Source organism: Miniopterus schreibersii (genome assembly GCF_964146895.1).
Source record: "Miniopterus schreibersii genome assembly, chromosome: 1".
In the NCBI taxonomy this organism is placed as follows: domain Eukaryota; kingdom Metazoa; phylum Chordata; class Mammalia; order Chiroptera; family Miniopteridae; genus Miniopterus; species Miniopterus schreibersii.
Genome location: NC_138101.1, coordinates 56682049 through 56826227, shown reverse-complemented (window position 1 = coordinate 56826227; position 144179 = coordinate 56682049). Strand labels below are relative to the sequence as shown.

Sequence of the window (144179 nt, the reverse complement as noted above, 5' to 3'; positions counted from 1 at the left end):
GGCTGGCACTCATGCCAGATTGTATTTTTCTAGGGTCATGATTTCCATTCCTGCAGTGATCCTATTCAAGTGGAGATAATTATATCTATTCTAACCAGTTCTGTCATTCTGCAAAATAGTTGGATTGGTCTCACAGGATACTTTTTCACAAAGCCATGCTGCTTATTATTCAGTTGTTCCTAAAGTATTTGCCAAATGATTTTGTAGTGATTAAATTTAACTATTTGGAGGGAATAGTCATAGAACTTCTAAGCCTGCAATTTCTAAGGGGTACTTGGAAGGAAGAGGCATTAACTCTGAAGTTTAAAATTTCTAAAGTGCCCTGTCTTAAAAAAAAAAAAAAGAAGAAGAAGACAAGCAGTGCATTGGCTCTTACTAACCATTTACATTACCAAAGAAATACTAAAATTGGCATTTAAAAAACTAAGAAACTAAGGTAATGAATCCATTCTTGATTTTTGTCTTTTAAAATATATAGCCACATAGTATGAAAACTTCCCAGGGTAGTTCTCCATTCTTTTTCAAAAGCAGACTTACAGAGAATGTCCTATTTTAAGTTGGTCATGAGTTAGGTAATACCTACTCATTGCTCTGAGTTGAAAAATAGTCTGTATCTTTTAGTGTTCGTTCATTCAGAACTACATTTCACAAAATGACTTTAAAGTTTCAAATTTAACACAGCTGAATTAAATAAGTGGAATCATAATTTAAAGTTAAAAGGTTTTCATTTAGATATGTCTCATTTGAACTTATAGTTCCTTTATGGAACTGGAAATTATAATGGTTTTCAAAATTGTTTGCTTGCGTAGTCCCTAAAGGACTTTTCATTCATTTATTCAAGAAATATTTTTGAGCACCTTCTATGCACAGGTGCTATTATATGTTCTTGGGATACATCAGCAAATAAAATAAACCAAGATTCTCAAGCAGTTTACAGTCTAGAAACAGATAATAAGCTTAATAACTAAATTAAATAAATAACTCTAACATACTAACTAAATATGTTAGAACATGACATGTACCATGGGGGGGAAAAATAGGAGAGAAAAAGGGAGGTCAGGAACACAAAAGTAGAAGGGAAGAATTGGGTACTTTGTAGTAGTATTAGATTTGAACAACGCCTTAAAAGAGGGGAGAAGATGGCCAAGTCGGGGAAGGGCATTCCAGACAAAGGGAACAGTCTGCAAAGACCCTAATGTGGGAGCTTGGCAGGCATGCTCACGGGCGCCAATGTTTCTGAAGTGCGGTGAGGGATCGGGGCTGGGGTCAGTGGAGTGGGAATTCAGAGAGGCAATGGGGCCAGATGCTGAGGGAACCTCGCAGCCATCGAAAGGACTTCGGTTTTAACTATGAGTAAGATGAGAGGAGACTGTATGGCAGTAAAAATAGAAGTATGGAGACCTCTAAGGAGGCTATTGAGTAATTCAAGTGAAAAAATGATGGTGTCTCAGGACGGGCTAAGTGGTCTGATTGGGGATTATTTGAAGGTGAGACGCAAGATTTCTAGATGCATTGGATGCGCAACATGAGAAAGAAGAGTAAAGGGCACCTCAGGACTTTTGATGTAAATGAATATATGTATGGAAAACACACATCTGTAGCTAAGCCTGAAGTTCAGAAAAGTGGGCTGGGATGGAAATATGCATTCGAGAGCTGTGGGCTGTGTTACTTAAGGCCATCAGGCTGAGTGAGATCACAAAGGGAATGAGTGCTGAGAATGGTGGAGGGTCAAGGATGAGCCATGTGGTCGACCAACATTTTGAAGTCAGGGTGAGGAGGAATTAAAAACAAAGGAGACTGAAAAGAGAAGCTAGTCAGGAAAGAGAAACAAAAGTGAAAAATTTTATATGCATAGTTATATCAAGGAGGAAAGACTAATCAACTATTTTAAATCCTGCTGATAGGTCAAGTAAGATTTAGTAACTGTGAAAGCCATTAATAAACTCTCATAAACATTTGATGTAATGAGGGGTGAAAGCATAGTTTTGTAGCACTTAATGGAGTAAGAAAATGGGAGGAGTCAGAGAAAGCAAGTTGGACAATTCTTTTGAGTTTTATTAGAAATGATAGCAGAAAAAAGGATGTTAGTTTTAGAGAAAATGAGGTTAAAAGGGGGATTTAAAATAAAAAAAAAGAATCCTCACCCAAGGATATATATTTTTTCCACTGAGAGAGGGAGGGGGAGTGAGAGAAATATCAATGTGAGAGGGACACATTGATTGGTTGCTTCCCATATGCACCTGACCAGGGACCGACCGGGGCCAGGGATGGAACCAGCAACCCAGGTACGTGCCCTTGACCCGGCCGATGCTCTAACCACTGAGGAACACTGGCCAGGGCAAAAGAGGGTATTTTTAAGATAGGAAAAATAACAGCATGTTTGGATACTGATAGAATATTTATGGTAGAGAGTAAAAAGTTGGTGATGTAGGAAGGGGCAGAGTTGCTGCTCTTGGTGCTTGAGTCGGGAGAGAGGATGGGGTCCTCATTCGGGCAGGGGGCTGGCTCAGTGCCACAGCGTGCCAGTTGTCTCTTGTAACAGGCGGGAAAGCAGAGAATAGAGCTACAGTGATTGGTAAGTAGGTATCTGCGGTGTTGGGAGACTGTGGAGACCTGTAGTTATTGGAAATGACAAGGTCTAGAAGTTAATGGCTGAGGAAAGGTGAAGCACAGGGTCATTGGAGAGAGCTGTAGAAACTGAATTTGCTGACTGTATGAAACAAGATGCTGTCACCTTTAGTATCATGACTGATGTTCTCTCTGCTTTGCTCTCGTGGCACACTCCCACAGATGAACTATATTTTGTTGTCTATAATTAGGGGAGAGAAAAAGAAATGATCATTAAACAAAAATAGTCATCACTCTTGCTGCTCTTACTCTATAATATATCTAAATTTAGAACATTCCAAACTAAGCTTAAACACTCATTTCTAACACCATGCACAGAAATCTGTGTAAGACATAAAGTCCTATTGCGGCTTTGTGGTGCCTTGCTTAAATGAGGCTTCGCTGACAGCAAATTTTGAGCTTTCTTATATTTGGCACTTTTAGAGATTTCTACACCCTGCAATGTACATAGAAAATTTCAGAATGGCTGAACTGTTCACCCCACTTTTATACTGTGAAAGGGGAATGTGGGAGAGGAAAACTGGCACGACTCCTTGAGAAGTTATATTTTCAGGCAGATCAGTTTTAGGAAAAAGTACATATGAAAACTGAGAATAAGGAAATTGATTCCCTTAACACTTTCTGTGTTCACATCCCCCATGAAAAGCTTTCATGTGCCCTGGTTTGCAGACTACTGATATTGATAGTTGAAATTTTAAAACAACCTGGTTTGTTAAACATTCTGTCTGGAAAAGAACCTATCACAGCTCAACATATTCAAGATGAATGTTTAGGTCAATTAAAGCAGAGGGCAAATAAAACAAAAAACAATTTGGAGCTCTCCAGAAAGGAAGGGGTATTCTTTTTCAAAACGAAGAACTGTGTTGTCCTTTAGAGAACCTTTCCATTTGGTGTTCATTCTTGAACTTTTATGATACTATATGGCCCTGGACTGGCTGGGATGGCAGATCCAGGAATGGCAATAAACCCCTCCACCAGCGCAGGACAGGCCCTGGAAAACCAGCCTCAATTGTAGCAGTTGATAACACAGGTTTAGTCTTGCAGGAAAGCCTATATCCAAGGGTTTCAACTGTTTTCAAGTACAATTCAAGCAAAAGCCATAAAGGCATTTGTATACACTGAAGCACCTGGATATCCCAACAGACTACAACAGAGATCGAAGCAAGACTATTTAGAATCAGGGTCATAAGGTGAGACCTGTATTGAACTTCTGACCTACAGAACTGCAAGGTAATAAATTTGTATTGTTTTAAGATGCTAAATTTGTAGTGATTTGTGACAGCAGCAATAGAAATCTAAATAGCACTCAAAATACAGCTGATTCTTAAAAGAAACATGATGAGATGAGCTATCTTTCTTTACACAACAAAATAATGATAGTAATGGCATATGTCTCATTGAATAAAATAGAATAAGTCCTTTCTGATATGAGTAAACAAGGGAAGCACTTCTTTGCAGTAGAAAGCCAACTAATAAATGTAGAAGGAAAGAGGAAGGTAGAAAATCATCAGTGGATGTTAAAACTAGTGATTGAAAGTCTGATGAAGATATTTACAGTCGAAAGAAAGAAAGAAAGAAAGAGAGAGAGAGAGAGAGAGAGAGAGAGAGAGAGAGAGAGAGAGAGAGAGAGAGAGAGAAAGGAAGGAAGGAAGGAAGGAAGGAAGGAAGGAAGGAAGGAAGGAAGGAAGGAAGGAAGGAAGAAAGAAAGAAAGAAAGAAAGAAAGAAAGAAAGAAAGAAAGAAAGAAAGAAAGAGAAAAAGAAAGAAAGAAAGAAAGAAAGAAAGAAAGAAAGAAAGAAAGAAAGAAAGAAAGAAAGAAAGAAAGAAAGAAAGAAAGAAAGAAAGAAAGAAAGAAAGAAAGAAAGGAAAGAATCTGAGTCATAGGGGTCATTGCCGCCAGGGAGGCTTGTCCACGGGCAGCTGGGCCTCCAGTCAACGACACCAACAATCTGTAACTTGACTGAAAACTTATCTTGGCAGCTTTTACCAACATATGTTGGTCTTTAGAAGGAAAGGATGGTAACCCTCACTGGTAAAAGGAGAACATCTGGTGGAGACTATTTGCTTCAGTTAAAATAGAAATTTCTGTACATCACAGGACATTTCTGCTCTAAGCTAGGCCAGCTCCTCCTCTGGTTGTGCTCTGGTGATGGGACTAATGCACAGTCCTCTTGAAAGTAACTGCTGAGAGCCCTGGCCATGCTGCTTAGTGGGCTGGAGTGTCATGCCGTACACCAGAAGCTTTCAGGTGTGATTCCCTGTCAGGGCACATACATAGGTTTCGGGTTTGATCCCTGGCTGGGGCACATATGGGATGTTTCTCTCTCACATAGATGTCCTTTCTCCCTTCCCCTCTAAAATCACTAAGAAAAAAAAATTTGATAAAAAGAAGAAAGTAACTGATGGGAAACAGAGAATGACAACAGCCCCCATGAGTTCAGCAACACATTGACGTTTTATTATTTTTAAGAGCATCTACATAAATCTGAGAATTGTTAATACGTATATTTGCAAGACATTTTATTTATTCTGAATAAAGTTAGTGTTTAATGGGCATATAAACTCCTTACTTAGTTTCAAAACCTGCAATGGTCTTATGGACTAGAGTCTGAAAGCTACTGTTCTAATTCAAGTCCTTCCCACTTCTTGTATTATCTTGCTTCAAGTTAAGCCCATTCTCCAATGGTTAGTCTTGAAGTATGTCATCTATATTCATGATTCTAAAGCTGGGGTTCCTAGGGGAATTAAAAGGAAGCCATGGCTACGTATCCTGAAATGTGGTAGTGAGCAAATGGGCTCTTTATAAACTCAGTCTGAAGCTTTTATTTCAGAAACAGACAATATGAAATTTATGAAAACACAATTCTGTGACATGCTTCAGGATCTGTGTGTTAAAAAGTGTTTTGTTGGGAGTGTTAAAGAAAATTATAAAGATTACTCTGAAAATAAGAGCACTTTAAAAAATCAGAACATAAATTGGTTTGTATGTCATGATATATAAAAATAGGTATTCGGTTAAAGCTATATCTCATAAAAATGTTTTCCTTCATAGACAAGAGCAAAGGTTATAAATAAAGTACTGAAAGGCAAAATGATTACCAGCATTTTCTCATCTTAAATCAAAGCACCACCAGAGAGCTATAAAAGTTTCTTTTGTGCTTATCCCAGCATTGGTAAGAGTGTTCGTGATTGGAAAAATTCATTTCCAAATACTTTTATGCATTTGTTTTGCCATATGTTTAAACTAGGCTTCTAACTATCTCCCTGGATACACCAGTTCACTTACAACAGTGCTTATTTCCAAAGGAATCTTGGAGAAATATAAGAAAAATAACAGTAAATAAAACATGCACATATATTTTCAAATGTAGACAGACTTAATATCAACTGAAGGGTTTGATTTTTTTCTTCCTTTCTTAAAACCTCCAGAATAATTTTAATTGTAAAAATTAAAAAGAACACCTAATTATGTGTTTTAGCATTAAGACATATATAATAGTGCATAAAGTATCTAAGCTTTATTTACAAATAGTGCTTACCCAGGAAAACCTGCCAGAGTGCTGGGCAGAGATTCTCATTGCCTTCCAGCTGCTGATCTTGAGACATCTCTTCCTCCCCTCCCTTGTGCCCCCTCCTGCCCCCTCTAGCTCTTCATACCTGTCCCCCCAGTACTACTTTAACACAGGGTCTACGGCAGGAGATGGGTGAGAGCAAACTGGAAGACAAGTGAGATTGCCAGAGGCTAGCTGGTGTCTGCCACGTGTGCCCTCAAGGAATTTGCAGTAATATAATCATAAGACAATGCAAAGATTAGATCTTGGCACCTACTATTGCTTTCTGTAACTATTTGTTGGGTGAAAAAGTGAATTCAGAGAGTGACTAGAGGATAGGGTGTGATGAGGTGAGATGGAGAAAAATAGTGGGACAGTGTAAAAAGAAGTTGGGTCGGTTTTTAGTGGTTTTCAGTGGGGGACTTGGAAATTTGAGTTAGACAGTTCTTCACTGTCTTAACTCCTTTTTGCGTTACCAGAGGTAGCTCCAGGGCACTATAATAATTACAGCTACACTGCCCTTCTGACTGTGCCATGCACTGCTATGAATGCTCTCTATGTATTTAGCATAGCCTGTGGTCTTCACAACACTCTCATGAGATAAATACTATTCCCATAAAGGAAACAGACACAGAGAAGTTAAGCAACTTAATCAAGTCACACTTTCAGTCATTATGACAATGAAAACTCACATTTCCAAATGCCACATAAGGATAGAAACTAACTTGGTTGACAACAACTAAATGTCATTCCACTGTCATCTGGCTTTCATTATTGCAGTTGAGAACGCAGTTGATCTGTATATTAAGATGAGCTGGCTACTTCTAAAATCTTCCCTTTGGTATTTTGAAGTTTCACTACAGTGTGATAAAGAGTGTATTTCTTTTGACTTTAAGTGATATTTTTATTTAAGTGATTTTTTATTTTGCAGTTGACATACAATATTATATTAGTTTCAGGTGTATAACATAGTGACGAGACATTTATATACCTCATGCGATGATCACCCTGATAAGTCTAGTACCCAACTGGCACCAAACAGTTATTACAATGTTATTGACTATATTCCCTCTGCTGCACTTTACATCCTTGTGACTGTTTTTATAATTGGCCATTTGCACATCTTAATCCCTTCCCCTTTTCCATCCATCTCCCAACCCCCTCCCATCTGGAAACCATCAGTTTGTTCTCTGTATCTATGAGTTTATTTCTGTTTTGTTTGTTCATTTATTTTGTTTTTTCGAGTCCACATATAAGTGAAATCATATGGTATTTGTCTTTCTCTGTCTGACTTATCTCACTTAGAACAATACCCTCCAGATCCATCCATGTTGTCATAAACAGCAGAGTATTATTCTTTTTTATTAGCCATTCCCTCTCCCAGTCTCTGTATTTTCTCTCAGCAAAAGTTCCATTATATGTATGTACACTATATAGAAGTTTATATATATAATATATCGAGGTAATAATACAGAGGTTTTCTCCCTCTATCCTGTATTTCCTGACCTTTTTCTTTCATATCCTTGAGTCTCTAGTTTACATTTTGGTAATTTCTTTAGCTCTGATACCTTTTAGTTTATTAATTATCTTTCCAACCATTTCCAATCTGCTATTTAGCCAAAACATTGAGTTTCTAATGTCAATATTATATTTTTAACTTTTGAAATTCATTTTGGTAGTTTTTACAAATGTTATTAATCGATTTTTATAATTTGTTCTTCCATTATAGTTTTATTAAATTATTTTGTATCTTTAAACATTGCACAGTCTCCTTTGTTGTCAGTTCTAACGCCTGTCATTTTAAAGATGTATGTACAGTTATTTGTTGTTTCCGTTGACTCCCACAGTGTCTTGTTTTCATGTGCATTTGGTAACTTTTTGTTTTGAGCCGACTTTCCTTGGAGCATCATCTGCGAGAACTCTTTGACACCTAAGTTTAATGTGCTTTCTCCCAGAAAGCATGACCATCTAGAATTGCTTTAAAATAATTTTTTGTGTGTGTGAGGGTGGGGTTTGTGGGGGTACAAAGATAGTGTGAATTTTAGTCAGCAAACCCATGTGAGTTGCAGGCTTGAGATTAGAGAGTTAGAACTTTTCTTTCTCTCTTTTTCTTTTTGTTTTGTTTTGTTAATCTTCACCTGAGGATATTTTTTCCAGTGATTTTTAGAGAGTGGAAGGGAGGGAGGGAGAGAGAGAAAAACACCGATGTGAGAGAGACACTTCGATTGGTTGCCTTCCCCATTTGCCTGACCTGGCTGAGGACTGAACCTGCAACCCAGGTACATGCCCTTGACCGGGAATTGAACCTGAGGCCCTTTAGTGCGAGGACCAATGCTCTATCCACTGAAGTACACTGGCCAGGGCTATTTTGTTTTTCAATCTTCCTAGAATGTGGCAGCCATTTCTTTCTGTAAGGATGGTTAATTTTTTTTTTTTCTAATGCACATAATAAGAATATTGTCCTTTAACTGTCCAAACTTTAGGTCAAGGTCTCAGGTCTAAACTTCCATCCTGGTAAGGGCTCCAGCTTTGTCTCTTTATCACATGGGTGGTCCATTAAAACTCAGTGCTCACTTTCTACTTTCTTGTTGTTTTTGGCCTCTGAAATTTCCTTAATTCCTCTGCCAGCATTAATCAGTAATTCCTTCGAAAAATATTTTATGCAATATTGTTAGGTGTGTCCTACTAGGAAGGATTTCTCTAAACATGAAACTGCCATATTTCCAGAAACAAAAATCAAGACTGGATATCTTTTCAGAGACCAGAACTTAAAGTCTCTGCATGCTGTATGTTGTACAACATGCTGATGTGAACCGATGGATTTTATAATATATTTTAGACAATTATAAATGGACAATCCATGAAAAGATCCCTGCAAAAGAACCATAGATGGAAAATGTTAAAATGCAAGCGCAGACAAAAGAAAATTATAAAGCTGACTTTTCATCTGCCCTTCTTTGACAACCATGTTAAGCAAATGATAATCTAATGGGATATGAAAGGAGGAAGTAGTCTAATAAAATTAGTCAAACAATCAAGAAGGCCATTTGAGACACGAATTTAAACTAGGATTATTAACAATAAGGTCCATGCTAAGAGGAAATTATACTTTAAGATATTAGATAATTATAATAATATACATATAATTTTATATAGAGGAAATACACATTTGCATACTTAATTTTTTTTGAAGACAGCCACTGTAATCAACTGCCTTACCTTTCTGTAGATAATAGTTACTGGAAGGATCTTTTATTCTTTGGGACAGCATGGAGAGAACTAGAAAGTATTATGCTAAGTGAAATAAGTCAGTCAGAGAAAGACAAGTACCACAGGATCACACTTATATGTGGAATATAATAAACAAAATAAACTGATGAACAAAATAGATCCAGAGACATAGAAGCATGGAACAGACTGAGGGATCTCAGAGGGAAGGTGGGGAGGGGGGAGTGGGTGGGGAGAGATTAATCAAAGAACTTATATGTTTATAAGCATAACCCATGGACACAGACACTGGTCTGGGGAAGGCCTGGGGGTGGGGTGGATGTGGGGTAGAGGGGATCAATGGGGGTAAAAAGGGGACATCTGTAATATTTTCAACAATAAAGATAAAGAAACTTAAAAAAAAAAGAGTTACTGAAGTTTCTGAGGCAAAGAGTAACATGATTATATTTCTACTTAGCAAGATTAATCGTAAAATTCAGGGTGGATCTGAAGGAGCAAGACTGGAGGCAGGGGACTGATTTCTAATGACCTCACTTAACGTTCAGGACAGCTTCCCCTTCCCATACCTTCAAATACAGCTTGATAGCAATTTCCATCAAACCCAAAAAGTCAGATTGGTAGTGAAATTGGAATTATCATCAGTTATGGTATGGCAATGAGCGGGCTTCCCTAACTATGCTGTTTAAATCATGATCCAAAGTAATTTATATTAAATTCATAAACATGAATAAAAGCTATTGATCAAATATTTTAAAGTTCAAACATAACTTGAAGACAAGTATTATCAGCAGACCTGAACCACAGTACATTCTAACTGATTGAATATTAATTTCACTTTAAGATTATAATTGCTGCAGTCATTGTACTGTGGTCCAGACTAAGGGCATGAAACCTCAAGCAGAAAATTTAGTAATTTTTGTTGTTGTTTCTGCATGGTATGTTTCACCTTCATTCCCAAAATTTCCTATTCCTATTCTTATTCCTTTCTTTTGAGGAAATTAAAGTCAAGAGATTAAGGACAAGTTTAGCATATTTGTCCTCACAGCATTGCAGTAAGGTAAAGAGATACATGTTCAACATCCACATTATGATGCTTTTCCTCAGAGCAGCCCAAGAGAGACGTGAGGTTACCCTGCTTTTATCACCACTGTGTTGAGAGACCGAATAGGTTGCTAAGCAGTTCTGTCATTTCTCTGGAACAATAGCTACAACTGATAAAAGACTTAGAGTTGGAGAGATAAGATAAAATAATGATACTAAAAGGAAATGTGTCTAGAATTGATTTTATTTTATTATTTTTTTAAAGCATAAAAGATAAAGGAGCCAGTAAAAGAGGAGTTGGCTTGACTGAGCCTGTTTAATGTGATAACAGTGAGGGTGGTCACATTCTTGGTTAGTCATTAATTATTTCGAAAAGCTAAAATGAACAAAGGCAAACATAACCAAGGAAATCAAGAGGATAATTTACTCCCTGTGCGCACATACTATACACACACACACACACACACACACACACACACACACAAATGTCAATGATTCTCAGTCAATTAAAATACATCCAAACATGTAGACCCAGGAGGGCATAAAGGTTGTGTTAGTTCTGCAAAAGAGTTTACTTTATGAAGTAAAACAGTGGACTACCCAGAAAATTAATAACAGTAAAAAGAAACTTCCAATGGTCTAATAATGGCCTGTACTTTGGAAACCAAACTAAGTGATTACTGTATCTTAATGTATTGGTTTAGTATATTATTGCAAGTTTATGATTCCCCCCGCCCATACCATCCACTAAGATTTATGCCCTTTGTATGTTCTGGGGGTGGGTTTTCTTTATGGAGAAACAGAAATAAAGGCTTTAAACATTATTTCCTTCTAACATGTGACAGAAACCATATTTCACTTGTAATTTTTCTGTTTTCTTAAATATGTCTTTATTGATTTCAGAGACAAGAAGGGAGAGGGAGAGAGAGAGAAACATCAATGATGAGAGAGTCATTGATCGGCTGCCTCCTGCACGCCCCCTGCTGGGGATCGAGCCCGCAGCCAGGGCATGTGCCCTGACCTGAATTGAATCTCGATCTCCTGGATCCTAGGTTGATGCTCAACCTCTGAGCCATGCCCGGCTGGGCTCATTTGTTTTTATCTCTAAAGATTGGCACAGTGCCTGACATACAGAAGTAAGTGTTGATAATTTTCCTTTAATAAATTATAACTTTCTCCATTGTAACATCTCTCAACCAAAATAATTTTTCAATAGATATAATATACTAACCAATTTTTCATAAAAATTAAGTATCTTTGTAAAGAAAAGGTTCTTTAAGGCCTCCACGCAGAGCCTAGGGGAACAAGCACCTTACCGGGTCCTGGCAGTTCATGTGTGTGCAGGGAGGGGGCCTGGTAAGCTCCTGAGAAATATTAACCCCATAATAATTTTTAAAAAGAGGTAAATGACAAGAGTCAACATTCATACACAACAGATGATGGAAACAGCATTTTATTATCTTTCCTATTCCACTCATTCTTATTTTTTCTATAAGGAGATACGAGATTTGGAACTACTTCGAATGCCTGAATCCTAGATCGGCCATTGTCCAACCGGTGACCTTGGATAAATAACTTACTCTTTCTGCACTTTGATTCTCTCATGTGTAAATTAGAGATCATATGTGAAAAACAGCATGAAAAGTTTTGCTTCTATGAAAGTAAGGCAACTGAATATCAAAGTATTAGATCCCAGGGTCTTTGAATTCTAGTTATTGTGATGAAAAATTCAAAGTGCTGTTTTGTGTCTAATAACCTGATTTACATAATTTATACAAAGTGATTATGTATCATAATTGTTTTTACCGAGAAATAAATTAACTGCAAAAAAGTAGATGAAGTAGAGATGATAATAGTACTAATTTCCTGGCACGACTGGGGGGACCAAATGAGAAAATACATTTGAAATGTTGAGAATATTATCTGACAATTAATAAATCGCTACTACTCCTATCCCTGAGACAACGGTTTAGATAAGCTCGCCGATGAGCGCATTAGTCACTAGAATCAAATGCCAAAGAAAACTTCTGAGCAGGTTAGCACTTTACCGCTTCTGCAAATTATTTTTCCAAGGACACCGAGACTATAACTTCAGAGCACTGCATCCAATTAACTTTTCCCAGAGAGAACTGACTGCCCCACCGTGCTCTAGACACACACAGCTGCGTGATGGAACCTCTGGTCTTTCCTTTCCTTACCTCTTTACACTCCTCTCATCTCCCCTGTAAACTCTAAACACCTGGGAGGCAAAGGTAGGCTCTGCTTTTATTCGCCTCTGAATCCCAGAGCCTGTCACAATACCTGGCACTTTATAAATGCTCGCTCGATGTTGGTTGAACGGATGATTGACAATCACCACCTTTCCACCTCTCATTTGAACAGTCTCCTGGGCATCAGCCCCACAGACCCTGAACCAAATAGGTGCCTCCACTTGGATGCCTCATAGTCACCTCAGGGCGAGCCTCCTAGCGTCTCCTCCTTCTGCGTTTTTCACTTGGTGTCATGCAACAGACATCTGTGGCATTTGTTTTCACAGCATCGCTGTTTCTAGACCACCTCCGGAGTTTGCTTTGCTCTCTCCACTGCAGTGTGAGCTTCCTCTTGTCTCTACACCCTTCCTTTGGTCTTTACAGTCCTCCCTCCCCACTCCAGAGTCCGATACATTCTGCCAGGGCACTCTTCCTAAAACGCAGATCTAGTCCCGGCCTGGTGGCTCAGATGGTTGGAGCATCCTCCTGTGCACCCAAAGGCTGCAGTTCCATGCCCACTCAGGGTGCATACAGGAGGCACCGACTGATGTTTCTCTCTCTCCCCCCCTTCCTCTCTAAAGTCAATAAAAACATATCCTCGAGTGATGACTAAAAATAACAACAATTTAAACAAAATAAAATAAAATGCAAATCTAATCGCAATGCTTCTTTATATAAAATCTTCCAATGCCATTCTAAAGATGTTTACTTAAATTTTAATCCTTTAGTATGGCATAGTAGGCACCAGTTTTTTAAATTCTGTCTATATCTAGCTCCCTCTTTCCTGTGCTCCGGCTTACTCAGGCACCCTGAGCGAGTTGCCATCTGTGACCAGGTCCTCTGCTCTCACAGATCTGGGACTTTTTAGTGTGCTGTTCTCACTGCCTGGGACATTCTTCCCTTCTCTATCCAGTCAGCTCTAAAGCTTTGTATCATCTCCTTTCGGAAACATTTTCCAGTCTCTCCGTTTGGATTCCATGTCCCGTTCTGTGCTCTCCCTAACACATTCCCAGTTTTATCACTGTCTTTTTTATTTCCCTACACCCATGTGAGACTATGAGTTCTTGAGGGCAGAGAGGAAAGAGCCCTAACGGGGGGATCAGGAGACGCAGTCTCTGTTCTCATCCTTGCTGCCTACTCTCAGTCCCACCAGAATCAAATTAGGAATGATGCTGGACCTCAGGTTTACTTTCTTTATTACAGTGCCCACCTGGGTTAACTTTATGGGGCCTCTCAATAATTCTAAAGGAAATATATCTGCAATATCTTTTATTCTATTGCACTTCTGCAAAAGCTGATTTCTATATGACAAAGCCACTCCAGCAATCCTTACTGACTGCTAGTCACAACTGACAAGGAGACCAATACCCAGCAACTCAGAGCAGAGCAACTGAATCAGGAACATTCTTCTACCCATTGCTGTACAATTTTCATTAACTAAAATAAGTACTATAAAGGCCAAAAAACAAACAACCAAGAGACTTGTAATATATGAGTATTTGGTACAAGGAGGCAAATCCAAAAGAGGAGTAGATACAGGTAGGAAATTGATCAGCGTGTGCCTGTGTTATAGTTTGGGGATTAAAAGCCTGGGTTCAAATCATAACTCTTTCCATTATTAGCTATATGAATGCGGGCAAGTCTGAGTGTCATTTTCCTTACTATCAAATAGGGATAGTAAATTAATTCATATGAAGTCCTTATAAAATGCCTGGTGCCAGTAAGTTACGTAAGCTATGAGTGTTATTAAGAGGAAAGAAAGGACAATAATGTAACAACTGTAAATTGTGGCTACTGTATTTCAAAACAAAAAGTTAAACATGATGTTCTGAAGAGATAATTTATTTGATCAGAAGTCATTACATAGTAACTGATTAAACTATTAACCAGAATCCTCCTCAATGGTGTTTTTTTTATGGTATGCCATTAATTATGTATATGTATATCATAAACTACACCACAGAAGAATGTAGGGTTTTTTTGGGGGGGGCGGGGACTCTTAAGCACCACTGAAGAAGAATTTGCAACAAGCTATTTGAATTTAGTTGGATAGTAATCACTTTATGAGCAGAATTGAACACACATTTAAATTAATAAAAAATACCTATAATCATGCTCTGGCTAGTTTGCTCAGTGGTTAGAGCATCAGACTGCGGACTGAAGGGTCCTGGTTTGCGTCTGAGCAGGGGCACGTACCTCGGTTGCAGGCTCAATCCCTGGCTGTGGTCAGGGTGCTGTGGGAGGCAACTAAGCGATGTGTCTCTTTCACACCGATGTCTCTCTGTCTCTCTCTCTGTCTCTCCCTTCCACTCTCTCTGAAAAGCAATGAAAAAAGTATCCTCGAGTGAGGATAAAAAAAACCCCACAAAACCTAGAATCAGCTGAAATTACATAAAATTGTTCAAATAAAAACAAAGGAAACCAAAAATGTTAGTAATGTGTACCCAGACTTACTGCAGAACAGCTCATCTACTATCATGAAAAGTCTTGGGAAACAACACCCTGAGTTTATGACAGATATAAACCTGAGTCAGTTTGACATTAAAAACAATAACCACTTGGCTTAGGAATCTTACTTGAGATATTTGATAATAATCTCCTGAATCACAGGATCAACAACTCTGTGTTGAACACTGATCCCAGTGGGCTGGAATTGGAGATATTTTGAGCTCTGTACATACCTTGGCCTAAAGATGGACAGTGAACCATTAGCCAGTTTTCCATACAAATATTTTTTGTATGATTTGGACATCAGATAAAGCAATCCAAAATGTTTCAATTAAAAGCAGTCATAGGGTATCTCTGGAGGAATGATTGTTTGGCAAATACAAATACAAGTATTGAACACATATGCTAGAAAGGCAATAGACATTTTCTTGGAGCTGGGGATATGACTTTTAATTAAGAACTGAGCTCAATTTGGACTGAGTATTTATTTACTTATTTTAATGAATCAGTAAGGACATGAGTTATATCTTACGTATCCAATAAATGTTATCCTTCAAAACCAAGCCAAATGCACTGAGAGCAATTTTGGCAGGTACTTAAGAACCACTGATATGGTAGTCACTCAAGGCTCAAACCAAATAACGTATAATGGAAGTTCAAGCTCAATTTGGGCAATATTTTCTTTCTTTTTTTTTTTAAAATATATTTTTATTGATCTCAGAGAGAGGAAGGGAGAGGAAAGAGAGATAGAAGCATCAATGATGAGTCATTTATCGTCTGCCTCCTGCATGCCCCCTAATGGGGATCGAGCCCACAACTCGGGCATGTGCCCTGACTGAGAATTGAACCAAGATCTCCTGGATCGTGGGTCCATGCTCCATTGCTGAGCCACGCTGGCCAGGCTGGGGAATATTTTCTTTTCTTTTTTTTAAGGCATTTATTTGTTTATTTTATTTATTTATTTTTATTTTTTATTGAGTTTATTGAGGTGACGTTGATTAAAAAAATGATATAGGTTTCAGGTGTACAATTCTGTAGCACATCATCTGTATATTGTATTGTGTGTTCACCACCCAAGCTGGAGAATATTTTGAAGTTTAGTTTTATTTAGGGTAAACTGTTTTTAAAAAAATTTATTGTGATAAAATATGTATAACATAAAATTTACCATTTTAGCCATTTTAAAAAATGTATCTTTATTGTTGAAAGTATTAGAGATGTCCGCTTTTCCCCCCACTGACCTCCTCCACCCTGCTCCCACACCCTCCCCAGGCCTTCACCACACTATTGCCCACCCATGGGTTATGCATATATGCATATAAGTTCATTTTAGCTATTTTTAATGGTACAGTTTAGTGTCATACATAGTTCATTTACATTGTTGTGCAACTTTACAACCGTCCATCTCCAGAAATTTGTCATCAGCCCAATGCATGAGTAGTTTTAGAATATATAGAGTATCCCTCCAAAATGTATACACATTTGACAGCTGATAGCTCAATTGATGTTTCTTTCTTTTCAGATTTAACCCATTGGAATTAATAATTATTCAAATTGTGTATACACTTTTTGGGATACTCCGTATATAGGTTTGGCTTTTTTCAGACTGAGTCCTTAAAATGTCTTTTTGAAGGGACTTTTGATCAATTCACAGTTCCTTAGAACAATGTGTATCTGAGTTCACCATATGAGTTTGGTTAGTTCAAATGCATGCTTTGCTATTTCTGTTTTTTAATTCTCTGCTTGGGAGCACTAGAAAATAGCCCTACTAAGAACAAGACATAAAAAAAGTACTGATGAGAAAAAAGTTATCTTAGGTTATATTTTCATCCAATGTAAAACAGTGTAAGAATCAAAATTAGTGATAGCATTTACGCAGATGAATGATCAGCATTCTACATTATCAAATAATTTTTGGATCTACTGTCATAGTGGTCTTATTTTATAAGGAAGTTTATAGAAGTTAATTTTTATCTGATTTTAAAAGAAATGAAAACATTTTCTTGGGTTCCCAAAGGTGTTGTGGGCCCTAGGCACTAGGCCTGACTGTGCCTAATAGAATTATTGGCCCTGCAGTGAGCCAGTTGGAGTCCAGGCGGTGTTTGCCAGGCTTCTGGGAAACCTAGGAAAAGGTTTGGTGGGACAGAGAAACCAGACGGCGGCCCAGGCGGTAGCTGCACCCGCCGCCTCCCGCAACCACATCAAAATCACAACTAAAATCCAGAACCACCGTCACTCAGAGCCTCCTGAGATCTGGCTGCACAGAAGCCCCACAGCCAGGGAGCTGAAGGAGCATCGAGACCGGGAGGAGGGGCGGGGACGTGGGCGGATCGGGCTGGACCCTGGAGACGCGGCCGCGGGCCCATACTCGGTGCCACAGTTGAAACCCGGGAGGGAATCTCCGTGGGGGGGGTTTCCCGGAGCAGTGAGGGGTCCCAGCCCCACAGCAGGCCCCCAGCCCAGGGCCCCAGGGCCAGGAAGAGACGTCCCCACAACTCCGGGCTGTGAACCCAGCGGGGACTGTCGCTGAGGGTCGCGGAGGCTGCGGGAGCCCCAGCAGCTCCTCTAAAGGGCCCGGCACGGACTCACTCGGACGCTCCCTCTGAGCCCAGCGCCGGGCAGCAGCCTGAAAGGACCCGGGACACTCGGGGGGAACTAACCTGCCTGAGATCCGGGCGAGAGCTGGAGGGCGGCTTCCTCCCAGGCAGAAGGGCTGGCAGACGCCATTGCTCCTTTGGCGAGTCCTCCCCACGCACAGAGGGCAGGCAGGCGCCATGTTTGAATCGCCAGCACCTGACTCCCACCTTTGGCCCCGCCCCGTGATTCCCGGAGGCCCCGCCCCCCCCACCTGCAGCTCATCCAGGCCATTTCCAGGGGTTTTTCTGTGCAAGTGGCCTCTCCAGCCTCATGCTCAGGATTTTCCTAAAATCTCTCAAACAAGCAGCAGCGGGCCCCATACAGCTTGATAAGCGGCCCCAGGCCTGGCACTAGCGGCAGCTGCATTGGCTCATAGCTTGGCCTCTCCTGAGCACCGCCAAGCCCAGCACAAGTAGCAGCCAGCTACGGTTTGCTGTGTACCTCATGCTCGGTGGCCCTGGGCAAGGCACTGGCACAGGCTGACTTTGCACCTCCCAGGAGGCCCCAGAGACAATGAACTTGGTGGTCAGACTCAACCACACTGGATTACAACCCTACCACATCCACGAGTGACACTCAAGGGGCGCACTTGGTAAACACCAAAGCCCCACTGAAGTAAATCCTGCTCCATAGGGGTGTCTCCAGCACAGCAGCTCTTTGGCTGTAGTTGCAGCTGGTCCTCACAGTCAATTGGCCTGGGGGTCAGTTCCTCCCAGTGACACCAACAGCAACCAAGGCTCAACTACAATAGGACAGTGCACACAGCCCACACAGGGGAGCACCTAGAAGGCCCAGCTCAGGTCACTGGGGAGGCTGAGCCACTGGACCCTACAGGACACCTACTCCACAAAGCCACTCTACAAATTCCAGGAGACATAGCAGCTCTACCTAATACATAGAAACAAACACCTGGGAGCAGCCAAAACGTGGAGGCAAAGAAACATGTCACAAAGGAAAGAACAGAAGAAATCTCTAGAAGAGGAACTAAATGAAATAGATCCAAGCAAGCTAATAGATACAGAGTTCAGAATTTTGGTTATAAGGATGTTTAAGCAGGCTATTAGGGAAATAACTGAGAAAATCGATAACATAATAAAGTACTAATTTGAAATGAAGGTTACACAAACTGAAATGAAGAATAATTTACATGGAATCAACAGTAGAGTAGAGGGTGCTGAGAATCAAATCAGCAATTTGGAACATGAGGAAACAAAAAACACCCAACCAGAAAAACAAAAAGAAAAAAGAATCCAGAAATATGAAGATAGTATAAGGAGCCTCTGGGACAATTTCAAGAGGCCCAACATTCGTATTATTGGGGTGCCAGGAGGGCAAGAAAGAGACCAAGGAATTGAAAACCTATTTGAAAAAATAATTACAGAAAACTTCCCCTACCTGGGGAAAGAAATAGACTTACAAGTCCAGGAAGCACAGAGAGTCCCAAACAAGAGGAACCCAAAGAGGCCCACAGCAAGACACATCATCATTAAAATGCCAAAGGTTAAAGACAACAGAGAATCTTAAAAGCAGCAAGAGAAAAGCAATTAATTACCTATAAGGGAGCACCCATATGACTGTCAGCCCATTTCTCAACAGAAACCTTGTAGGCCAGAAGGGAGTGGCAAGAAACATTCAAAGTGATAAAAAACATGGAACTACAACCAAGATTACCCAGAAAAGCTATCATTTAGAATTGAAAGTCAGATAAAGAGCTTCACAGATAAGAAAAAGCTAAAGGAGTTCATCACCACCAGACCAGCACTACAGGAAAAGTTGAAGGGTCTTCTTTAAGAAGAAGCTAATGAACAAAAGAATCTGATGAACTAAATAGATCCAGAGACACTGACGCATGCAACAGATGATCATATTTCAGAGGGAAGAGGGAAGGGGGGTGGAGGGTGGGAAGAGATTAACCAAAGAAGTTATATGCATATATGCATAACCCATGGACACGGACAATAACGGGATGAAGGCCTGGGGAGGGGGTGGGAGCAAAGTGGAGGGGGTCAAATGGGGGTAAAAATGGGACACCTGTAACACTCTCAACAATAAAGATAAATTAAAAAAAAAAAATTTGGTGGCAAAAGACCTTTTGGATTACACCTGCTCAGATATTCTGAACCAGGAGGGGAAACCTGGGAGCAGCTGGGAGCCTGAGAATGGAGCTAACCTAGAGGAAGCAGAGCAGGGGGACAGATCCGATCTCAACACTGAATCTAATAGCCTCTCAAGCAGAACTACTCATGGACCCACACAATCCCCTTTCCCACAAGCCTGTAAAATTTAGAGTTTTTGTTAGAAAGGGGATGCTCACTGAAATCAAACTACTTAAATAAAGACTCAAAGAAACAAATACTTTGCTCATGCTGTTACTCTAGGCCAAGGGAGAGTCACACAGGCACATGGTACTACAGAAAAGTCTCCGTGATTCTGTTTAGCCTTTGCAATTGCACTGGTTTTCTCGAATTTGTTTTCTTATTTCTCTAATCCATACTGTGATTGGTCGCAAACAAACAAAAAAAATGTACTCCTGTCACTTCCTTACTTAAAATCCTGCAGTGTTTCCTTGCTGTCTTAGGGCATAAACTCCCTCATATTTTAGTCAGGTGGGTTAGGCCCTCTCACACAGGTGTCTCCACTCCCCAACCCCGGCCCCCCCAGGCTCCTGTGGTTTACATAGCAAATGTCTCCTTTGCTCTTACTTCGGTGTCTTTATTCAAACTTTCCCTGTGCCTGGAATGCTTTTCTCCTTCACTGTACCTTCTCATCTTGAAGTTTGGCTCGTTGTGTTCAATGCAGGGTTATCAACTTGGGTTATGTCCAAACTCAAAAAGAGAGAATCTAAAGGGATCTCTGCTTTGCTCTAAATGACCACTGATGCACAAACGATGTGAATGTGCTTGTCCCCATGATGAGTTTAAATATAAAATCAAGGCTTAATACATACCCAAGCCCAGCCGGGCATGGCTCAGCGGTTGAGCATCGACCTAGGATCCAGGAGAACTGGGAACTGGGCTGGCGTTCTGTGAACCCCTTTTCTCCTTGGCCAGCTAGCAGCCTATAAGGCTCTGCCAAGAGAGGGTGCTAGAGAGAGACTTCACACTGGAGGAGGAAAGAGGGATTTGCTCTTTCGTATTGGTTTCAGGTGTACACAATAGTGGTAAAACAATCATGTACTTTACAAAGTGTCTCCCCCACCCAGATGTTTCCAGTACCCACCTGGCACCATACATCGTTATTACAATGTTATTGACTATATTCCTTATTCTGTACTTTATATCCCTGTGAATATTTCATAACTGCCAATTTGTACTTAATTCCTTCACCTTTCACTTAGTTACCCAACCTCCCTGCCCTCTGGCAACCACCAGTCCGCTATCGGTGTCTATGAGTCTGTTTCAATTTTATTTACTTTTGTTCTTTAGATACCACATACAAGTGAAACCATATGGTATTTGTCTTTCTCTGACTTATTTCACTGAGCATAGTACTCTCTAGGTCCATTCATGCTCTTGCGAATGATAAGATTTCATTCTTTTTATTTATTTTTTATTATTTTTTAAATCCTCACCAGAGGATATTTTTTTCTATTGCTTTTCAGAAAGAGTGGAAGAAGCATGATGGAAAGAGAGAGAGAAGCATCGATGTGAGAGAGACACATTGATTGGTTGCCTCCTGCATGCACCCCTGCCGGAGCCAGGGATTGGGCCTTCAACCGAGGTACATGCCCTTGGCTGGAATCGAACCTGGGACCCTTCAGTCCGCAGGCCAATGCTCTAACCACTGAACAAAACTGGCCAGGGCAGATTTCATTCTTTTTAATGGCCAAGTAATATTCTATTGTATATATGTACCACTCTTTCATCATCCAGTTGTCTATGGATGGGCACTTGGTTTGCTTCCATATCTTGGTTATTGTAAATAAATGCTGTAATGAACATAGGGGTGCATATATTCCATATTCTTTTGAATTAATGTTTAGGTTTCTTTGGATAAATACCCAGAAGTGGAATTGCTGAACCATAAGGCAGTTCCATTTTTAATTTTTTAAGGCCTCCATGCTGTTTTCAACAGTGGCTGCGCCAACCTGCATTCCCACCATCAGCGCATGAGGGGCCCCTTTTCTCCACATCCTTGACAACACATGTCATTTGTGGATTTATAGGTGATAGACATTCTGACAGGTATAAGGTGGTATCTCGTAGTTTTAATTTTTATTTCTCTGATGATTAGTGATGTTAAGCATCTTTTCATATGTCTATTGGCCATCTGTATGTCTTTTTTGGAGAAGTGTCTATTCAGATCCTCTGCCCATTTTTTAATTGGATTGTTTGGTTTTTTGGTGTTGAGTAGTGTGAGTTCCTTATAAATTTTGGAGATTAACCACTTAGAAGATGTATCATTGGTGAATATGTTCTCTCATTTAATAGTTGACTTTTTGTTTTGGTGATGGTTTCCTTTGCTGTGCAAAAACTTTTTACTTGCATGTAGTCCCATTTGTTTATTTTTTCTTCTGTTTCCTTTGCTCAAGGAGATATGTCAGAAAAAAATATTGCTAAGAGAAATGTCTGAAATTTTACTGTCTATGTTTTCTTCTAGAAGTTTTATAATTTGGGGTCTTACACTTAATCTTTAATCCATTTTGAGTTTATTCTTATATATAGTGTAAGAAGGTGGTCTAACTTTAATTTTTTGCATGTATCTGTCCAATTTTCCTAACACCATTGATTGAACAGGCTGTCTTTATCCCATTGTATGTTCTTGCCTCTTTTTTCAAATATTGGCCATATAAGAGTGAATTTATTTCTGGGCTCACTATTCTGTTTTATTGATCTGTATGTCTGTTTTTATGCCACTACTATGCTGTTTTGATTACTATAGCCTTGTAGTATAATCTTGTATCAGGTGGTGTGACTCCTCTAATTTTGCTTTTCTTTCTCAAGTTTGCTGTTAAAATAACTGGTATGTAGTCTCCTATTGGACACTGACTCAGGATCCAGTCTTCTTCATGTCAATTACTTCAATGCCCTTATATCGTGCTTGTCTTGCTACATAACCTGCTTACACCAAGTTTAGGCTTATGATCAATATTAATCTCAAAATGATTGTGATGGCTAATCTTATGTGTCAACTTGACTGGGCAACAGGGTGCCTAGATATTTGGCCAATCATTATTGCAAGTGTTTCTGTGAGGTTGGTTTTGGTGACATTAACGTTTAAATGGGTGGTCTTTGGATAAAACATATTACCCATTTAATATGGGTGGTTCTTCCAATCAGTTAAAGATCTGAATAAAACAAAAAGCCTAGCTTCCTTGCGCAAGAGACAGTTCTCCAGCAGATGGTCTTTGGACTTTATCTGCATCATTGCCTCTTCCTGGTTTCCACCCTGCCAGCCCACCAGACTTTGGAGTTTGTAGCCTCCATAATTGCATGAGCCAATTCTCTTTGTCTCTCTCTCCCTCTGTCTCATATATATGATATTTCTTGAAGATGTGTTGATTGTTCTGATTCTGCCTCTCCTACATTCTGCTATAATGGCTGGTTTGCTGGAAGCTCTTCTCTTGCCAGAAGTATATTTTCTATATGTTATTTTTAATTTAAAAATCTCTCTCCTTCTTGTAATTAGCTGACAGGATCACATTGATATTTGCAGAAATCCCTTGCAACACTATCAGTCAGCTATTGCTGCCATACTGCCGCCTAACAAATTCTCAGTGGCTGACAACAACGAACATTTTAGTATCCTCATTTGTAAGTAGACTACAGGGTAACTGGTCTAGCTCTGCCTCAGGCTTCCTGTGTTTTCATTCTGGGACAACTGGCTACCCAGAGCATGTTCTTCTTACAGCAAAGCACCGGAATACAAAAGGGAAATTCAAACTGCAAGCATACTTAAAGCTTCTGGTTGTATCACATCTGCTAGCATTACATTGGACACAGGAAATCACACAGCCAAGTCCTAAATCAAATGGTAGGAAAGTATACTCCAAAAAACATTGTACAAAGATTTACGTACAAAGTACTTACTGGGGGGTGGGGGTGGGGAATGGCCAAATAAATTAAGAAAAATCTTTGTTCTCTTGCTTTTGCCTGAACATTATCATTATATGCAGGCAGGGCCAAATTGAGTTTTTCCTTCTGTAGCGTATAATCACAAATTTTGCACCGTGACCTAGTAGATTAAATTTACCAATAAAGTAACAAATTTATCACCACCAACATAATGAATCTTTTTTCCCCACTAACAAATGTGCTTTTACTTCAAAATGTTAAAAAATATCTCTACAGGAAGTAGAAAATGAGACAGAAAAAGAAAGATGAAGCAGAAAGAAATGAAAAGAGAAAGGTTATCAGGCAATTCATATTCAAATGCTTTCTGGGTTTCACTGTGAGCCTTTAAAAAGTTGAATTTTACAGCCTTTTACATAGATTGTAAACCTTAGCGCCTAACACACTTTATTAGGAATCTGTTTAGCAGCTATTATGAAACTGGAATAGAAGGAAAAGATGTGTGTAACATAATTGATGTAGAGCATTGTCAAGAAGTTTCCAGTAAAAAGTGACCTGGGGTGATCAACTCAGGCTCATAATTTTGAGGGTCTTCCCAGAAGGGCAAGCAAGTTGAAGGGTGGTGGGGGAACAGCTTCCCATTGTTGCTCACAGGCTATCGAGGCTGGAACACGGTCAAGAATGCCCCCCCCCCACATCATCTGAGTTATACTGGGTGGCACTGTCCCTTCCTCATTTGCATATTATCTTCCCAAAGCATTTTGCTGTGCAGAGTTTTTTCCCCCTGTACTTCTGTTTTTGTTTTGTTTTTTAATTTTATTTTTATTAAATGTATCTTTATTGATTTCAGAGAGACGAAAGGAGAGGGAGAGAGAGATGGAAACATCAATGATGAGAGAGTCATTGATCAAGCCCGCAACCGGGCACTTGCCCTGACCAAGAATCAAACCCCGATCGCCTGGATCCTAGGTCGACGCTCAACCGCTGAGCCACGCCCGGCCGGGCTGTACTTCTGTTTTTGATACACTTTTTAAAATTTAACCTGCCTTTAAAAATGCTGGATGTGGCAAGTGAACAAAAGGATAATGTAAACTTTTCCCTTCTAGATCTCCCCAAAAATCATGCTCCCACCCATCCCACCAGTTCTTCACTCCCCTCCCCCAACCTCTGCCCAATTTTCCTGAGGGATGGCTCTGCCCAAATAGTCATAGAGAGAAAACAGGAACTTTTCCTATGTGAGTGTGCAAATTCCTCTTTAGACTACCTGGCAGAGATTGGTAAAAATGACAAAAAATATTAAGCTCCTATTTAAATGGGTAGAAGTCAGATTATTAGATGGTCCCAACTATTAACCAGGGCAAAACTTTGATAAGGGGACAAGTTTAGAACACTTTAGGCCACAGAGAAAAACGGTCTCGGAGGAAATGACTAATGGAAAAAGAGATAAGCAACTCTTGGTAAGATTGACTAACATTGTTCAGTTTAATTTGTATTTCTAAATTGGATGTTGTTTATTTGCAGCTCTAGGGGGGAAAAAGATATTTGAAAGTATTTATACTAGCGATTAAATTTCAAGTTCATCAATCAAATAAAACAGTGAAATAATGAGAAGTTCTAAACTTGTAAGGAATGTTCCAGAACATGTCTTCTTTATTCTGAAGAAACTTCCCTCTGTTCAGAGTGGTTGTAGACCGAATCTTTGTGACGTAGCAGAACTGAATTTGAGTGCTAGAATCACTGATGGCTGTATGAACTTGGGTAAACTACTTTATCACTCTAAGCCTTAATTTTCTCATCTGGGTCTAATAATATCTGCATTATAGATTTTCTGTGTGCCTTAAGGAACTCCCCTGCCCCCCACTATCACTGTTATAAAATAAGCATACCAAATACTTGAATTGACTGTAATTTTCTCTTTAACTTTTTATGGAAATTATTTTCCAAAACTACATATTCATAAGAAAAATATTCAATAATTAGAGTTCTCAATTTTATATCTCATATCCTGCATGGTCTCTGTTGCCCCAAGATTCTCTCCCCTCCTTTGCTTTTGAAGACAACGAGGTTGGTGAGTCTGCAGTGGGGTTTGAAAAAGGGTAGGACCCGGCCGGGCGTGGCTCAGCAGTTGAGCGTCGACCTGGGATCCAGGCGATCAGGGTTCGATTCCGGGTGAGGGCACATGCCCGCATTGCGGGCTCCATCCCTGGTTGGGGGTGAGCAGGAGGCAGCCGATCAATGACTCTCTCACCATTGATGTTTCTATCTCTCTCTCTCCCTCTCCTTTCTTCTCTCTGAAATCAATAAAGATATATTAAAAAAATAAATAAATAAAAGGGTAGGGCAGCAGGGGTCCAGTGATTTCTCTGCTGATTTTGATCCACTCCCCTTGTTTTTGGTCCTGAATGTCAAGTCCACTTTGTGGGCCTTGGGGCCCTGGTGCCTCATGGGTTCTTTAGGGTTATTGGGGTGCCTTCTCCTCAGCATGTGGCCTCTTCCCCACCTTCAGGACACTCAGGCCATAACTGACTATATGAGCTCCATCAAGTGCCACTCCTCCACGTGCCAAAATGCTTTTGAAATGTTTCTTATACTCTTGACACCTCCCCTTTGTCCTTCTCCTTGCTGACTGTCCCTTCTGCATACTTCTGCTCTTTTTTTAGTGGGGCTTGGAGATACTTCTCTCTGCTGTGACTGTGTCATGCTTAACCAGCTTGGCAATCTGGAAATTTAAAGTTTGGAAATTTAAACAATAGGGTTTAAACAGGATATGAATGATAAGAAAGAGAATTAAAAGTAAAGAATGTTTAAGAAAAAGAGACATCTGTAGTATTTTGAAAAAAATAAAAAATTAAATTAAGTTAAAAAAACAAAACATAAAAAAAAGAATTGTGACCTTTCAGGTTCTGGAGATCAATCCATACATTTATTTTGAGCATTTCTTTCATATAATTTTTAAGACAATGCAGGAAAAATCTTACTTATTTTTTTAAGGCACATTTTCCAGGAATTTTGTTATCCTTATTTTTTGAATTTATAATCAGGGCTTAATAAATAAGATCCAAAGAATGGAAACTAAGACTGAACACTCAACTGGCTTAAGTTCAAACTTCACTTTTTGAAGTTCAAAGGGTGTTAAAAGATGCCTTTGACGTTGCTAAAAGATAAAAGATGACTTTGATTTTTTTTTTTTTTTAAAGAATGTACTACTTTGCATTTGCTAAAACTAAAAGAATGAACCATGAACAGCAGCTGAATCTTGGAAGCCCATGTGCCTCAGAACCCTGTTCGCTTGAGCTGTGTAACTGAAGAGCACTCTTCTCTCCCACCTGCTGTTTTAAAACAGGAAACAAATGGAACTTTAAAACTGAGGTAGGATTATTACCACATCCAAAGGCATAAAAGACAGAGATTTGATTCTGAACACTTACAAAACAGAGTAGCATATTATCTTGAAGTTTAAGTCAGTATAACATACAGTTTTATATGAATTTCTTTTTTCTTTTTTTTTTTTTTTTTTTGCAGAAAGGAAAGCCTGTGTTTTCAAATTGCACCTAACAAAGTGTCTGCAATTAGTATATTTCCATTAAGCTAAGGCCTGCCCTCCTTGGTCTGGCCATTTTGGAAACTGAATGATGCCACTCAATATTATGTGAACCACTAGAAAATATATATATATAAACTTATTAGAATGTACTAAGAGTACATGTGCCAAATAAATCATACAATTCTTGCAGGTTTTTAGCAAATTGTTTTTCCAAGTGTTGCATCAAATTATAGAGAACTGGGTCATGTGAACAAAGGGCATAACCAATAAAAGGATAAATCTTCTTGGAGAAGGATCATTTTCCCCTATTACGGCACCTTCTATCTTAGTGATGGAAACCTGAAAGCTTCTTACAGTTTTTTCTTTTAAGTATTACCTGGCACCAAAAAACACATGTCATAAAAACAAATCGTTATAGAAGACACCTTGTAGAGCTGGTACCAGTGTTCAGTACGTGTTGGTTGAATGAATGTTAATTGAGTGATAATCTCCTGTTAATTAGTCATTTATGTGTGTACTTTTCATTCCTTGATTAAACAAAAAGTATTTGATGGACCAAGGTTGCTCTTTAGAGAAAATAACACTTTGAGAGGAAATCAAATGGATTTTGAGGAAGGAAGTGAGTGACCAAATGCTCAAAACCACCTTAGCAAACAATTAACCAAAATTTGGTGATCACAGCACTGTTGTGTCTGGCTGACATATGCTACATGGGCCACAGAAACCATGTTAATATTTTAGGAAGCATTTAGTTCTTTACAGAATCACATTTACACACCATCTTTCAGTTGGTGTCCACAGATGACAAATTTTTAATCATTTTTATAAATTCCTCCAAACCCCAGGCCTAGTGACAATTTTGGACCTTTTTCCTGGACTGTGGTGGTTCATCCTAATTGGGGCCTGTAGCCTCCCATGAGCTATTGAAACTGTTTCCATCAACAAAATGTACATTCTGCCAGAAGACACCATTTCCAGCCTTCGTGGACTAGGTCCCAGAATTTTGGAAAGAGCTGATATTTTCTCTCCATATGGCTCAGACTCAGGAAGAACCAAAGTACTCATGTAACAAAAATGTATCTTAAGAGGCCAGAAAAATATATTTTAGCATAACTTTGTTCATTAGTTTCTCCATCTTTTTGTTACTTTGGTATAAATGAAAACTATGTCTTGTTTGCTTAAACAAACAATTTTTTTATATTCTCATGTAAGTCTGTGCTATAAAGGATTGAAGCTTCATCCAACTTCTGTAGTCATCTCTCAGAATTCTCCTTTCAGTAGAGCTCTGTTTCCCTCATAGGCACAGGGCCACAGATGTTCCTTGTGTCAGCAGAAACAAGATTTCCTTTGTTCTAAGCAATTTCCTCTCTTTGCATTACAGGCCAGTCTGAAAGAATTTTGCCAGAAATTCTACATGTTTGATATGAAGGCATGCAAATCAATTTCTAGAATAAATGGTGAAAAGATCTGCTTCGAAGAAAGAATTGAGATCAGAAATTCGCTTGACATGTATTGTCAGGCTAAAGAAAGTTACACAAGTATGTAAAGAGTGATCACTCTCAAACCGTGGATCTGCTGCTTGCTGGTTTTGAGACCTTGGCAGATTAAAACCTTGAGTACCAGGTATCCAGTGATGAGCATAAATATCAGTGTTTGCTATTATTAGTCCCCTGTAGTCCCAGAAGTTTTCTGATACATTCTTATTCTCCAAAATCTTCTCTTTCTAGATTTCATGAGGAAAACAAACCTCTTCAGATGAATATATTTTCAAAATATGTAAAAATTACAAGTACACAAATCCTATTAATATGTACATTTTTGGTTGCTTGCCTTCTTGATAACTTTTAGGAAAGTGCTTTAATCTCACCAAAAAATTCTCCTAAATTACACCTTTGTCTGCATTACTTTAGTGTTTGTAAAAAGTAAGCCCATGCTGTGACCCAGGATTATCAAAGAGGGTGGCCTTCCATTGATCTGAGTATCTTGTCTTTGTCGCTAGATGTGAAGACAAAGAACCCTGTGGGCCTTTGGGCTTAGTTTTCACCTAAAACAGAGAAATGTCTTCAGGGTGGTGGTTGGTGAATTATGTCATTGAATAATAGAACAGAAAGTGACTTCAGAAGTAACTAGGCCAACACTTATATTTTCTAAGAACTGGGGTTGAGAGAGGAAATGAGACTCCTGGGTAACAGGACAGGGTAAAGGCAGAGGTGGGATGTAAAGCATGGTCCTTTCTCTTACCATGTATATTATAATGATACAGAGGGAACAGTAATCGATTCTGGAAAACTCTTAACAGGTTAACTTACTCTAATGCTCACTTTTCCCATTCTTGACAGAAGAGTGAAAATGAAATCTCATAAGATTAAAATGTTTGAGAATTTGTACATCCAGAAATGCTTTCATGACATGCCCTAGTCAGTTACATAATTGTATTCAAGGATATGCACACCATGCCTGATGTTATTTTGTGGGAATTAAATGAGAATACTATTTGGCAAGCACTTTGCTCAATGCCTGGCCCACAGGAAGCAGTTAACAAATATTAGCTTTTTGTATTACCATTATTTGCTTCCATCTTTTAGCCAAAGAGCTGGGCAGAAAAAAACACTGACTCACAACGTTGGAGATAATTACTGTATTATTCTTCACAACATCTGAGGAGTCAAATACGAAAAATAGCCCGATCACCACTGAAACCTAGGAAAACAAACACTCTAAAGATTTGCAAATACATTTCAATCACCCAAATAGGTTAGAAGCAGAAAGAGAAACATACTCTTCATTTCCTGTCTTCTCCATCCTGGGTTTAAACACTTTAGCTTTAGATGTTTTAGTTTCTCAGAGAACTGACTGTGAAAAAGACATGGTGAAGCTGAGTAACGGCAGCTCTGTGGAGACTTCCTTCTTGCTCCATCAGCAGAGCAGCTAGACAGGTGGCGGTGGGTTTGTCTGAACACTTCCCCTTTACCAAAATAAATAAATGAAGAGGAACTACGTGTGGGCTATTTTTTTTTAATATTTATTTTTCCATTATTAAAGAAATAGGCAATAACCACTAATGCTTATCAAGCAGTAACTACCTGCCAGGCAATGCACTGACTGCACTAGCTTGTTCATCCAAAATTCCTGGGCAATTTACCTAATTTCCCGTATCTCTGTCTCCTCATTCATAAGATGGGGATTAAAAATGATACAGGTAAGGGCAAAAAAATTTTTTTTAAAAACGTAAGTTAAAACTCAGTGGGAGATAATAAATACAATGTGTTAATTTTGTATAGCTCCCATTCCATTTGTACCAGATTTTGGCTTAACATATATCTATCTGGCAGGTAAGGGGCTGTAATTATATCTTTGTAATTAAACTCTGTATAGACTAATATTTATACTTATTTCCATTTCTTATGTTTACACTAAATGTGTCTAAACACATTTAAGCTTTTTTAAAGTTCAAAGCGCTTGGAAATAGGAAATATTACATGACTGACTGGTTGCTATTGTTGCCTGTGAGTATAATTTTCTGGAAGTTGAAAGCCAGCCTGTGATTAAAATGTTTTATGGATAAGCTATAAGCCCAATAGTACACAGCCAGGTGTTTTACTGGATCTTTTCACTGAGCTGTCCTAATAGTATAACTGAAATTAATTTCTGCATTAAGGAATGAAAAAATATATTTTAAAAACATTTATGCACTTGTTACTTGTTAATTTGTATGAAGATTGTCAACAGGCTCTATGGTAGTCCCCCACTCCAGGTTTACTTTATACAATCTGGCTTTTCTGAGAAGTGAGTGTAAAATACACTAGCAGCAGTGAGAATTTAAAGAGTCCTTATAAAAATGTGAATTGTGGGGAAGTATAAATTGAGAGCATTCATTCGTCAAATATATATTAGCGTGGACCATGAGCCCTGCACTCCTCTCGATTCAGAGGACACAATAGTAAATGAAACCATGACCATTCTACTGGGCAAATAAAATATGCTCTGTCATCAGGCCCCTCGGTGAAGAAACATTCAGCAGGTAAAGGATGAGACTGGGGGGGGGTCCCGGGAGGAGGTGGTGAGCCAAGGACTCTCCAAACAGGCCCAAGGAAGTGAGGGAGCCACCCGTGTGCGCACCTGTAGAGAGGGTTCCCTCCTACCAACGCCTGCTCCTGTTCCAGGAGCCCAGGTGCGAGACTTGAAAACTGAATGGACATGCAGCAATAGGCAAACATCACACCAGTAAATTTGACTTTACCAACTGTATGCAAATATGTCAGGCTGTGTATACACAGAGATCCTATAAAATGCCCCGAATAGCCAGAAGGATTTGCAGGCTTGACCTGTTTGGCAGGCATATTTCATCTAAGAAATGAAGGAAGAGGCTTAGGTGGAAGTCAGTCGCCTGTTCTCTCATTGGCTTGTTACCCTCAGTTACTCATCATATAAACCCAAAAAGCAGCCACATCCGAGGCCACAGAAGAAACTAGAGACTCCACAGAGCCACAGCACAAGTAAGTGATACGGCTGACCTCCACAAAGATAAGAAACGCGACAGTCTTTACTCTTTACTTTAGGGTTTTATTTTTATTACTGCCACATTCTGTATGTGACCGAGTGACTGTCTTGTGACTTCTTTTCACCATTTCACTCGCTCAGACCTCATTTGGAGCCTCTCTATGTTAGTGGCCAGGTGGAAATCAAATGGTAATTTCTAAGAGAAGTATAGACACAGGAGATTTTAAAGGAGTTTAAGGGATTTTTAAAAGATCCTTCAAGTGCATTTTGACATAGAATATACAGTCAATACCAGAGGGAAAGTCCTGTGCTAATCAGGTTTGTGAATTGTTCCAGGATTTTCCCAAGAGATGTCCTGAATGTGTGAAGCAGTGGAGAATGCCAGTTCTTCACTTTCTTTTTCTTTTTTTGAAAGTTTAGGGTTTTTTCTCTTCCCTATCACCATGTAAAATAGGTATTATTATTATTTTTGGAAGGAAGAAGAAAGATGGACGTGAGTGGGCCACTTTGCTGTGTCTTTGTCATAGTGACTAGCATACCGTGGGTGCTCAGTGAAGTGTGGCCGTCGCTATTATTGTAAGTCCTTTCCACCAGCGCCAGGACTAGGACGGGGCAAGTGAGGAGGGCGGGGCACCTAGGGCACAAAATTTAAGGGGGATCTTACTCTCAGGGTTGTACAGATGCTGATCCTGCACCTGGAGGAGACGGAGTATCTCCATGAGAGGAAGGGTTGCCAAAAAAAAAATTCAGGTATTTTATTTGTAATATTTTCTATCACTTTAAGGCTCATTTTGTTTTGGTGTCCCCAGGTTTTGCCAAGAATTGCAACCCATCATCATGTGCTTTCAAAGATCATTTAAGGCATTTCCCCTACGCCAGAAACTTGAACTCACAGCTCCCAAAGAATATCTTAATTATTCCTCTTGCTTTGGATTTAATGCGAGGCAATCATTTAAAATGCTCATTTAGGTCTGACTGGCATGGTTCAGTGGTTGAGCATCGACCTAGGGTCCAGGAGATTGCAGTTCGATTCCCGGTCAGGGCACATGCCCGGGTTCCAGGCTTGATCCTTAGTTGGGGGCGTGCAGGAGGCGGCCGATTAATGTCTCACTCATCATTGATGTTTCTCTCTCTCTCTCCCACTCCCTTCCTCTCTCTGAAATCAATAAAGACATATTTTTTAAAAAAATAATAAAATGATTATTTAGTTGGTCTTTGATAGGTAAATATATATCTTGCCTTGCTAATTCAAAATTAAACATCTAGTGTAGGATTGAAACCCATAACTTACTCAGTTAACAAAAATTCTTATATTTCCTCTATTGTCCTACAATTTAACTTCAACCTGGCAGCTTTTCCAGAACTGAACTGGAAATGCTCAGGCACACTGTAAACGAGGGAAATTAGCATTCTTTACCACCAACTGTTAATGGGTAATACAGTGCTGTTATTTAATGTTAATATGTGCAAGAAATTCTCCTGTAGACAGTAACATCTCCCAGGATTGCTTTCTGAATCCAATTGCTGCATTTCAAAACACATTAGTCTATACAATGAGAGTACGCGCATTGTGCTCTAATCATTACTGGTCAAGTTAAGTTGTAACGAAGAACGGTTGCCAAATTCACAAGCAATCTTTGCTTTTATACTTAAAACTCATAGGCATAAAAAAAAAAAAAAAAAAAAAGCCCCATAGGCATATATGGAACTTTACCTAGAATTCCCAAGTGTGTTTGTGTCTTTTCTTTGAGAGTAAGAGCTTGCTCTGAAGGCCAACACTTTTATGAATAAAATAAATTAGGATAAATAGCATTTAGGCTCCGGATCGGACTGTAAAATGGTTAATAATTCCTTACTTGTAAGTTTTCTATCCATCAAAATTACTCCAAAAATTCCATCCCATTTTTCAGTTACCTGCTGAAATCTTTAAGGTACACAACATAGCAACTGAATATTAGCTTCCTTTGCCAGAGTTACCTTTGGGTTGTTGCCACCTTTCTGGCACAAACACTAGAATTTTTGTGACTGTTTCACTGTTCTCTTATAACAACGTACAGAATAAAATATTAGCTTAGTTAAATAAAATGGTTTTATTATGATAGTTTGCATTTTATCAAACTACTAGTACTACAATATACTATCAAACTACTACACTGAAGGGTATTATTGTTATATGAAGTAAAAAGAGCTACAAACCTAGGAGGAAGAAATACCTAAAACAGAACTTTTAAAAAACACTATTATGTTCCATGTAAAAGATTTAATTTCTAAACTAGTTTAGCATATATTAAAACTAAATCTTTTCCATTTAATGGCTAAATTCATATGAGTTCATATGTGAAAGTTTCTATCCAGGGTATTTATTAGTCGTTATTCATATTTTTTGGAGAAACTATATATCTTATTTTTCAAACAGAATTCTAAGAGGGCTTTTTATTTGTCTGCTGAATCAGGAACTTTACATGACTTTCTCTGGAGTGGAAGGAAGGGAGTGGTTAGTTTTAGGAGTAAAGAAGATCTTTAAGCACGATCGACTGTTTAACTTCCTATTTCTGTACCATTTCAGGAAATGTAAGCAGCTTTCCCAATCTATATGGGATTCTTAAAACAGAATGCCAGTGGAAGGGCTCAGAAAAGAAGCTAATGGGAAATAAGAGCCAGCATGACGCCAGAATTTGCCTAGGCCAGTCAAATCACATGTAGCTCTATAATCCGCCTGAAGTTTCCATGTATCATGTAAAGTTGGAAACTGATTATGAGCAGTTTTCCTCTTTTGTCTCAGAGCCATTTGAGCTTGATTCCTTAGTGTCCCCACTGGAATGCCACGTCCGCTGTGAATATCTGAGGCTCTGTTTGGAGATACCATGTGCCTCCGGATGTCTAGTCCTGAACAAAGGTCACATTGCCTGAATTGCAAGGTTTTCTATGTCTTGCCATCGGGTAGGTCCAGTTCTGTCCTTTTGTTCTCTGTATTTGTCTTGGCTAGATGGGTCCTTAGCATTTCCTCTTGAAATTTAGGATCAGGTTGACCTGTAGACTCTCTTGGATTTTGCATATAGACAATCATTTCGATTGTAAATAAGGGCAGCTTTGTCTCTTCTTTTCCACTCCTTACATAGGTTATTTATTGTTACCTTAGCTTAATGAATTAACTACGCCGTCCAGGACTACGTTGAGTAGGAAGGGTAACAGTGGGGTTCTTGATATTCCTGACATTAAAGAAAATGCCCTGGCTGGTTTGGCTCAGTGGTTAGAGCATCGGCCCAGGGACTGAAGGGTCCAGGGTTGGATTCCAGCCAAAGGCACGTACCTTGGTCACAGGCTCCATCCCTGGCCCCGGGAGAGGAGAGGCGGCGGCAACCGATCGATGTGTCTCACACACCGATGTTTCCCTCTCCCTCCCTCTCTCTCTCTCTCACATACTGATGTTTCTCTGAAACTACTTGTAAAAGACAAGGGCTACCTTCCCCTTGAAGATTAACCTTACAGATTTCACCTGTAAAATTATCTGGGCCCTCTCTTTCATGGGTGTAAATAATTACCAATTTGGTTTCTTTACTGAGTATTATTAAATGCAGGCTCTTAGTTTCTTTTTGATTTGTGTTTATACACCTCTCGAAATTTTCCCATTTAAGGGCTCAGATTTATTGACATAAGGTTATCTGTAGTGGTAGCTTATGATTTTTAATAATCTACTTTATCTGCTGTTGATGACTTCGTTTTATTTGTAATAATAATGACTTGTGACTTTTCCTATCTTTTTCTCTTTATGTTATACTAGACTTTTGCAGTCTGACCTTTTAAAAAATTTTATAGAACTAGCTGCCAGACCCTACTTCCAGCACAGCGGCCCTCCACTCTCCCATCCTGTGTGCACCACTGGTGGGCCCCGCCTCTCTCAGAATTCGGAGGCCTGCTCACTGCATTTGTTTCTGTTCATTTTGGCCCAGGCAAAGTTTATCTTGCCTTTAATCCTAACTATATATTTTCTTTTTATATTTCATTTGTTATTTTTATGTCCTTGCAGCAGGATGGGTTTATCAAAGAACATGATCCTGAGGATTTGAGTCCAGTCAAATCACACAAAGCTGGACACTCACCTCTACGAGGGCGGGAGCCATACCTCCCTCTCCTTCTGCTTCCCTCTCTCCCTTTTTATTCTCTTTTCTTTTTCAATACCTACTGTGTGACCATTTTACAGGTAAGGAGACTAAAGCTAAGAACAGGTGACTGGCCCAGACCATTCAGGTAGTAAGTGTCAGGGGTGACTCCAAAACCACACATTCCCTTCACCCAAGAACTTGTTCTTCCCGCCACCCCTTGGTGGGGGCTGGGGTATGCCTTACCTTCGTCCACCATCCTTATGAAATAAAGTCTTTAATAAAGTGAGATTATTGTGATAGAGATATCGTGCTAAATGCAATAAGGGGAATATATTATTCTAGACACTATCTTCTATTTATCTTCAGCCTCTGTTGTTAATTTTCTTATCTATTTTCCTTGGCCATAGGAACATTTACTTGAAATTTGTAATATTAGTTTTTAAGCAAAAGCTTTGCAAAACATAGAAAGGATTTTTAGAATCAGTAAATGTTTCCAACTACATTTACCTTTACTCAATTTTTTTTTTTTTTTGGTTATAAAAATGAGCACATCTATCCTGGAAGACAAAAGCCTTCAAGTTTGGGGTTTGTAGCTATAGAAATCAAGAAAACAGATTCTTGTTCAGAAAATATATTATACAAGTAACTACAGGAATGTGATGTGCTAGTACAGCTTCATTAATGAGTTCTGACTGTTGAAAGGATGTTCTGGAAGGAAAGATAAGCATTTGTCAGATGTTCACAGACTTGTGCCAAATCTTAGATTTAAAGATATATTTGCAGAGAAATGTAGGTAACTACCACTCTATGCCAACAGTTTTAAAATATCTTCTTTACTTAAGTGAAATGCAATATAAAATATCATGTTGCCAATTAACAACAAACAACTCCTTTGTTTCCATGAAGAACTAAGGAGTTAGACACTGATATTTATGTGGCATTGGACTGAATGAGAAAAGGGTACATGTTTAAATTTTTTAAAAAACATATATCTTTATTGATTTCAGAGAGAGGAAGGGAGAGGGAGAGAGATAGTTGAAACATCAATGATGAGAGAGTCATTGATCGGCTGCAGCCCACAACCCGGGCATGTGCCCCGACCGGGAATCGAACCTCAATCTCCTGGATCCTAGGTCGACGCTCAACCGCTGAGCCACACCCAGCTGGACTACATGTTTAAATTTTAATGTTGACCATAATGGACATATATGAGTCTATATATACATATGATGTTTATAAGAAAAATATATAATTTCTTTATTGCTGTGGAACCATTGACCTATGACAACAAAAATCAATTTTAAAAATTGTGTAAAATGTTTCTCAAATAGAAACTTACAAAGAATGACACTTTTTCCACTCTGAAGATTTTTTTTTTTTTTTTTTAGATTTAAAATAAATAGAGTAAGGAATTATAGCAATTATGCTTTTTATTTCCTAGACAAGAATTTTTTTCTTTATTACGATTACATGAAATGTTTCTCTTTTCAGAAGGAAATCTACTACTTCACATTTTTTACTTATATTTTTGTGCTTACATATCTTTCCCACTATTCCTAAGCTCAGCATCTCTAAGGGACTTCAAAATAGTCTCATTGTTCTGATGGGCAATTCACTTAGTTCCCCAACTTTGAGCTTCCTGTATGCATACTTCTTTCCCAAAGGAAGTTAGGGCTGTTAATCTTGGAATATTTATTAGTTTACTCCAGTGAATTCTCTCTACAGAGAACATTCCCTCACATATTGATATGTGTGACTTGTACCACATTTCACTTGGGTTGGGACTCAACTGTCTAATGAGAGGGGACAGGACACAGAATGAGAGGGTGACTGTTTTTAACAAGGAACACCACCTCCACTCCTCAACCGCTGAACATGGAAAACCCGGCCCAGAGAAAGCGATTCCTTAGGAAGCACCATCACCATCATTTCTTGGATCCTGAGGGGGTCTAGCTAGGCAACCGGACAGTGATTTCCAGGCATCCTCTCCACAGTAGACACCATGAACACATGACCTTGAAATGTGAACTTGGTATTTAGATTTTTATCATTTGTGTTTGACCTTTTATGCTATGTGATTTTAGATGGAACTTTGAGGCCAACATTTCTTTTTATCTAATATTCCATTAATATCTTTGAAAGGCTTTCTTAGTAGAGAATGCAATATTTAAACTTGCCAGTTTAAATAAATCATTTTTACTTATTATTTTTATGTGTGTAATTATGATTATTATTTATTTTTAGTGTGCTCTATTCGCAGTGTTTATTCTTCACTATAGAACCAGTTCAAAGTTGTTATTATTAATAGCTAATAATTATTAAGTACTTAGCATTGTTCTAAATGCTTCTATGTATTACCTCATTAAACCCTCCAATCCACATTAATATCTTTCTCTATAAAAAGTGGGATTTAAAACTCAGTGAGATTTTGTTGACCAGCTCAAAACTACACAGCAACTACGTGGAAGAACTGAATTTCAAGTACAAATGTTTCTTTCTCAGTTGCCTAATTATTATAAAATTACAATACATTCTACTATTAGTGCTTTAAATAATTACATAATTGTTTAAAAACAATGGAAATGAAATTATTCAAATCACCAAAACTCATAAAATTATAATGATGTACATCTAGCCAATATAGCTAGTATTTGAAAACTCTCTGAAATACAAGGAAAATTTGCTCTCTTTCTTCCTTGTTCCTCTACAAAGGGAGTGGAGAAATATGTTCACCATTGTCACATCCCAACAGAGGTCCCCGAGATGGGGTAAGTGTCTATGGTGCAAGCAACCCAATAAAGCCAGCAGCATGGATCAGTAAGAAAGAAAAGAGAGTGATGTTCCTCTAAGCCTTTGATTCCTAGAGGGAAAAGCCACAGGTGAGGAAGCAGAGGGGACAGGTTGGCAGGGCTGGCTCATGTCCCTGTTAAGTGTCCCCTGCCCTTGCAGTCCTTACCCAGCCATCCTCACAAACTCAGCTGTGTCAGCAGGCAAACAACAAACCAAATCTCAAACACCAGCCATTATAAGAGACTAAAGGCAGAAGAAAAACATCTTACAATGAACAGTTCTAACTCCATCCTCGGAAGGTTGGTGTGCAGATATCCTCTTACTCAGAAGTCTGATAAAATTTGAATTTGGTTACTTCACTGGAATGTTCCAGCTAGCTCTTAAAAAGAGAGTCCTGATGTTATTTCAAGTCATTCCCGCATTTTATTAGGATAGTGATTTATAATTCTGGTTTTGAAATATCTTCTCATATCTCCAGTTATCTCAAAAAGATGCCATAAAGTTTTCAAAACGTCCCCAAAGAAAAATGTTGAAAACCTCTAGAGAGCTGTAAAAATAATTCCTCCATTTTTCTCTTTCCAGGATTACACAATGCCAAGCTACAAACTCATTTATTTTAATATGAGGGGGAGAGCAGAAATTATTCGTTACATATTTGCATATTTGGACATAAAGTATGAAGACCACAGAATAGAACAAGCTGATTGGCCTGAAATCAAACCAAGTAAGTAGCACAAATAATAGTTGATGAAAATGTAGGGAAAATATGTTTCCAGAATGCTTCTTCAGGGAAATGAAAAAATTAGAATTTTAATTTCACATAGCTTTATATTGAGAAACAGCAGTTCAGACAAGTTAAGTAAATGCTATGTGACCCAGAAAATTTCCTATTCAAGCTGAAAATACAAAATCACAGAAAGAGAATGTACAGATAAGCCAATATGAAGTTTTGTCGGAAGAGCTGAAATGGGGAGGATGAAATCAATGTTCTTGACAATTGGAGTGGGGCGGGCTTGCTAGGGGATCCCTCTAATGTTTTGACAGTGGATCAGATGTGCTGCTTTAACAGAAAACCAAACTCAGAATGGCTTAAATAATAAGGAAATGAATTGTACCACATAACTGAAAATCCAGAAGTAGAACAGGCTTCCAAGGATGGCTTTATCCATTTTCTCCCTCTGTGTGTTGGCTGCATCCTGAGGCCGGTAGCCAGTGTCTGCTGCAGTTCCAGCCTCACAGCCTAGTACGACAATGTGAAAAAGAGTGAGAGAGAGAACTGCTTCCTTAAGTGGTCCCCGAAGAATGAAGGAAACCGTTCCCAGAAGGCCTCAGCAAACTTCTCGTGTCTCACTGGCTCAAACCGAGTCACATGTCCATTTCTGAATCAGTCACTGCAACGGGGATGGATGGGAAGAGCCTGACAACCAGCGAGGCCCCCTCTGAAGCTGGGGATGGAATCAATTCTTATGAGGCGTGTGACTATATAAGAGAGGGGAGGGTATGCAAACAAAACCGGGGTCTGTTTGATTAGAGAAAAGAGCAAATGAACAAATTGGGCAGGTAACCCAATCAAAACATGCTACTTAGCATTCAGGATAATGGGGAAGAGTTGGAAATATCATTAAACAAACAACAGTGTGTGGTTCTCAGAAAGCTGTAAGTCATCTTCTAGATGCCTGCCATGTTATCTAGGCATACTAAATATTAATTATATGTCTAAAATCCACATATTTATGGCTGGATTATTATTAAATCACATAAAGATGAAGAAAATAACTACTGAGAACTTGAAGACTATCTGGCATTTGGTAGATACTCTGCAGACTATTTCATTTATATTCTCTAGCATGCCTACATGGAATGTCTTATTATTTCTATTTTCTAGTTGGGATAACACAGAGTATATGTAATTTTTTCAAGTTCACAGCCCTAGCAATTTTCAAACACAGGTCAATCTGATACTATGGCCCAAGTTTCTTGCACTAGATAATGCCAACAATAATATCATGATAGATGGTATATTGACAATAAATATTGCTACATGCCTTTTGGAAACATGAGTTCCTTAAAAGTCACTCTCTTATCAGAGAATTCTCTGGTGAAATAGAATCTTTTATTTTCTGTTCTCATGAAACTTTGCCATTAATATCCAAATGTTTCTTCCAATATCAGAATTTCTATATGAGGTTTTTAATTATGTGAACATAAAACAGGTAAAAATTAATTTTTAATTTTTAATCCAATTAAGTCAAGATGGGTTACAAGTTGTAGAGAAAATACATATAACAAATTTCACCTTTTAGATGTTTTTAAAATAAGTTTTTTGAGTGCCTCATACCCTATTTTACCTTAACTTTTCATTATGTTATTGAAAATGGGACTGCTGTATTTTCTTAATATGTTTATAGAGTTGAAAGGGATCTTAAAGTTTGTGATGGCTAGGATATAATTTCAAATAACAGAGCGAGAACACAAAAATGGTTTACAAAGGGTAAAAATTTATAACTTTTGCATAAAAGCCCAATTATATACACTATAAGTTTTTTTTAATATATATGGGAAAGCAATTAAAATACTAAAATGGTTATAATTATGCAGTAGAACTATTTTTATTTATCTTCATTTTTGAATTTTTCTATATATTGCTTTCTGACAAAAATATAATAGGTCTAGATAACAAAAGACTTACAGGTAAAATATTAATATGATATCTGCTATGACTCTGTCCTATATTTGTACAAATAAGCTTGCTGCTTTACTATATACATCAAATAGTTCCTCATCAAAAAAAGAATTTTACTAAATTCCCCACCATAAGTCAACATGTAAGGCAAGCTCTCCATAGTACTCAGATTATGGCTTTAAAGAATAATTAATGTGGCCCTTGATTAAGGCCTCAAAAATTAATGAAGCTTTAAAAGAAAGGTTTGTTGTTGTTTTTTAAAGATTAAGCAGTAAGCATATATAAGTATATGAGATAATATATGGTATAATATATAGAGTTTCACTGTAAACCTGGGTTTTTGACCTGGTTCTGTCATTAACTTTATAGCAGGTCTTCTAACAAACAACTCTTTCTTTTTTTAAACTTAACAAATGTAAAGATTCCACTAGAGGATGCTTAATGTCTCTTTTAGAATAAATACTCAACAATTCCATTACTTTAAAATCATACTTTCTTTCCACAATTGTCAGTAAAAAAATGGAAGTATTGTAAGTCTTGATTTCATTATGGAAGTTGATTTCTTTGCTCGTTTTATTTTAAGCTCTTCCATTTGGCAAAATCCCCATTTTGGAAGTTGATGGATTTAATCTTCACCAGAGCCTAGCAATAGCAAGATACTTGACCAAACACACAGGTAATCTGTTTATTGTATTTTAAGTGTACTTTTTTGGTGTACAGGATGACCTTCCAACCAACTGAGTCACCTGGTTAGGGCTTGTCATGAGAACTTTTAAGATCTATTTTCTTGCCTGGCTGGGTATGCTCAGCAGTTGAACATCGACTTAGGATCCAGGAGATCAGGGTTCGATTCCCGGTCAGGGCACATGCCTGGGTTGTAGGATGCAGCCGATCAATGACTCTCTCATCACTGATGTTTCTCTCTCTCTCTCTCCCCCTCCTTTCCTCTCTCTGAAATCAATAAAGATATATTTAAGAAAAAAAAAAGAATGTAGGTGCTTGTATAACAAGAGAGAAAACAAAACAAAAAATCTATTCTCTTAGCAACTTTCAAATATATAATACAGTATTATTAATTATATTCACCATGCTGTATGTTATATCCCCAGGACTAATTTATCTTATAACTGGAATTTTGTACCTTTTGACTGCTTTTACTCATTTCACTCAGCCCACTCTCCCCTCTCCCCTCTCCCTGGCAATAACCAACCTGTTCTCTGTATTGATGAGTCAGGTGTTTTTTGTTCTGTTGTTTAATATTCTACATTTAAGTGAGATCATACATTATTTATCTTTTTCTGCCTGACCTCATTTGGAAGTTTTTATCCAGAAAGCTACATAACTATAGTTATGAGTTTGGGAAGATTATTCTGGCCATACTTTGTATGACTGAGGGATGCACATTTATATGTCATTAAAATAGTTCAGACAGCAACAGAAAAGGAGTGAGATAAAACAAGAAATGTTGTGGAGACAGATGCATCATATGAACCAGAAGATAGATATTGGCATGTGGAGGGCTGTAAACCTGAACAAGAGGGTAAGGGCCAGGCATGTGACAGCCCGGACACGGTCTGTTCTCATAGCTCCCCCCCTCCCCTTCCCCCTCTTTGAAAGGAAGGGAGGGAGGGAGGAAGACAGTTTCTTCGCTAGGCGTACCCTTTTCAATGTCTGTCTTCTCCAGTCGGCCATAAGTGACACGCAGGCAAGGCATTGATCTCTTTTGTTCACTGCTGTAGCCCCGGTTGGGGCTGATCCACAGTTGGAGCACAGTAATTATTTGTTGGATGAATAAAGAAGGAAGAGGTGGTTTGAGGTAGGATGTGATGACTCCCTTTTGGGATTTTGTTGAAGGAAGTTCAGGGGCCAAAAGGATATACAGCAAACAATCCAAAAGAAGGGGGAGCCCATGGGCCTGGACTTTAGGACTAAAAGTGTTGATAAGGAGTCATCTGCATAAAATGGATAGCCAAAGCCTTGGGCATGGAAGTCAAAGTAGGGATGAAAATGAGTGAAAAGGTCCTGAGATGTATTTGGAGGGACTTTTCAAGGTCAGAAAGAAGAATCAACCTCTGAATATCACACACACGAAATACAGAGTTTGCAGAAGGGCCCTACCTCACTGAAGCATTTCTCTCCCTTTAACAGCTTCGCTGAGGTGTGATTTATGTGCAGTTGACTCATTGTCAGTATACAGAGCCTTGATTTTTAGTAAATACATACAACTGTATAAAAGCCATCTATCTTAGAATGCTTCCACACTGGAGTTTTAAATTGACACAAGTGAGAAAATATTTAGGAAGACTAATGATTTCTTAGCAAAATGACGATTAATGAATGACAAGAAAGGAAAAACCCCAGTAATGTGATCGGTTTGCTATTGCTATTATTTTAAACTTATAGTGTCTAAGAACGAATGCGCTTGACAAAAACTGTCTGTAAAAATGAAAATAATTCTTTTTACAAAATAAATGAAAATGTATATACAGGTTATTTATTGTGGCATTGCTTGTAAAGGCAAAAGACTGGAAGCAAACCTGATCAGCGGAGGGTAAATAAATTGTGGCATCTCTACTGAAGGGAATCCCATGGAGCTGAAAAAAAAAGCAAGGATGCCCTTAAGTGACTTGGAAGGAAAAATCTCTAGGATAGATGGGAGAGGCACATACTGAGTGGGTATTATCCTTATTTTCATAAAGATACAATGAAAAAATACAAAAGAACCTAATAAAAGAAATTAATAAAAAATATGGTAGTGACAGAGCAAAATGAGGTATATGGGGCCCAGGTGGAAGTTATTCTTCATTGGATACTGTTTTATGTTGTTTTGAATTTTTGAGCTATATGAACATATTGCCTATTAAACATTAATGTTTTAATATAGTAAATTTAGTTGAACACATTTGTGGACATAAAAATGCCTCTCTCTGTTCCACAGATTTGGCTGGAAAAACAGAACTGGACCAATGTCAAGTTGATGCTATTGTGGACACATTGGATGATTTCATGTCACGGTTTCCTTGGGCCGAGAAAAAACAAGATAGAAAAGTAACGTGATGAGTTTGCTATTGCTGTTATTAACATAGTCACTTGCCAGACATTATGTTAGGTGCTTTTTAAGTCCTTTTTTTAAAAATCAAAATTAGACAAACCTAGAGTTTTAAAATGTCAATTATGTTAAAAAGTTTAAAACAAAGTGATTCTCTGCCCTAACCTCTTCACAGTACCCCCTAAGATGCAATCCTCTTTTTAACCCTGTTGGCTGTTTCTTTAGGATTTTCACATCTTCATATTTCTATAGGATATGTAAAAATCGCTTAATCACTAATTTTAGATTCTATGGACTTATTATAGTAATACGAATTTATCTCTTACATAGTCATGCTCTCTGCTTCCCATTCCCCCAAAACTCCCACTATAGTTATATTAATTTTTCTGGTTAAATCAGTATTCGGTGATTACATTAGCACCCCCATGCAAATGCTATATAGCCCTGCACATTGCTGTATACTTTGATAATATTTCCTTTCTCACTTTTCCTCTCCAAAGTTAGTAATTGTCTTTTTGCATGTGTTTTATTCTTGTTAAACCTTTCCACACTATCCAATAACCTACCAGTACAATTTTCCACAGAGCCAATGAGTAATCTATTATTTCCATTATTTTCTTGGAGAGATCTGCCAGAGCCTTCCAGGGTTCTCTGTAGAGCTGTCTCGGTTTCCTGCTCCGCCGTCCATCACCCTTCCCTTCACTGCCATCCCCGGCATGTGTGCCTCTTGAGTTGGAGTCCTGTCTCCTGGATGCCGTCCTCTGTTTTTATTTCCTCCCTTGTTTATTTGGGGCACATCTTCCAGTATCCCAAAAGTTAAAACGAAGGCTTGATGATAGGAGATATGATGGCAGACATTATGGATATGTCCCTCTTTTGTGTCTCTGGTTTGGTTGCCCCAGACACCTGGTGCCCAGTTATCACCCTGGAATCTTTGTTATCATCTTGGATGCTTCTCTTGATCATTTCCTGGGCGCATTCTCCTGTTTTCTGCCCTTGTTTTTGTGGAGCAATCCTCTAATAGCTTACTGAGCATAGGAAAAAGAGTGGGGCCTTATTTGTCTGGAAATGTTTTTACTTCATCTTGATACTCGGTTCAAAATTTGGCTGGATATAGAATTCTATGTTGAAAGTAATTTTTCTTTAGTATTTGGAAAACACTTACCTATGGCCTTCTAGCTATTGAGAAGTCTGAATCCAATCTAATTATGGACCTTTTATATGTGACCTATTTTTTTCTTTCTCTAAAGCTTTTTGTTCCACACGCCAAAGATCCCACTGATTGGCTGTCTGTCACCTAATGTGCTTGCCCTTATATATTTCTCTATTTGGTACCTTCTATGGTCACCTCATGGAGGAAAATATTCCTTGAGTGTTTATGATAAGAGTAACATTGTACTTTTATATTAGAATAACAATGCTCTTACCTACTACCTACCTCAAAAAAAAAATTTCAAAGGACATAATCCAAGCTCATGAATAAATCATATGAAGGGAGAATATGTTTCAGAAATATCGCAAATAGCTACAGACTGTCTGATTAATAAGCAGAGCCTGCCTAGTACACAGTGAAAACTGCAGGATTGTGTTTCATCCCCTAGTCTCCTTGTAGTGGGTGGCATTGCTGCCACCTTGTGGTCAGGTAAAATTTTCAACAGCAGAATATTGATGCCGTCAAGATGGATAATGAAAATAGTGCTCTTATTACATGTGCTTTAAAAATCTATCAAATATGGCCCGGCTGGGCGTGGCTCAGCGGTTGAGCGTCGACCTAGGATCCAGGCGATCGGGGTTCGATTCCGGGTCAGGGCACATGCCTGGGTTGCGGGCTGCAGCCGATCAATGACTCTCATCATTGATGTTTCTATCTCTTTAACCCTCTGAAATCTCTCTATCCCTCTGAAATCAATAAAGATATATTTAAAACAAATTAAAAAAAAAAAGAAAAAAAATCTATCAAATACACATAAATATAAATGTTTTAGTATTGGTTGCTAATAATTCCATTTTCAGTTTTAAGCAAATTAATTTAAATTTAATTTGAAAGGCAAAATATGTCTCTGGATGTTGGTGACCCTGATAATCTTTGATCTCACCACTAGCATTTCTTTGGTTATGCCATGTACCTGTTTCAGTTTCCCCATCTGAAGAATGGGGGTGTGGGGTGGGTGTGCAATTCTTTTAATTCCTCTAAGAGCCATTGGATAGAATACTACAGCAATGACTTCTCAGGGTGAAAAAAAACCCCTGCCTTATAACTCTCTGGAGGCAGTAGGACGTTACAGAGTCCATCAAATATAACAGCAGCTGTCTAGGATCTATAAGAAAATTCATTTTAAAAATACACACACAGCGGGGAAAGGATGTGTAATCAAATTTCATCTTCTTTATGTTATTTTGATGAGTATTCTTTAAAATAACTCTTAAATATTAATGAATATGCAGTTTGGTTATTAATTAGACTAAGATGATTCACCAAACACATAAAGAGAACCTGGGCTAAAGGAGAAGTCAATAGCACAGAGGTGAGGTTTTTGTTTGGCACTGCATGTACACAGCACCGGTGCATCTTAGGTTGTGGAAATGCGCATTAGAAAAAGTAACCAAATTTCCCAGGTGAGCACACAGGAGTTTCAGGAAAGCTGTCCAGCAGTTACATCCCATTCCATCAGCTCCCTCCATTTTCTAGCTATCCTGGGACAGCCAAGTTGGCCCTTTCCTTTCCAACTGATGCTGAGCTGAGCTGAGCTGAGCTGCAGGAAGTGCCCCACAGCTCTGGGCCCATTGCATCTGCTCAGAAATTGTGCGTAAGGGGAAGGAGAACTCACACAGTTTTGTTTAAAACTATGAATATATTAACCATAGAGAGAAAAACTATGTACCAAGGTGGTATGGAACAGTGGAAAGAATATAAAGTCAAAACAATGACAAGATTTCCAGCTTTAGTTTGTAAAATCTGGCAAATGTATATAGATATTAATGATGCTCTTGCAAATTCTACTCTACAAATATAAGGCATTATGTCATAGTAATCTATATTACCTCGCTAAGTCAGAATAATAACAGGAAGTAAATCAGCAAACTGGTGAGGTAGTTAACCACTACCCGACTTACCTTAGTCAAGGCTGGATTTTATTACAGGCATACCTCAGAGATGTGGGTTTGGTTCCAGGCCACTGCGATAAAAGGAGTATCTCAATAAAGCAAGTCACAAATGTTTTGGTTTTTCAGTGCATATAAAAACTATGTTTACACGATACTGTAGTCTATTAAATGTGCAATAGCATTATGTCTAAAAAAACAATGCGCATACTTTAAGAATACTTTATCGCTAAAAATTGCTGACCATCATCTGAGTCTTCAGTGAGTCATAATCTTTTGCTGATGGAGGGTCTGACCTTGCTGTTGATGGGTGCTCAACTGATCAGGGTGGTGGCTGCTGAAGGCTGGGGTGGCTGGGGCAATTTCTTACAATAAGACAACAATGAGCCCTGGCTCGCGTGGCTCAGCTGGTTGAGTGTCATGCTGTGTATCGAAAGGTTACCGGTTCCATCCGGATCAGGGAACATGCCCAGGTTGCGAGTTCAGTCCCCAGTCAAGGTGCGTGTGGGAGGCAACTGATCGATGTTTCTCTCACATAGATGTTTCTCTCTCTCTCTCCCTTTCTTCCTTTCTCTCTAAAATCAGTAAAAACATTAAAAAAAAAAAAAGACAACGATGAAGTTTGCCACATTAATTGACTCTTCTTTTCACTTGAACTTTTAGAGGCCAGTGTAGGATTATTAATTGGCCTAATTTCAGTATTGTGTCTTAGGAACTAGGGAGGCCCGAGAAGAAGGAGCGGGACTGGGGAACAGCCGGTTGGTGGAGCAGTCAGGACACACGACATTTATCAATTATGTTTGCTATACTGGGGTGCAGTTAAGGACACCCCAAAACAGGCATAATAGTAACATCAAGGATCACTGATCACAGATCAACATATCAAATATAATAATAATGAAAACTTTAAAATGTTGCGACAATTACCAAATGTGACACAGAGACATGAAGTGAGCACACACTGTTGGAAAAATGGCACCGCAGACTACAAGCCTTCAATTTGTAAAAAATGCACTATCTGTGAAGAGCCATAAAGTAAAGTGCAACAGAACAAGGTATGCCTGTATAGGTCATTTATATTAATATATACATTTTTAATAATATTTTTTTGGTTTGACTTACATTTCATATCCAGGATACAAATCAGCCAAAATGTTCATATATAAACAAACACTTCTTACCAAGAAATAGGCTGTGAATAAATTATTTGATCTTCAGAGAATCAAGTAAAAACACAAAGATAATTTTTAAAAAACGGATGCATCTGTTAATTTTTTTCTAAGGATGTTATTTGGTTTTAATATTATCTTACATAGTGTAGCAAAAGGGGACACCTAGATGTTGGGTTTTGTAGATATTCAAAACAAACAAATCTCATACTAAGGCACAATATCAAGCCAAAGAGAGAAAATCCATAAAGGCCTGAGACCATATGATTCATGATGGAATACTTCTGTTATGTGCAGAGGTGAAATGAAAGGCTGCCAAAATGGAGAAATATAGCTTTACAAAATAAAATTAATTTCTTTACCTTCAGTTCTGTTAACAACTTTAAAGGGACTGAGGCTAAGAAAATGGGAATTTTATAAATGCAAAAACATAATAGAATCATTTTTATTAACAAAAATTAAGATAAAAATCACAAAAAGATTTTACAAGTAAAATATTTAGTCATCATATAGAAAAAAAAGTATAAGAACTGGTGACAAAAGTATTTATTTTTTAATCCATTAGTAGTAAAGGATGACTAAGATCTGTAGATCATTAACCTGAATCTCCGTGAGGTCATGTATTAAGAAAACAAAAAGACCCAACAACACACAGCTCCTTCTCTTCCCTTCTGAACTCACGTGGAAAAATAAAGAAGAAAAAATCTACTTCCTCTTCAAATCATATTATTTATTTTTCTTTCTACTATCCTTAAAGTGATCCTTTTTTCCCTCTCTTAGGAGCAGATGTTTAATGAGCTACTTACATTTGAAGCACCTCATCTTCTGCAAGATTTGGACACATACTTAGGGGGAAAAGAGTGGTTCATTGGTAACTCTGTAAGTATGTTTTACATCTTAAAAAAATATAAGTAAATATATATATATATATCTCCATATGTATCTCCGTACATGCACACGTGTGCGCATGCACACACACACACACACACACACACACACACACACACACATACATATATAAAGATAAACCAAAGACATAAAAACTTACTGGAAAAAAAGTGTTACCCATAGGGAGGGAGGAGGAGAGAAAAGATAAAAACTAAAATTCTTTGAATAAACCTTTTTGGTGGACTTAACTTTGAAACCATGCACTAAAATATTTTATATAATTCTATAACAATAACAAAAACATTTTTAAAAGCTATCACTGCAAAGCAGAAGTGAAACAAACCTGTGTCAAACTGGTACACAGAGTACGTACTCTGTTAGTGAGGAACCACTTTAAGAAACAGCATCATCTGTAAAACACAGTAACTTGACTATACATCTCATAGGTATACTCTTAGGACAAAAAAATAAAAATTGTACATCATCTTTACTAATTACATTTTTGGTGGTACTGGTACAGTGGTATTATTTTTCTGATATTATATCTATCTTGTGCGGTAATAAGAAATTGCACGATGTCATTGAGGAGCAGGATCTTCAGGGTGGGAGAAAGAAGACTGAGATGTAAGACCAAGTGAGGTCAAGTGAACGCTCTATTTCTGAATGTGAACAAGATGCAACAGTATAAACTCATGATGTACTTTATCTTAGGATAAAGGAAAATGCATTTAGTATCTTTTTTTTTAATATATCTTTATTGATTTCAGAGAGAGGAAAGGAGAGGGAGAGAGAGAAACATCAAGGATGAGAGAAGCACTGATCGGCTGCCTCAAGCCTGCAACCCGGGCATGTGCCCTGACCAGGAATCGAACCCTGATCGCCTGGATCCTAGGTCGACGCTCAACCACTGAGCCACACCCGGCCGGGCCATTTAGTATCTTATTTTAAAAATATATCTTTATTTCAGAGAGAGGAAGGGAAAGAGAGAGAGAGAGATAGAAGCATCAATGATGAGAGAGTCATTGATCGGCTGCCTCTCGCACGCCCCGGTCTGGGGATCGAGCCCGCAACCCGGGCATGTGCCCTGACCCTGACGGGAAATCGAACCGTGATCTCCTGGATCCTAGGCCGATGCTCAACTGCTGAGCCACACCAGCCAGCCTAGTATCTGTTTTTCTTGAATCGATGACCAACAGTTGTCCTGGGCACCCGTAAGACCGAGATTCTGGTCTTCAAATACTGAAAGAAACCAGGGCTTCTTGGAGAAAGGCACATCCTCAATTTGGGGTAGGAAATGTAAAAGATGAACTGAGAATTCCTTGTCAAACCAGAAGGAAATAAATTATCAGAGACAACTGGGGTTGTGTCAAAAGGTCTCAGAAATCAATTCAAAGAGGCTCCTACTGGCCAAAGACAATTCAAGTTGCCATAAGGTTAACTGCAATGGGTTGAAACAAATCAAAATGAATGAATCTGTGAGCCTGACAATCACCACTACCACAACCAAACACACATACACACACCCAAACCCCCAAACCAAAGTTTCACTGGTTATTTTTAGAAGATGCTATGGAGCCAAAGCATTATTCTGAAAACCGTTAAAAACAAACTGAAAAGTAGGGGGTTTGAATAAAACCAGTTATACCTCAAGATAACAACAATTGATGACCAAACTTTGTCTTCATAGAAACATTTCAGTTAATAAGTTAGAAGGAGAGATTAAAATAAGATCTCACCATTTTCCCACCCCTGATGAATGAATGGATCTAGGCATTGAATATCAATAATTGTTAATATCATAAAAAGTGAAACCACCAGATATTACGGACCAACTGACAGAGGAACACACCTATGAGGTAGTTATGCCAAAAAAAAAAAAAATCAAATCTATGTCTGATTTAGGTAGGTCAGGGTCCCTGGCCTTTAAGGAGACTGCGTTCTAGAAGACAAGACACAGACTGCTTTTTGTGGCACTCTTGTGATTTATTGCATCTTTCTGAGTCTTTTAGGGGTGACAGAAGCAAACTTTCCACATCTTTATTCAAAACTTCCTACCTCACCACACACCCTGCATTTCTTCCCACTGACTCAATAAGCCTTTCCTAAAAATGTTCCTCTCCCTGCCCCATTGATAAACAATTTCCAAGGACTTGAAATATGTTTCTCTTGTTTTGCATTAAAGCTCCTTTGCGAACTTAGCCCTGAGCCCATCTCTCAGCACTCTCCCCTCCTCGCAGCCTTCCAAACACACTGGGGTTTTGTCAGTTCCTCAGACACAAGTCCTACTCCCACTTAAGGCCTTTCCGCTCACTGTCCCCTTCGCCTGGAAAGTTTAATCCCCAGATTGCTGCATGTTTGGGTCCTTTTTATCATTCAAGCTGAGGCTTCAATGTCACCTCTTAAAGGTCTTCCCTCCCTGACTTCCCGAGAGTCCCTGTCACACGGTCCTGCTGGTGCATTACCCCCATCCTCACATTCGATTTGCTTTCTGCTTCTAAAATAAAAGCTGCCTCAGAGAAGGGGCTTCCATCACCTAGACCTGCACGGAGCACACAGTAGGTGCTCCAGAAATGTGTTCACTGAACTCCGAATCTTCTAGCCAGCAGACTCTCCTGGTGGACAGGTGTTTAGTAAGCAGGTTCATAAAATATTAACAGTAAGTGTTATTAAAGAAAGCTACTAGTCCACATTTAAACTTTACTCTTCGAGCCAAAGTAACATCATCCAGATTAGCTTCTAATCACACAGGGGAAATAAAATGTACAAAGGAATAAAAAGTATACAAAGGTAGGCCCAGGCTATCGTCACCTTGGTCAATCTTAGGGTTCCACGTATAGTCAGACACCCTTCTATTAAGTCTTCTGATGTAATGCAATACAATGTGTGCTAGCCAGAGACCCTAACTGGAGGCTCTGAATTCTCTAGGGACGACTTGCACCCTGGCCCTTTACACCCTGCAGTGTAAAGGACACGTTACACGTCTGTAATAACAAAAGATGACTTTGAATGAAAAAGAAACTATTTTCAGATGAAGACGTTATCCCTTTTCTGTTCAAATGGAAATTTTTGTTTCCTTTAAACTAGGTAACTTGGGCAGATTTCTACTGGGAAATTTGCAGCACTACACTTTTGGTCCTTAAACCTGACTTGCTGGACATCCATCCCAGGCTGGTGACATTACGGAAGAAAGTCCAAGCCATTCCTGCCATTGCGGACTGGATACAACGAAGGCCCCGCACCAGACTCTAGGGGACGCCTGCTGCCTCGCTTTGTTCTTCACAGGGAAGCTCCCATCAGCTAAGAGGCTTCTTCAGCCCCCTCGGAGGCACGCCCCGCCCCCCACTCCACCAAGACTTTCACTTCTGCCATATTCTGCTTCCTTTCTTTTTTTTTTTTCTTTTTTCCTTGCACCGGTTCCAACATGCACGCATTTCGGTCACAATAGCTTATTAAATAACACCCCCTCCCCCCGAAATGGTTTGGACTTCAGTGACCATGGTGTATTAACTGTGAGTGATTGCATAAAGTGTAAACTGTGCTGCTAGCTCGTCAGTCCACAAATCACCATGTAAATAAGATGTACAGCAAGACCATGACCAATGATGTCACTTTTTTCAAAGTCTGTTAAAAATTGGTCACTGCACATCTGTCTGTCATTCATGCATAGACAATAAAGTGTCAAGTGTGCCGTGACATCGCCTGCTTGTTTCTCAGTGATAAACCATCTTGATATTTTTTGAAAGTGGGTAATTGAAAAAAAGAGCTCACTAACAAAGAAGAAAATACAATAAAGAAATGAAAAGTGATAATCCTGGGGTGAATTTCACGTTGAACGTTAAGTGGAAAGAGCTGACCGTGAGAATGTTGCACTGCTGCAGCCAGGAAAACTTGGTGAAGGCACTTACCAACATCAAAGAGGAAAGTGGTTGTGACAAAGATGATGTCCCAGGGGAAGTGAGACTGGTGTGAAACTTCCTATTAAAAGAACAGAGATCAAAAGATTAGAAGACAAGCCACAGACTAGGAGAAAATATTTGCAAGACCTATCTGATAAAGGATTATTTATTCAATAAAATGAATAACCCAATTATAAAATGGACAAAAGACCTGAGCAGACACCTCACCCAAGATATACAGGTGACAAATAAGCATATGAACAGATGTTCAGTATCTTATATTACTGGGGAATTGCAAACAAAAACAATGAGGTACCAATACATACCTGTTAGAATGGCAAAAATTCAAAATACCGACACCACCAAATGTTGGCAAGAGGTGGAGCAACAGCAACTGCTGATAGAAATGCAAAATGGTAGAGATTGCTTGGCAGTTTCTTACAAAACTAAACCTACTCTTACCATACGACCCAGAAATTGCATTCTTTGGCATTTACTTAAAAGAGTTGAAAACTTATGTCCACACAAAAACCTGCACATAGATATTTGTGGCAGCTTTATCGATAATTCCCAAACTTGGAAGCAACCAAGATGCCCTTAAGAGGTATATGAATAAACTGTGGCGCATCTAAACAAGGGGATATTATCCAGCATGAAGGAAAAAAAATGAGCCATCAAGCCATGAAAAGATGGGAGGAAATGTAAATGCATATTATGAAGTGAAAGAAGCCAATCTAAAGACTGCATACTGGCGCTCCCCCTTTCTGAGCACACCTGCGCCTGTCCCTTTCCCCTCTTCTTGCCTCCAGGCCTCTTACCTTTTCCTTTCTCTCTCCTAAGCTCCAAGGGCCCTTCCCTCTGCCTCTGTAACTTGTATCCTGCCCCTTCACAGCCCAGCTGGCTCACTTCTACTTCCGTAACTTTGTAACTTTCTTTTATAATTTGAAAAAACACACCAACAAAGTAAAATGACTGCATATATAGGATTCCAGCTATTTAACGTTCTGGAAAAGGCAAAACTATGAAGACAGTAAAAAAGATGGTTTCCAGGGGCTAAGGGCGAGGGAGGAATAGGTAGGGTTCAGGGGATTTTTAGAGCAGTAAAACTGTTCCGTGTGATCCTACAATGGTGGATTTGTCAAACCCATCAAATGTACACCACCAAGAGTGAACCCTAACATAAACCATGGACTTTGGGTGATTATGATGTGTCTGTGTAGGTTCATGTCTTAACTACTACTGTACCACTGTGGTGCCAGATGTTGATAGTGGGGAGGCTGTGCGTGTTGGGGGAGGGTATATGGGAACTACTTTCTGCTCAATTTTGCTGTGAACCTAAAATTCCTCTAAAAAATAGTCTATTAAAGAGAAAAAGAACAGGGGTATTTTGTGACATTGAAAGAGCAATAACATATTGAAAGCTGATCCAAAGTTAGGATTATGACCACTTGTCAAGGTACTAAAAAATGCTTCCAGTGATACAGGAGGGTCAAACTACTCCTGATATTTACAAAAATAAAACTTTCTCAATGTTTCTAGTGTTTTATAGTGTACTGAATGGTTTTACTACTTATTTCATTTACTTATAGAAGCAATGTGTTTAATGTGACAAAACTTTTTAAACGTCATGAAACCATCACTTTCTCCAATAATTAAGATTTTGCAAATTCCAACTTGGCATCATTTTTAGTCTCACACTATTGTGGAAAACAAGAAGTGCAAGTATAACGAGATCGTTGAAATAGAAGTCTGTAAATAACTATATTTGACGATTGTCCCTAACCCTTTTTAACCATATATTATTGGAACATCAAATTTGAGTTCAATTTACATGTTAATATTAATATTGGATTACCTAATTTCAATATGCCATGTTCTATAAAAACAAAATAATGAAATAGATGGTTTTACACTTGAAATACAGGGGAGCAGAAGGAAAACATAGTTGAGCAGCCAGAAAATGGAAAAAGAAAGCCTAGCTAAATATAATCTTAAGGTGCTTCCTTCCCTCCCAACAATGTCCCATGAAATGGGGGGAAAATGTTAAGTACTTTATATATTAAGGATTACACATAAAAATAAAATGTATTTTCTTATAGTGGCTGTCAATAAATAATAATAGGTTATAAGTGAATCTCACTACAAAGTATTCATGTCATCAAGGCAGTCTAAAGAAAGTGTATTTCACAAAATAGATTTAAATAATACTCTAGATAACGCAGGTAGTAACTTTTCCTCCCTCTTATGCATGTTCATTTTCCTGCATGTAATTCCCCTCTGACAAGCTTTAATAAAAAAAAAAAAATTTAGTAAAATACAATGCTTATCTAAAATTATGAAAATTCAAAATAAGATGATCAGTCCCACTTATTTACACAAATCAACACAAATATGCAGTCAATTCAAATAATGCAGTCACAGCAGGTTTCACAAGGAAGTGTTTCATTTCAATCACAGCATCACCTTAACCTTCTGGTCTTTTGTTGCTGGAGGACAATACATTCCATTATCCATCCTGTACCCAAATTAAATGTCTCCTCACTGAGAAACTGAGCAAGAGAGAACATGAGTGAACCAGAACAGAAACTGAATTGCCTATTATAATCAGAAGAAAACCCAATACATTTTGGGAAGAGTTAAAAAAATCAATTTCTTAATTTCATGGACCGTTTAAGGGTCCTGCTTAAGGTCACACAAATGGAAACCAAATCTCCTGACACGCCTATCTAACCACCATACAGTAACACCAACAACTAGGAACAATATTATGTATTAAGTATCTGCTGGCATAAAGTTAAGTCTATGGGGTCAGGAATAGAGTTATGAAAACACATAAGGTATGTCTTCTATCTCTGTGTGACTTAACACTAAAAAAGGAAAAGTTGCTTCTGTTGGTCAAGATATTACTCTTAACCATGGACTCCTATGCCCTCTTTATTAATGGATTATATTTACTGACATCAGCTCAATGAAGGGACTAACGAGAATAGATGCTAAGTAATAAACTCCAGTTTGAGGAACAGACAATATAAAGTACATAATATGATCTCATTTGTGCTATTTTTTATTTTTAAGGGTAAAGGGAAAGAGGGTTAAAAACTATTAAAAAGGGTGTGAAAATACAACTTAAGATCACAAATATTTTTATTAAGCCCAAGACATAATAAAGCATTACAGGGAGAACCCAACTACATTTCATTAAAGATAAAAATATGGATTTAACAACAACAAAATAGCCTATCACTGAAGATACATTAATACAGAAAAGTTATGAGAAATCCACTGTAAGATTTTAAAAGGTAATAATCTCAAAAATTTGACATAGTAATTTGGGTACTGCGATGCAGGAGGTAGTAATAATATTTGCAGATTCCTTTTAGCCCCCATTATACTAAAATAAATGGAATATGTTCAATACACCATCAAGGTTGGGTATATCTACTGAGTCAAGAGTTTCCGGAGTCCATAATATCTGAAGGATCACTATAAGAGTGAGTTTCATTAGCCTCTTAACTCCAGAGGACTTTATTACCTTAGCATCTTAGCAAGTCAGGATACCTGGAAAGTATAATCTCCAATAATTAACAAATTTTTGATTTATAAATAACTTTATTTATAATGGTATTTACATAAAAACAAAACACATGAAACTCACAAGTTATACAAAGAAACTGATGTGTAATAAAAACAGCAATATAGACTGACAGGCAAAAATTTAAAGAAAGACTTAATAAAGAGTTAAATATCAAGTAGACAACTTTACTTCTAAATTTCACTTTGTCACCCACACTGAATTGGAATTGAACAATGGCTCTCTCTTCAGGAGGTCCTGTACCGGAATTTCTGGAAACTGGTAAATCATATTTTGATAAGAATGTAAAATTAATGACCTATTTCCATGCAGTACCTAATGCTTCCTTAATATGAAGTCACATTCAGTCTGCTTTGAAGTGAAATAGCCTGTTAATCTGTGCCACCAGGCTAGACAAAAATGTCACCAACATTTTGCTGATGGGTGGAGATGTGGCAGAATGAACTACTATTTAAAGAGTAAAGAGAATTGGAGTAGAAGTGACTGGGCAACAGTTTCAAGAGAAGCAAAAGCCAGGAAAGGGGAAATCAATGAAAACATGCACAACAATAGGCAGGGTAATATGCACAATTAGTGCAGTTGGGAAATGAACAGAAGGAATTAATTAATCCATGGAGCAAGGAAAGGGCTTCTTTAGTTACTACTCACTGGAAAACAACTTAGTGCCTAGCCAAACAAATGTGTTTTAACAGAAGTACTTGGAAGGACCTGGGGATGTTAGTATATGGAATGCCACATTTAAATTCAGGTTGAGTTCTTGTTGACAGTGGTGAACATCTGCTTCAAATAGCAATAAAATGAAAGTTATATAATCTATACAGCTGCATTCTTTAAACTAACGTAACAAAAAGAACTTCAAATGAGACAAGCAAAAACAAGACATAAGCATTGTCAAATAAGGCACATGTAAAAATCTACACACATTATCCAGTGAAAGACAATATATATATATTTGGAGGTAGAAATAATTACAAAAATACTGACATTTCTAAAGCGTTAGCATATTTGTTACAAACAATCACCAACTAATCCCCATTCAGAAAACTGTTTTGTAAAATGATTATTCAACATCTTTAGGACTACATATTTGTGGCTTTTATTGAAATTTCATATATGAGCATCGGGAGAATTCAGTTAGTGGCAAAAAAGTTGTCCATACTATGAGAAATGTAATATGGAAATTATAAAAAGTTACAAATGTTCATAAACCCCATGGTCATCATAATGTAAATGTCCTTGAGTGCACCAAGTTGATATTTCCTCATCAATCAGGAATTCACAATTCTTATTTCAGAGGCCCATTGATGTTTTTAGTAATGTGGCTATGTCTGCTGGCATGCTCCCTTCGTCTCCTGTAGGTCAAAAAGTGGCATTAAAAATTTAATAAAAATACTTTATAAAATATATTCTTTCTCTCCAATTTTCTCTACTTTGGTGAATTACTAATCATCTTTCAAGTCCCAGTTTGCTTCAGTGTCATTTCCTGTTAAAAGCCTTTCTAAATTCCTCTGTGTATTAAGGCTACTTCCTCTGTGCTCATGCTCATATTGACAGAACAGCATCTATAGGCTATGTTTCTGATTTGACATAGACTTCTAGATACACAAATAGATAGTTTGGGTCAGATCCTATTCGAATCCACACAGTATTTGCTCCTCAAGTTTGCTAAGTGAAAATGTTTATATAATGAACTAAATAGTGAAAACAAAAACAAAGCTCCCAAATCCCAATCAAACAGAAATCATTTCATCTACACCCTTATTTTGAGTCACTAACTTAGACTTAACTGACACATCAAAACAAAATTTGAACATAGCATAACAGTCAGGATTAAAGTGCCCACTGTGAATTACCATTTCCCAATGTTTGTCTCATGTTTCAATTAAATGGAACCCCCAGCATCTAGACACTTATCCAGGAATTATTCAGGATTTTCTAAGATGTGAAAACATCTGTGTCAGGGTAGCATAGAATCTAGTCATCCTTGACTAATTCTGTTAATCACTCAGACTGTTTTTAGATGAAGTGATGCATTAGTTTACAATAACAAGGATACAACTAGCAATTCATAAATATTTGTACATTTGTAGCTACGAATAATTTTATAAATTATAAATGGCTAAAGTGTAGCAAAATTAATCACTTCTCTCTCTCACTCCCCCCCACTGTAATCTAAAATTATGAGAGTGCTTTTATCTATTCTTCTCCTTTCAGTAAAAATCATATGTACAGGAACCCAAACTATTGCATTAAACTCTCAGGAGATTCACTGACATCTCTGCCTCCAAACTCATCCACAGATTTGAAAATAGCCTATAAAATCTTAATTGATACTTGTCCTAAATTAACTGACACCACCAATGACTGAACAAATTCAGAATACAATAAGACAACAATACAAATTTACATGACAACAAGACTCTCCAAAATTCAGTATTACTAGGAATGCAGCAAGAAGAGGAGAAAAGGAAAGGGTAAAGAGACTCTTCTAAATTCAAAGATATTAAAGAACTAATAATAAAATGCAATGTGTGAATCTTGAAACTGGGAAAAATCTAGATATGAACAATATATGATAATACTTGAAAATTAGTATTAATTTTCTTAGATGTAATAATGGTCATTATGGCAACTTAGAGAAATATGCTGAAATATTCAGAATACAGTGTCATTCCTAATACTGACATTAAAATGGTTCATTGAAAAAAAAGTCGAGCATCTATACTGGAGGAGACAGACACTGGTGTCCTTGTGGCAGGATGCTGAACTGTGATGGCCAAGGTATTTATGCATTACCTCGATTTAACAAGCTTCGTATTTATCAGACAAAATTTCCAGTCCATATGTCATATGTGAAGATTAACACCCTGTTAATTTTAAAATGCTGTTAACCAAGATTTGCTTATAATTAAATTAACAGGTTATTTTTTTGTTATTAATTCAGTTATTTTAAACAAATTTTAGTGAATAGGCCATAAGTTGGAAAGAATACTGTAGTAATTTCACCAACATCAATAAATATTACATTTCTACAACTATATTCTACATATTTAAATACAAGAGTCACCACTTGCAATGTTCGGCAAATGATTAGCACGTGATCACACCTCATCACATCGCACTTGGTAATTGGTTCTGTTGTCATGTGGTGTGACTTTCTGTAGCAGTTTTAATGGGTGCCAGCTGATGTTCTGACATGTGCTAAACTATGCTAAGCTACAGCCTAGCCGTGTGCATTTGTTTACTCGAGGTGACTGGTGAATGCACGCATTTAAAATTCAGTATAAATTGAAAATTACTGAAGTATGTAGAGAAAACTTTTCTGTGAAATTAAACTTTTCATACATACTTAATTTTAATTACACAAACATGTCTACATAAGTAAAAACAGGGAAACTAACTAATTTGTCAAATTTTTAACATACGCATTTGGAAAAGCAACTAACCGACTTTTGGCTTTAATGGCCACCTCCTAGTCCAAATTATTCTGTTATATCAAGGTTTTACTGTACAACTGTCAAATCATTGTGCTTTTCTTCACAGCATGCTTTCAACATTTTTGGATGAAAATTTCCATAATAGAATTTACAAAGGTAGATAATTTATTAATGTACTCATATTAAGGGAGATTAAAGAAAAAAACCGCAAACATCCAAAAGCACAATTCTTACTCCAAAGCAATGGCTCTCTGATGTTAGCATGTATCAGAAACACCAACCAGGCTGAGTCTCACCCCCAGTTTCTGACTGAGTAGGGATGGAGCTGGGCTTGGGAATTTACATTTCAAATTGGCAATTTCCCAGCTGATGATGCTGCTACTGGTCCAAGGACTGTACTTTGAGAACCACTAAGCTCTAGAAACACAAAAACTGACAAGCATATCTCAGAGCAATCATAGTCTTTAATCTTTCAGTTTCGTGGAAAAGGGGCATATACATAACACAGAGCACATACATGATCAGTTACAAATATACCCTTTGTTTACAGAAGAAAAGGACCTCACTGTGAGAGATGAAAAGAAGGGTATACATGCACTTTCATCAGGTCAGTGTGAAATTATTTAAATGAAACCAGGGGCGAAGCTGAAGACAAAATCATCATATGTAGTTAAGAGATTAAATAAAAGACAGTATTGTACCCTTATTCTACACAATAAACACTTATTGGGAATAACTGATATATAAATAGCTTTAGTAAGATAAAGGAGGGGAATTTCCTACAGAATTGAAGAGTGATAACGGGAAAATTCTTCATAACTAAACATCTTAAAACTTATGGCCTGAGAACATAGTTGAAATAACTGGTTATTTTTTTTAATGTTTCTATTTTTCTATTATTTTACTTAACAAATTGCTATTTAACAGACATACTAGACATGAAAATAATAGATAAAATTTTAGGCTAAACAAATTTATAAAAATGCAAATAATTTACATGAATTCTGATTGGAAATGACTGAACATGTATATTATCCGTTCTCATCTGAAACACCATTAAACGCCATGAGGAAAAAAGTGGGGGCATTAAACAAAAGAGAAAGAACATAAGAAAAAGACAACAGTGGAGAGAGAGCTGTCAACAAATTTTATAAGATAAAAAGCAGACAGAAGAATGAAAACTGACTTCAGCAGAATTGACAAAGTGAATCCTTAGGTGTTAGCAGGTGGAAATAAAACGCAAGTCTACTGTACTTCATGCTCATCCCCCCCACCCCCCACCCAAGTTTGGAACAAGAAGGAAATGGGTGCTCCTGAAAGGTGGAGAACATATGGGGCAAAAAACATTAAAGAGGTAGGAAATCTATACCTTCCCAACAGAGCCAGCATTTACCTCAGATGTACAAAAGAAAAATTTGAATCAAAGGACGCTGGAAATGGGGACAGTAGAGGACAGGGAAGCTGCAGTGGGAATAGGAAAATTAACTATATGAATATGACCACAACCCTCCCTCCCTCAACTTCCCCTGAGCTCTGAGAATGCAGTCAGTAGGCTTATACTACCTACCTCTCCTCCCATCCTCACTTCACAAGATACTGGAGAATATCATTCTGGGGAAATAAGCTAGCCCATGAGAAATGACCTCTTGTCATAAAGATAGTTAAAGACAGTTGGGACTCTGACAATCAAACAGCTGAGTCCTCGATTAATTAACTATGATGTTCAATTTAAAGACTTATTGTTAGGATAAAATCTATGTATCTGGATTACAGGCTAGCATTGCTAAGAGAATTTAATTAGGTATTTAATTGCTTTACCAAATTATGAAAGGGTGGCTAATAAAATAATCAGGAAAAAACACTATCCAGTGGAATCTGCCTTATGTGTTCATTCTCACTTTTGATGGATAATCTGAAATTGGCAAGTTGCCACCTCCACATAAAGCCTAGTAATTACTGTTAATTGTTTAAGTTATGATCATCCTACTCACCCACAGCCTTAAAGGTCTAACTCAGTTGCCTCTTACTCAGTCAAACTTTCTCTAATGCCCACCTCCCCAACCTGGCACAGCACCTTTAAAAAAATGCTTTACAGGAAGGAAATGTACTAATTTCATCATATACCTTTCTCTCTCTGGAGACATTAAAATGCATTTATATTTTTATAGTATACAGTGCCTAACAAAATTCTGAGACACAGTAAATATCCAACAGAAGTTTGCTGAATTGAAATGAACCATTATCAATATTAGGAATATCCTTATTAATAAGAATAATGATAAAACTGTCTATTTTCAATTAAACTTTACATTAAATAAGAAAAGCAAATGCAGAAGACTAGATGATACCTTCTACAAAAAGGAGAAAGACTACATATACTTACTGCTATTTGCATAAAATAACTGGTAGTACTCTAAAAAAAACGCTAGCGTGTCACCTTTACCGGGAAGCGGGTGATAGGGTAGGAGGCTTTTGTTTGCTCTTTTACATATCTTGAATTTTGAACTATGTTGAACTATGTGAATGTGTATCTTTTCATATATATATATATATATGAAAAAAAAAAATATATATATATACATATTTAGTTTTTAAACTTATTACTTTAAAAATTATCCTTTTCAAAAAGGTGGAATGAGAAGGTTCTCTTATTTTGAGTTTTTTTCCTAGAGCCAGCTACTTCGATCTGAAATTAATTTTTTGAAAAAATGCATTTTATTGTATTCAGTGCAATAAATATTTGCTAGTCAAATAAAATTAATGTAAGTTAATATTATGCCATAAATTTTTTATCTTTTGATTCATAAATATTACTTAAGTAGTAAGTAAATCATAAAATTATAGATAAAATTATAGATCCAATTTTATTTCTGGAATGTTCTGGTGTTAGAGATAAGGGATGGAATAGACAGAATTTTCCAAAATCAAAGTGTTTCTTTACATCACTTCTGGCAAAATGATCTTAGTTATTGTAGAACTTCTGAAATGAGTATGTTTGTCTTCTCCCATGCCACCCCTAAATTGTATGACAGTTAAGGACAAAGACTATCTTTGTTATCCCCTTGGTATTGCTAATTTGTTGTACTTCCATATGATGAAGTTTCTGCTTATAAACAACTTACCTTCATCTACTGTGGTCATATCCTGCTCTAGTTTCAATTTCTGTTGGTTAATTTTTAGCATGGATTCTTCAATCGTCCCTTGGCTTATTAATTTTATAACAAGTACTTCTCTAAAAAAATAAAAGATATGTCCATTGGTTACTAAATATAAAATTACTTGGGTACATATGAACTATATAAATCATCTTAGAGTTCTATAAGAATATTTTGAATACTGTGTAACAAATATATCCATAAATCTAAATTCCTTTATTCAAACTACTTGAAACTGACATTTTCTAAGCATGTCACTTTTAAACATCCTTTCCTACAGATCCAAGAGAAGATATCTGTACTTTAAAAATTACTGGGTTGAAAGACAAGTACCACATGATCTCACTTATATGTGGAATGTAATAAACAAAATAAACTGATGAACAAAATGGATCCAGAGACATAGAAGCATGGAACAGACTGAGGGATCTCAGAGGGAAGGCGGGGAGAGATTAATCAAAGAATTTATATGTTTATAAGCATAACCCATGGACACAAACATTGGTCTGGGGAAGGCCTAGGGGTGGGGTGGAGTGGGGTGGATTCGGGGTGGAGATCAATGGGAGTAAAAAGGGGACACCTGTAATATCTGCAACAATAAAGATAAAGAAATTTTAAAAATAAAAAAAAAAAGAAAGAACAACATATTGATGTTGGGGGGGAAAAAAGTTACTGGGTTTACAACAAACAGTTCTGGGTTCAGATAGGTATACCATTTTAAAAAGGAACATGCTTTAATTATCAGGTTCCAAAAAATAATTCAGTACAAAAAGGTAGTAGCCCGGCCGGGCGTGGCTCAGCGGTTGAGCGTCGACCTAGGATCCAGGCGATCGGAGTTCGATTCCCGGTCAGGGCACATGCCCAGGTTGTGGGCTCGGTCCCCAGTCGGGGGCGTGCAGGAGGCAGCCGATCAGTGGTTCTCTCATCATTGGTGTTTCTATCTCTCTCTCTCCCTCTTCTTTCCTCTCTCTGGAGTCAGTGATGATATATTTTAAAAAAAAAACAACAAAAAAAATCAAAAAGGGAGTAGACAAAGATTACTTGGAAGGTTTGAGTCCCACAATAGGTACTGATAAGTATTTGATTTATAAATGAATATATCAATGCCTTTTGGAAATACTGTAAAATTCTCCACAAAGAAAACACTGCCTGCTGTTTGTTTACATGTGAAAGTGGAGTTGAAGTGTAGGTATTTTTTCAGCTCTATATGGTCCTGTGACTAATTTCAAAATCAACCTTCACCTAAGATATCTACAACTCAAATAATCTATTTCCTAAAGAGTAATTGGGTCTGGCTCTTAAATGGTCTAACATGCAAGTCTTTTTAATTATTAATAATTTCAAAGGCACTGGATCACTGACAATATAACCTTTTCATTAGCTGCAGAACTATTTGGGTTGGGGTGGGAAGTTATTTTGTTTTAATTACTAGAAATTGAATAGGTTACCAGGGGTGGGGAATGTCTAGCCTTCGGGCTGTATAAGGCCCTTGAAATCATTTGGTCTGGCCATGCCAAGGCAACTGCAGGTGGGGCTCAAAATTCAGTAAATCTAGGAGTTTTTTTTCATAGCCAATTTTTAAGTTGATAATTTTGGCCCACGAATGATGTTATAAATATCCAAATGGCCGTTGGCAGAAAAAAGGTTCCCCACTCCTATGTTACACAGTGAAGTTCATATTCAACACTGCTGGTATGAAATACATCAGCAGCCATGCTTTGATAAAAATATAAAAAATAAGGCAGGACAGCTGACAGACTGTATTCTAATAGTGCATACACATTAAACTTGCATTTGATTAAAAATAAATTTCAACTGAAAACACTTACTTAGTCTGGCCTACTCTATGGCATCTATCTTCTGCTTGTTTATCATTGTAAGGGTTACAGTCAATATCGTGAAGTATAACAACATTTGCTGAAGTCAGGTTTATTCCTAAGCCACCAGCTTTTGTTGACAGCAGAAACACAAAGATATCCATATCGGTATTAAACTCATCAATTAAATGAATCCTGTAGGATAAACATATTAGGTTAAAACTCACTGAAAGGTATATAATTAAAACTGAAAACAATCACATCACATGAAAAATAAACTTGAAGATGTAAATACATGCTCTCTGTATTATAGCTACTTTACCTGCAGCTATTTTATTGAAAGACCTTCCCAATTCGCCAACTTCTTTTCTATACCACTTATCTCTACTAAGTCTTCCTTAATTCCACTATTCAGATTTGATTAATTCCTGAAAGACTATTTTGTCCTTTGTTTAATGGCTTTGGCTTCTCTATATTCTGCATATGGCTTTTCAATCTTTACCCCACTTAGAAGTCTGTCAGCTGCTACTGGTAGACAATGTAACTACGAACTGAACCTCATGATCAAGCTGTACTGGTGTAATCTCTTAGCATGACTTCCACTCTCACTCTAATGCCGGGGAAAAATTCACTCTGGCTGATAAAAAACAAATCATAAGATACAATGCAGTTTACACACTCTAGAAAAAGCATTCTTTTTTTAAGACACCTTTCTTAACCTTTGGGAATTAAAAAATAACCAACTTACTCAATTACCCTTAAAATATGAAAGGCCAAGATTTTAAAACAATCTTGGTTTAAAGATAAGGTGCCTTAGACTTTGAATGATTTATAAAGAGAAAAACACTGATAAGTATATAATTATAAAACTGTTTCAAAATATATTTATATGCAATTCAGACCAAAGAAATTAAATGTTGCTCATCTTAAAGTAATGATTTGAAATAACCACATATAAGACTCAAAGCAATACAATTCTATCAAGTGCTCTAGACATTTAAAATTCAAACATTTACGCTTATTTGAGGGTAAGGTGGATAGAGATTTTCTGGAACTAAATTATACCAACCTTTCAGAAATCTGAGTCTTTCCATCTAATCTGAGGTACCTATGCTGATGATGTTTTAAGAGAGCCTCTAAAATATCCAGCATCATGGTAAATTGGCTAAATAATACAACTCTATCACCCTGTGAAAATACATATATGTATTAGATACATGGGAAGAAAAGTTTTAAGTATCTAATGATCAACTGCTTCTTTAATAAAAATCATAATTAAGGTAAATTCTTATTTTAGACTGTATATAAATAAATTAATTTCTAAACTTAATAACTAAAATTCAATTTTCAAATTTGATTTGTAAGGACAGTTCATGGGAATAGCCATAAAGTACTCTTTGGACTGTGATCTTACAAATTTAAGCGATTTCACATATAAACTGTAGTATTACTTAAGTAACCATTTAATATGGTATCTTCAAAATACTAATTTTGAAGCAATCATACAAATAGTCACCTATGAAATAATGACATTATTTTTTAAAAACATCAATATTTTTCTTTCAGAGGTTCGACAGAGAAAAAGTAATCAGGAAAATATATGCCCATATACAGTGGGACTTCCACATCTGCAGGGAATACATTCCAAGATCTTGGTAGATGACTAAACCACAGATAGTACCAAGCCCTACATATACTCTTTTTGCTATCCATACATACTTTTCCACTTAAAGGAAGCACTTTGCAGCTTGTCTTTGGCATATCCAAATTACCAACATCATTACTTTTGCACTTTGGGACCATTAATAAATAAAATAAGGATTACTTGAACACAAGCACTGTGATACACAGTTGATCTGATAACCAACTGTAGATCTGATAAGCAAGAGGGCTGCTAAATGACTAATGGTCAAGTAGTGTACACAGTGTAAATGTGCTGGGCAGAAGGATGATTTGTGTCCAGGGCGAGACAGCACAAGATCTCATCACAAAGCAGAAGAGCGTGCAATTTAATACTTATGAATTGTTTATTTCTGGGATTTTCCACTTAATATTTTTGGACCATGTTTGGCTGTTGATGACTAAAACCACAGAAAGCAAAAGGGCAGATAAGGGGGGAACTACTATATATCTCCCAAATGCAAAAAACACTAGTTTCTAGAAGAATGTAGAACAAAGGCTTAAACGTCAAGAAAGTCAAATCATGCCAGAATTGTTTTTGAAAAAGTTTAACTAATTGGGAAAATACAAAAGGAGTAGCATTCTTCTTTAATACCTTCTCTTTTAGTTCAGACAAAATGCGTCCCAAGACTCGAAATTTTCCAGAATCTAAAATCAAGTCCATGTCTAACTGGAAGTTATTAATGTGTCGATACTGTTTACAAAGTACATGTAATTCAAAGTCTGTCATAACTTCCATATCTTCAAAGATCAGGTCAGGGTTAGCTTCACAATGAGTAGGTTCCTCAAAGCAAAACAAAACAATACACATACTTCAAAACTAAGATAATTTATATGATCAAAACAATCTAATAAAATTGTTCACATCTGATAAAATATCTAAATCATAGAAATTTTAGTGTGACAGATTTAGCAAAGATAATATTGATTTTTTAGATACAATTAAGTGGGGAAAGTATTGTTTTAGAATTAACATACTGAAATATTTACAGATAAACTAAGGTCTAGAATTTACTTCAAAATAATCTTGGTGAGGGGTCTAGATGAAACGAGTAGTGTTAGCTTTGTGCACTGTTGGTGGGACTGTATATTGGTTTAAATGATTGTTTAAAGGATTACAATAACACTATGGAAAACAATATGGAGATATATAAAATAATAAAAACAGATCTACCATACAAGTCAGTAATTCAACTTCTGGCATTTATCTGAAGAACACAGAAACACCAACTTGAAAAGATATATGCACTCCTATGTCCACTGCATCATTATTTACAATAGCCAAGATATGGAAGCAACCTAGGTGTCCACTGATAGATGAATGGATAAAGATGTTGTATACATGTATAATGGGATATTATGCAGCAATAAAAAAGAATGATATCTTGCCATGTGCAACAACATGAATGGACCTAGAGAGTATTATGTTAAGTGAAATAAATCAGACAAAGATAAATGCCATATGGTTTTAATTATATGTAGGATATAAAAATAACACACAAAAACAAACAAAAAAAACAAAGCAAATGAACAAACAAAACAAACAAAAACAGACTCATGAAAACAGATGAAAGGGATGGCTGCCTGAGGGGAGGGGGAGAAGGGATGGGTGAAAAAATGAAGAGGAATATAGTCAATAATGATGTGGTAAGCTTGCAGTGGCAGATGATGAATAGAATTAGTGAATGATCACATTGTAAGGTATAAAAATATAGAATCACCATACTGTACACCTGAAATGAATATAACTAATATAATATTGTATACCAACTATACTTAAATAGATAAAAAAGAAACAAAGAGTATTGTTATTCCAGGTAACTTGAAAATGTGTGATGGTTATATGGGCAGAGGATTTCATTCTATTTTTACATGTTTAAAATTTTCCATAGTAAATTTAAAATAATATTTAAGAAAATTTAAAATAATATTTAAAAAAATTTTTAAAGCAAATGGTTGCTTTCAATACAATGACTTATAAGAAGAAATAAGGGTAGGTGCTAAAGAAGAATGAGGTAAAAATAAAGAGTAATGGCTAAAACTATAGACAAAATAATAAATAAAATGAAAAAAATAGAGAAAAATGACTCACTACCCAAGCCATAAAATCTGAGAAATGTTTTAGTAAAAGTAAATAAATAAAGTGGTATATTACGAAGTCTAGCTAAAGAGTTGGCAAACTTTTTCGGCAAACGGCCAGATAGTAAATATTTCAGACTCTGTAGGTTAAATGATCTGTTGGGCAAATACTCAACTCTGCCCTTGTATTGAGAAAGCAGTCTCAGACAATACTAAAACAAAAGGGGATGGCTGTGTTAGAATAAAACTTTATTTATAAAAATAAGACACTGGCGTATTTGTCCTTAAGGCAATAGCTGGCTGACTCCTGATGTAGCATGTCAGCCCTTCTTGGCTCTTATAGCCCCCAAATTATCTTGAACTTTGTCTTAAAACATATTTTTCTTAAATGTAGTTAAAGAATTAATATGCTTATTAAAGTTCAATGGTCTGACTTTTTAGCCTAACCATTTAACTGCATGTTTAACAGTGTTAATAAAGCTCACTGTTGGCATAAGATAAAGCCTTTACCTTTAGCATAAGCTGGGACATTTCCTTGAGTTTTTCAGCTGTGTAATATTGGCGATGCAATAAAGGATGATTGGCCATTTTTCTCAATTGCATCATGACATTGCACATTTCTGTGTTTTTCTCTGTGATCCAAAGAGACATTTTTTAAAAAACAAAAAAAACAAGCTGATAGCAGTTTGTTGAAATATATATCTCAATGCAAACAAAAAGTTTTAAAATTATGTCTTCAAATTCCAACTAATTTTTAAAAAAAAGAGTGACGCCCACTATAATATGACTAAACAAAATGCTGCCCCAGTACAAGATTATTTTTCATGCAAAATTGTGAAAATCAGAGTATACCCAAGTTATTGATAGATTTTTTCAATCTGTTGAAAAGACCCAAATAGAGTTGTTCCTGCTTCTCTGACATTGCACACAACTCAATTTGATCTTTCTTGGGGGGTAGCTGCTTGAGAACCTGAGAAAGGAAACCAGTATAAGTAAAACGATCAAATAAGGAGGAAAACATTTTTAAAAAGCAATCATAATAAAAATATGCAGATAAGTTACCTCATCTTTTACTCTTCTGAGAATAAATGGTTTTATAATTTGTTTTGCGTGTGCTATTCTTTCCTTTTCATATATACTTTGCTCATCTGCTGATTTCTAAGTGAAATAAGAACATACCCTTTTAGAAATTATCCATTTAATGATCACAATAACAATATTATACAATATGAAAATTTGAGTTGTTTTCCACAGAAACTCAATTTATTCTAGATGGAACTTCACATCTGAATTCTGGGCTATAATCTACTTTTTTAAAAAATATATATATATCTTTATTGATTTCAGAGAGAGGAAGGGACATCGATGATGAGGGAGTTGTCATTGATCAGCTGCCTCCTGCACGCCCCCAACTGGGGATCAAGCCCACAACCCGGGCATGTGCCCTGACTGGCAATCGAACCTCGATCTCCTGAATCCTAGGTCGATGCTCAACTGCTGAGCCACACCTGGCTGGGCAATATAATCTACTTCTTAAAATTCCATATGTATTTTGAGGTTTCATGACATGTAACTGCATTCTGCTAAGGTAATAAAATTGAACTGTATACTAGGTTAGTTTTCAGAAGTCATTAACTGATAAGCCATTACAAATTACCTGGAGAACTTCATGAAAAAGTGTGTGTGAGTGTGTGTGTGTATGTGTGAGAGAGAGAGAGAGAGAAAGAGAGAAAGGGAGTGGGGAGAGAAGAGGTGAGGGGTGAGAGAGAGGAAAAAATCTTGTATTTGTAGAAAATGGCCTAAAAGAAGCTTGTACAGGTGATGCAAATCATGTATGTGGTCTAAAAAATGGGGATAGTTGCTAGTCGAAACCTGTTAATTTTGGAAAATTAAAGTGGAATTTTATTCTAAAATGTAAAGGAATCCTCCATATTCTATGAACTGCTAGGTCATCAAGTGGGAAAAAAATACATTAGTGAGAGGTAAAAAGGCAGTTAATTGCAGAAGAATATCCTAGAAAACACTTGCAAAAATGTGTGTGACAGGAGAATCAAGAATCTATGTAAACGTTGTATTGAAGAATTTGGAAGTTCTTGAAGGCTATACTGTACTTTGTCTAAGCAAGCAGGAGAAAATTAACAAGATTTTCATCTAAAAGGATGTCTTTATTGTAACTTTTAGAAACTTGTTGCTTTGTATTTATGAACTTTTATTTCAAAACGTATGTCCCAGTATAGGAATTTTCAACCATTGCCCAGTTCTACAGTTTACCTATAAAAAAATGCTAATTTTCCTAATTTTAATGAAGAGGAAGCAATGATCAAACTTTCTCCAGATATTACACGTAGGAACTCTCCACTAATTTAAAATTGTCATTCTTCAGAAAATTAGGATCTTAAAAACCCAAACTTGTAGACACTGATTACAGGAGTCACCAATCTATTTCCCATTGTGTTTTGGCCAACTCCTCAATTCATCCAAGGATAGGAATATAAACTACTTAAATTTCATAGTGCATATGCACCATGAAAACAAGGAACAAGACAAAATAGATGACCCAGGTAAAACACAAAGTAACCTATTTAGGAGAAAATATGAATTATGCTTACTGTCTTAGAAGAAAACATTCTTCGTATTTCACTTGTGCTACTACTAAACATGTGTGGCATAACAAAATTCAACAGCGACATGAGTTCTAACAGATTATTCTGTACAGGTGTGCCTGTGAGCAGCAAACGGTTATTTGCCTGTGAATGAAGGTAAAATTAAGATTAGTGGGTTTTTTGCTTTTTTTTTTTATTAGAGCCACATCCTCCTTTTTCTACTCTCCTCAGTGGGTACAAAAAATGAAAACCATTATTAAGAATGTACCATTCTGCAATGAAAGGTTAGTAATTTAGAGAAATTATTACTTGTTGTACTTTAAGGCAGAATGTGTACAACTAATGGTTTCACTTTATAGGTAGGTAACTTGCATCCCCAGATCACTTTTATGAGGTAATGAAAGTAGATTATATTTAATATTCAGAGTTTACCAAACAAGACAGAAATGGTAAATTGAGGCTCATGAGCTATGAATGGTTTTTATAACTTTAAAGGGTTGTAAAAAAAAAAAAATAGCAAAAGAACAAGTGACAGAGGCTAAATGGCCCACAAAGCATTAAATATTTCCTATTTAGCCCTTTACAGAAAAAGTCTGCTGACCCCTGATATAAAACATTACATACATTAAAATATGTAATATGAAATGTTATCATAACTGGAAAAATTCACAGAACACTCTCTTACATTAATTGTCATAAGGTGCTGGTAGCGAATGGAGCCCATATTCTTCAGCATATGGCCCTCATCAAAAATTGCGTAATTAAGTTTTAGTCGTCGAAAGAGACCACGGTCATCAGAACTGCTGATTGCACAATTATATCTGTTACCAAAAGAAAAAAGCGATCTCTAGAGTTATACCTTTAAGAGCCTAGATTTACTGCATTGTAAAATTATTTTTATTTATACACTTCTAATAGCCGTTATCTAAGATACCACTAGTTGGTGCTCAAATAAATACTAATGTACTTTATTCAACAATTATGGATGTACATGTAACCAAGTTAAAAAAGCTGCCATATGTAGCTAAAAGAAAATTTAAATGTTATATTGTAAAAGTCAACTTCTACATACCTAGGAAGAAGCCAATTTTCGTAATTTATATATGCACTTGACATACACTCATGAACTGTTATGTTAAGCAGCAGCAGAAAAAAGGACATTAAGCTAAGGCATTTCTGTTAAGAACATAATACTACTGTATTAAACTAGTAGAGTAGAGCAAAGAAATAATAGCAGCTAGCAGTACAAGACTATATAGAAAAAACTGTGTCCATTTTATTAACAACAAAAAAAAGAATTCTGATGGATTATTTTAATTACTGTCTCCTACAGAAGTCAGGAGAAATAATTAAATGCCTATAATTAATATGCTTGAAGTAACCTATATGATAAAATGAGAGCATCAAGTTCTCTGCTAGGTATTTATGCCAAATAGTTACTAAGTAATGATTAACTTACTCGGTTGTATTTTCCATCCTATTTCTATTCTAACTCAAATTTTCACTGAGATTTCATTGTATTTATTATTAATACTTATTCATAAGTTAGAAATATTATAAATCATCCTGGTGGAATATCTTAAATGTTACTTTATTATTTTATAAAGAAATGCTTGTTTTTATTTTTAAAATTTATTAATTATAGTTGGTATGTAATATTATATTAGTTATATTAGTTTCAGGTGTACAATAGTGATTTAACATTTTTATGCCTCACAATGTGATCACCCACTAATTCTAGTAATCATCTGGTACCATACAAAGTTACTAACTATATTCCCCTTCACCTTTTTTACCCATTTCCCAACACCTCTCCTCTCTGGCAACTATCTCTTTGGTCTCTTTTCATTTTATTTTGTTTGGTTGTTGTTGTTTTTTAGATTCTATACATATGTGAAACCATACAGTATTTGTCTTTCTCTGTCTGATTTATTTCATTCAGCATGAATGCCCTCTAGGTCCATCTATGCTGTAAATGGCAAGATTTCATTCCTTTTTATTGCTGTGTGATATTCCATTGTACATATATACCACATCTTCTTTATGGATTGATTCATCTATTGATGGATACCTAAGTTGCTTCCATATCTTGGCTACTGTAAACAATGATGCAATGAACATAGACATACATATAGCTTTTCAAATTAGTGTTTTTATTTTCTTTGGATAATTCCCATAAGTGGAATTGCTGGGCTGTAAAGATGATTTTTAGTTTTTTGAGGATTCTCCATTATGTTTTTCATAGTGGCTGCACCAATTTGCAGTCCCACCAACCATGTATAAGGGTTCCCTTTTCTCCAAATCCTTGCCAACAAAGGTGATTTTGACTTTTTGATGATAGCCATGCGGTATCTCATTGTGGTTTTAATTTGCATTTATTTTCCTGATGATTAGTGATGTTGAGAATCTTTTCATGTCCCTTGGCCATCTGCATGTCTTCTTTGGAAAAATGTCTCTTTATGTCCTTCGTTTATTTTCTTGTTACTGAGTTGTATGAGTTTAAATGCTACTTTAACTGACAGAGTATTACTATAAGACTGTATTTTCAATCAAGTGGACAAAACCTTTAATAACTACTGTCAGTCACCTGATGTACTTGGAAAAACTGCTATGTTGCTGTTACACACCAAACTGAAAAATGCCTGAATTCTCATCATAAATCATTCCATTATTTTAGTTGCACAATTCTTAGCATAAGCTTTCCTTCATATTACTACTAATATATATTTTAAAATTTGGGAGCTGCACAGAATTTCTTTCCAAGTTTTTTTTCAGTACTTACGTGGTCACAATTACATTGTACTCTTCATATTTACTATGAATGTTATATCTTATCTGTTTACGTTCTTCTTGAGAACCTAGAATTTAAAACAATATATACATAGTTATTATACTTTACTGTTTGTTAAAATTTTAAAGAAATTTTTAAAGTTAAAAGCAAAATGACAAACTCTTACCATAGTAACAGAGCACCTTTAAAGTGGGGCACCATAAATTAACTTCCCTTAACCAGTTATCTATGAAACAAGAGATATTACTTGCATCTGCTACAACAGAATATGTGTATGCAGGAAAATGAACACTACAGTTTGACAAATTTTGACCAAAAATTATTCTTATAAAATAATACAAGGTGATTATTTTTTAAAAATCACAGAGCCTTCCCAATTTTACTCCTAATGATTACAATTTTTTTGAGGTGGCATCAAATAAAGGGCAGAGAACGAACCATTGATTTATAAGTGATTACTGATTTCCAACTTAAAGAGATGGTATTTTTAGTTACGTTCATATATTCTCTTACTCTAGTCTACATCTAATCAATTGAGCAAGAATGTAACAGTTATTTGAGTGGGGATGAACTGCATACTTTCTGACTCAATAAATGTTTAATTATAAATTTAAATGCACTTAGTTTCGCTTATTCATTAAGACAATTTATAAGTATTATGAAAACAAAGTACATTTTATCAAATGGCCTTTGATCTATAATAATAGACTTATACTTGAGTTATTTTCTTCAAAAGACCTCTAGTACAATCAAACCCACATACACACACAGAGGAGAAAAACACTGTAAGGAGACCACAGAAATAACTATTCATCTCCACAAACTAAGAAATCACACATATACACATGGCTTTCTTCTCCCTACATAAAATAGTACACAGTCAAGTGTAGCTGTCCACAGTAGTACAAACCTATAGTTGATGCCGGAACAACGATCAAATGAGGACCTTTATTACCCTTCTGATAGAGGTACGCCAGGAATGCAATGGCTTGAATAGTTTTTCCTAGGCCCTAAAATTAAAAGTTCAAAAGACAATATATGAAATGTAAAAGTAAACAAATTAACAAACAAATAATACTGGAAAATGCAGAAGAAAAAAATATTTCTGGTTCTATTTGATTTCCCAACAATGCAACTCTATGAGAATTTCTACTAGGTTCTCAGTTCTCAAAGACAGATAAAAGAAACAAATCTCCAAATGAAATGACAACTTAGTTTAATGAGCAAGATGTATCATAACTGCTAGTTAATATGTGACATACATTAATATGGAAGACCTTTGCACTGCATATAAAGGATATACTTTTGGTAACTATTTATATAAAGCAAATGTTTAGTACATACTAAATGGATTGAGGATGATAGTCCAATGACTAATTGGAGTTAAACATAAGACCATATTATTCCCCAACAATTCCACTCCTAAGACTATATTCAGAACACACGAGAACATATATCCACAAAAAGACTTGGGTAAGAATGTTCATACTAGTTCTATTATAATAGCCAAACACTGAAAGGAAGCTAAATGTCCACCAACATAAGAATGGGTAAACAAGTTGCAGCATACTTATACTATGGACTACTATATGCCAATAAAAAAATGCTGATACATGTAAAAACTCGGATGAATCTCAGTAACTTTGTGATGCATCGAAAGAACCAGAAATAAACAGTATATACTGTTACGGTTCTATTCATATCAAGTTCAAAATCAGAACAAATAAATATGGTGACAGGCATCCAAATAGTGGTGTTACTTAGGGAACTTTCTGAGATGATGAAAATGTTGATCTGGGAGGTGATCACATGGGGGTACATGTATGTAAAAATTCACTAAGCTTAACATGTGCATGTTTTATTACAAGTAAATTATACATTAATAAAATGGTGTTTTTTTTAAAAAGGATACTGAAGAGGTTTAGCTACTCAGGGGAGATAAACATTATCATCTGTTATGAACTGAATCCCTCACTCCCAAATTCATGTGCTGAAACCCTAACCCCCAGTGTAACTGACTGTATTTCGAGATAGGGCCTTTAAGGTAGTAATTAAGGTTAAATAAGGTCATGACGGTAGGGAACCAATCCCCATCTTGAGAGAAGAGAAAGAGCCCTGGGCACGGTGGCTCAGTTGGTTGAAGTGTCATCCTGTATACTGAAAGGTTGTAGGTTTGATTTCTAGTCAGGGCACATGTCCAGGCTATGGGTTTGGTCCCCAGTCAGGGCACGAATGGAAGGCAACAAAAATCAATGTCTCTCTCACATTGATGTTTCTCTCCCCTCCCCAAATCAATGGGCATATCCTCAGGTGAGGATTAAAAACAAAGGATAGAGAGAGAGATGCCAAGGATGTATGCACGCAGAGAAAAGGCTAAGCGAGGACACACCAAAAAGGTGGCTATCTACAAGCCAAGGAGAGTGGCCTTAAGAGAAAACAAACCAGCCAACACCCTGATCTTAGACTTCCAGCCTCCAGAACTATGAGAAATAAATTTCTGCTTTCTAAGCCACCCTTTTGATGTTGCGGTAGTTCCAACAGACTGAGATACTAACTTATCACAAATATTGTCCTTTACAGGTTACAAAAACAGGTTCACATAATATACCTCATTTGATACCAAATATAAGACTTTATGACATAAAAATTACGTTTTATTAATACTGGTTCTGAGAGATTAGGTCATTTGGTAAGGAGCAGATAGCCCATGAAAGGCAAAGTTGGGACCCAAAACCCAGATCAAATTCCCATGTGTATTTTTCCATAACTGTAAAATACTATATACCTATACTGCTATATTCTATGTTCTATATTGCTATACCTATTTCAAAATCCTGCAGATATTATTCACTTTCCTAATGAGATAAAGAGCATATTTGCTTTAGTATGACATATGTGTGGAAAAAGTCGAAGCACTCAAGATTACTAGAAGCTAATTAGAGAACAAAGATCACTGTCAGTGTTAATTTTTATTTTGGAAATCTAACACACAGTGTAATATTCAATACACATTTTCTCCACAGAACATGACTCATTTTTAATAAACACTTTGAAAAAAGTATAGCTAGAGAAAGGAAGGTAAGGTTAAATGTCAAGTTTCTACGTGACAGTACCTGGACTACTGGCCGTAATAAACTTCCCAAGTCTAGCTTAAGTAAATGTGATTTGGGAAAGAATAGAAACTCAGAGACATCTAGTAAAAGTAAAATAGCTGAAATGATATCGATGAAGTTGCTGATAAATGTATGAATTTATTTACTAACAAGAACAGATATCCATGATAAATTTTAAAGGCAGCTAAGGAAAAGCACATATAATATGATCTCATTTAGTATTTTACATATATAAATAAATAAAACACAGCCTGGCCGGGCGTGGCTCAACGGTTGAGCATCGACCTAGGATCCAGGCGATCGGGGTTCAATTCCCGGTCAGAGCACATGCCCGGGTTGCGGGCTCGATTCTCAGTCGGGGGCATGCAGGAGGCAACCGATCAATGAATCTCTCATCATTGATGTTTTTTCTCTCTCTCTCCCTCTCCCTTCCTCTCTCTGAAATCAATAAAGATATATTTAAAAAATAAATAAAACACATGTTTATTAATATGATAATCAGATAGACAATAAACCAATATGCATCGGGGGTTGGGGTAGCGAGGAGGCTAGAGCTAAGACAAGCAATAGAAAACTGGGAGGGGTTAGAGGGATATAGATACTGAGGTGAGGGAAATAAACTAGAGAGTTGAGGGAAAATTTCATTTTTTAAATGACAGGAAAGATGCCTTTTAATGACAAATCCTAGAAATAGAGTTATTACTTACCATTTCATCTGCCAAAATGCCATTGAGTCCATGTTTATGTACCAATGCCAACCAATTCAAACCAACCTTCTGATAGGGCTTGAGCAATAAACTGATAAAGAGAGAGGTACCAAATGTTATAGATTTATACTTCCATTAGTTTTCTCACATGAAATTTAGGTTTACAATGCACACAAAAACTGAAACACTAGGTCTACTCTTACCTTTTAATTTATTGTTATGAACTATTTATACTTACTTAAGAAAATGAGCCCAAAATATAGTACTTTTTTTTATCTTGCCATATTTTATTCTGTATTTGCTGATTTTGTTTCTTCTGGCAATAAGAATTAAAAAAAAAAAATTCCCCTATTCGGTCATAACGCAATGTCACCAAATTAACTGAGTAACTGCAATATTAACTATGATAACATATTTCTAAGCTAATGTTTATACTAGAAAATTGCATTGTACTGATCTGAATTTTAGCACATTAAGAAACTTAAAGTATGAGGACAAAAACACAAGCATAATTTGCTACTTGACAGGTTGATTTAATAAACTTTCTGAATGAATGCCAAGCACCTCGCGTGTCAGTGTAATATGTCTAATTCTGAAGCATGTATGTATTTGTGTATTCATGTTTGAACTATGAATAAATGTAAATTTGATTGACACCAATGAACATCAGTGAGGAGAAAGCAGCAGGCAAGTGTCAAAAATCTTATTTAATTTGGAAACAAGTTAAAGAGACTAATCCCTGGGAATAACTTATTTGGAAGATAATATGGGGAGGGTTATAATGGATGAAAACAGTAGTTTTCTCTATAAGTTCAAGTGGTTAAAAACTAATAGCAGTTACTTACTGAACATCTATTATATATAGATACACAAAGGTCATTTTCAAACATTTCCTCACTTAATCTTTTAACATCCTATAAAAATAGTTAATATCATTATAACAGATGAAAAAACCTGAGGCTCAGTAATTTGCCTGAGGTTGCATAGCTACAAAGTGTATGGCTAAGGTTTTAACACAGGAAGTCTATGTCACTTGGAAGTTTTTCTCATTCTCATTAGGACAGCATACAACCCATCTGATATGAAAACCTGGGGCAAGGCCATGCCTCCCATTTCCAGCTTTTTGTCTTGTCTCCTTAATTTCCTGTTACACACATCCTATCTGTCCACAGGGAAGGGGTCTAAACATAAGTATGGCATAATAAATAGTTAAGGGGTCAGATTCTGAAATCAAGGCACTTTAATTAGAACAGGAGAAAAAGACGTAGGACAGAATCTATGTTTCAACAGTGGGGTATACAATCCATAAAACATTTCCCATTTGAAAAAATGAAAAGTATGGGTAGGGGGGAAAATCAGCAGTATTGCTCAAATCTTTACAGTTCATTTTAAAGTTCATTGCTTTTTGGACAAAATACTTTTTCTATGCCACTACAAAAGTATTAATAAATACAACCTATAATCAAAGATATTTTAACTTCCAGATCCAAATGAATTCTACTACAGTAGTGGCAAGAATAAATGCTAATATTGGAATGTTCACAACATTTCAGACACTTTGTTATGGGCTTTAATGCATTATTACTTCATTTCATCTACATTTATAAAGTAGATACTATTATCATCCTGATTTCACAGACGAGAAGTTCTCTGGAACTCAGTGAATTTAAGTAACTTGTCCAAGGTCATATAGCTAACCAAATCCATGTGTGCACTGGCAGAGCGGGTATCCAATCCGGGACCTATCCAGTGCTCAGCCCCTAGCCACTAAACAGCAAACATGAAGGAGTTCCCTTTCTCTCCCTCTCTCTGACCCACCCATTCTGGTCAACACTGAGGTCTCTCTTAGTTTTGAATCCTGCACAATGCTTAAGTCATCCCACATATACTCCATGAAAATGGTGAATGTGATGAGGTAGGCATATTATACCACTTACAAATGCATTTGAGGGCCAACACAGACTATCCCAATGTAAATCACAAAGAGCCAAGAAATATTCTTAACAAATAAACAGAAGTTACTGAATTTCTTCATTACCAACACATGTTGAGAACCAAGTCTTTTAAATTTTCTTCACTACACATAAAACTTTAAAAAGTGATGAGGATATTTTGAGAAGAATCAACTACAAAGAATTTTTCATTCAAATAAAATTGTTTCATTCACAATCACAATGGAGCTCTGAGTAGCTGTTTTGATCAGGACATTAAATAGCTTTGAAAGATTTGTTTTAAAAATATAAGTATTTGTGTGTGTATATTTGCTCCTCTGCTAAGTTTATCTAAATTACAAGTAACTTTCTGTTGCTTAATATCACAACAGTAATGCCTATCACAGATTCTTTCTTCAGAATGTAAAAGGATCAATGAAAAATGCAGTTTTGACAAAGGCCTTTTAAATTTAATTCATGTGACATTTTTAAAACCGGGCAGCTGTGTTCTTTCTCTAGGGGTGTTCTAGTATTTCAATACCATACAATCATACTTTCCATTTATTTCGACATTCTACAGTTTTCTCATGTCTGCATATGTAGGACACATATGTAATTTGCCAGGGTTACCCAAATGATAAGAATTACAGCCCAGGCCTTCCAATTAGTTAAGTGCTCTTTTCTCAATAAGGGAATAAAATGTCTTTAAGGTCTTCTTATCTCCCACTAAGAAAAAAGATGATTTTAAGATTTTCTAATACAATGAAAATAAATGAGGCAGCATATCATTTTGAAGTTACTTGTTTTATTGGGGGGGGGGGGGGGGAGTCCGTCCAGAATTACTAAAGATTTCTTCTAAGAGTAAAAATTAAATTGGGTTTAAATCTCTTATCAGAGCAACTAGTATTGAATTATTTCTGAAAGGCAAGAAAGGTCTGAAATAGAAACAACATGAATATGTACAATGTATTAAATCTGAGTTTAAAATGCAGAGAAATACAGGGCTAGAGAGGCTGGTTTGAAGTATGAAACAGATTAAGGATGCTAGTTGACCAAAGGTTTATGTCCTGTAAATGTGACAGGGCTGCTGAAAATACTGCTACAACATTGGTGTGTACTATAAAACTAGTACCCAAACTACTAAAATATTTACATTATAGTACTTTGAGTTAGTTAAACCACACCTGCAGTACAGATCTGCATTCACACCATTGTCAAATGGCTTCATAGCAACTGTTTAGGAACAGGATAGGGAACCACCCTGTCAAGTTGAGGGAGAACAAGATCAAAAGAACCTTGTTACATTTAGCCCAGAAAGACAGACACATGTTATATTTTATATTAAACACTGAAAAATCATTTCAGTTAAAACAGTTTAATAAATTTTCTATTTTTTTTTTATTTTATTGGTTTTTGGAGAGAGAGGAAGGGAGAGGGATAGAGAGAGAGAAACATCATCAATCAGCTGCCTCCTGCATGCCCCCTACTGGGGATCAAGCCCACAACCCCCTGTGACTGGGAATCGAACCGGTGACCTCTTGGTTCCTGGGTCGACGCTCAACTACTGAGTCACACCGGCTGGGCAAAAAAGTTTAATAAATTTTAGATAAACTTCTAAAGTTTGAAAGATGGCTACATATCTATAGTAGGAATAAAACTGGGGATATACTGAGTTTTTTTCCTTTTCCCTCACTGTATATTGTATTTTAACCTTAGGCAATTTTAGCGTTGACATTTTAAAATAAAGATTATGAATGTAATGATTTTGAGATACATACGAAAAATCTTATTTTTCCCTGCAAATCTTATTTTTCCCTCCTTATTTTTAATGAGGAGTTACGGCATGTCTGTATTTCCTTTATCTCTAAAAGGCATTTTCCTTCTTATATAATTCATATAAGCTTGTAATAGGAAAATAAACAGTTACTATAATTTTGCTTCAAAGTAAACTTTGCTACAAAAAATTGTTAAGAAAAAGCATGATAGCTCATTCATCAGCATGGTCTAATATTTTCCTTTGTATTAATAAATCCTTTCCCAAGACAAGGAAACTACTTGAAATGTCTGTATAATAAGAAATATACAGACTTCTTGATGCTTGACCAGTATAACAGTTAAAACTGTTTGTCCAACTCTAACCTTGGCTAAAAACAAAAACCAAGACAACAAATTTCACCCCCTAAAAGTGCATCTATAAATATTCTATAGAGACTATCTATACAGGTTTTTAAAGCTGCACTTTGGACTAGATCCAAAAGTAAAAACCTTTAAAAAGATACTACTTTTATCATCTATTAAATATTTCATTAAAAAATCCTCAGTCTAATGGAAAGGATAGTTTATTACCTGATCATACTATTTACAAATAACAGGACTTTGTAAATGTGGGTTTAAGAGAGAAATTTTTTAAGTGATGCAATAAAGCACTTGATTTTTTAAACTCCAAATTATGATAAAGTAGACTCAACTGGGTAAGTCTTGTAGAGTGAAGAACTCCCCATATCCAATGCTGTAGAACAAGAAGGAGCAGCTCCAACTACACTTTTAGGAGATGAATTTGCGGACATGGCCATAGTTCTTTCTATGCAACAGAGAAAAGAGCTTCTTTGTGGGAACTGCATCACGTTTCCCTACACCATCCCATAGCACCCTAGAAGGGCACAGAAAAGATTGTAGCTTACTATTAAAGGCCATTAACCATACCTTGATTTTTAATTAACCAAGATCAGCAAATATGCTTTGATCATGAACTTAGAAAACTACCCAAAAAAGTAAATAAAATCACCAACTAAGGCAATTAGTTTTAATGAGACCTTAGTGCTAATCTTTTTTTTTTTTTTTAAATCCTCACTCGAGGATGTTTATTGATTTTAGAGAGAGAGAGGAAGGGAGAGAGAAACATCTATCAGTTGCGTCCCATATGTGCCCTGACCAGGGATGGAACCCGCAACCTAGGTATGTACCCTGACTGGGAATTGAACCCGCAGCCTTTTCGGTGCACGGGATGATGCTCCAACCAACTGAGCCACCTGTCCAGGGCCCTACTGCTAATCTTATTAAATACCTATCAGAAATATCCTGAACAGATGTAATTCATTTTTCAAGTTGCATAACACTGCACTGTATAGATATACCATAATTCACTCTATTATCTGATATTTGGAACTGAGATTGTTTCCATGTTTTTGCCACAATAAATATTATCACCATAAACAATTTTACACATTTTTTAAAAAGGAAGTATTCCGAACAGTTCTGAGTCCCCAAACCACTTAAAATAAATAAACTTTTAAAGGAAGTTCAAAGCAATCTCCCCCATCCCAATATCCCAACACCATGCAAAATGGCTGTTTTCACAATTACAAAATGCTGACTTAATATGTACTGACTGCTTGACTAATGTTTTAGTAGAAATAATTTAGTTTTAGTAAGAAATAAATTATTTTTTGCAAGAATTATGACAAGGTATTTACAGAGAGTAACAGTTTGAGGGAATAATCTTTCCTCATATAATCTATTTCATGAAAGTGTCCTTTTCATTTTTGATGTGTTTCTACACTAAAAAAATATATTTACAAATCGGGGCTTTTGAAAGCATTTAAAACATTTAACCATAGATAGAGGATATTTTAACCATTTAAAAATTTTTTTTTTAATGATTAAAAATAGGCCCTGGCCGTGTAGCTCAGTAGGTTGGAGCGTTGTCCAAATATGCCAAGGTTGCAGGTTCGATCCCTGGTGAGGGCATATACACAAATCAACCAATGGGTGCATAACTAAGTGGAACAAAGGGCCAATGCTTCTCCCTCTCTTTCCCCAACCCCCTTCTAAAAAAAAAAAATCAATAAAAATAAAAAAAGATACTGAGCTAATACAAAAATTTTTACATTGCTGCAATTAAGCAGCTGATTTTTTGAAGTACCAAATTATAGAAAGGGGTATCTAAAACCACCTTTTCAGTTTCTGTGATTATATATGACATTATCTGCCATCAGACAAGGAAAATATAGGTTATAAAAGACCATAACATTTCCTCTCTCTAATTTATGATATGATGGAGTAAAATATCCTGATTGGGAAGAGAGGGGAAATCAATGAAAACCAACTCATATACCATTTATGTGCCATTATAAAAAACCTTGGGTTTAACAATAATTTCTATATCACTTCCATTTTTAAGTTCCCTAGGCATATTATAGAAATAAGCTCAGAAACTGTATACAACTGTGGTGAAATAATGAACAGGTGTTTACATCAAATATTACCTTTGATTCAGAATGGAGGGTTGTTCTATGTTCCATCCACCTCCATTTCCAGTGAGCATGGTAACTTGTTTTGTCAATTTATTTGAAATGTCTTCACATTTGTTCATAAGCCTTATAACTACATCCCTTTCTTGGATCAATGTTTTACAGTGCCATATCAAATCTTCTGATAAGCCATTAGTTTTGGACATCTTTGTGAACTATGGCATAAAAAGAAAATAATTTAACAGTTCCAGTAAACAGAAAGTCAGTATAAACTTCTTAATGAGGGAAAAAGCTTAATTAAAACTTTTACTAATGACCTTAATTAGGTGCTAAAAAACCTGATTCTCCATGTTTACATTTAAATTCCCATGTTTCACTATGGTAATTCTGAGATCTCAAACTTAGTAACACTGACATAAAATATCTTTCTCCCCAAAATGCACAATTCCAGACTTGTTACTTTTGACCCTGGTAGCTGTTCTCTTATAGGAGAAACTCTGAATTGTTCATGTCTCAAGTTTTGTCTTCAAAATCTCAGAGTCACCTTCTTTACCAAAGGTAGTAATACCAAAAATGTAATAACTGCATACCTGATCTCTTGCAGTTTTCGTCACTTCCTGTGACTATGACATATTAGAATATGATTAATCTTCCTACAACATATTTTCTCCTACCTATCATTAGTACAATCCCTCAGCTTTCAAAACTCCAATTATTATGTCAGTTGATATTTTACTCTTAAGCTTAGAGTTTTACTTGAAAAGATACTGCACGAATCAGGTTAATTGACCAATTCAATAATTTGATAAAACATTTTCTAAAAATTAATTTCAATACAACACCTGTTTTGTTTGAATATTCAAAGAATTTCTTTCAAAATGTATTTGTATTTATTTTTCTAAAGGACACAATGAATACTTCATAATGTAAAAGCTGTAATAGAATTAAAAATTTTCCATATAGGTAGTTGAAAAATATATGCTGGTGAACATTATGAAAAATATTTTTAGTGAAAGGATTAGATAGCCAAATAGCTGTCTGAAAGCTTGTTGGGCAAATAGAAAAATTCCACAATCCAAAATGGAATAAAGAAAAATAAAATCATCTGTTAGGATAAAAGCACATGATTTTGATTCACGTCAATCTTATTTAGCATATTCTTTCAAGTTACAACAAGAATCACATTAACAACTCTAAATAATCCCTATGAATTTATTTCTAAATTCACAGAGAATCTCAAGCAATAGAAAGTAAATGCTTACAGGATATTCCAAGATAATTTCATAAAAATGCAGTTTATAATATATATAACATTTTTCATATCTAACCTAGAATAAATTGGTAAGAAATAAAATCTCCAATCTATTAGAAAACCATGTTATTAATGTACTGCAGGGCTAAAAAATAAAAACCTACCACTTCATAAAGTGGCACTGTGAAATATAAAGTTATTTGCATACTACTTTACACTTTCACAAGGACAACATTCATAGTCACAATGTGATCTCTCACTTTGTGCTTTCTAGAGAAAAGATTTACATGTAAACAGCAGGATATATGAGAATCAGTGTCTTGAAGATTTTAAGGGTTCCATTAGAACAACAACAAAAATCTCATGCCTACTGTGGTATGTGTGTATTTGTGATGTGTATATGTGTGAGAGAACCAACACCAATAACCAGAAAATAAAGAAGAAACATATATTCTGTGCTTTTTATGTGCTAGAAACTACTAGATGTCTTTTGTCCACTAATTCATTAAATTCTCACAGCAATTACAAGATCAGTCCACCAATTCTGGATGAATAAGCTAAGCTTTGATTTTCCAGGTGACAAAGCAAGGTAAAAGATTCCAAAATCCATGCTCTTTTCTTTTCAGTATAACTAGTACCTCCCTAAATAACGAAAATTTAAGAGCTTGAAAGTTAAACAAAAACATCAAAAACCTTTTTAACTGTAACCAACTACCATTTATTATGTTCTTATTTTTAGCAAGTACTACCCTGACTGGTGAAGGTACTTAGTATGTAGACACAGTCCCTGTCATCATGTGGTTTATAATTTTAAGTGTAACAACTGGTATTACAAGAAAGAGAAAAAATTTCATGGGCACTTTTTCACAAGGAGATTAATATAATCTAGGATCTAGGAAGTCCTTTCAGAGTAATAAGGCCAGAAATAAGGAAGAACCGTTTTGATTCACAGAAGATCAATTCATTAGGTCAGAACCTAGAGAAGTAAGACTTAGATAAGCTAACATTACAAAAAAGGAACAACCAGATACTACCATCTCCTGATGAAAGAACACAACACCAACCATTAATAGTACTGGTGGGAACATTTAACCTTCTAATGATAACTTTGCAGAAAATACTGGTTCAGAAAAATGTGTTCATGTTCAACTATACCGAGGAGGTTTAACCAGAAAAGTTCAGACTAGGAAGCTACAGAACAAATGATCCAGTTTTTTCAACAATGATGTTACAAGAAAAGAAAGAAAAAGAGAGGTGGATGAGGAACCTACAGATCAAAAGAGTTACAAAGACCTATCAAGCAATCTCAGTATGTGAACCTTACTTGGATCCTAATTCTAACTAAATGTAAAAGAATCAAACAAATATTTATGGCATTTATGAGAAGCTAGAGATTTGGACACTTGAATGGATATTTTCTAATATTACGAAGCTATTGATGACTTTTATTAGCTGTTACAATGTTACTATGATTTTGTTTAAGGAATATAAAAAAACCTTTTTTGAGTATATATTTAAAATTTTAGGGATAAAATGAAGTCTGAGATTTGCTTAAAAATAGTAAGAGATGGAAGGAAGTAGATGAGGATATAGATGAAACCAGATCAGACATCAGCTGGAAGCTGAAGCTGGTGATGAGCACATAGGGGTCATTGTACTACTCTAACTTTTATGTCTGTAATTCTTGTATGGGTAATGAGGGGAAGTGTAACAGTCTGAGTTTCCCACTCTCCCTACCCCTCCTCCCATACAAGCCAACCAACATTAGAGATGATCCAAATTATTGCTGCTAGTTTAGAATTTAGATCTACCCTGACCACAAATGTAAAACATCAGTAGATAGATTTTCAAGGAGGAAGTTTCACTGAATGATGAATCTATTAGGATTAGGCTCAGTTATGAGTGATAGCAAACCCAAAACATCAGGAGTGTAAATAAAACATAAGTGTATTTCTCTGTCATATAAATGAGAACCCAAGGAAGCAGTTCAGATATGGTATAGTAGTTCCAAAATCAACAATTCTGCTTTATTCTTCAATATCCTCAATATGTGGTTCCCATTATCACAATGACATCTCAACCAACAGGAAAAAGGGATCCTTTAAGGACACTTTCCAAAAATCCTAATACTGTATATCTTTGCTTACATCCCAATGGATAGAACTTTGCCAAATTACCACAAGAGAGGCTGAAAAATGTCTCAAGGTACTGTGGGTAATGTAACCAGCCATAAATCTGTTTAAAAGCCCAGAGGGGGTTAAAAAAGAGAGAAAAAAAGTTTGATACAATAAGGCTAGAACTGATATTGGGAGAGAAGCCGAAAACAACAGATGGTATATACAATACTTCCAATGCAAAACACTGTGGATATCTGTAGCTAACATTTTCTAAGAGCCAGGCAATTAAATGGACTTTTACTTTACTTAATCCTTAGACTTCCCCACAGGTTAGTACTATAATTATACCCCACTTATAGATGAAGAAATAGAGAAACAAAGAGAATTTGCTTAAAGTTATATAAATTACTAGAAAATGTCAAAATTGGGATTCAAAACCAGGTCATCTAGCTCCACTGTATTATTCATCCGCCTCCTAGTAAGCATTTACAAAACCAAGGGAGTAAACGAAGAGGCATGCATGAATTCAGAAATAAGAGATTCAACACAAGAGAGACAACAGGATTTGTTAGAGTGTCAGGAAACGAGATCCCAAGGCCACAGCTGACCAATCAGCTGGCCCATAACACAACCAGTCTAATTCAGAGCAGGTCATGAGACTCTAAAAGACACTTCCTAAAGAATATAAAACTGACAGGATACCGGAAGTGTCTGAAGACTGAAGGTAAATTTAGACAGCTGGGGAAGAGTTTAGAGTTGAAGTAATAAGTATACAGAAAACTAAGCAAACAGAAAAACTAAGACAACTAATAACTAGAGAAAACAAAATGGAGAGCAAGGAAATAAAATAATCATGTAGAAATGGCTCAGCTACGAAAGGCATTTACATAGTCATAACAATGTAGATACTAAGAAATGATCTCCAAAATTACCATATTAACTTGTATTGGTAGGGTTGGGGAATAGGAAATGGACACGTGAGGTGAACTAGACAGTGAGAAGAGCGAATCCTACAGTAATGTTATGAGGCCTATGATATGTCAATAGATAAGGCCTGCAACTGAAAAATAAAAAAACACGATTATGTTTTTTACATTACCTAGAGATATGAAAGTGATAAGAATCAGACAAAAGAAGTGAAAGAAGTTATCTGTAGTGTGGAAAAGAGGTTGGGGAAGGGGATACATATGGATTTGGGGGCAGTACAGCCTACAGAATTATTTAACTTGTTAATCTAAATACATGCATAAATAATAAAAAAATCGAAGTAATTTTTTTAAACCCAAATATGTAATTCTATAGTATCTTCACAAAGTATGTGTGTGTGGGGGGGGGGGGGGGGAGGGGGTTGGTAACAGGGGTGTTGGTACTTAAGGAAAGGTATAAAAACTATTTTCTTTCTTTTTTAAAAAATATATCTTTATTGATTTCAGAGAGAGGAAAGGAGAGGGAGAGAGATAGAAATATCAATGATGAGAGAGTCATTGATAGGCTGCCCCCTGCACGCTCCCAACTGAGGATGGAGCCAGCAACCCGGGCATGTGCCCTGACCGGGAATCGAACCCCGATTGTCTGGATCCTAGGTCAATGCTCATCCGCTGAGCCACGCCTGGCCGAGCTCTCGCACTATTTTCTGAAGACAAAGACGATTTAACAATCCTGTAAGTTACTTAGCTTCACCAAAAAAATTTAAGAAATACAAAGTACTCTGTGAATGCAGGATCTACTAGTAAGTCTAAAGTTACTGATGACATAGGAAATATGATCCTGTTTACATAATATTAAATATAAAAATGTGTATATAAATAGATGAATGCTAAATAATTATTAAGTAGTGGGTATCTTTGGTAGAATTTTGACTAAACTTTACTTTCTCCTCTGTTCTTGCAAGTACTGTTTCAATTTTAGACAAGGAAAACAAGTCATTCTTTAAAAAAATAGTAAAGCTATTTTTCCAGGGAGAAGAAAAGGCAAAAAGTAATTACTATTTGCTGGGTACTTAATTGCATGAAAAAAAGAACATCAATATGGCCCTGATTATTATCTCTCTGATGAAAAACTCAAGCACCACTCAAAGAACTTTTTTCCTTTAAAAATAGCCATAAACTGAAGTACCTCTCTCTTGCCACGGTGTGTCACTCTTACAGCACAAACATTTTTTGAATTTCTAGAGGAAGAGGGAAATTTTTTACAAGTAGATTTAATTCCCCACCTAACAAGTAACAGTCTTGAGGACAGAGTACTAATCTCATTCACTGCTCTAAATACCCGGCAGCAGCCTACAAAGTACTCAGAATAAATTTGTAATTTAAAAAAAATGTTTATCAAACTTATAAAAATTAAAACAAAGTGAATACTTAATCTTATACACAAATTTACTGAAGCCACTCTTATCAGGAAGAAAGCAGCAGGCATCACAATGCTTTAAGTGAAAAATTTAGAACTTTACAAAACTAGTGGGAAAACAAAGCAAAAAAAAAAAAAAAAAAAAAAAGAACACCTGTGGTCTAAGTTACTAGTAGATGGGAACAACTCAAAAAAGAGCACAAATAAACTAAAAAAAATGAACTCAACCTGGGTTGCTTAGTTAACAATCAAGGAAAATTGTATCTACACTGATCTAAATGTTAAGGAAGTAGATGTATACAGGAAGTTTTCTGGTTGAGCTCTTCAAGAATCATTACTCATGAATAAAGTATAAAGATGCAATGTATAGACATAATAGCAACTCTACCCTACTTTACACAAGGCTAATAAATTCAGTAAGTGGTTGGTGAACTAATGCCATCAAATGTGTGAAACCTGGCAATAAAAATCCCAATTTTACCACATTAACAGTTCACGTTTTAAAACTAATGACATTTTGGCTTGCTATATTTCCAAAGTCTACATGACTTAATGATGTGGTTTCTTATAATAAGCACATACTCTACTGCTAAGCTGAAAAATAAGTAAAATGATTATGAAGGAAACTTGACAAATACTTAAGTTTTGATTCAAAGGACAAAATAGGTATAAAGCTGCAAACATAAACAACCTCATCTAATGCACTGACTTTGTCAAATAACCAAATTTTCCTCATGTAAAATGAGGGTGACTATTATATCTAAGATATTTTTATTTAATTTTTTAAGTGTAATTCTCAGAAAAGGAAGTCCTAACAATGATGTACAACTTTTTAAATTTTGTTTTAAAAGGCAGTGCTAACATAATTTTCACATTCAAATTATTTTTAAAATAAGACAATGAAATACTAACCTACCAGTGTTACAGACTTCAGTTTTAACCAAAGTCATAATTAAAATGTATGTGCAACTGAAAAATTAAGAAAATGACCAAATTCCAAATCCTTAAGACTAACTAAATAAGCTTCAACATTAATATTAAGAGTTTACTAGACTTTGCATGCTGTTCTTAATTACAGGATGGGGTAAAAGTAGGCTTATAGTTGTTTATATGGAAAATAATACAATAATAAGAATAAACTGTTTCCCGTACTCACAACTGTAAACTTACTTTTGCAACACCCTGTAAAATGCATTGTAATTTTCACTAAGTATGACTGAATAACATAATTAAAATTTCAACTAATTCTCACAGAAATTTCTTAAAACAGCAGCTATGAAAACAAAAGTAAATGTTTTTTTCTTTTGTTTCATTTTGAAGCTGTTTACAATTACATTATCAAACTTCTGATTAATAGGGAGGGAGTAAATTATATACTTTTTATCAAAATATCCTACTTTTTCCTTGGTAATTTTAAGATATTAAATTGCTCTATAATGAGTCATATTCGAAATTCTAAAGTAATGGAAAGTAGAAGCTTAAAGTTCTAAACTAATTAAAACTCAAAGCTTATACACAATGACTTGCTAATTTTAACTGTTCATTTCCCAAACCTCTCCATTTACCTACTTTTTTCAGGACAGCAAAGCCCTGAATTCATTGAACTCAAGTAGCAAGTTTACTTTTTAAATGTTACATAAAATAATCAACATGTACATGCATAGCTAGCAAAAAATAGTCTTTGTGTTCAACATTTAGAAAGGGTACAAGGTTTAAGTAGGTAACACATAATCTACAAATTCATGTTAAGACCAATTTAAACTATGCCAATTAATTAGTAAGGGAAATATGCCTTCTACATGCGAAGTTGCTGAATATTTTTAAAAGCATCTGGCACCTATAACTCTGGTTTAATTTATTGTTACTATAAGATATTTGGGCAAGTAGTTACAGTGACTAAACACACTAGTGCGGATAACTACATTCCTTATTAATTTAGTTAGAATCCCAACAAGCCTGAGCAACGGGGACCCTGCAATAACACAGGAGACCATTAAAGATGAAAAGAAATTTAAAAAAGGAAGAAAAGAACAAGAAAGCCCTTCAGCAAATACTTTAACAAATAAATCGCTCAGGCAAAGCTGAACACGTTTCAAAAGGGCCTGCTTTGACAGATGTTCTCTGGAAGAGCAAAGGCTTTCGGCAAAACGAATGGCTTTTTTTTAAAGCTGTGAAATAGTAGTAATTTTGTTTCTATATGTTTCAAGTATTTTAATTTTTTAAAACATGCTTTTACAACCATTGTTCAGGGACCCTCCCATAACACTTCAAGACACTTATCAAGGGAACTTATGCTCATATAGGTTTGTCACAAGTATAAAATTAACCACAAAACCAGCTTTACTCCCTAAGTTAGGGAATAAAAACTTCCTAAACATTTATAAAGCATCAAGAGTCAGTGTATCTTCTAAAGCTGTAAAAAAATAATCCATAATGCTTTCACGGGAGGGCCTATATACAATTCATGCTATAAAGCCCATGTTCTCACAAAAGTTGAAGCAAATTTTTAAAAACAGAGTTCTTAGATTTCTCTGTATGAGTAAGATTTGCTGACTGGTGACATTTATAAAACTCAAAATACAGGTATTTTGAATAAAACTTGTTTATAGGAAATCAAATTCCAGAAAATGATCATGCAGAGTGTACTTACCAGTGCTTATGCCTTCCCTTCACCTAACGCTTGAATTCTAGGCTTCCACACTTTTCTATCTTTCCAATTAAAAACGCTGCAGCCTGCTACACTCCATAAAATGGCCGCGTTGTTTAACCAAGAAAAACATGTTAGAGATTGAGCTGTCACTTTTAAAAGAAAAAGAAAATAAACAACTGCTTCTTTTGTGGTGAAGCATAAAACACTTAGGCTGGCATTTTGAATCATGGAGCTCCCCTGGACGTTGCTACTGCTCTTCAAGTAGTTGTAGTAAAATCTCTGCCACATTCTTGCTTTCTGCATGGTGTCTCAGCAGTAACAGATCAGAACAGGCTAGCAAACAACTCCTTTCTAAATGTAAGCTCTAATTTCTTCTTCTGCAGTGAAATGAACCAGTTTCTATGCAAAAGAATGAGTGACAGTATGCCCAGCCAATCAGCTTAGGTTTTTTCAGGAAAATCACCCCTTAATTCATTCAAAATTAGGTCATATGACACTATTTGAAATACTATTGGCTTACAATGAAAGTAATGTTTGACTCTACACAGGATAAGGCCACCCATCTATGCTTCCCTGGGCTGAAGACACATTGGCTATAAACGGTACTGTGAATTAAACACACACACACACACACACATACACAGGGGAAAAGAAAAAGAATGTAGCCTTACCAGAGTTTCCCAACTATTAAAGGGCCGGAGTTCTGTTATCTTCTGAGCCTTTTTCTGAGAACACTGAGGAATCAAAGTCAGTTCAGCAATTGAAGCATCTTGAAGGAAGTGAAGAATTTTACCTTTATAGCCATCCTCCATCACTTCTTCACCACTACTATAGTCCTCATCTAGTGAACTACCGGCATCGGAACCTGAATCATATTCGGAGTCTTCAATAACTCTCTTCGGATTAAATACATTTTTTTTACGTTTCTTGTTAAAACCATTTTGTGCTTTCATGGCACATTTCTGTTTTAGTTTTGCTTTAGCTACATTTTTAGGATAATTTTGACTTCTTGAAGAAACTTCTTTTCCATTTGGAAACTCACTTCGCGAAGCATATTGCATATCTGTGTACAAAGAAAGACAAAAATAACTAAGTTACAAAGATATAAATTAAATATAAAGATGTAACACTTCAAATCAGATAAGAAAAATATTTAAATGTGTGTATTTTCCTTCTGAACAAAGAACTCAACTATAATTTATTGTTAAATCTTGATACACGCTGAAGAGAAATACCAAAGTAGAATTTGAAGTTATACAATAAGTTGAAATAATTAGTTTCAAAAATAGGTGATAACTTCTTTTTCAAAGTGGGTTAAATATAAATTCCCATTTTCTAACAAAGGTCCTAAAAATATAAATGGCAGCTGCATATCCACAACATGTCCCAGATGTTACTTAGCAGCCCATCCCTATGCCAACACTGATGGATATAGCAAAAACAAGGCTCATCCTAAATTAAAACCTTCCATGTTATAATTAATTTTTCCCTTACCATGTCCAACTAGTCTAAGTTTATCATTACTTTAAAAAAGTATTTAAATATATTAAAAGACACCACTACTTTATCACTGATTAATGAATCATATTCCACAGATTTCTAAGATGCCTGTGGTTGATGGTACAGTTATTTATTGTACCAGTAAGAAAATATGTACCAATTAATCTTTACACAATACTTTATTATTTAGAATGTTTTTGTTTTACCTACTCAAAGAGCTTTTAGACTTACACATTGATTATCACACTCCTTCATTCTTGTGCATATATTTAAAAAATAGCAAAATAAACTGGCTAAGGTATTTCTCAAATTTCTTCACATTCATAACCTATCTCTTCTCAATCCATTTTCAGATTTAGAATTGGTGATATTGGTGGTTTTCTTTTCTCCACACATATCATTCTCTGTGCCATCAAAAGCATTTGTAGTACAGCCTTTCTTTAAAAAAAAAAATCATCAAAAACACACACAAGAAAAACCTACAGCCAATTATAAAGAGCTGGTATACTTAATTCTTGCTTAAGGATGTTACTAAATATGTGTGATTCAACTCTTCCCCCTCTACTTCTCACACACCATTTGGTTCCTAAAGTTAGTGTTCCACTATGGGACCAGGGACTTCCCCCCACACCAATGATTCCCATTTTTTAAGTTTCTGATATTGGTATTTTGACATCCATGCAAGTTTAGGCTAGGGCTTCTACATTATAGTGATGACACTAGCAATCATTAAGATCCATTCAGAGAGCTCTTAAAATGTAAAAAAAAAAGTTTCTTTTGCACTCAATAAAACATGGTAGTTTACAAGTAGCCATAAATATCAAAGAAAATTATCCAAAAGAAAAAGATACTTATTGTTTCATTTTACACTGTCATAAAGAATAGACTAAAACATTTGGGAACTGGTCATTTAAATTTTTTTGTACATTATTATTTCTAACATCTTTTACAATCCCATTCTCTAATTACTAGATAATAGGTTTACTATTTTCATACATACTAAAATATAGAATACAATGGGAGTATGTATTTTCCATAATAACAAAGAATGAATAATTACCTTGATCTTCTGCAAACACTTTTAAAGATTCTAAGGCTTCTGTGTACATCCATTCATGTTCCTTGAGTACATCCCTTAGTTCCTAGAAAGAAGTTATTGATGTTTTTGTTAAAAATCTAAAATTAGCAGCTCATAGAAAAGAAAGCTTTTATGCTCTTTTAAAAATAAGAAAATCACCTGAAAACTTAGTAGAATTCATCTTATTCCACACTTGTTTTTATGCTGCTTTACAAATGCTTTCTGTGTACATAATTTCACCTTTACAAATATACAACAGTTGTCAAAGGGAAGGAAGTTTGACATTTTTTTGCATTTTTATTTTCCCTGTGAAGTGCTCTGAATGTTAGAGGATCAAAATGTGTTTGCTCAATTAAATTTCAACATGCAGCTAGGATTTTATAAACTGTCAACCTCAAAATATGTCGTTTCAACATGTGTAAAGCAGCAGTAAGACTCTGCGTTCAGCTCATCAGAATTAAGCAGATGTACTCCTGCACATATACCTGAATAAATCAAATGCAAGTAGAAAGGTATTCTAAATGTTAAACAAATGATGTGCTTCTATATACAATCTGTGATCAAACAGTGGTCCTTTTAGCACTGGTGTGCTTGGTATGGGTCTTTACTGACTCTAAAGGTATTTTCACTATCTGGCAAACAGAACAAAGCTTATGGAATACTAACACAATGAAATGCAGTATTACATTTTAAAATTCTTTATGAGACATTTAAAGAAAGAGTATGAAAAAATGCTAAAACGGCTGACTTGGGGTTGTAGACTGCTTTCTAGATAATTTACATTTTATACATATGTTCACAATTACTACAGTTACGTTTCTTATGATTATGGTTATAATGCTGATACTTCAGTTCTCAAAAATAAGGTAAATAACAATGTAAAGAATTAACAAGCCGTATAAAATTATTATAATATTAATAAAGGAAAATATTTAATTAGGAAAATGCAAAACTCATCCAAAGCTTTTATATCTCAAATACTATTTTGCAATATAAACATTAAGTACACAGTGATTAAATTTCTGTATACTACTCACCTGTTTATCAAAGTTAGGAAATTCCTTTTGCAATTTCAATACAATACTTTCCTGCTTTTCCCAATTACTGCTAGATTCTGCAGATTCATTTGATTCCTCTCCCTAATGAGGAACAAAGAGAACCAATTTAAGAGATCATCAATAACCAAAATCTAAAGACTAATTATATTTGTGCTTTGATTTGATTTGGAAGTTATCATATTCAATCAGAAAAATCCAAAAATGTTTCTTTTTGTTCATGTGAAAACTGACAAATTTATATCTTAAAGGATAATATTGCTGTTTTAAGATCTCTGAAAGACCTTGATTGCATATCTAATAATTGACAACTGACACTTCATTCATATAGTAGTCAAAGAGATAAATCTGCTAAAAAAATAAAAAACTAGAATGTTTCTCAAATTAACTTGAAATAATTCAGGTATATTGAAGTCTCTCTAATCTAATGGGGGGGGGAATCTCATCTGTGTTCAGTTTCATACTTCCAATTTCAAATACTGAGAGAGAGAAAAGTTTACTTTTACTTCAGTCTTGATTCATAGAATGACTTAAGTATAAACTGCTCAGCCAGAACATAATAGTGACATAATGATAAAACAACAACAAAAAAAACCACTTATGTGGGCCCTGGCCAGGCAGCCCAGTTGGTTAGAGCACTGTCCCAATACACCAAGGTTGCAGGGTTGATCCCCAGTCAGGGCACATACAAGAATCAACTAATGAATGCACAAATAAGTGGAAGAATAAATTGAGCCCCCCCGCCCTTCTCTCTCTAAAAATCAATAAATTTTTAAAAACCTTATGTGAAACTAAACAATATATAAATTAACATCAATCTGGGAATTCCAATTGTGGTTACTCATATATACAATCTCTTTTCTCTTTCTGTGTCACCTAATATCACTTGAAGAAACTAGTTAAAATTCCACATTTAAGCAAAAAGTGATTCCTTGGGTTCATGCCTAAGAGAAATCTTGTATTTCAGTCCATCAAAAAGCATTTATCTACCTACTCTGCTTATTCTGTACCACATTATACAAACAAGATAGAGAAAAATAGTCTCATACTTTATCTCTACTTCCTCTTATCCAACAAATGAATGCTATTTTTTTGTTACTACCTAAGATAAAAATAAATTGTGATGTCTCACTTGAACACAGGAATAAGATGAGGTTCCACAAGACAGACAAATAAAATGCTATGCACAATGTATGTACAGTACCTCTATATTTATAATTGAAATTAAAGTTTTATGAACCACTAAAAAAAATGCTATGGAAGTTTGGAGCAGGAAGAAAACTGTACGTTTTTGCAAAAGTAAGTAGTGCATTTGGGCTAAAGCACAGAGACCATGGATAGGCTAAAGGCTGAAAAATAAAACTAGAACTAATATTGCATAAAGCCTGGAGTGACAAACTGAGGTCATTAATCAGAAAGCAATAGGATTTTGAGCAGGGGAATAATAAAACGCTAATATTTGGAGAAAGTATTTCAAAGCCCTCAAAAATTCATACTGCTACCCTCATTTTATAGCTTAAGACACCAAAACTCCAAGAACAAGCCTTTTAGAGGTCACAGATGGATAATAACCAGAAACAGAAACTTAGGTGTCTAACAGGTAAATCCACAGAGACAAAGAGCAGACTGGTGGTTGCCAGGGGCTGGGGCAGAAGAGTAGAAACTGCTTCAAAGGTATGGCATGCTATTGTGTGGTGATAGAGATGCTCTGGAGCTAGATGGGAGTGGTAGTTACACAACACTGTGAACACACTAAATGCCACTGAATTGCTCATTCCAACATGGTTAATTTTATGCTTTGTGAATTTCACTTCAACAAAAAAAGGTTAAAATATTTGGAATATTGTAAACATCTTTTGGGAATCAAATAGATAACAGCACAAATTACTCAGTAGAGAAGTGTTCCTATCATTTGATGTTTGCTCTCGGATCCCAGCTTCTGCCAGCTCTGCTAATCCCTGTGAGTGAAAACACCCATGTAGTCCAGAGGTTACACCATAGTTTTACAAATGCCAGGTGATGGGAGCTTGGGCCCAAATTTCTCTCTGTGGGTCCAGGGGTTATGAACCAATCCTGTAATTATTTTTCTGGTTCTAGAATGCAAAGTTGGAACAGACATATTTGACACTGGCAGAAATGCTGTATTAGCTCCTTGACCCATGGAACAAGGGCCCTTATATAGGAAATAAATCCAAGCCTCCAGTTTTGCCTGCAGCAGCAGCAGCAGCAATACCATTATTCCTGAAGGAACTGCAAAGATGGACACCACCATCCCATCCCAATGTAATGTGCCTCCTTGGCCTATACAAAAGCTGGATGGGTCTTAGAATATTTTAGGTGAACATAAACAGGTGATGACCTCAATTGCAGCTGCTATATCAGATGTGGTACTTTTACTGGAGCAGATCAACATAACTATGCTAGATGCTTTTTTCTTCCCTATCCCAAGAAGAAGCAATTTGTTTTTATCTGGGCAAGTCAGTGACAGATACACCTTCACTGTCTTCAGGGTTTTGGTAACTCTCCTGCTCTCTCTCACAATATAGTATTCAAGGATTGTTTTGCACAGTCCACAGAATATGACTTTGTCCTCTACAATGAAGATATTACATTGACTGAACTTGATAAGCAGGAAGCAATGGTATTTAGACAGTCTTAGTAAGATACATACATTTCAGAGAGGGAAATAACCACCCTCAAATTCTGGGGCCCACCACTTTCAAACTTTTTATGGAGGTCCAATCTAGAGTATGTTGCATATTCCTCTATTAAACAAAAAGAAGACAAACAACACTTGGTTGGCCTCTGGATATTGGAGGCAAAGTATACTTCACTGCGATGTGTGCTGCTCTAATCTGTTTATGAAACGGCCCTTAACATTGTCAGTTATGAATAGGGGCCAGGTTAAGAGAAGGCTCTGTAGTAGGTTGAGTGTGTAGTACAATGTGCTCTGCCACTTGGGCTTCATGACTAGCAAGTAGATGCAATGATTCTCAAAGAATCTGGGTTAATAAGGATGCTGTATGAAGTCTCTGGCAAGTCCTAATGGGAAAATCACAGCACAGACCCACATGGTTTTGAAGCAAGGTCAGATCTGCTTCTGCGGACAACTACAGTCTGTTCTGCTATAACCTGACGTATGCATTTCCAAAAATCATTGTGCTGTGCAAAATCACAAAAATAAAAACTACAGTGTTAAAAACAATCCAGTTAGAGGCACAATATTCAAAAACTTCATCAGTGACACATTAAAAAAAAAGCAAGGAAACTTTTTAAAAAAGGGTAGCAATTTTACATACATTAAATGGTTAACAAATACATAAATACTACAATAAATATAACATGATAAGTGTGAACTGAAATTTTTTGGGGGGCGTTAGCACTAAAAGGGTCGTTCAGAGCTTGTGAATTACTGTGAAGTGGTAGAAGGAGGGGGCTATCTGAAAATGAACAGAAAGTTGTTCCAGCTATGGAAGGGCATGGCTCATTGTAATTGTGTTATCTCTGCTATACTGGCTGAAACTATAAACCACGAATTAAAAAATAAAATAAATTTATGGGACTTTGCTAGCTTCCTCTTTTCATACTAAAGCTGCCTTTATGGTTCTAAATTCAACTGGATGCCACGAACAACTCTCCTATTACATTCAGCAGTAAAGCCACGATCTTCAAACCAGTGTAACTCTGTTTTCAATAACACTTAAAAGACCTGGTAACTTTATGTGTTATGCTGTCACAGTGAAGCCTCTTGGTTTTCTTCATCATCATCATCATCATCATCATCATCACCTTTTCCATCTACGTGACCATCAGCTGTAACCTATTTCAAGTCTACTGTGGATAGATCAGGATCAAACCCTTGAAACTCTTCAACATCTTCATTTTCTACTTCCTCAAAGCCACACTGTTTTCATATGTCAACACACTTGTTTTGAATTTTAAAAATTTCTCTGAAGAATCACATATCAACTCAAGGAAAATGTTCAACCACACCTAATGTAACACTCCTGTTGTATCACTAGAGGCTTCTACAATGGTAGCAATGCTATTCTGATTGTTAAATCTCTTCCAAAATTATATAATCATATGTGCATTCTCACCTTCAATAACAGCAATTAGCATTTTAAATGTCCATTTTAAATAGTAAGCCATAAATGCTGCTATCACACTTTTATCAAGAGGCTATAATAGAGATTTTTTGGAGGCAAAAGAAAAAAAAAGAATTTTGGTCCAGTTCAGCTTTTGTAGAGGAATAGACTGATGCACTGTAAGAATTTTAAAAGTTAAGTTCTTTCATTTTGGAGTTCTGCTTTTATTTTTGTAATAATCCTCTATAACAGGGAAGAGTTAAGTAAAACTATCAAGGCAGATTTGGGCACTCCACCTGTAGTAAACTCTAAGGCTGACAATTTCTTTAAAAGGCTCAGTTCGGTAAGCGATAAACTACTACTGACTTCAGCTCCAAGTCTGTACCAGGCACTGGTACCAACATCACTATAATGTTACCTTTCTAAGTCTTAAGTCCTGGAGTATGTTTTCTGTCTTTCAGGTTTGGGTCCTTTGAAGCATGCATGTGTAACATATATCTATTTCATTAAATTGAGTATTTAATTCAATGTACAGCCGTCTTCTTCAGTTTACTTCTGTATCACCGTTGGAAAATTACTTTGCAGCCTTCCCATATGCACTCATAGCCTTATGTGACAGCTGATGCTTATGAATTTGTAGCACTGTTTGAAACTACTAAAGCAACCACTACTGACAGTAAAAGGAGCTACTTCAGCAGGATACAGTGATTTCCATTTAAGGTCTTTGTATATAAAGATACATGTGAAAAAGGTCTGTGATTTTTTTCATCTTTGGTCTTTAATCCAAATGCTGAACAAGCTTTCCTTTTTTTCTTTTTAAATTTATATTTAATTTTAATTAGTATATAATCTTATATTGGTTACATTAGTTTCAGGTATACAATGCAGTTTTTTGACATTTTTATACCTTCAACGGGATCACCCCACTAATTCCAGTAATTATCTGTCACTATGCAAACTTATAACAGTATTATTGACTATATTCCCCTTTCACCTATCCTCCCACACAAACCCCTTCCGGTAATCATCCCCTTCTATAAGTGATTTTGTTGTTTTGTTTTTAGATTCCATATATAAGTGGAATCATTTGTCTTTTTCTGCCTGACTTACTTCACTTAGCATAATACCCTCTAGATCATCCATGCTGTCACAAACAGTAGGGTTTCATTCTTTTTTATTGCTGTGTAATATTCCATTATATATATATATATATATATGCCACATCTTTATCCACTCATCCATCAATGGACATCTATGTTGCTTCCATATCTTGGATACTGTAAACAATGCCGCAATAAACATAGGGGTGCATGTATCTTTTCAAATTAGTGTTTTTGTTTTCTTCAAATACCCAAAAGTGGAACTGCTGGGTCATATGGTATATCCATTTTTAGTTTTTTGAGGAAACTCCATACTATTTTCCATAGGAGCTGCGCTTCTACTTCACAGTATTTGAAGGTAGTCCAGTCACATATTTTATTTTTGTGACAATGTGGATTCCTTTATGCCGACTGTTCAGGATATATCACATGTTCTCACCTCTTTTTAAACATTTGTTTCAAGCTTTTCCTCAATACTTAAAACTTCCCTTTTGTATGCACTGCATGGTATTTTTGAACCAGAATTGCTTAGATATGTTTGGGATGTTGAGTGACTGCTTTTGTCAAATAGTGAAGTTCACAAATGTGAAACAATAGTAAAACACAACCTTGAGGGATAACAAACACAGTGAAATAAAGCAGCCAGTAGATGTTTTGAGGTGAGTGTGTTTTATGTATTCCTATGTGGTCCAGTTGGGTTGGGTGTAGTTTTCTGCATTTGCCTAGTGTTTATCATGAACAAAACTGCACACTGACATTGCAAAATTCAGGTAATGCTTAAACTGTTCTCTTGACATGTTTACTGTATTGGAACAATTCACATTTTTAAAACAGAATGGATTGATCTCTCTGTGACACTGTTGGCTTCATAGGGGATAATGAAAGGAGAATGGTTGACCACAGGACATCAACTGACCATAAAACTTGATCTGGTATACGATTTGGGTACCTGACCCACCAAGCTTAACACTAAGCATGAGCAGCAGCAAGTGGAAATGGTATATATAAGACTGGACTTAGGCACAAGTAAGTTGCACCTCAAGGACAAATAATAAGGTACAAATAAGTCTCAGACTCAGCCAGTATGCACAGTACTTTGGGGAATTCTTTTTTTTTTTTCATTGAACTTATTGGGGTGACATTAGTTAATAAAATTATATAGGTTTCAGGTGTATGGGGAATTCTTTATGATCAGATTAAGTGAGGGGAAAATCTTGACCTTGGCTTTCAAAGGGTTTACGTAATTGTTAGAAGAAGCCAAGGTGAAGTGAATAATTATATATGTATAATCCCATTTAAGAGAGAAGCCTGGTCCACAACTTGGGGCAGTACACCTTGTGCATTTTGTATAGAAAGAGATGGCCAGAGGTACAGATCAATAATATATCACGGCCAGTAGCTAAGGAAATGAATAAGAGTGGAAGATCAGTGACCAGAATTCAGGGGAAGAAGTGTTTTGCTAAACTTTTCAGAAGGTTTTCTGAAAACAGAATGCAAAGCTAATAGTGTTCCATGTGTATGCTCAGCAAAGGGCATCTATTGAAGAGGGCACTTTTAATAATCAGGTAGACAAGATGATCCATTCTGTGAAAACTAGTAAGATCATAGCCACTTTGGATGCTTGCTCAATGGCTCTATATAACATGACCATTGCAATAGGGATTACGCTATACATACAGATCAAGAAGACTTTTTTTCTCACATCAATATTTACCTGACTATTGCTACTACTAAGTACTCAACCTGCGAAGAGCAGAGGCCAACAATGAGTTCCCATGATAGCAAATTCCTTGGGAGATTCAGCCACTTGTTGGGTGGGAAGTTAATTACTCTGAACCCCTTTCATCATGGAAGAGACTGTAATAGAAACTTGTGAGTGTGAGTTTACCTTTCCTATCCATCTGCTTCTGGCAACACCAGTTATGGGTTGAACTGTGTCCCTTCAAAATTCATATGCTGAATTTTGTATCTCAGAACCTCAAAATGTGTCTTTATATGAAGATAGGGTGTTTCCTGAGGTAATCAAGTAACACTGAGTCATTAGAGTGAGCCCTAACCTAAGGACTTATAAAAAGGGGAAATTTGGAGAAAAACATGCACACAGGGAGCATGCAATGTGAAGATAGAAGAGATCTACAAGCCAAGAAACACTAAAGTTGCTAGCAAACTACCAGAATCAAAGAGAGAGAGATGGAACAGCCCTCAGAAGGAAATCAACCCTTCCGACACCTTTATCTTGGACTTCTAACCTCCAGAACTGTGAGACAACATTATTTCTGTTGTTTAAGCTATGCAGTTTGTGGTACTTTGTCATGGCAGCCTTAGATAATTAATGCATCTAAGACAGATATATAGAAAGCCTGATTCAGTCATAGTACACTGTGACACAACATTTCTGACTGGGGAGCTAATCTCACTGGAAGAAAAGTGCATTAGTGGATTCATGCTCATGAAGTTCACTGATTTTACCATGTGCCTCAACACCTAGAAGCAGCTGGCTTACAGGCAATACTATTCTTTAGTAAAAGATCAGCATATGAACTTGTAGATAACACCCTGATATGTTATTCAACAGGATGTACAAGCCGGGTAAATGTTTTGAATCAGCAATAAATATGATGCTATTTTTAAATAGTCATTATTCATAGGTCTGTAAACTAAAACATGGGCCTTGTCTCTCACACTATAGCTGTTCCTCATACATAAAAACCCACTCACAGAATTTTTACTTCCCATCAGTATTAGTTCCCAAGGAAAGAATGTTTTTATGTAGGGACATAACAATTATCCCATTAAATTAGGGTAGAGAATGCCACCTAGCTATTTTGGGCTTCTTAAACTACCTAAATCACAGTCAAAGAAAGAGGTTACTGTGTTAGTTGTAGCATTTTATTTTGATTTTGATTACCAAGAAGAAATTGTGTTTTCAGAATGCAGAAATAGGGAAGATTATGCCTGGTTTTACTGGGAGGTCTCTTAGTTCAATTCATAAAGTAAAAGTTAATTTAAAAAAACTAGAGTAGCCCTAGCTAGTGTGGCTCAGTTGGTTGGGGCACTGTCCCATACACCAAAAGGCGGAGTGTTCAATTCCCTGTCAGGGCACATACCCAGGTTGTGGGTTCAATTCCTGGTTGGGGTGCATGCAGGAGGCAAGCAACTGATGTTTTTCTCTCTCTCTCTTCCCCACCATTCCTCTCTCTAAAAATCAATATAAAAAATTAAATAAATAAATAAAACTAGAGTTACCCAATAAAAGCATAACCACTATTACTTTAGATAGCCAGTTAAATATCAAAAGAGTCATCTAGAAGAGTTTTAAGTACTTGCCACTGGGAAGGAGGAAATGGTGCTGGTGGTGGTAGCAGCTGTTTTTCGTGTTATAGTCTATTTATATACCATTAGAATATTTTAAAAAACTAATTTTATAATTCAGAGATGAGCAATTAATACTAGATAAACTAAAAGAAAACAAAATAGTCACAAATGAAACGCAAAAATTGATTTTCTGACTTGGTAGTGAGAGAGAAGAAAGAAGATTCATTTAGGTGGATTTTCAGGTTTGATGTCCATAAACAACATATTCTGTGCTTAAGTAGCTAATTTTGATACTGCAATTCAAATATAACTTACATGATCCAGTCTTTTCTTTTTTATGGATTGATCATCATTAAACTCATCTTCCTCGTATGTATCCGAAGAAGAAGATACTTTTCTCTTCCTGGGGCCACCACCTTCTAAGACAGAGAAGAACACTCAAAATCTGCACAGATAAGAATCATTAACGCAAAACAAAAACAAAAATGTTATTATAATGAATACATTTGTAGATTGTTCTCTTGATATCAGGTCCAATGCTGTTTCTTTGACATAAAATGTATACTTAATAAATATTAACAGAATTGAAGAAAAGTGAATAGAGACTCTTCAGTCTTTCAAAAGTAGAAATCACTATAATTTATTTGTAAACCATCACATTTAATGCTAAAAGTGTACACCACTAAATAGACGAGTAATTCTTCAAAACAATATTGGGAGGAAGGAGTTCTCACCAGTGACTTTAGTGTTCATAGGTAAGAAAAAACTGAGTTCCATCAGCACAGTTTATCTGAATAGCATCACTGACATCAATAATTGTCAACTATGTACCAGGCTTTGCAGAGGGCTTTTATAAACTATTGCTTCATTTGCTTTCCAAAACAAACCCACAAAGTAGGTAATACTCTCATTTAACAAATGAGGAGGAACTGAAATGAAATAGATAGCTCAAGCAATTAACGCTCTTAACCTAAAAATAAGTGTACACAGAGTCTAACAGTAATGAAAATTTGCATATTCTGCCAAGACTAAAAGAAAAACAAATTCACAGTACATGATTTTAAAAAGCTATGTTACTTATTTATGCTATAACAAAATAACTTAATGCTATCAACCTTTCAAAGTATAATAAATAAATGTTAGCATGGATGCTTAACTTTTTTTCCAATTTATTTCATAAAGTAAAGTGTGCGTAATGCATGTGCAAACTAATTTCCAGCATCCACTTTAAGAAAGGGGAAATATAACCACCACCCCATCATCACCCATATATTTGTTGGGGTTAAGTGAACACTATTAGGAATAGTCTTAAGTCTAAAAAAAACTTCAAACTAGATCATTTATGCCATGTCACCTAGACATGCTGCTTTCCTAAAAGAACAAAACTTTGTTTTGTCAATAATGAATTTGTTATCCTTAAATATCCACTTATCATCTTTATTTTTTTAAATTAATACTATAGCACCAAATCTTTACAGTTTTACAAAATGGCTAAAGGCAAAAATGTGCAATTAAAAGTGGGAGAAAATTCAAAACTAAAATTTTTGTATAAAAGTTTACATAACAGCACACAATGCTTAGTTACCTATCTCTAAACCTAGTTATAATTATTAAAGTTTTTCTATATATCTAAAGAAAACAATATGCTACACTACACATCAATTTCAAATTATGTTTCATAAATTCTCATCTTTTACTGGGAGTACCCATCATCAATTTCTAGGGGGGGGAAATTACAGATGTACCTCATACCCCAGATAAAAATCAATTTCATGTAAATTCAATATTTAAAAACAAAAGATTAAAACATAAAATTGATAAAAAATATGGACAAAGAACACAAATAGGCAGCTCAACAACAAAACAAAAAAATGAAGAGAGGCTCAACTTAATTAATAATTAAAGACAGGTAAAATAAAATAATAATTTTTTTTCATCCTAAGATTAAAAACAGTAAGTGAACCCAGGACAAATAGTATGAGTTGACATCTCTGAATTTTAGCTCTGTATACCTTTAATTTTAGCTCTGTATACCTTTTAGTCCAACAATTCCTTTTCCAGGTAGTCATTAGACAAAACTGATAAAAATGTTTGCTCAGTCATATATACAAAAACATTACCAAAATGTCTAAATTCCCAAGATATTAGACAAATTAGGATACACACATAAATGCCACTGTTATAAAAGAGGTAGATGTTTAAAATAACATGGAAAGATGTCTCTAATAAATGAAAATGTTACAAAACAGCAGATATAATAGGATGATACATAAAAATGTTTTGCCTATTCTTATACATATAGGGAAGTGGAAAAAATAGTTAGGGAAACTCCTGACAACATCAATAAATTCAAATGTGCACCTTTTAAAATGAGAGTAAAAATTCTGGATATTATTTTGTAACTTAGTATTCATAAATAAAAACTTTCAGAAAGCAATGTAGAAAATATATCCTTATATTTAATACGCAAGTTGATATTGTCTATAAAAGATAAATTTGTTGTAAAACCCATGTCCAACATCATGGCTTGTGGAACTGTCCAAGACTTCTTACAGGTATTAAAAAATTGTCCAAATATCCCCAAAATAATTTTCCATCTTAATGATTTCATATATTGAAGTTTATCGTATCTTGGTAAGAAAAGCTACCATTCTATATATTGCCTCAAACATGTATAGTACTAAAGATGAAGATGACTGATATGACTGTCCATTCCTTTCCAAGATGAAGTATGGAAGTTTACTTAAAAAATAAGAAAACTCCGATTTCTTTCCTTGTAATTTGACATTTTTTTAAATCTTCACCCAAGGATATGTTGGATGTGTTTTATTGATTTGAGAGAGGAAGGGGGAGGGGGAAGGGGGGGGAAGAGACAGAGACACAAGGAGAGATTGACAGATTGGCAGAGAGAGAGATTGGCAGAGAGAGAGAGAAACATAGATGTTAGAGAGAAACATCAGTTGGTTGCCTCCCATAAGTGCCTTAACCAGGGATCAAATCTGCAACCTAGGTATATGCCCTGACTGGGAATCGAACCTGCAACCTTTCAGTGTACAGGACAATGCTCCAACCAACTGAGGCACCCAGTCAGGGCAACATTTTTGAAAACAGAAATAATATCAAAATATAGTACAGAACAAGAAGGAAAAAACTCAGTTAAAGTTCAAATTTAATGAGCATTGTAAATCCATGAGGGCAGAGGTTTTGCTCATTTTGTTTCCTTATGCATCCTCAGTGCCTAAAATAGCATCTGGCACCTAATGCTAAGTGCACAATAAATATTTGTTAAGATAATGAGTAAGCTGAATAGATATAAATTGCTCAGGGTAAAAAAGATGATACTACTGTGGAATAGTTATTCTACAAATTTTTCAACGGAAAGATTATGGAATATTGAGGTATTATTAGAACCAGAAATAATATGTAAAATTTTCCAAACTACTTTGTAACTCAACAAATGTTTATTAAGACTGCAAATTTTTACAAGCTTTTACAATTAGTGTTGGGGTACGGAAATTAGGAAGACAGTCAACATTCTTCTATTCCATTTTCTACCATCAGATGGCACTTACAAAGAATAGCTGCTAACAATTACTATATACTATGTGCCATAGTAAAAAATTTACATTGACCTTATCCCTTCTTTACGGCAATCTACTTTAGTGCTAAAGAAACAGCGAAACAGATCAGTTAGGCCACACAGCTAGTAAGTGGAAGACATGGGAGGATCTTAACATTCTGTGCAGGCAGCACCCACGCAGCACAACATTGCTCCCTTTTTCAAGTTGGAGAAAATTCAAGATTTTAAATATTTCATATGGATAAAGTATCAAGTTTGGAATTTACTCCAATACAATATACATTGTGGAGGCAAAAAAATGAGGTAGATAATTGTTGAAAAGAGATGACAGGCCCAGGGGAACACATGATATATTTTCTATTTGTGTGTACTTTTCAGTTTCAAAAAAATTTTAAAAGCTAAAAAAAAAACCCCACTTAGGTAAATGGGCATTTATTCACACAGTTAATGAAAAAATAAATTGGCAAAACCTTTTTAAAAAGTAACATGTAAGTGCATATTAAAATTTTAAATGTGCGTATCCTTTGATTCAGCAGTCTAGTTTGAAATTTAGCCTGCAGAAATAATAACATAAACATTTACTTCTGAGGCTATTTACTTTAGTACTATAACGAAATAATGGAAACATAAATGCTAATTAAACCAACTGATGGTGAGTTATCCATGATAAATTATCAAATGATTTTTAAAAATGCAAACTAGAAAATAGTCATGGGGATGTAAAATATAGCATAGAGAATATAGTCAATAACCCTAAAATAACTATGTATGGTGTCAGATGGGTATGAGATTTATTGGGGTGATCACTTTGCAAGTTATATAAATGTCCATATGTTGTACATCTGAAACTAGTATAATACTGTATGTCAACTGTAATTAAAAAATAAAAAAATATTTTAAAAAAATGCAAACCAGGAGTGATGTCAGTATCCTGGCAGAATAAGAAAACCTCTTAGTCTCTCCACTTAAAGTTACAAGTTGGAGAACTATAATTCAACAAAGGATTCCCTACTGAACACACAAACACAGCTGAGAGATATGCACATTGAGACATCTTAAGGTAGGCATATTGGGTTGAGCAGGGGAAGCAGCACCAGCAGAAGGACAGAGATAGGAACCACAGACGCAGTCTGGTGTTCTCTGTGACCAACAGGGAACATGGAAGCAGTGGAGGATGGGGTTGCAAAACCCCACTTGGCAAACTGGAGGCGCAGAGGCAGCATTCTGACCTGCGTGGCTGGGAAACACTGAAGCTGAGCCCAGGGGTAGGGGTGGAGAAGCTGTGCAGAGGGTGCGCAGAGGGTAATGGCTTTTGTCGAACAGCCAGGGGCAAAAAAAAAAAAAATAGACACACAGACCTGTGGGTCGTGCCCCCACCATTTTCCTGTAGCCCACTCAGCTCCAGCAGACATGCAACAGAGGAGGCAGGTCATGAAAGGGCAAAATTAACATTCCAGACAGAGTGGTTAGTACTCATTGTAGCTAAATGAGTGGAAAAAATAAAGCTGCAGAAGTAAGAACCTGCTCCCCCAACCCCCTCTGCCACCCATTGCGGCAGAACCTGGTGGAGGCTGCTAGGACACGGCAGTAAGTAAGGCATGGCTGGCAGCTTCTGGTTACAAAAAAGCAATGCTGAGAACTCAAGGCCCGGAGCCCCATCACCCACCACACAACAGCCCTGAGGCTAGGGGTTGTGCCCTGAGACCCAGGCAACCCAGTCATAGGGGGGACATTCACTACCTTGAGGAATATGAGACATTTTCCACAGGTGAGGGGACACTGCCCCACAGAGACCCTGAAAGTCCCAGTGGTGAAGGTTAAAACAAAAATTTATGCTATAGCACCTTCTACTGTAAAACAAAAGAAAGACCTCTACTTATCAGTGTGCCTTCTACTGTAAAACAAAGGGAGACCTCTACTTATCAATGTGCTGAACAATTAAAAGTAACAAGTACTTAAAAGTGCTTATTCAGATTTCAATCCCTCAAATGCCCAGGCAGAGAAATAATCCATCACGTACCATGAACAACCAAGTAACAAGGTAGTTTACAAAGAAAATGAAAAATCTCCAGAAAATAAACTCAAAGACATGGAAGACTGTGATATAAATGACAGAGAATTGAAGACTACAGTTCTGAAAACACTCAATGAGATACAAGAAAACTCAGAATGACACTTCAATGAGCTCAGGAATAAAATCAAACTGGAACTATAAAAAACAAATAAACAAACAAAACAAATTCTGGAGGGAAAGGACTCAATAAATGAGAATAAGAATGAATTAGGGAGTTTAGGAAATAGAGCAGACCAGATGGGAAAAAAGAATTAGTGATCTTGAAGTTATAAATCTAGAAATGACTCAGGTGAGGAAGAGAGAGAACTGAGAGTTTTAAAAATATGAAAGAATTCTGTAAGAACTATTTGACTCCATTAGAAAGAGTATTATTTAAATAATGGGTATACCTGAAGAAGAGAGGGAGAAAAGAAGAGAGAGCCTATTTAAACAAATAATAAATGAGAACTTCCCAAACCTATGGAAAGAGCTGGACCCTCAAATCCAAGAAGCTAACAGAGCACCTAATTATCTCAATGCAAAAATGACTTATCCAAGGCACATTTTATTTAAGGTGTCAAAAGTTAATGACAAAGAAAGAATTCTCAAGACAGCCAGGAAAGACTATAACCTATAAAATACATAGAAAAAAACCCATAGGTACAGAGGCACTAAACTTACGGACCTTGGTCTCAGAGAGGGTTTTATGAATTTGACCCCAAAGGCAAGGCAAGTAAAAGCAAAAATAAATGAATGTATTCCATCAAACTAAAAAACTGCACAGTAAGAGAAACCATCAACAAAACAAAAAGGCAACCAATGAATGGGAGAAGATATTTGCATATGATACCTTCAATAAGGGGCTAATAAAGAACTGAGGTAACTCGACCAAAAAAACCAAACAATCCAATTAGAAAATGAACAGAGGAGCTGAACAGACACTTTCCCCAGAAGACATACAATGGCAGAAGATATATGTGAAGATGCTCAGATTCACTAGTTATGAGGGAAATGTGAATCAAAAGCACAATGAGCTAAGACCACATACCAGTCAGAACAGCTATTAACAGGAAAAGAATGAGTGCTGGATAGGATGTAATGGAACCTTCACACGTTGTGGGAATGTAAACTGGTAGAGCTACTATGAAAATCATTATGAAAGTTCCTCAAAAAAATTAAAAATAGAGCTACTATATGACCCAGATTTTCCCTCTTCTGGTAATCTACCTGGATAATTTGAAATCATTTATTTGTGAAGACATATATATCTCTATGCTCACTGCAGCATTATTCACAGTGGCCAAAACATGGAAACAACCCAAGTGCCCTTCCACGGATGACTGGATAAAGAAGAGGTGGTGCACACATGCAGTGGAGTACTACCAATCAGTCACGAAAAGGGTGACAGACTGCCGTTTGTGACAACACTAACGGATCCTGAGCGCAGCATGCTAAGTGAAGTAAGTCAAATGGAAAAAGGACATGAGCCAAATGATCTTACTCATATGTGGAATAGAAAATAGAAAGTAACAAATGAACAAACTCATAGACACAGACAATGGTATGGTCGTTACCAATTAAGGGTGTCAAATATACGGTGACCAAGGGAGACTAGACTTTGGTGGTAAGCACACAATGCAGTACACAGAATTGTACACTTGAAACCTATACACTATTATTAACAAATATTCCCAAATAAATTTAATTTTTAAAAATGCAAACCAATATTATAATTACATTCATAGCCTGGTGTGTATGTGTTGTATAATGGTATGCATAAGCAATGAAAAAGTTGAAAAATGATACAAAGCAAATTTAAGAGTGGTTAATGGAGTATAGGTTTGCTTTCTTTCTTTAAATACTTTTTTGGTAGTAAGATTACAAGTTACTTTTACCTGTTTGTTATGTATAAGTTAAAAAAAAACAAGATAGCATTTACTTTAAAAATTGATTTTATATTGGAAGCTCCTTCAAGTGCATTTACTTTGTACCCCAAGCCTGAAACATATCATAAATATTTACTAAATGAAGGAATGCTGATTACCAGCTAGGACTTTCCACAAGACATTATGTTCCTACTGACTCAGATTTGTAGACCTGTAAATAAAACCACAATGCAATTAGAAAGGATACTTGAGAGAAAAAAAAAAGTTCCAAAACTTCACTGTTACGAGATTTGATCTGTAGAAAACAAGCAAAATTACCAATGAAAAGCTGCCCCTCCCTTTTTGGGGGAGGGAGTGGGGAGGGAATCAACCTAGAAAATTGGGTTCCCAAATAGCTGTATGAACTCAGGTAAAGCCACTTAACCTTCTTAAGATTCAGTTTCTTCATCTAAAAATGCTGAAGTTATTACTAATACCTCATAAGTACCCTACAAGAATTCATGCAGGAACTTGGTAAATTATAGAGCAATATTAAAAAAGAAAAGATATGTAATAAATCAATATGGCTTGAAACTAAGTCAGGCATACCTGCATCACCAAACATCAGCAAGGCAGCAGCAATTGCTCCATCCATCGTGCTGGTTGATTCAATCAACTAACAGAATGAGAAATGGTTAGTATTTTAAAAATAGCACTAAGAATTGCTTCATTTATGAAAATATTAAAGAACAAATATATTAAATATATATAAGGTCAGGAAATATGGATGTCATAGTTTTAAATTCATTAAATCCTATGATAAATTTTCAGAAAACATGGTTTATCTAAAAGTCTGAACTTATCTAAGCATATCTTAAAATGTATCAAATTTACTCATCACTACGAAGGAAAAATTAAAACATAGTCAACTACATACAGCGTATTCAAGATTTTTGTTAATTATAAAATTGCACATTGGAGCCTTAAAAACTTTCTATTTATGTTTCCAGGCCCTGAGTGGGGGGTTGGGGGGCAGGCAAGGGTAGGAGAAGGTAAGGAGAGGGTGAGACCGACAGACATATTATTCCTTTTTAACTGACATTCAGCAGTGGATACTAGCATACCATAGCTCTGCAGTCATTTTTTAAAAAATCTAGTATTTCCTAGATGAGTGAGATAAAGAGCTCTTTTAACTTTTATTCTATTTCTGATGTGTTTGAATTTGTTCAAGAACATATTCATCTATTACTTAAATAATTAACATTTTCAATACAGTATTTTTACGCTGTTCTGTAACATTTTGGATCTCAGGAGAAACTAAATATCCCATATTCTTCTCCTGCTAAAGTTTCCTATATTTTCAATGGGTTATTTGTTTTTAAAAGATCTTACTTTTTGTCCTGGCCAGTGTGCCTCTGTGGTTTGAGCATTGGCCAGCACACCGAAGGGTTGCAAGTTCAATCACAGGCGCACTGGGGCAAAGTGCGGGAAGCAACCAACTGATATGACCTCTCACATCGATGTTTCTCTCTCCCATTCCCTCCGTCCCTTCCACTCTCTCTAAAAACTAACAACAAATAAGTAAAATAAATAAAAGATCTTACTTTTGCCCAGCCAGGTGGCTCGATTGGCTGGAGCATCATCTTGTACACCAAAAAGGGTTTGGGTTTGATTACCGGTCAGGGTACATACCTAGGTTGTGGTTCCAACCTTGGTTGGAGTGCATGCAGGAAGCAACCAATCAATGTTTTTTTTTTCTCTCTCTCTCTCTCAAATCAATGAACATATCCTTGGGTGAGGATTAAAAAAAAAATTTACTTTATAAAATAAGATATTTTTCTATTAAATAGGCTCAAATCAAATAAGAATGCTATCTTCTATAATAGTTTTCCTAATCTTGGATCCTTACATATCCTGTAAATCCCTCTTCCTTTTCAAAATATCCAAAGTATATTCTTAATAAGCCTAAGACTAAATTTGTATTTTATAACCTGAATTATTTTATATGGGTCTAAAAACCTTTATAATTTATAAATGTCACTTTTAAATATCTTGAAATGATAAAGATCACTTGAAATCCAGATTACCTCGAGAGAGTACTCTGCTTTGGAGTGAGTGATAAGCTAAATTCCAAAAATTTCTGATTAATGAAACATACAAATAAATTCTGTGTATCAAGCCTATATTCCCATTAAAATTATAAAACTAGAGGTAAATATTTCAACAGGAAAAAAATCCCCTTGAACCACATAAAAATCTGTCAACAAGCTACAAAGTATTTTTATTTATTATTTTTTTTGCTACAAAGTATTTTTAAATTGAGATTTGTTTCTTTGAATATTTTAGAACTCCATGTTTATTCTGTTGGAAGCTCTTTCCAACACTGGAAGTAGCCCCTGTATCTACTAGTGGCTACATTTCTTTTCTTCTTATTCTTGGGGGGAGGGATCATACCAGGAGGCAAATAACACTGTTAACAGGAAAAAAATGTACACCCAACATAACACTAAGTTTCCTGTAGCTAACACTAAGGTATCAAAATGATATGGGGGAAAGGGAGAGAATTCATGTTAAAAATAACAGAGAATAGGAATAACTTAATTTACATTTAAGAGTTCAAACTAGCAGGCCCAGAACACCTTTAGTTCAGACTTGTTTTGTTTGCCCTGAATGGTATTTTGTTTTTCTTTAGTTACCATAAAAAGGAACGAAGTACTGATAAGCATGGATGAACTTCAAAACCTTATGCTAAGTGAAAAGAAGCCAGTCACAAAAGTTCATTATTATACGATCCCATATATGAAATGTCCAGAATAAGCCAATCTATAAATTCAGAGACTAGTGGCTGCCCAGGGCTGGGGGAGAGAAATGTAGAGTGGTTGCTAAGGAGTACAAGATTTCTTTTTGGGATGATTAAAATGCTCTAAAATTAGATTATAGTGATCGTTGTACAACTCTATAAATAGACTAAAAACCACTAAATTATACACTTTAGATAGGCGATCTTTATAACACTGAAGTTATATTTGAATAAAACAATTAAATTGATGATTAATACTAAGTAAAAGTCCATCCTTTGCACTTTATTTGAAAAATCAGAATGTCTAATAAAATTGGGCTATCATTGATTATTGCACGGCCATACCCTGCTGCAACTAAGGAGCTATTCCTCTTAGAAATAGCATGTACTATAGCCCTAGCTGGTGTTGCTCAGTGGTTAGAGTGTGGGCCCTTGCACCAAACGGTTGCAAGTTTCATCCCCTGCACCAGTTGGGGCCAGTTCGGGAAGCAACCAATCAATGTGTCTCTCTCACATTGATGTTTCTCTCTCTCTCTCTCTCCCTTCCTCTCTTCCACTCTCTCTAAAATCAATGGAAAAAATATCCTCGGGTGAGGATTTAAAAAAAAAAGAGCATGTACTATATGGTATGTCGGTGTCCACCATAAATGTCAATAGCAAACCCCTGTCATTATAAAAAAAAAAAAAAAAAAAAGCCTCCTGAGCTTCTTTGGGAGATTTTGGCGGGAGGGTATCCCCATTTTAAAACCATTCAAGCAAAAATTCACAAGCTATATATGAGAGCTACTGAGTAACTAACTCATATTATCACATTACTTATAGGTGAATAACCTCACCTATTAATAACACTTTCAAGTACATCTCTGGCATTTTCCTTAATTATTGTATACAATAAAAGTTAATTATCTTAAAACATAAAGAATCTTTAGAAAAATGACTAAATACAGCACTAGATACAGGAGAGACTTCAATCATCATTACAGCTGCAATAATCAATTACTAAAAAAGATATAACCTTAAGTAAATCATTGTCACTTCTTTGTGGGAACAGTTCCTTCAAGGTCTGAAGTTTAGCATCTTTAAGGTCCTCCAATTCCGAAAGGTCTTCCAATTCTGAAATACCATCATTATTTCTACCTGCCATGGTAGGAAGGCCTTGGGACTCTTCATCTTCAGATGGCTCAGAACTGAAAATATTTTCAGAGGAAAAATTTTAATGTACTGTTAATGTCATTTCATTACAATTGTGTATATACGCGTATATGAAATACAGCATATCTACAGTTGTTTTTAATATTAAATGATATCTATATCTGTCAAAGATTAAAACAACTTTTTTCATTTAAAAATGTTTATGTATATAAATCTACATTTCCAAAGTCTGCATACTCTGAAAATATCTCAAATTATCCATGCTGGGATGAAAAAGAACAAAATACCGGCATTTCCTATTTTTTATTTTTAATCCTTACAGGAGGACATGAGAGAGAGAGAGGGAGAGAGAAAGAGAGAGGGAAAGAGAAAGAGAGAGAGAGAACTGGGGATTGAAACCACAACACAGTTATGTGCCCTGACCTTGAACTGAACCAGCAACCTTTCTGTGCACAGGTCGGCGCTCAACCAACTTAGCTACTCCAGCCAGGCCTGCCTTTAAGACACACACACATGTATTGCATTACCACTTCTCTTCCCTACATTTTTCACCTATGTTCTGCATATCAGATGAGTGTTATCATGTTGCTCCTAAGACATTATGAAGCCTACACAAATACAAAGAAAAAATAATCTTCATGGCCTAGGTGACTAGAATTTAAGTATCAAAATCGGAATGGTGCCTGGCTGGCATGGCTCAGCGGTTGAGCATCGACCTAGGATCCAGGAGATCGCAGTTCAATTCCTGGTCAGGGCACATGCTGGGTTGCAGGTTCGATCCCTAGTGGGGGACGTGCGGGAGGAAGCCAGTCAGTGACTCTCTCATCATTGATGTTTCTCTCTCTCTCTCTCTCCCCCTCTCCCTTCCTCTCTCTGAAATCCATAAAGACATATTTAAAAATAAAAAAATAGCCCGGCTGGGCGTGGTTCAGCGGTTGAGCATCGACCTAGGATCCAGGAGATCGAGGTTTGATTCCCGGTCAGGGCACATGCCCGGGTTGCGGGCTCAATCCCCAATGACTCTCTCATCATTGGTGTTTCTATCTCTCCCTCTGCTGCCCTCTCCCTGAAATCAATAAAGATATATATAAAAATAAATAAATAAATAAAATGAAAATTTAAAAAAATAAAAAAATAAAATTGGAATGATCCCATCAATATCAGAATCTCTGCCAGGAACAAAGTATTTCTTTAGCAGGGAGTAATTTATTCCATATGAGGCGTTATTCTACAACAACTAACTTTAATCATGTTCCAAGTTTATATGTTTAGCCTGTATAAAAGACATTAGTGGCCAAATTTCACTTATCTCCCAAAAAAATCTTGTTTTGAAATTTTGGTTTTCTACCATGGTAGGCATTCTGGAGATCAGAGAGTACAGACTTTGCTATGCAGCTAGTTCTATTTTTTGACAGCTCTTAGACACATACCCAGAATCTGTAGTTTAGTAACTTCTCTATGCCTATTCACGTTAGATCAGTTATATCTATTAGGGCACTGACAGGAACATGTACTTTAAGTTTCTAGGTTGACTTTCTGAACCTTGCTCTGAGAAACTGCTCTAAATTAACAAGGTAAAATCAATCTCTTCCTCTGTCACTATGAAGAGACTGATTTTCAACATTTGAAGACAATTATATGTGTCTCCCTTTCCATTACACCCAGACTTTTCATTCCTGAAGTACTCAACTCTGAATTCTCACTCTGCCTCACTATGTTCATGCTTCCTATCTGATTTGTCTTCTAGTTCATTGAGAAAATAAAAGTATTCAGGTTGAAATCCTTTTACAATTCCTGCTTTGAACCACCCCTTTCAAAGAACCTTACTCTTTTGCATGATAACCTAAAGCTAGTGATCAAGCTTATGACCATTCAGTGGGATAAACTCATGTGTCTTTTTTTTTTTTTTTTTTTTTTTAATATATCTTTATTGATTTCAGAGAGAGGAAAGGAGGAGGGGAGAGAGAGAGAAACATCAATGATGAGAGTCACTGACTGGCCACCTCCTGCACACCCCTGACTGGGGATCAATCCCGCAACCCGGGCATGTGCCCTGATCAGGAATCGAACCCCAATCGCCTGGATCCCAGGTCAATGCTCAACCGCCAAGCCACGCCCAGCCAGGTTCATATGTCTCTTGATGTAGTAAGTATTCAGGTGATGACAAACCTGATCATGCCTTGAATTTAATGTCCAGTTCACAGGAAATACAAGTGATAGAGAAATAAATTCAATACCATCATGAGGAAACAATCAGAAAAATCTACTGTCTCTAAGAAAAGACTTGATCTCCTTAATAAGATCCTTAAAAAGGAGGAGAGGAGGAGAGTGGACTGTTTATGATGAAGAGAGAGTTAAGAGTCATAACATACATTCAAATGCAGTGGATGTTCCTTGTTGGGATCCTAGTATGAAAAACCAGCTATAAAGCACATCAAATCTGAACATAAACTGGGAATGATAGTAGAGAATTATTCATTGATAGCAATATTGGTTTTTTGGGAGGAGGGGGATGCATAACCAAGTATTAAAAGAAGAAATGTTGGAATGTCTAATTTATGTTAACATAGGTCATAGCCAATAATATCAGTGATTTTGAACTGGTGTGCCACAAGAATTTTTAAAACATGCAATACCTGAGTAGTTAGTTAGGGGCACTGACCTCTTCTCCCTTAGATTGTCAAATAAGAAAATGGCAACAACCAACCCAAAAGCAGCTACCCGGTGTGAATGAATCAAAATTATACTTTTTTTTTGTCAGATCAGCAAAAAATAAATATATTTTTTGGTGTGCTGCAGAATTTTAGTAATTAGTTTGTGTGTGCCATGAGGTGAAAAAGGTTGAAAAATGCCAATAATAATAAATGAAACCAACAGAAAAAAGTATTAATTGTTAAATCTAAATCCAAGAAATCTCTTTTTTCCAGCTATACTAGTGTCCCTTGGTGATTTCATCTACTCACATAGCTTTAAATATCAAATCTTTATTCCAGAAGGAGACTTGACTTGGGGTGGTGAACACACAATATAGGGTACAAATTATACAGGTTTCAGGAATTGTGCACTTGAAACCTGTATAATTTTGTTAACCACTGTCACCCCATTAAATTCAATAAAAAGGAAAAAGAAAATCTGTATTCTGACAACTCCTAAAATTAGGTACATAACCTAGATTTTCCCCAGAATTCAAATGTCACATTCAACTGCCTACTTTACATCTCTACTTATATATCTAAGAGTCTTCTCAATCACAGCATATTCAAGGCTGCATGTTGCCCTAGCCAGTTTGGCTCAGTGGTCAGAGCATCGGCCTAAGGACTGACGGGTCCCAGTTCAATTCTGGCCAAGGACACATCACTCAGTCGCAGACTCAATCCCTGACCCTGGTCAGGATGCGTGCGGAGGGCAACCAACCGATGTGTCTTTCTCACACTGATGTTTCTCTCTCTCTCTTGCCCCCCTCTTTCCCTCCCTCCCTCTCTCCTTCCCTTCCACTCTCTCTGAAAAGCAGTGGAAAAAATATCCTTGGGTTAGGGTTAAAAAAAAACAAAAAAACAAAAAAACTGCATCTTTCCTTTAAAAGGAGCTCCTCCACCACACCCCAAACAGTTTTCTTATCTCAATTAATTGTAACTCTATTCTTCTACTTGCTCAGGCCAAAACTCTTCAGGCCATCCTTGACTCCTTTCTCTTCTACCCCACATGAAATTCATCAAAAATCTCTGCTCTACCTTCAAAATATATGCAGAATCTCACTACTTTTCATCATTTCCACAAGTACTAGCCTGGTCTAAACCTCCATCATCTCTTGCCTGGATTATTAAAAACAATATTCATGTTTCTACTACTGCTCCCCTACAGCCTTAAAGCCCTTTCAAACATAAAAGTCAGATAATTTTACTCCTCTGCTCAATTAGCTTCCCATCTCATCTAGAATAAAAGCCAAATAGCCCAAAGGCTTAACATGGTTAAGCCCCTCCTCTACTCCTTATGACCTCAGGATCTTCACTCAGCATCATTTGCCCCCTACTTTCCTCAGAAATTCCAGGCATGAAACCACTTCAGGGTCACTGAGCAGGCGATTCCCAAGGCCTGGAATACACCCTCCTCCCCCTTCCACAGGTTTCACTTTCTGATCCCCCTGGGTCCTTGCTCAGCTACTATCTTCTCAATGAAGCCTTTTACTATCTGCGCTCTTAAGAAGCCATGCACACACCCCTGGTCCTGAACTCCCTATTTTCTTGCCCTTTATGCCCCCAATATCTATTATTTGACATACAGCATTTTTCATGTTTATCATTTTTCTACCTGACTACACTAGAAACTCCATGCTACCCCACAGAATACGCCCAAGAAATGTTTTGACTCTGGGACTCAAGAACAAATTATAAAGCAGTTATAAATGAACAAAGGTATTTATTAAAATAATTCTTCTATCTAGGGATAGCTTTAAAAAATTAAATACCTGCTCTCACTAAACTTACTGGAAATCACTGTTACCCAGAAACACACATACACACACAACCTCTGTACGTTTCTAAGTTAGAAAAAAATAACCAAGATATAGTAGGAAAAAGGCAAAAAAGAGAAAATATTTAAAATTAAGTAACTTTTTCTTTAAAAAATCTCTTACATATGCAACTATAATGAATCTATTAAGCTGCTTACACTATAATCACTGTGTCTTTGTTGAATTTTGTCTCTTGAGCTGTACTGGAGCAGTTTGGAGAAACAATATCTTCACTATCAGAAGACAAATCTATATACTGTATTCCTCCTTGATTCTTGAAATACGATATACTTGGTTTTCTTTCATTTACTGTAGTTTCTGGAACACTAGAATCTTCTGCAAAAGAAAAAAAAGAGAAAGGTATTTTGAGCAACTTAAAAATAAAACAAGTTTTTGATAATTAGAATCACGAGCTAAATATCTTTAACTTCATTCACTGCTTCCATTGTAAAACCAAAAATTTCTACCACTTTTTAAAGAAAAAAATTACTGATCAACCAGAACTAGTGTTAAATGGATTTCCATTCACAGGTGATTTACTAGCAAGACCCTAGTGAAAACTGCAAAACCAGTTTGTGTTTTATATTCTAATCCTTTTCTCTGTGCTTTTATTTCCTAGTTCAGGTCTTACCTAAGAGAACATGGACACTAAAGCCTAAAAGACTTAAATTTCAATCCTGTCTCTTAAGTCAAATTACTTAATTCTTTAAGCCTCAGTGTCCTCATCTGTAAAATAAAGATGCTTAATAATCACAGGGCTAACTTACACATAAAGTCAGACATTAAGCATTTAGTTCAGTATTGGCACACAGCCAGTCTCCAATAATCATTATGTCTTATGGTGGTGTTATGGGCTAAATTATGTTCCCTCTAAAATTCATGTTTCAGGTCCAAACCACAATACTTCAGAATGTAATGTATTTGGTGACAGGGCCTTCAAAGAGGTGACTGAATTAAAATGAGGCCATTAGGGTGGAGCCCTAATCAAATATAACTGATGTCCTCATTAAGAGACAGACACTAAAGATGTCCTTATACAGAAGGGAGGCCTTATGAGGTCACAGCAAGAAGGTAGCCATCTGCAAGCCAATGAGAAAGGCCTCAAAAGAAACTAAATCTGCCAACACTTTGATCTTGGGCTTCTTGCCTCCAGACCTATGGGAAAATAAGTGTCTATTGTTTAAGTCACCCAGTTTGTTATGGCAGCCCTCACAAACTAAAAATGTTGGCATTATCTGTCCAAAACAAGTGAGTCCTTCTATCAAGGTCTCCTCTCTCCAAGGGCTGAGTTCTAAAATTATTTTCCCTTCTCCCAGCAAAACCCCCATTCTCCCTTATATATTCAAGGAGGAAGAGATTAGATTTAAGGAATTCACATTAAAGTAAAAGTAGTCAGTTCCTTAGTCTAGTGAACATATTTTAAAAAACAATGTCCAGACAACTCTTTAGTTCAAAGGTATTGATTTAAAAAACAATAGTTACCTGTTGTGGAATTGTGCACCTGAAACCTGTATAATTTTGTTAACCAGAATCACCCAAATACATTCAAGAAAAGGGAAAAAAAAATAGCTACCATTATCTACTTTGTAGGTGAATTTCAAGTTCTCAAGTGAAACATTTTTAATCCTCCAGCAGCCCCTAGGGCACACAATACACCACCATTTTATAGATAAACCCAGGCTGAGAGAAAGCAACTTGTTCAGTCATATAGGAGAAAGCAGATCTGAAATCCAAGCCCAAAATCCTAAATCTTTACACTCTAATAAAACTCTTGGCCTCCCTGAACGGCACTAAAACTAGAACATTTCTTTACTTCTTACAGTGAAGTCCTTTCAACACCATTAAAAAGCAAATCAACCCTAACCAGTGTGGCTCAGTTGGTTGAGGCGTCATCCCATACACTGAAAGATCGTGGGAGCGAGTCCTGGTCAGGGCATCTGCCCAGGTTGTGGGTTGGATCTCCAGTTGGGGTGTGTATGGGAGGCAACTGATAGACGTGTGTTGTGTGTGTATGTCTCTCTCTCTCCCCTCTTTCCTCTCTCTCTAAAATCAATAAAAGCATGTCTTCAAGTAAGGATTAAAAAAAATTATACATGTATATAATAAAAGTCAAATCATATTTTTCCAAAAGAACAATTTTATAAATGTTTGAGTGTGCCCTGGGCTAAGAACTCTGCATTGAAACAAATCATAGCAGTGTTAACTGTCATAAATATGAAGACATTTACAAATTCTATTTATTATGTAAAGCAATAAAATTACAGTCCAACTCCTGTAAAATAACTATAAAGGTACTATGGATTATGCTTTCACAAAGTGTTCCTGGTATATCACAAATTGTACATAAAACTAAAAATTTAGATCTTCAATGTATCACAAATTTGACCTAAAGCTAATGCGTATCACCTGAACACTTCAATGATAGTGTTCTGCTTTTTGTATTTTAAAAGGGCTTAGGGCAAAATGATTTGGATTGTCTTTTCTTCAAAAAGTCTCTTTATATATAAAGTGAAGAATACTCTTTTCAAGGTTAGTCATTTAAATGCATAAGTGTTTGGGGGTCTAAAAATTCTGTATTAGGAAAACTAGTTTCTTGAACTTAATTCTATATTCATCTTTTCTTTGATTTTTCTCTCATTTTATACAGATTATAGTAAAAAATATAGGAAGACATACCAATTTTTAAAACTAATGTTAAATATGCTGTTAACCAGACAGAAAAAAAAAGGAAAAGTGGCTTATCTCCATCACGTACTCAATTACTTAGAGCTTTTACTGGATAGAGTTTTTACTGGATATATAATATATACCTTCAAAATATATACATTAAGCATGTATACTGCACTACACCAAGTGGCATTCAGAGAAAGTAGTGTGATAATATGGGGGTTGAGGAAAGATTATAGTATAACAGCATTTCTCAAATTCAGGACCCCTCTGTGCTCTTAAAAATTAAAGGCTCCAAAGAGTTTTCGTTTATGTTGGTCATATCTATGATATTTATATTAGAGAATAGAAACTGGAAAATGTTTAAATATTTATTTATTAAACAAATTCTTTACACATTAACAAATATTTTTATGAAAACTATTCTCTCCTCTTCTCTCACCAAATTTAGTGAGAAGAGAGCAGAATTGTTTTACATTTGTGAAAATCTCTGGTTTAATAGAGGAATGCTAGATTTTCTTATGTTTCTGCCATTAATCTTCTGTAGTACACTGTTTTTGTTTAGGTTTATGAAGAAAATCATACCTCATACAATTATATAACTAGAGAAAGGAGGAGTATTTTCGTAGCCTTTTTACATTACCATAGATGGTCCTCTTTGATACCAGGCCCAAATTTAACAGGTTTTAGTTTTTTTAAAGGTTAATTGCAGTCTGGAATCAGAAACCATATGAATAAACTTTTGCATATGTTACATTAAAACCCATTGGTCTACATTGTACTTTAATAGACCTTTAACCCCTACATTATTTTGTAACACTGCATGCATTGGTAATTTGGAAAATATTGGGTTCATTCCCTGATTGATTAATGAAGATCTTCTAAATGTTGACATATTTCATGATATTTTATTTAAAAATTAGATTATTAATATCACCACTGATCTCTAAATATCTATAGAGATTGTCAAACTCAAAATCGTGGATACTAGTTTTCCAAAATCCAGACTTTCCTTTAAAAACTAGAATTTTATCACTAGCAGTAAATACTGTCATTTATCTTCCTTGATATTGCTGTTTATTTTTGAGAAAATCTGCTAAATACCAAAGTTTGCATAACTATAGTTTGTTGGCCAATCATCCTTTCAGGTAAAAATGGTGTTCTGTGAAAAAAATGACAAATTCAGTTCACAACTCAAAGCACTCACTCACATGCTTCCCCTTGAAATAACCATTGTATTTAGGTAAGCAGCAAGGGTAATTCATATTTTGTTTCACAAAATGTTATAAAAGTACCTACTGATAAGTTGAGGTTTACTGAAATTAATAATTTTTACTGTTTTATCAAGAACATTCTTAAGTAAAACTGGAATGTTAAAAAATTTAAGAACACAATGACTACTAGAACAGTTTGGAGTCTCGGTCTTGATTTGTGCTAAGGCACCAGCAGTTTTACCTACAAGTACTTTTGCACAATCAGTGCACATATCGACACTGTCAAAAAGGCAAGTAATGTTTTACCATTATGAAAACAGTTTTGAACTGAAGGTGCCCAAAGATTCACAGACCACACTTTGAAAACTAATGGGATACAGTAAAAGCTTGTTTACATAAAATATCAACTTTCCAAAATAGTCAATAATCTAGAATTAGAATACTACTGAATGCTTAGATTTGTTTGGACTATTTTTGAAAATAAGCAACAGCAAAAATAGCTATGATATTCCAGATACAATGCTTTTTGACCCAAAGCAAACTAGCATTTTTAAGCAGCAGCACAAAAGAGACAAGGGTACCCACACACAAAATACAAAAATGAAGATAAGGTGAAAAGAAAAAACAATTATAAAGACACTGGATACTCTTCAATTCTGACATTTGCTGAATGCTTTCTGTGTTTAAGGCACTATACCAGGAAGTGGGGGATATGAAAGAGAAAAAAAGGCAAGTTACAGTTCAACTTGCCCTAAAGAAACTAATAACAGGAGCCAAGTAACCATGAAAACAAATAACTGTTATGAGACATAATCTGTAACATGAGAGAGGAAAAAACAAAATGCTATAGAAACATGAGGAAAAACTGTTTAGCCTGTCCTTTCATATAAAACAATTAAAAAGCCTATTATGCTTTAGGGATAGAGGATAATGATACTTTCTCATTACCAAAGGTAATGGGAACCTACATCATTAACATATGAAAGGAGACTCCAGGGTTCCAGGGGGGTAATTCCAAATGAAATTCCCCATAAATGGAGTGCACAAGAGAAGACAATCATACATTCCAAATTTTTCCAGTATGCTTACACCCATTCTCATATCTAAGTCTACCATGAAACAAAAGCATTTAAGCATGCCACTGATTTCACCTAAGTGGTGCAAGATCAAGGAACACTCAAAAACAAAACAAATCACTACAAGGAGATTATGAGTTCATACGGAAATAGTCTAAATCAATTTGATAATCCACAAATAAAGTGATTTCCCAAAGTAAAATGAAAACACATAAATCTCTATACCTATGTGCAGACTTAACAATAAGTGTGCTATTTTTTAAAAAAATATATCTTTATTGATTTCACAGAGAGGAAAGGAGAGGGAGAGAGACAGAAACATCAATGATGAGAGAGTCATTGATCGGCCGCCTCCTGCACACCCCCGAACGGGGATCGAGACCACAACCTGGACCTGTGCCCTGACAGGGAATCGAACCCCAATCACCTGAATCCCAGGTAGCTGCTCAACCGATGAGCTACGCCGGGCCAGGCAAAAGTGTGCTATTTTTGATATTCTAATTGTGTGTTGCTATACATGGTTCAATTCTTTAAAACCGCAAATGACTTTCAAGGCAGTTCCTTTAAAAACCAAGTAAAACACATCACATATTTGATCCTTTAAAAGAGTTATTACTAAAACAATAGATTGTAAAATTTGGACAGTCTTTAATCTGGATGTCAGTAGACAGGGAAATACCTTTAGCATCTTAGAAAAGATACATAAAACTATCTCTCTGATGAAAGCTCTAAAAACAAATAATACATTAAATATAAGATTGAAGAGTAGTTTCTAACATATTACTCTAAGAAAGAAGAGCATTTCAGGTTTAAGTCAAAAGAAAAGATAAATACAGAAAATGTAAAGGAAAAGAAAGTCTTGCTATTAGTATTGGACAAGGAAAAGTGTTAAACCTGAGAGGTAATTAATAACAAAATTTATATCTAAAATAAAAACATAACTGACATATGTCTCAACTACATACTAATAATGAAATACCTACACACTGCAGGATATATAAGCAAAAAATTTAACAGAGATAAGTATGAGGCTTTAACTCTCTTCTATAAGCTCTGAATAGAAAAGAGAGCACAAAAATACTTAAGATCTAGAACAGTGTCTTTCAAATATTTTTAATTGGAACCCACTGTGAGAGACTCATTTTAGATTATGACCCTAAACAAACTGTTAGACAGACACATATAACTGAAACAAAAGTTTCAAAGGCTTTATTATAAGTGATGATTTTCAGTTCATTGTACTCCATTAAAAAATTAGTTACATGTATTTAGTAAGGATCCAAGAAATTGACTTTATGATACATTTGTGATCCACAGTAAAAAAATATACATATAGATAATAAAACTCATCTATTAGTTGGCACACCATTATATCTATATTTAGATTATATTGTCTTCTTTTCAAGTACTCTTAGAAACATTACAGAAATTGTGTGTTAGATCACACAAAAAAAATCTCAGTAAATTCGAGAGAAGAAACACTGCAGACCACATTCTCTGTTCACAAAACAGTGATATTAGAAGTAAATGTCAATAAAGACATTAAAGCAAAATTTCAGTCACTTGGAAATTTAAAGAAATAAAAACCATAGGAACAACTTATTTGAAATTTCAGGTCAAAAAGGAAGGAAAAAAACAAAACTATATCAAAATTAACAATACATTGTATATGACATAAAACAAGAATTTAAATAATATGGTAGCCCTGGCCAGGTGGCTCAGTTGGTTGGAGCACTGTCCTGTACACCAAAAGGCTGCAGGTTTGATTCCCCAGTAAGGGCACATATCTAGGTTTCGGGTTCAGTCCCTAGTCGGGGCGCATACTGGAGACAAGCAAACGATGTTTCTTTCACTTCTCTCTCTCTCTCAAATCAATAAACTTATCCTGGGGTGAGGATAAATATAATAATGTGGTAAACTAATGTAAGATTAAAGAAATAGATTAACTGTTCACAGATGCAAATGGGAATTTAGACTCTAACTGTTCGGGTAGGCAGCTAGAAAGGTATCAGCTGGGAGAGGTTGGGAGAGGCAGCTGGAGCTTGAATGCGATATGTGAGAAAAAAGGAAAATAGACAAAGGAGGTGGAAGGCCCCTATGTGAGCAGGACAGATTCAGAGCCCCTTCAGGATGTGGTCTAACTAGTGGCATAACACCTAGATGAAGGAGCCTTATAGCTTAAAGATACATTTTTTTGAGACATGAGGGAAAGGGTGGCTTACTCCTTACCTAAGGGTGTTCCAGTGTAGGGGTATAACTCCTCTAAACTCCCAAATATTGGGGCACTCGGTTTGGCCTCAGCCAGTTGAGTTGCCCGCTCAGGTCCTATTTGAGTGTATTTCTTTCCTACAAATAAAACCTCAGCTGCTTTTGCTGCTATTTTTTGTCTGAATTCATTACTATAAGCAAGACAAGAACCACTGCTGACATAATGATGACATTTCAAATATAAGAAAAAAGATTTGTCAATAAATAGTTCTGAAACAATTGACTTGTAAATGCCAAATAAAGAGCAAAGGAAGAAACTGTGTCACCCTTTCTTTAGCCCTTATAATAAATTCCAAACGAGATTTAAGGTTAAAAATGTTAACACAAACCCAACTCATGTCCATTAGTTTAGCTATCAAAAAAACACACAACAAAGACCAACAGAAAATAACAAGTATTGGCAAGGATGTTAAGAAACTGGAATCCTGTGCACTGACGGTGGGAAAGTAAAATTGTACAGCTGCTGTGGAAAACATATGGTGGTATCTGACATGATCTAGTAATTCCATTTCTGGGAATATACCCCAAGTAAAAACAGGGTCTCAAAGATGTATTTGTACACTTATTTCAAAGCAGCATTAGCACCCGGCTGGTGTGGCTCAGTGGTTGAGCTTCAACCCATAAACCTGGAGGTTACAGTTCGATTCCCAGTCAGAGAACATGCCTGGGCTTCGGGCTCAATCCCCAGTAGGGGGTGTGCAGAAGGCTGCGATCAGTGATTCTCCCTCATCATTGATGTTTCTCTCTCTCTCCCTTCCTCTATCTGAAATCAGTAAAAACATATTAAAAAAAAAAAGGCAGCATTAGTCACAAGAGCCAAAAGTTGGAAGCAACACAAGTATCCATCCATGAATGAATGAATGAACAAAATTAGGGTATACATACAATGGAGTATTTTTCAGCCTTAAAAAGGAAATTCTGACATGCTACAACATGGATGAACCTTGAAGTCATTATGCAAACTGAAATAAGTCATTTACAAAAAGACAAATTCTGTATGATTCCACTTTTATGACGTACCTAGAGTAATCAAATTCACAGAGACAGAAAGTACAAGGGTAGCTGCCAGGGGTGGGGGGTAGGAGGTAACTGTTTAATGAGTACAGAGTTTCAGTTTTGCAAGATGAAGAGTTCTGAAGATTGGATGTACAATAATGTGAATGTACTTAACACTCCTTAAACTGTGCACTTAAAAATAATTAAGACTGTAAATTTTATGTTATGTATATTTTACTACAATTAAAATAAAGTTAACACAGTTGTGCTAGAAGGAAATATGGATAAAGTATTTATGTGGTAGTAGAGAATGCCTGTCTGTTCAGGACCTAATTCCAAAAGCCTTAAAGGAAAGAACAAACTGACGACATAAAAATATAAAATTTCTCTATGGGAAACAACAAACGGAATTAAAAGAAGAAAATTAAAAACTTATGAATCAGAAAAAGAGAAAAACAAAGGAACATAGAAAAAATCCAAATGGCTAACACACTGAAAACATACTTAATCTTAAAAATAAATACTAAAAATAAGCAATTTAATTGCCTACTGGCCTGTTAAGGATTAAAAAGATTCACAATATTTTAATGTAGTATTAAAACCCAGACATCTGAAAATCAAGCAGTACTCCGGTACGAACTGGTAAAACTTCCGTGTAGGGTAATCTGGCAATTACTAAAATATTTCTTTTATTTCCTAAATTCTGACATTTCCAGGAATTTTCCCACAAGACTGTACACATGCAAAAATATGAGTAAAAGGATGGTCACTACAGCATTTTTTGATAGCAAAAAACCCCGACAAAAACCCAAACCACCAATGTCCATTAATGTGAATCTACATGAACTACAATACAACTATATAGTAAGGCACTCTGTAGTCATTAAAAAAAAAAGAGGTATCGCATGTTTTACATGAACTGACATGAAAAGTGTAAATGCTCCCTTCATTACACAATGTGGTATCACTTAATTTTTTTTTTTTTAAGATTTTTTATTGCTTTTTAGAGAGAGAAAGGGAGATTGAGAAAGAGAAACATGGACGTGAGAGCAGAACATCAACTGGCTGCCTCCTACAGGCCCCCTACTGGGGATGGAGCCTGACACTGGGGATGGGGATGTGCCCTCACTGGAATGGAACCAGCAGCCTTTCAGTGCAGGGGACCATGCCCCACCTACTGAGCCACAACTGCCAGGGCTTATCATTTAATTTTTTGTAACATTTTGTTTTGAAGAAAACAACAGGCAAGCATGTAAAGTAAAAAGGATAGAAGGAAAACACAAACAAAAAAATGTAGATTTTAAATGTACTTAAGATTTTTACTTCACTATGAGTACTCATATTTCTATTAGAACAATTCAGCACTAAATCTTTTACCAAGTACTAATTTTCAATTAACACTAGCAGACATTAAGAAGCCAGAATGACTGTACAAAAACATAGAGATGATTCACATTTTGGATAAACTCACCTGAAAAAGACTGAGTTAAGACCCAAAAGTTACAGAATCATGATGCCAAAATGATATATTCTGTGTCATTCAAGGGGTCATATCCATTTTACTGTTTGCAGGGACTTCTGAGAACATCTAGGCAAAGGAATTGAAGTCCAACACCACTGATGTACTCAAGATCATATACTCTGTATGTGGCAAAGCAGTGCTCTCTGGAAATCTTTTTGATAACTGATATAATTTTAAATTTTTTTCTCACTTATTAACAACTATTACTTTCAACAGGACAAGCACACTGACATGGCAACCACTTTAGAAGACATTTATGTCACCAAGAAAAGAAATCATCAAGCATATACTAAAACTTTCCTTAATTACAACCTCAAAATAATCTATGAATCTATTTCCTTCACACCTCTCCCCACCTCAGGTAAAATTTCTCTACAAATATACTCAATTTTCAACAACTCTGAAACATGTTTTCTTGACATTGCTTCCCTGTGAAGCTGTTTCTCTTTCCCTTCATAAAGAGTAGTCATCTCCTTATCTTTGTACTGAAACAAAGGTCAACAGTAACTTTTTTGTAACCTTCACCTGAGGACATTTTTTCCATTGCTTTCCAGAGAGTGAAAGGGAGGGAGGGAAGGAGGGGGAGAAAGAGAGACAGAAACCTCTATATGAGAGATACAGCGACTGGTTGCCCCGCCTGCACACTTGCTCCAAGGGGGGCAAACCCACAACCGGGGTACATGCCCTTGACTATGTGCCCCTGACCAGGGAATCAAACCCAAGGCCCTCCAGGCTTGGGCCAACACTCTAACCACTAAGCCACACCAGCCAGGGCTTTTTTTTTTTTTTTCATTTACCAATTTTTTAGAGAAAAAGATAGAGAAACATTGACTTGTTCCATTTCTTTATGCATTCATTGGTTGATTCTTATATGTGCCCTGACCAGGGATCAAACCTGCACCTTTGGCATATCAGGACAATGCTCTAACTGAGCTACCAAGCCAGGGCAACAGTAACTTTTAATTTCCAAGAAAAGTGGTCAGTTCCTATTCAACCTGACTTCTCTACATTTGATACTGTTCACTATACACCAAATGGTGAACTCTTCTTTCTTGAGCTTCCAGGATACTATCATTTCTATGACTATTCTAGTCATCCTTTACATCTATCATTAGTTTTCCATCCTTTAATCATCATTAAATGTTAATGTTTCTCACTATACACCTTGCTAAGGACATTTTTTGTTAACTACAACTATGATTCCTAAGTTGACTTCTCAGGCTCCAAACTCTGATGCACATCCTTCCATTAAACCCCTTTACTGAAATATGAAGTAACTCAAATTCAACATGTTTTGGTATCATCCTCCTAAATGTACTGCCTAATTCAGTTGATAGCGTCAATCACCCAGCTGTTTAAACAAGGAAGATTTATCTTTAAACTTTGCCAAATGCCATAAAATACATGCCATATAAAACTTCCCTGAATTGCCCTCTATCATCCCTACTGTCATTTCCCTACATTTAGGCCTCAAATGCAATAGCTTCATTGTCTTCTCATATTGAAATGCTCTCTAGTCTGTACCAAATGTCAGTGCTCCCTTCACAACATGTAAATGCCCCTAAAAACCCAGCAGTTTATATTTCCCTTTTCAGCTTCATCTATATTGCCCTAAACGTCCTCTTCCATAACCTCCCCCTTCCCATAAACACGGCACAGACTCTTTAAGGCAACATATATTTTCATCCCTTGTTCACTGAATTAAATGATTCATTGGTTAGGGACCACTCAAAGTAATCCATCTGTGACTTTTCCTGATCCTCCCAGGAAGAATGAACGATCATTTGTGAACTGGATTGTAATCCTACACTGCTTAATATCATCCCGTGAGCTACCATATTGTACTATTTTAGCTATATATATTTACATGTCCTTTTCCCTTGGTGCTCCTTGAGGATCACAGTCTAGTAAGAGAGACACAAATACATAACGTTAGGTAGTGATAAATACATAAAGTTGGGGGTGGAAGGGAGTTGTTACTTAGAGAGAGTGATTAAGGGAAGGCCTTCTAAAAAGGGTAACATTTCACTAAGCCCTAAAGAAGAAGCTGAGAGTCACATGCAAATATTAACAGGGCCTTGGAAACAGAAGGAGGAAAGACTGAACCATGCTTGGTATTGTCAAGAAACGATGTGGCTGTGTCACAGTAACTGAAGGAGAGTAAGAAATAAAACCTTAACTCAAATTAGGTAACAAGATTAGCTGAAAGAGTAATTATAGGTGATTTTTTAAAATTTCCACCCTATACGCTGACTTAGACCCTAACACTCTACTGTAAATAAACAAATATAGCAGTATCCTACAATGGCAGAATATGAAGTTACCATAAAGGAAGGTAAATGTTCATATCTCACTAATAATTACCCAATCTCATATCCAATCCTGATCTTAAACCTAACTTTGGTATCTTGTCCTCTCCATGGTCCATACACTTAATTCATTATCTGCATCCCCCATGCTAAGTTGGCTTTGGTCTACTCCAAAATGCTGGTCTGGGACAAGACTTTGATTCTTAATTTTTAAAGGCATGCTCAATGGCTTACAATAGGTACTTCATACCTATTCTGATATACAAAACCATTTTTTTCAATGACCTAAACTAAAATTTTTATCATTCATTTATATCATTCCTACCAGCAATCTAGTTTTAAAACCCTGCCCTTTCTTTCTTTGAAAACTCTCACTTTCTTTCTTCCCCATTTCTACTGCCATCACTAAATTTGGATTATAAAAGCTTCCTAAAGGATTTCTCTCTCTTCAAAACCTACCCTCTAAAAACATATAGTACTCACAACTATTAGACTGACTTTTTTACTGAACAACTTTCTTTCATCATTTTACTCTTCTACTTAAAAAGTCTTTAATGGGTCCCTAGTATCTTAAGGTAAAGTAAAAACTTAGCCTTAGTTTTCAAGATTCTTCGAAATTCACGGTACCACTTATATTAATCTCTTCTTAAAGCAAAGCTCTATCTCTATTCCTAATGGGATGAAATCTCACCATTCCCAGAACAAACTTAATTTTCATATTTTCCAGTGTCATCAAGGCTGACCACATGATTCCTAAAGATAATCTCAGTTTCTCAGATGTACCAAAAAAAGAAGTCCAATAAAAAGGAGTGGTCTCCTCAGACAGAAAAAAAGAACAGAAAAGCATCTTCTGATTAGAAAAGGCAATTAAGGATTTTACATTACTAACAAATAACTATAACATCCCATTGAGTTCCAGTTTAAAAAGTACTTTTATTTTACATACCAAAAAATTGTGGGATCTCAGATTTTAAGTGACTTGCCCAATGTCCCATTTAAAATTATGAACAGAGGCTCTTACTCCCGAGCAATACCTGCAGTGGAGGACCCTCCCCAGGAGCAGCAGCCTGTCAGCATGGCTCAGGAGTTTGTGAACTGCAACATCCAGCCTGGGAAGGTGGTGGTGTTCATCAAGCCCACCTGCCCCTACTGCATACGGACCCAAGAGCTCCTCAGCCAGTTCTCCTTTAAACAAGGGGCTTTGAAGTTTGTCGACATCACAGCCACCAAGGACACAGACAAGATTCAAGATTATTTGCAACAGCTCACGGGAGCCAGAACAGTACCTTGAGTCTTTATTGGTAAAGAGTGTATAGGTGGATGCACTGATCTAATAAATATGCATGAAAAAGGGGAACTGTTGGTGGCCTAAAGCAAATTGGAGCTCTACAGTAATTACAGAGCAGACCACAGGCTATCTCCCTTGAGAGCTGGATGACATTGCGAATGATGGCAGCGCTTCCTGGTGGATGGATGTGGAGCTACCTTTACCCAGCTACAACGACTGTTTACTTAATATTCTGATCTATCTAAACCAAAAAATGGGGGGGGGGGTTCTCGGCAAAAACAGGCTTTTCTTCTCCAGACTCTATTAAAAGTGGACCTACTTGCCACAAACCACAGGTCTGAGAAGGTTGATGGACATCTTGGGTTTCTTCCAGACTGGTCCTTGGGTTCCAATAGACCCTGACAAGTTATGGCTCAGGATTTCCTCAATGACCCCCAAAATTCTCTTTTGCACGTGGTTTTCTAACTGTTCTTCATGTGCCAGGACTCCTCTATATCTTAAGCCAGTGTTTCCCAACCTAGTTTATCCCAGGTCCCCTACAATGAATTGATAGTTAATTTTATGCTACTGACTAAAAATTTTGTTAAGTTTGAATTTATAGAGGTTGTATTATGAAATCAATAGGTATTCTGAATGTGCTTTTTCAAACTACCTGTGTCTCTCCCATCCTATCTTGAGAATCATTGCTCTAAAGCAGTGTTTTTAACCTTGGAAACACATACAGCTCATAGGAAATGCTCAACAGTTCTGGGAAGGGCCTGAGGATCCAATTTTAGAAACACCACATGAAAAGTCAAGCACAGTGGGCCTTAACTTGGTGCTATAGGGCTCGGAGGTGCACGTGCAGATGCTGTGATCATGTGGCAACACTGTTAAGGGAGATGACTGTCCAGGTACACCTGAACAAGGGTGTATTGATTTGTTTAGATTATAAACAAAAGTTAAACACAAATTCAAAGCATTATCATAAAAAACTTGCAACCTCCTCCCTCAAGAATGTCTGTGAAAGTAGCCGAATTTGAGAAACACTGTCTTAAATGATTTTCTCTCCTTTTATCCCTCACTCTACGAAAACTCAAGAACCCCTCATTATGAAGTTTGTTCTAGAATTGCAAGATTAAGTTAATTTCCTTTTGCAGTCTCTAGTGTGAAAGGTTAATTTCTTCTGTAATAAAGAAGCAATCATAGATAACAGTGATTTTTTTGGTTCGCTCTTTTCTATGCTCTCAGGTCCTTAAGGAATGATCTGAATGTGAACACATCAATTTGAAGCTCTATCCATGTTTGTCCCCTGCCATTATGAATAAAGGCACATGCTACTGCCCTTAAAGAAAATAAAATAAAATAATAAAATAAAATAAAATATAAAATAATAAAATAAAATAATAAAATAAAATAAAATAATAAAATAAAATAATGAACAGAGGAAGCTTCTAAGGCACTCGAAATTCCATGCCTACAACCTCCCTGCCCTAACTATATAAGAAACAGATTAATGTATTTACTGTTAAAATAGTAAAGTACCTGATGTTTAGACGTTAACTAAATCATGTTATGCAAATCAAATTATCTGCTGAAAGGATAAACACAGGGATATCACTCCTGTGCTTAAAAATCCTTCAGTGCTTCCCCACAGAATTCAGAAAAGTTCAAAGCTCTTCAGACAAACAAAGCCTTTCAAACTCTCCTAACTACTATTAATCCAAGAAACCAAATCCCACCATGTTCCATTTACACTACAGTATTTAAAAATATTATTCCAATAACTTGTAGGGACTCTGCCATCATTGTTACATTTAAATAGAAGAGTAGCAAACAAAAGAGAGATACCAAGGGTTAAGACATATATATTAATAATCTTGTCAGGGCCACATTAATTTCAAAACTGCTTGTGAAATACCGAGTGTTACATTTAAAAGGGGATCACTGGAATAAACATTAAAATAAAACTTCAAATATCCCTTTCACCCTCAATTAGATTGCTTGGCTCTGGTCAGTGTGGCTCAGTGGTTAGAGAGTTGGCCTGAGCACCAACGGGTCTCAGGTTGGATTCCTGGTCAAGGGCACGTACCTGGGCTGCAGGTTAGATCCTCAGCCCCAGTTCGGGGTTTGTTCGAGAAGCAACCAATAGATGTGTGTGTCTCTCTCTCTCCCCCTCCTTCCCGCTCTCTCTAAAAATCAGGAAAAGACTGCTGAATCTCAGAAGGGGGGTGGGGAGCAGAAGGAGATTAACCAAAGAACTTACATACATATATGCATAACCTATGGACACAGACAATAGTGCAATGAAGGCTTGGGTGGGGGTGGGGTGCAGAGGGGTCACTGGGGGGAAAAAGGGGCACATCTGTAATTCTTTCAACAATAAAGATAAATTTTTAAAAAATTCATACTAATGTAAAAACAGAAAAAAAATTCAATGGAAAAAAATATCCTTGCGTGAGGATTAACAAAAAAAGGAAAAAAGAAAAAGAAGAATTAGATTGCTTGGATTTGAGTTCTGATTCTATCTACTTCCTAATAATTTAACCTCCCTGGGTCTCATTCTGCAGAATGTGGATATCTCAGGACTGTTGTGCCAGTTAAACGAGAGAACGTGAAGCACTAAGCACTGTGTCTAAACATAGCAAGAATTCAAATATATTCTAATTTTTAACTGTTCGAAGAACATAGATTAAAATGGAAATGCTAATTTGGGCCTTCTTCTCAAACCCTACTCTCCCTGACAGCCTGCTAGAGGTTAAAAACGGTTCATTCACCATGAGGAATACCAATAATTCTTCTGCACTCGTGATCTCCAGGAAGTCAAGTAGTGGCAAAATCTGAATGTGATCTGATCTTCTTCATTTGTTCCTACTGGCTGTCTTCAGGCACCTGGAATAAAGTCTAGCTCATAGTAGGCGATCAATATTTTTTGGAGAAATACTGGAATCAGTGTAAACGTCTGGCCAAATAACTAGTTGATTCATAGGACTGAACTAAATTCTTACTTCAACTTCCATCACTGGGCCATATTCCAAGAACTCATATAAAAGTGAAGCAGTTATGGATGGACGCTCAGTTGGAGGTACATGGTGTCTATGGCAGTCCCAAAACTGTATTCAAAAGGGCACAGTGAAAGACAATGCATTAACATGACATCAAGAATAAAAATTAGAATCTCTTATGCCTTTCATCTTTTAAAAATATTTCCTGATGTCCCATCCATCTGTAACATTAAAACTCACCTGTTTTTTCAGTGATATCTGAATCAGGGCTCCCTGCCCTGCTAACTTCCCCTTCAGCATTCTCCTCTTCAGCACTAAGAGAAATTGGTGAAGACGGGCCAGGCTGGGAGGGCTGAGGGGTTGCTTCGGGTGCTTCCTCAATCTTACTTCTTTTTTCAAAACGAAAACGGTCCAGGTTGAAAAGATTCATATTGATAGAAACCACCACCCTGTGGGATTGGGAGTTCTAAGTGAACTTATCTGCAGGGAGAAAATATAAAGAGAGAGAGGCCATGAAAACAATATAAAATACAAAGCCATAGCAGTTCATTCCCAAGGCTATTAAGAGACCGCAGATGTGCCAGTGGCTCGGGATGACTATTATGGCTGCGCTTCATTGTTAGGCCACAACGATGAGAAGGTGGCCAGAGGTATCTTTCTAAAATCTCTCCATTGCTCTTTTCACTCCCCTTCGCTCCCCACCCCCCACCCCCCCACACACACCCCTCCTTCCTCAAACCACAAGCTGACCCTCGTGCAACCTCTTACCCCAGCACGCGCGGGCACGTTCCCCACGCCAACCCCCCTGCGAGCCGCGCGCCCGCCCACAGCGAGAGGCTCACAGCACCGCGGAGGGGCCAGCCTGGAGAAAGGACGTGCCAGGGCCCGCGCCTCGACACTGCGGGGACACAAAGGGGCCAAAGAAGGGGAGCGGCGGAGGCCGTGCTGGCGGGCACCCGCCCGGAAGTTGACGCGGCGCGAACCCAGCTGAGAGGAAGCTGATAGGCTCGCGCGAACACAGGGAAGGTTCCGAGGCGGGGAGTGCGCCGCGGCATCTCTTTCATGCCCACTCACTCGTTCGCTCTCTTTCTCGCTTTCTTCCTTCCTTCCGCACTTCCAGTCTTGCGGTCTCGGTGCGATGGAACAAAGGTTGGAAAGAAAAAAAAATGATAATTCCTGACGTGGGCGACGGGAGCCCGGCCGGGACCTTCCAAAATAGCACGGAGAAAGCCAACCAGCGCCTAGTGATGACGCAACACGCAGCCCAGGCTCTTCTTTTTCCCTAGCGACGCGCGGGCGGAAAATGGTTGGGCGCGCGCTGTTGTCATGGTAACTCGTATCTTGCCTTTCTGCCTGGGAAGAGGGTTTATGGCCTGTTTCTCGGGTTGGCCAGAGAGCGGTTAAATAGAACAATAATAAATAGCACAACGACAATACATAGCATAACAATAATATATTATGCAGTGTTTGGTATGTTACAGTCTATATTTTGGGTAACATGTAGATAGTATGATAACAATATCATGCTAAATGTTTTATGTATATAATCGGAACTCTTATAAGAAGTCTGTTTTTACCAAATAAGGAACCTGAGGCCTGCAGATGTTAAGCGGTGAATTAGTAAGGAGTTAAAAACCCGGTAAGCTGAGCTTCAAAGCACACACAGTGCCTCTTCACTGTTGGCTGGCGTGTTCTTAGAGTGGAATATGACACTAACTCACCTATATATTTTTTATTTTATATCTTTATTGACTTCACAGAGAGGAAGGGAGAGAGAGAGAGAGAGAGAGAGAAACATCAATGATGAGAGTGGTGGATCAGCTGCCTCCTGCCCCCCCCCCCCCGTGGGGACCCAGCCCGCACCCTGGGCATGTGCCCTGACCCCAATAGAACCTGCATCTCCTGGGTCCTAAGTTGATGCTCATCCTCTGAGCCATGCTGTGTGGCTAATTCACCTATCTGGATGGAAATATTGCCATAAGAATATTTACTCCTGTTGTTCATTAGACTACACGGGCAGTTTTCTGAGCTGTAATTTGATCCTCTGGTTAAAAAGGAATTACTACAAATCATTCATCTGCCAAATACATTGGTCATTGTAAACTTAAATTGGCATCCTGTTTTATAAATCAGTGTTTTGAATTGTAACACAAGCCCACAGATTTATCAAATGTGGGCACACAGAAAACAAGTGTTTGGACCCATAAAATTCAGTATCAAAGCCTGAAAAATTGAAATTTCACCCTGGCTAGGTGGCTCCGTTGGCGAGTCATCTGGTACACCAGAAGGAGGTGGATTCTGTTCCCCGTCAAGGCTCATGCACAGGGTGTGGGTTCCTTCCATCCCTGGTTGGGGGGCATATGGAAGGAAACCAATCAGTGTTTCTCTCTCACATTGATGTTTCTCTCCCTCTTTCTAAAATCAATGGATAAAAAAGAATATTTGCTTTATATTCAGATCTAACATTGAAAATGTATTCCACTAGGTAAATGACTTTGGAAAAATTATATATAACTTCTCCACCTTAGTTTCCCCATCGTTTAAATGTGGTTGGTGATGACTATTAGGACAGTTTTCTGCAACAGTCCTAACCCCTTGACGTTTTTGTACAGCTAGGCAAGAATCAAAGACCCACATACCATATATCTTAATATTTAAACGTTATAAATAGAGATAACAAAATGTAAAAATAAAATACGCTCTGTTGTCCTATTTTGAAAATGACCTGGAAAACCAGGTTGAATTTATGTATCAAACAAAATGTGGGTGATTCAAGGAGAATTGGTATCCTGCCTTCCCTATGTTACCTCCTCCCACTGTAATATCATTAGTATGTGGACACCCACCTCAAATGTCCAACTCTGACCCCACCTAGGGATGCCATATTTGTAAAAAAAAAAAAAAAAAAAAAGGATGCTTTCTTAATCTGAATTTTACATAAACAACAAATACTTTTTTAGTACAAGTATGTCCCATGCAGTACTTGGAACTTATACCAAAAAATTATTTGTCTGTCTGATATTCATTTTAAAAAGGTGTCCTGTATTTTATTTGGCAGATCTATCCATGCCCCATTGCTGGGTCACCTTTTGGGCCTAGACACCTTTTACTACATGTTAGATCGAAGGATATAGATACTGGAAGCACTGTTGACCCTCAGCAGAAAGGACCTGGGAAAAAGTCAGTTAGTCTTCTTGGAGCTGTGTGAGCAGAAAATTTCAGAGCCCAGGTGCTCAAAACCATTATATAAAAGTTAAGCCACAGCTCTGGCTGGTGTGGCTCAGTTGGTTAGAGCATCATGCCATGCACTGAAGGGTCACAGGTTCGATTTCCAGTCAGGGTACATACCCAGATTACGGGTTTAATCCCTGGCCAGGGTGTGTTGGGGAGGCAATCCATCCATGTTTCTCTCTCAAATCAATCGCTTTTTCTCTCTCCCTCTCCCTTCCTCTCTCTTTCTAAAATCAATAAAAAGCATATCCTTGGGTGAAAATTAAAAAAAAAAAAGTTAAGGCACAGGTTCTGAGTGATTCCTTGCCCCACAGATTCCTTGCCCTTTGAGGTTGGGCATAATTGTAAAAGAGCCAGACTGAGCCCTCTAAAGCACTAGGTCTGGTATAGGGACCATCTTGCCAAGTTCTAAGGGGGGGGGGGGGGGGTTCTACAGCATTCATTAACATGGAAGACTTGGAATGATCCATGATTGGTATTTTGCTTGATGGTGGATCAAAAATACTACAGACTACCATTAAAAATATATCAGACTACATGGTTTACACAACAGAAATTTATTTTCTCACAACTCTAAAGGCTAGAAGTGTGATAGAAAGGGGTTGGCAGGTTGATTTCTTCTGAGAACCATGAGGGAAAGATCTGTTCCAAGACTGTCCCTTTGGCTTACAGATGGCTGTCTTCTCCTTGTGTCTTTATATAGTTTTCCCTTTGTGCTTGCCTATTCCTACAGTTTCTCTTCTTAGAAGAACACCAATCTTATTAGATTAGGGCCCACCCTAATGACCACAGTTTAACTTAATTACCTCCCTAAAGGCCCAGTCTCTAAGTAGAGTGACATTTTGAGACACTGGGGGTTAGAACTTTAACATATGACTTCTGGGTGGGACACCATTCTGTCTGTAACGGGGCAAGGGAATAGAAGAATTCTTTATCTGGACCCTGAAATATTCTAGAATGATAGCAGGAGTTGGGGCTGAAAACTAGTCCTCTGATTTTTTTCTTGTTACCAGAAAGAGGACCTGGCCCTGAGTGGTTTGCCTAGGGCCAGCAGGTAGTGTGTGGGTTCTTGACTTCGTGCAGGAAAGATTTCACAAAATGAGTTCAGGTGATTTTTAGAGTATGTTTATTAAAGCTGGAGACAGTGAAACAAACAAGGGCCTAGGATAGAAGAAGCAACAGGAGAGGGAAACAGGAGAGGTGGAGAAATGAGCCTAGGCTGGGCAGCTTTGGCTCACTAAGAAGTCAGAGAAAGACCAGCCACGCATGGTGGCTCAGTGGTTGAGCATCGACCTAGGATCCAGGAGACCGTGGTTCGATTCCCGGACAAGGCACATGCCGGGGCTGCGGGCTCCATCCCCAGCTGGGGGCCTGCAGGAGGCAGCCAGTCAATGGCTCTCTCATCATTGATGTTTCTATCTCTCTCTCCCCCTCTCCCTTCCTCTCTCTGAAATCAATAGATACATTAAAAACAAAAATTAAAAAAAAAAAAAAGTCAGAAAAAAGGGCCTTGGGGACAGGGTCAGGTTGTTTGCCCTGGAGGAGCTACTGCTCTGCCTGCAAGCCTCATGGGGTCCCTTATAGTTTAGGAGATGCATGCCTGTGGGGTAAGAAGAGGGGGAAGGGAGAGGTACTCCTAGGCTCCTGGGAGGGAGAGCATGCACTGGGACCTTCATTTTTAGGGGTTTTAAAAGGCTGGGAGTTTAGGCGAGGTCTTAGGGGAGGATCTCAATAGAATATCAGTTTTATGCTGGTGTGCCAAAATGAGATTTATTCCCTTAACTTCTGTCTTTGGGTGTGGTTGCAAATGGCACTAATTGGATTTCTGCTATCTCCTGGCATAGGATGATTTAAGCTATTTCCCCTCCAGTTAGGGAGAAGTGTAAACCATTTACTCTTAAGTATACTTGGTTAGGGAAGATAGTATTTTGTGGTTTATTAGATAGCTGTAAACTGCCTGGCCATTTGTTATCTGTCTCAGTTTCCCTATTCCACTTGTCCTGGCTTACAAACCTGTCTCACTCTGACCCAAAATATGGTCATTCTCCAAATTTCAGTCCTTGGTCCCCTACTTTTCTCTCTACTCTTTCCCAGAGTGGACTAATTATGGTGGTGACTAAATATGTCAAATCTTGCTCAACTATAGACTTAAAAGGGGTTAATCTTACTGTTTATAACTTATTAAACCTAACAATTTTCTTAAAAAGTAGTGACTATAAACATGTAATTATTGAAATGAAAGAAATATTTGAAAACCACCTCTCCCCACAGAATGCAGAGGAAAAAGACAAAGAGATGAAATTAATGAGATTTAAAGAAGTGATATAGAAGTCAGAGAACTGAGGAACAACACAACGTTTGGTTAAGTAATATAATTAGAGAAAAGAATACACATGCACAAAATGAAATAATGAAAAATGTAGGAAATCTTTATGAGCGCTCATTAGTCTGCAAGTGAAAGAGCTCGCTGAATTCAAAGCAGAATCAATTAAAAGAGACTATAAACTAAAAATATCCTGAAGAATATTTTTTAATTAAAAAAAAGTTTTGCAAACCAAATTTGTCAAAAGTTATTAATTAAATTAAATGCCAGAAAGTAATGATGCAACGTCTACAAAGATCTGGAGGGAAAGTATTGTGACTATTTTTCCAGATCACATATATGTCATTCATATATGGAAGAAAAAAATCAATTTTATACTTTTAATTCCTGGAAAATATGTTTTCCTTAACATGTTTCTAAAGACATAAATTCAGCTAACAGGGTAAAAAAAAATGAGGATTTCAAGAACAGAGAATTCATGGTGTAAAAGTATTCTGTTACGACTAAACACAGTTAGAACTTAATAATTATAAATATTATGTCTCAGCTTTTAGTTGCATAGCAAACAACCACAAAACTTCAATTGCATACAACAATAATCTTGATTGGCTTATGTGATTCAATTTCAGGCTACAATGCCTTTCTGAACATAGTACATACTCAATAAATATTTCTTGAGTGAATGAATGATGATAATAACTAGCTAAAATGCCTAAACGTATAGATAACCACAAATAAATTTTAAAATAAGTTGAGTATACCCAGCTGGCATGGCTCAGTGGTTAAGCTTCTACCTATGAACCAGGAGGTCACAGTTCGTTTCCTGGTCAGGGCACATGCCCGGGTTTTGGGCTTGATTCCCAGTAGGAGGCATCAGGAGGCAACTGATCAATGACTCTCTCACCATTGATGTTTCTCTCTCTCTCTCTCCCTCTCCCTTCCTCTTTCTGTAATCAATAAAAATATGTTTAAAAAAAGAAATAAATTCACCCTTAAAAATAAAATAAGTTGAGTATCTTCAGAATGATACATGCTATGGAAGAACAGCATAAACCAGAATTTTAAAATTTCAGAAAGAAGGGACATATTTCAAGAAAGAAAGAAAGAGAGGTAAAAGAAAAAAAATAGAAATGAAGGCTAACCTAGGTGTAACACATAGATAAACATAA

At 36.5% G+C, this 144179-nt stretch overlaps 2 protein-coding genes and 1 pseudogene across 7 annotated transcripts; 2 read left to right on the top strand and 1 right to left on the bottom strand.

Annotated features, from left to right (window-relative positions):
* The first annotated feature begins 31790 nt into the window (after positions 1 to 31790).
* On the top strand, positions 31791 to 55067 carry HPGDS (hematopoietic prostaglandin D synthase). The gene is made up of 6 exons (XM_081160347.1): positions 31791 to 31832; positions 39312 to 39453; positions 41996 to 42088; positions 44351 to 44460; positions 49513 to 49611; positions 52705 to 55067. Exons 2-6 carry the CDS (start codon positions 39321 to 39323, stop codon positions 52867 to 52869), a joined length of 600 nt encoding a protein of 199 aa, XP_081016473.1. The 5' UTR covers positions 31791 to 31832; positions 39312 to 39320; the 3' UTR covers positions 52870 to 55067.
* A 2972-nt stretch (positions 55068 to 58039) lies between these two features.
* Positions 58040 to 138620, bottom strand: SMARCAD1 (SNF2 related chromatin remodeling ATPase with DExD box 1). 5 transcript variants are annotated; one of them, XM_081160296.1, is made up of 24 exons: positions 138531 to 138620; positions 137697 to 137936; positions 121291 to 121468; positions 116486 to 116657; positions 113280 to 113346; positions 105488 to 105591; positions 96652 to 96753; positions 95597 to 95678; positions 93708 to 94099; positions 84687 to 84886; positions 78491 to 78581; positions 75581 to 75680; positions 74837 to 74896; positions 74662 to 74737; positions 72565 to 72700; positions 71886 to 72023; positions 70339 to 70434; positions 70129 to 70246; positions 69787 to 69908; positions 67793 to 67981; positions 66587 to 66705; positions 65530 to 65712; positions 63668 to 63777; positions 58040 to 58460 (listed from the first exon to the last, which is right to left on the bottom strand). In XM_081160296.1, exons 2-24 carry the CDS (start codon positions 137884 to 137886, stop codon positions 58399 to 58401), a joined length of 3087 nt encoding a protein of 1028 aa, XP_081016422.1. In that variant the 5' UTR covers positions 137887 to 137936; positions 138531 to 138620; the 3' UTR covers positions 58040 to 58398. The 5 variants fall into 5 exon arrangements, with proteins under 5 accessions (XP_081016422.1, XP_081016423.1, XP_081016421.1 ...); XM_081160297.1 differs by having other exon boundaries at positions 105488 to 105588; positions 138225 to 138543; XM_081160295.1 differs by lacking the exon at positions 138531 to 138620 and adding an exon at positions 138225 to 138430.
* On the top strand, positions 134133 to 134658 carry LOC308568018 (glutaredoxin-1-like; annotated as a pseudogene). Its single transcript has one exon. The product of its transcript is annotated as a glutaredoxin-1-like (transcript).
* Positions 138621 to 144179: the final 5559 nt, after the last annotated feature.

Excerpts from the sequence above, each read along its gene's own strand:
- HPGDS (XM_081160347.1), top strand. The coding sequence starts at position 39,321 with ATGCCAAGCTACAAACTCATTTATTTTAATATGAGGGGGAGAGCAGAA. Across the intron at positions 42,089-44,350 it reads ATACTTGACCAAACACACAG|ATTTGGCTGGAAAAACAGAA; the intron begins GTAATCTGTTTA and ends TCTGTTCCACAG. Across the intron at positions 49,612-52,704 it reads AGTGGTTCATTGGTAACTCT|GTAACTTGGGCAGATTTCTA; the intron begins GTAAGTATGTTT and ends CCTTTAAACTAG.
- SMARCAD1 (XM_081160296.1), bottom strand. The coding sequence starts at position 137,886 with ATGAATCTTTTCAACCTGGACCGTTTTCGTTTTGAAAAAAGAAGTAAG. Across the intron at positions 121,469-137,696 it reads AGATATCACTGAAAAAACAG|AAGATTCTAGTGTTCCAGAA; the intron begins GTGAGTTTTAAT and ends TTTCTTTTGCAG. Across the intron at positions 67,982-69,786 it reads TGTCCCAGCTTATGCTAAAG|GAACCTACTCATTGTGAAGC; the intron begins GTAAAGGCTTTA and ends TTTTGCTTTGAG.